General features: G+C 49.7%; 2 protein-coding genes across 2 annotated transcripts; one reads left to right on the top strand and one right to left on the bottom strand.

The window, feature by feature from the left end:
• Positions 1 to 3,758: 3,758 nt before the first annotated feature.
• Positions 3,759 to 8,521, top strand: LOC137344316 (FYVE, RhoGEF and PH domain-containing protein 4-like). Its single transcript, XM_068007177.1, has 3 exons — positions 3,759 to 3,935; positions 5,745 to 5,888; positions 6,673 to 8,521. Exons 1-3 carry the CDS (start codon positions 3,759 to 3,761, stop codon positions 6,871 to 6,873), a joined length of 522 nt encoding a protein of 173 aa, XP_067863278.1. The 3' UTR covers positions 6,874 to 8,521.
• A 4,351-nt stretch (positions 8,522 to 12,872) lies between these two features.
• Positions 12,873 to 110,664, bottom strand: LOC137344337 (voltage-dependent L-type calcium channel subunit alpha-1S-like). Its single transcript, XM_068007200.1, has 17 exons — positions 110,556 to 110,664; positions 89,160 to 89,243; positions 58,358 to 58,486; positions 57,376 to 57,441; positions 57,055 to 57,146; positions 56,651 to 56,810; positions 47,748 to 47,875; positions 45,576 to 45,672; positions 42,472 to 42,574; positions 37,110 to 37,211; positions 35,565 to 35,704; positions 33,960 to 34,088; positions 31,723 to 31,958; positions 29,157 to 29,263; positions 26,355 to 26,413; positions 17,154 to 17,246; positions 12,873 to 13,565 (listed from the first exon to the last, which is right to left on the bottom strand). Exons 1-17 carry the CDS (start codon positions 110,586 to 110,588, stop codon positions 13,374 to 13,376), a joined length of 1,950 nt encoding a protein of 649 aa, XP_067863301.1. The 5' UTR covers positions 110,589 to 110,664; the 3' UTR covers positions 12,873 to 13,373.
• Positions 110,665 to 115,000: the final 4,336 nt, after the last annotated feature.

The following is a 115,000-nucleotide window of genomic DNA, read 5'->3' on the forward strand; positions in this document are numbered from 1 at the left end:
TCCCGATCTTCCCCTCTCCCCCCCGATCTTCCCCTCTCCCCCCCGATCTTCCCCTCTCCCCCCCCGATCTTCCCCTCCCCCCCGATCTTCCCCTCTCCGCCCCCGATCTTCTCCTCTCCCCCCCCGATCTTCTCCTCCCCCCCGATCGTCCCCTCTCCCCCCCGATCTTCCCCTCCCCCCGATCTTCCCCTCTCCCCCCCCGATCTTCCCTCTCCCCCCGATCTTCCCCTCTCCCCCCCCGATCTTCCCCTCCCCCCCGATCTTCCCCTCTCCCCCCGATCTTCCCCTCTCCCCCCCCGATCTTCCCCTCCCCCCGATCTTCCCCTCTCCCCCCCGATCTTCCCCTCTCCCCCCCGATCTTCCCCTCTCCCCCCCGATCGTCCCCTCTCCCCCCCGATCTTCCCCTCCCCCCGATCGTCCCCTCTCCCCCCCGATCTTCCCCTCCCTCCCGATCTTCCCCTCTCCCCCCCCGATCTTCCCTCTCCCCCCGATCTTCCCCTCTCCCCCCGATCTTCCCCTCCCTCCCCGATCTTCCCCTCTCCCCCCCGATCTTCCCCTCCCCCCCGATCTTCCCCTCTCCCCCCGATCTTCCCCTCCCCCCCGATCTTCCCCTCTCCCCCCCGATCTTCCCCTCCCCCCCGATCTTCCCCTCTCCCCCCCGATCTTCCCCTCCCTCTCCGATCGTCCCCTCTCCCCCCGATCTTCCCTCCCCCCCGATCTTCCCCTCTCCCCCCCGATCTTCCCCTCTCCCCCCGAACTTCCCCTCTCCCCCCGATCTTCCCCTCTCCCCCCCGATCTTCCCCTCCCCCCGATCGTCCCCTCTCCCCCCCCGATCTTCCCCTCCCTCCCCCGATCTTCCCCTCTCCCCCCCGATCTTCCCCTCCCTCCCCCGATCTTCCCCTCTCCCCCCCCGATCTTCCCCTCTCCCCCCCGATCTTCCCCTCCCCCCGATCTTCCCCTCTCCCCCCCGATCTTCCCCCTCCCCCCCGATCTTCCCCTCTCCCCCCCGATCTTCCCCTCTCCCCCCCGATCTTCCCCTCCCCCCCGATCTTCCCCTCTCCCCCCGATCTTCCCCCTCCCCCGATCTTCCCCTCTCCCCCCGATCTTCCCCCTCCCCCCCGATCTTCCCCCCTCCCCCCGATCTTCCCCTCTCCCCCCCGATCTTCCCCCCTCCCCCGATCTTCCCCTCTCCCCCCCGATCTTCCCCTCCCCCCGATCTTCCCTCCCCCGTCTCCCCCCGATCTTCCCCTCCCCCCGATCTTCCCCCTCCCCCCGATCGTCCCCTCTCCCCCCCGATCTTCCCCTCCCTCCCCGATCTTCCCCTCTCCCCCCCGATCTTCCCTCCCCCCGAACTTCCCCTCTCCCCCCCGATCTTCCCCTCCCTCCCCGATCTTCCCCTCTCCCCCCCGATCTTCCCCTCCCTCCCCGATCTTCCCCTCTCCCCCCCCGATCTTCCCCTCCCCCCGATCTTCCCCTCTCCCCCCCGATCTTCCCCTCCCTCCCCGATCTTCCCCCTCTCCCCCCGATCTTTCCCCTCCCCCCGAACTTCCCCTCTCACCCCCGATCTTCCCCTCTCCCCCCCCGATCTTCCCCTCCCCCCGATCGTCCCCTCTCCCCCCCGATCTTCCCCTCCCTCCCCGATCTTCCCCTCTCCCCCCCGATCTTCCCCTCTCCCCCCCCGATCTTCCCCTCCCCCCCCAATCGTCCCCTCTCCCCCCGATCTTCCCCTCCCTCCCCGATCTTCCCCTCTCCCCCCCGATCTTCCCCTCCCTCCCCCGATCTTCCCCTCTCCCCCCCCCGATCTTCCCCTCTCCCCCCCGATCTTCCCCCTCCCCCGATCTTCCCCTCTCCCCCCCGATCTTCCCCCCTCCCCCCGATCTTCCCCTCTCCCCCCCGATCTTCCCCTCTCCCCCCCGATCTTCCCCCCTCCCCCCGATCTTCCCCTCTCCCCCCCGATCTTCCCCTCTCCCCGCCGATCTTCCCCTCCCCCGATCTTCCCCTCTCCCCCCGATCTTCCCCCCTCCCCCCCCGATCTTCCCCTCTCCCCCCGATCTTCCCCCCTCCCCCCGATCTTCCCCTCTCTCCCCCGATCGTCCCCTCCCCCCGATCTTCCCCCGCCCCGATCTTCCCCTCCCCCCGATCTTCCCCCGCCCCGATCTTCCCCTCCCCCCGATCTTCCCCTCCCCGATCTTCCCCTCCCCCGATCTTCCCCTCTCCCCCCGATCTTCCCCTCCCCCGATCTTCCCCTCTCTCCCCGATCTTCCCCTCCCCCGATCTTCCCCCTCCCCCGATCTTCCCCTCTCTCCCCCCGATCTTCCCCTCCCCCCGATCTTCCCCTCCCCGATCTTCCCCTCCCCCGATCTTCCCCTCTCCCCCCGATCTTCCCCTCCCCCGATCTTCCCCTCTCCCCCCGATCTTCCCCTCCCCCGATCTTCCCCTCTCTCCCCCCGATCTTCCCCTCTCTCCCCCGATCTTCCCCTCCCCCAATCTTCACCTCTCTCCTCCGATCTTCCCCTCCCCCCCGATCTTCCCCTCTCTCCCCCGATCTTCCCCTCCCCCGATCTTCCCCTCTCTCCCCCGATCTTCCCCTCTCTCCCCCGATCTTCCCCTCCCCCCCGATCTTCCCCTCTCCCCCCCGATCTTCCCTCTCTCCCCCGATCTTCCCCTCCCCCAATCTTCACCTCTCTACTCCGATCTTCCCCTCCCCCCGATCTTCCCCTCTCTCCCCCGATCTTCCCCTCCCCCGATCTTCCCCTCTCTCCCACAATCTTCCCCCATTCTCTCCCGATCTTCCCCTTGCCCCCCCTCTCGCTCCCAATCTTCCCCTCTCTGCCCTGACCTTCCCCTCTCCCCACGATCTCTGGTACACAATGTGTCTGTTTCTCTGGTACACGATGTTTCTATTTCTCTGGTACACAATGTGTCTGTTTCTCTGGTACACGATGTGTCTGTTTCTCTGGTACACGATGTGTCTGTTTCTCTGGTACACGATGTGTCAGACTCTCTGGTACACAATGTGTCTGTTTCTCTGGTACACGATGTTTCTGTTTCTCTGGTACACGATGTGTCTGTTTCTCTGGTACACAATGTGTCTGTTTCTCTGGTACACGATGTGTCAGACTCTCTGGTACACAATGTGTCTGTTTCTCTGGTACACGATGTTTCTGTTTCTCTGGTACACGATGTTTCTATTTCTCTGGTACACGATGTGTCTGTTTCTCTGGTACACGATGTTTCTGTTTCTCTGGTACACGATGTGTCTGTTTCTCTGGTACACGATGTGTCTGACTCTCTGGTACACGATGTGTCTGTTTCTCTGGTACACGATGTGTCTGACTCTCTGGTACACAATGTGTCTGTTTCTCTGGTACACGATGTGTCAGACTCTCTGGTACACGATGTGTCTGACTCTCTGGTACACAATGTGTCTGACTCTCTGGTACACGATGTGTCTGACTCTCTGGTACACGATGTGTCTGTTTCTCTGGTACACGATGTGTCTGACTCTCTGGTACACGATGTGTCTGTTTCTCTGGTACACGATGTGTCAGACTCTCTGGTACACGATGTGTCTGACTCTCTGGTACACGATGTGTCAGACTCTCTGGTACACGATGTGTCAGACTCTCTGGTACACGATGTGTCTGACTCTCTGGTACACGATGTGTCTGACTCTCTGGTACACGATGTGTCTGACTCTCTGGTACACGATGTGTCTGTTTCTCTGGGACACGATGTGTCTGACTCTCTGGTACACGATGTGTCTGACTCTCTGTCTCTCTTTGATACAGGTTGTTTGCTGGAAGTGCTCTGATTATAGAGCAAAGCTTCACTATGACGAGTACAGACTGAACCGGGTGTGCCGGGATTGTCACAATGTGCTGAATGGAGAGCACTGCATGGAGGAGAAGGAGAGGAAGCTGGGGATCCTGGAGGTAACATAGGAACAGGTGGAGGCCATTCAGTCCCTCTAAACTGTTACATAGGAACAGGTGGAGGCCATTCAGTCCCTCTAAACTGTTACATAGGAACAGGAGGAGGCCATTCAGCCCCTCGAGCCTGTTACATAGGAACAGGAGGAGGCCATTCAGCCCCTCAAGCCTGTTGCATAGGAACAGAAGGTTGTCATTCCATCCCTCGAGCCTTTTCCATTATTCATAGCAATATAGGAACAGGAAGAGGCCAGTCTATTAGATGATGGCTGATCTGTACCTCAGCCCCATTGACCCTCCTTTGCTCCATAATCCCTTAATATCCTTACCCAACAAAAATCTACCGATCTCAGTATTGAAAGCTCCAATTGTCCCCCAGTATCCACAGCCTTTTTGGGAGAGAGTTCCATATTTCCACTCCCCTTTGTGTGAAATGCTTCCTGACATCACCCCTGAACGGCCTGGCTCTAATTTTAAGGTTATGCCCCCTTGTTCTGGACTCTCCCACCAGAGGAAATAGTTTCTCTCCATCTACCCTATCAAATTCTTTAACATTTTAAACCCCTCAATCAGATCACCCCTTAATCTTCTAAAGTCAAGGGAATACAAACCAAGTTTAATTTAACTCTTGAAGCCGTGGTATCATTTTGGTGAATCTATGCTGCACCCCCTCCAAGGCCCATTCATCCTTCCTGAGGTACCGTGCCCAGAACTGAGTGCAGTACTCGACATGGGGTCTGACCAAGGTGCTGTACAACTGAAGCATCACTTCCCCCCTTTGTATTCCAGCCCTCTTGAGATAAAGGCCAACATCCCATTAGCCTTTTTGATTACTTTTTGTACCTGTCCACTAGCTTTGTGCACTTGGATGCCGAAATCCATTTGCTCCTCTACAGTTGCTAGTCTCTTGCCATTAAGAAAATATTCAATTTGTCTTTCTTAGGTCCAAAGTGGATGACCTCACACTTCCCCACATTGAACTCCATCTGCCACAGTTTTGCCCACTCATTTAATCTGTCTGTCCTTTTGTAACTTCCTGCTCCCATCCACACAACTTACTGTGGCTTCTAACCTAGTGTCATCTGCAAACATGGATATACAACTCTCTATTCCTTCATCTAAGTCATTAATAAATATGGTGAAAAGCTGAGGCCCCAGTACAGATCCCTGGGGAACATCACTTGTCACACCCCACCAATCAGAGCACATTCCCTTTATCCCCAATCTGTCTCCTACTTTCTAACAAATTTCTAACCCATGTCATAAGGTTCCCTCCAATTCCACATGCTCTCATTTTTACTAATAATCTCTTGTGTGGACCCTTATCAAATGCCTTCTGGAAGTCCATAAAGACATGTTAGTGACCACCTCAAAAAAATCAACATGACATGACCTACCCTTCACAAATCCATGCTGACTCTTTTTTATCATACTTGTCTGTGCTCAGTCCACTCTGTACCTGATGATAGGTTCCATTAACTTCTTCACAACTCATGCTAATCTGACAGGTTTGTCGTTTCCTGGTTTCACTCTCCCTCCCCAGCAGGTAAGGGGAGAGCCCCTCACTCTCAGACCGCCTGTCTCACTGACAGCATCAGCATGTGGGGTGTACTGGGGTCCAGAAACTGAGCCCTGCCTGTCCGAGTGGGTGGGGGAGGGGAGGGGAGAGGAGGGGAGGGGGTCTGTACAGATTTTGTAGTGGGGGTCAGAGATCGTGCGTGGGAAGTTGGTGCACCGTGGGGGAGGGGGCCGGGGGCCATGCGGTGTCCTGAGTTGACCTGTGACCTGTGGAGTTGTGTTCTCTGTTGACAGAAGGAGTCGGCCGAGGTCTCGGGGAACAGTCTGATGTGCAGCTTCCTTCACTGGATGGAGAAAGGGGGCAAGCTGGGACTCAAGGCCTGGTTCGTCATTCCACGCGATGACCCCTTCGTCCTCTACATGTACAGAGCCCCTCAGGTACCTGTCACTTTTGACCTATGCGACGGTGGCTCAGTGCCTCTTCCTACCCCAACAACACATCTCAGGGCTGAGACTCAGACTTAGGGAGGTGCTAGACTGGTGGAGGGAGCCCAGGGACTGATAGACCCAGTACACTTAGTAACCAGGTACATGGGGGAAGTGTGGCAAAGTGTTCAGGTGTGAGGAGCTCGCCCTGAAATATGGGGCTGTGGGAAGAAGCTGAGTCACTGGGCGATTTCTGCATTTCCTTAATATTGTACAAGAAATATAAACTGGGCTTCCCCACTGCACCTGGGGAGTCACTGCTCTCCTGTCCACTAAATTATTTTAATTCTTCACTTATGTGACATACTAGCACCTGGGAGTGTTTGATGGGACAGTGTAGAGGGAGCTTTACTCTGTATCTAACCCGTGCTGTACCTGCCCTGGGAGTGTTTGATGGGACAGTGTAGAGGGAGCTTTACTCTGTATCTAACCCGTGCTGTACCTGCCCTGGGAGTGTTTGATGGGACAGTGTGGAGGGAGCTTTACTCTGTATCTAACCCGTGCTGTACCTGCCCTGGGAGTGTTTGATGGGACAGTGTAGAGGGAGCTTTACTCTGTATCTAACCCGTGCTGTACCTGCCCTGGGAGTGTTTGATGGGACAGTGTAGAGGGAGCTTTACTCTGTATCTAACCCGTGCTGTAATGAATGATTAATGAATATAATTGCTCGGTTTGGGAGTTGAATATTCATGGTCTGAATGTCTGTTGTGTGTAACATGCTCCCATCTCCCCACAGGATGTCAGGGCTCAGAGCTCCATCCCATTATTGGGTTACACCATCGAGCTGCTGAGTGACTGCGATTCCAGCTACAGCTTCCAGCTCACACAGTCCAAGCAGGTGTACACATTGAGTGCAGAGACTGAGGAGCTGCGGGACCGCTGGGCACAGCTCATGAGGCTGCTAGCAAGTGGCATGTGCCCTGGTGAAGAGGATTAATACTGCCTGTCGCAGTGATCGCAGCCTTTAGGAAAAGCCTTCTGTCATCGAGCTCCAGCCAGTGTCTGTCCCTCTAGCTCGAAATTCACCCTCCCGTTCCTCTGTTCAGTCATTGGAAAGGGATGTAGATGTGAGTTATACTGCTGCCTGCTCTCTCATTATTCGATGTTAACAGATCACACTTGGGTGGAGACTCTTCATCTCAACGCAACACTTCTTGTGTCAGTCTGTGACCCAGTGCTGACCTTTACTCCCTGGGTGAGTCCGTGACCCAGTGCCGACCTTTACTCCCAGGGTGAGTCCGTGACCCAGTGCCGACCTTTACTCCCAGGGTCAGTCTGTGACCCAGTGCTGACCTTTACTCCCAGGGTCAGTCTGTGACCCAGTGCCGACCTTTACTCCCAGGGTCAGTCTGTGACCCAGTGCTGACCTTTACTCCCAGGGTCAGTCTGTGACCCAGTGCTGACCTTTACTCCCAGGGTGAGTCCGTGACCCAGTGCCGACCTTTACTCCCAGGGTCAGTCTGTGGACCTGTGCTGACCTTTACTCCCAGGGTCAGTCTGTGACCCAGTGTCGACCTTTACTCCCAGGGTCAGTCTGTGGCCCTGTGCTGACCTTTACTCCCAGGGTCAGTCTGTGACCCAGTGCTGACCTTTACTCCCAGGGTCAGTCTGTGACCCAGTGCTGACCTTTACTCCCAGGGTCAGTCTGTGACCCAGTACTGACCTTTACTCCCAGGGTCAGTCTGTGACCCAGTATCGACCTTTACTCCCAGGGTCAGTCTGTGGCCCTGTGCTGACCTTTACTCCCAGGGTCAGTCTGTGACCCAGTGCTGACCTTTACTCCCAGGGTCAGTCTGTGACCCAGTGCTGACCTTTACTCCCAGGGTCAGTCTGTGACCCAGTGCTGACCTTTACTCCCAGGGTCAGTCTGTGACCCAGTGCTGACCTTTACTCCCAGAGTCAGTCTGTGACCCAGTGCTGACCTTTACTCCCAGGGAGAGTCCGTGACCCAGTGCCGACCTTTACTCCCAGGGTCAGTCTGTGACCCAGTGCCGACCTTTACTCCCAGGGTGAGTCCGTGACCCAGTGCCGACCTTTACTCCCAGGGTCAGTCTGTGGACCTGTGCTGACCTTTACTCCCAGGGTCAGTCTGTGACCCAGTGTCGACCTTTACTCCCAGGGTCAGTCTGTGGCCCTGTGCTGACCTTTACTCCCAGGGTCAGTCTGTGACCCAGTGCTGACCTTTACTCCCAGGGTCAGTCTGTGACCCAGTGCTGACCTTTACTCCCAGGGTCAGTCTGTGACCCAGTACTGACCTTTACTCCCAGGGTCAGTCTGTGGCCCTTTGCTGACCTTTACTCCCACGGTCAGTCTGTGACTCAGTTTAATATCTCATCTGAAAGACAGCACCTCCGACAGTGCAGCGCTCCCTCAGTACTGACCCTCCGACAGTGCAGCGCTCCCTCAGTACTGACCCTCCGACAGTGCAGCGCTCCCTCAGTACTGACCCTCCGACAGTGCAGCGTTCCCTCAGTACTGACCCTCCGACAGTGCAGCGCTCCCTCAGTACTGACCCTCCGACAGTGCGGCGCTCCCTCAGTACTGACCCTCCGACAGTGCAGCGCTCCCTCAGTACTGACCCTCCGACAGTGCAGCGTTCCCTCAGTACTGACCCTCCGACAGTGCAGCGCTCCCTCAGTACTGACCCTCCGACAGTGCAGCGCTCCCTCAGTACTGACCCTCCGACAGTGCAGCGCTCCCTCAGTACTGACCCTCCGACAGTGCAGCGCTCCCTCAGTACTGACCCTCCGACAGTGCAGCGCTCCCTCAGTACTGACCCTCCGACAGTGCAGCGCTCCCTCAGTACTGACCCTCCGACAGTGCAGCGCTCCCTCAGTACTGACCCTCCGACAGTGCAGCGCTCCCTCAGTACTGACCCTCCGACAGTGCAGCGCTCCCTCAGTACTGACCCTCCGACAGTGCAGCGCTCCCTCAGTACTGACCCTCCGACAGTGCAGCGCTCCCTCAGTACTGACCCTCCGACAGTGCAGCGCTCCCTCAGTACTGACCCTCCGACAATGCTGCACTCTCTCAGTACTGACCCTCCAACAATGCCGCACTCCCTCAGTACTGACCCTCCGACAGTACCGCACTCCCTCAGTACTGACCCTCCGACAGTGCAGCACTCCCTCAGTACTGACCCTCTGACAATGCTGCACTCCCTCAGTACTGACCCTCCGACAGTGCACCACTCCCTCAGTACTGACCCTCCGACAGTGCACCACTCCCTCAGTACTGACCCTCCGACAATGCCGCACTCCCTCAGTACTGACCCTCCAACAGTGCAGCACTCCCTCAGTACTGACCCTCCGACAGTACAGCGCTCCCTCAGTACTGACCCTCCGACAGTACAGCGCTCCCTCAGTACTGACCCTCCGACAGTACAGTGCTCCCTCAGTACTGACCCTCCGACAGTGCAGCGCTCCCTCAGTACTGACCCTCCGAAAGTGCAGCACTCCCTCAGTACTGACCCTCCGACAGTACAGCGCTCCCTCAGTACTGACCCTCCGACAGTGCAGCGTTCCCTCAGTACTGACCCTCCGACAGTGCAGCGCTCCCTCAGTACTGACCCTCCGACAGTGCAGCGCTCCCTCAGTACTGACCCTCCGACAGTGCAGCGCTCCCTCAGTACTGACCCTCCGACAGTGCAGCGCTCCCTCAGTACTGACCCTCCGACAGTGCAGCGCTCCCTCAGTACTGACCCTCCGACAGTGCAGCGCTCCCTCAGTACTGACCCTCCGACAGTGCAGCGCTCCCTCAGTACTGACCCTCCGACAGTGCAGCGCTCCCTCAGTACTGACCCTCCGACAGTGCAGCGCTCCCTCAGTACTGACCCTCCGACAGTGCAGCGCTCCCTCAGTACTGACCCTCCGACAGTGCAGCGCTCCCTCAGTACTGACCCTCCGACAGTGCAGCGCTCCCTCAGTACTGACCCTCCGACAATGCTGCACTCTCTCAGTACTGACCCTCCGACAATGCCGCACTCCCTCAGTACTGACCCTCCGACAGTACCGCACTCCCTCAGTACTGACCCTCCGACAGTGCAGCACTCCCTCAGTACTGACCCTCTGACAATGCTGCACTCCCTCAGTACTGACCCTCCGACAGTGCACCACTCCCTCAGTACTGACCCTCCGACAGTGCACCACTCCCTCAGTACTGACCCTCCGACAATGCCGCACTCCCTCAGTACTGACCCTCCAACAGTGCAGCACTCCCTCAGTACTGACCCTCCGACAGTACAGCGCTCCCTCAGTACTGACCCTCCGACAGTACAGCGCTCCCTCAGTACTGACCCTCCGACAGTACAGTGCTCCCTCAGTACTGACCCTCCGACAGTGCAGCGCTCCCTCAGTACTGACCCTCCGAAAGTGCAGCACTCCCTCAGTACTGACCCTCCGACAGTACAGCGCTCCCTCAGTACTGACCCTCCGACAGTGCAGCACTCCCTCAGTACTGACCCTCCGACAGTGCAGCGCTCCCTCAGTACTGACCCTCCGACAGTACAGCACTCCCTCAGTACTGACCCTCCGACAGTACAGCACTCCCTCAGTACTGACCCTCCGACAGTACAGCACTCCCTCAGTACTGACCCTCCGACAGTACAGCACTCCCTCAGTACTGACCCTCCGACAGTACAGCGCTCCCTCAGTACTGACCCTCCGACAGTACAGCGTTCCCTCAGTACTGACCCTCCGACAGTGCAGCACTCCCTCAGTACTGCACTGGATCATCAGCCTGGATTATGGGCTCCAGTCTCTTTAATCTTGAACCCACGATGGATTCTGGGCCTGGACATGGCCGGGAATCGCTTTGAATAAGAACATTTGACGCTGTTTTAATGACGGATTCAGTGGCTGGAATTCTAACTTGAAAAGGAAGATTTTTGATTGAAAAGCTGCTCTGGTCTCTGTGGAGAACATTGAGATCTGAGAATAAGCACATTTCCAGAGGGGTAAGAGTAGAAAAGCAGAGAAGTTATGTTAAACTTGTATAGAACCTTGGTTCGACCACACTTGGAGCACTGTGAACAGACCTGGTCTCCATAATTATAGAAAAAGGATATAGAGGCACTCGAGAAGGTGCAAAAAAGATACCAGAACTGTGAGGTTATACCGATCAGGAAAGATTGAACAGGCTGGGGCTATTTCTTTAGAAAAGAGAAGACTGAGGGGTGACCTGATAGAGGTCTTTAAGATTATGAAAGGGTTTGATAGGGTAGATGTAGAGCAGATGTTTCTACTTGTGGGGGAGACCAGAACTAGGGGGCCATAAATATAAGATAGTCACTAATAAATCCAATAGGGAATTCAGGAGAAATGTCTTTACCCAGAGAGTGGTGAGAATGTGGAACTCACTCCCACAAGGAGTAGTTGAGGTGAATAGAATAGATACATTTAAGGGGAAGCTGGATAAACACATGAGGGAGAAAGGAATAGAAGGATATGCTGATAGGGTGAGATGAAGAAGGGAGGGAGGGGGCTCGTGTGGAGCACGGACCTGTTGGGCCTATTTCAGTGCTGTACATTCTGTGTAATTCTATGATGATCCTGGAGGGTGAAATAGTAAATGAAACCTCGAGTACATGAGCTGACCTTCAATCCTCCATCAGATTGAAGGGTGATTGATCCCTCCCCGCATCAGACTGTTGACTAACACCTGCTCCTGATTCACACTGTCGTCTTAAACTCGCAAATAAACTCTTTACCTCGAATGTTCGAACCTGTGTTTGATATTTTGTCCAGTGATTGAAATGTGGTGCCCAATCTGCAGCAAATGCCATTCACAATGTGCGAGCCCCACCTCTCGATCAGGAACCTGCCCTGGTGTCTGTCCCGTGTCACAGGGCTGCAAGGTGGGAGTTTACTGATGATCTGCTCTCTGTAACCCAACAAATGGGATGCAGCCGTCACACATTTGGTTCCCAGGCCTTCGATCCATGTCCTTCTGGAGACACAGCGTGATCTGTGGTGTGAGAGCCGCTCACACACTGAGGCACCAGCAGGTACATCAAACATACAGGCCTCAGCATCACAGTTACTACTGCAATGTTGGCCTTTATCTTGAGATGGGTGGAAGTTATGTTCCAGCTGTACAGAGCTCTGGTTAGACCCCATCTGGAGAATGTGTTCAGTTCTGGACACCGCACCTCAGGAAGGATATATTGGCCGTGGAGGGGGTGCAGCACAGATTCACCAGAATGATACCAGGGCTAAAAGGGTTAAATTATGAGGACAGGTTGCACAGACTCGGCTTGTGTTGCCTTGAGTGTCGAAGATTAAGGGATGATCTAATTGAGGTGTTTGAGATGATGAAAGGATTTGATAGGGTAGATAGAGAGAAACTATTTCCTCTGGTGGGGGAGTCCAGAACAAGGGGGAATAACATTAAAATTAGAGCTAGGCCGTACAGGGGTGATGTCAGGAAGCACAAAGGGGAGTGGGAATCTGGAACTCTCTCCCCCAAAAAGCTGTTGAGGCTGGGAGTCAATTGAAAATATCACAACTGAGATTGATAGATTTTTGTTGGGTAAGGGTATTAAGGGATATGGAACCAAGGCGGGTAAATGGAGTTAAAATACAGATCAGCCATGATCTAATTTAATAGCGGAACAGGCTCGAGGGGCTGAATGGCCTCCTCCTGTTTCCATTTGAGATTTTGGCCACCACCCCCCACAATTGTTGTCTGCTCACATCGAGCTTTTATCAATGGTTTGATCTGGTTGATAAGATCTGTGTCTGTCTGCACTCAATGGTATTTATGTATGGAGACTAGTCAGACTCAACCTGGACCCAGATAAATCTCTGCCACTCCCCATCTGAGGATCTAGAGACTGGTTTAGATGGTAATATTATTGAATGTGACATGTGAAAGGCCTGTGTATTTGACAGACTTATATTCTCAGCTCCTGGAAACACAACACAAAGGTCATCAAGGCCTTGTCAGCCACTCAGTGTTTAATGAGCCTCATTCACGCTGACGTACAGACGTAATAACACAAACCAGTACACAGCCTAACGACCAGGCCCGGTCACCCCAGGAGCCTAACGACCAGGCCTGGTCAGTCCTGGAGCCTAACGACCAGGCCTGGTCAGTCCTGGAGCCTAACGACCAGGCCTGGTCAGTCCAGGAGCCTAACGACCAGGCCCGGTCACCCCAAGAGCCTAAGTACCAGGCCCGGTCAGTCCAGGATGGAGTCACAGTGACTGTACAGTTCTTCCAATCTCTCCTCCTGTTCTGAAGCTTCTGTATGACCTGCATCCTGGAACCGTCTGAAGCCGTCTGAAATCTCTCGCATTCTCAGTTACCTCATAACCCTTGGCGACGGTGACAGAATTCCAAATACACACAATAAAACTAGACGGTAACTACGCTTTGTTGTCGGAGGTTGGCTCCTTCCCCTCCGGCACTGGAGGTTAGCTGTGGGGGCGTCTTGGCTCAGTAGCAGGACGATGGCGGATCCGTTGGGGCCTGAGGTTCTGTAGCTCTGGAGTGGCCCTTCAGCAGGCTCAGGGCCGCACTCTCTAACTGGCTGCGATCCATGCGACAAGCCTCCACCATCTCACCCACTGTCACTGCCATGAAGACTGGGTCACTGGCCAGTTCATGAAGTCCTTGGGCCTCCAGCACCTTGACAGAAGAAGGAAAGGCGTGAGAAACACTAGACGCACAAGCACGGCCCCTCCCCCGGTGTTGGACAGCAGGGAGGGGGGGAGGGGCAGACTTTTTTCACTTCATGGAACATCTATCATGGGTTCAAAGGTCAGGACAAATGATACTGGGAATAAAAGGGTTAAATTATGAGAACAGGATGTATAGACTAGGTTTGTATTCCCTTGAATATAGAAGGTTAAGGGGTGATCTGATCGAGAGGTTTAAGATGATTAAAGGAGTTGATAGGATTGATAGAGAGAAACTATTTCCTCTGGTGGGAGAGTCCAGAACAAGGGGCATAACCTTAAAATTAGAGCCAGGCCGTTCAGGGGTGCTGTCAGGAAGCACTGCCCCCTTCACATTGCCCTGGGCCTTCCCCAGAGGGCTGGAACTTGCAGGAGGAGCAGCCCAAAGTTCGCATGTTAATGAGGTGGGGGGGCGTTCCCATCTTCTCCTCCTGCTACCCCCCCCCTCCACTTAAACCTCCCATTGAAGCCCAGCCCACCCAGGCACAAGAGACCCACTAGAAGCTGGTACTGGTCTATGTGACAGGAGAATCCCCCCTCAAATCACGGGGTACGGCAGGAGGCTGAGGAGAACTCCCCAGGTGAGTGGAGATGGTTATGCTGGTTAGGCCTCACCTAGAGTATTGTGTTCAATTCTGGGCACCACACTTTAGGAAGGATGTGAAGGCCTTAGAGAGGGTGCAGAGGAGATTTACTAGAATGGTTCCAGGGATGAGGGACTTCAGTTATGTGGAGAGACTGGAGAAGCTGGGACTGTTCTCCTTAGAACAGAGAAGGTTAAGGGGAGATTTGAATGAGGTGTTCAAAATCATGAACAGTTTTGATAGAGTAAATAAGGAGAAACTGTTTCCAGTGGTAGGAGGGTCGGTAACCAGAGGACACAGATTTAAGGTGATTGGCAAAAGAGCCAGAGATGAGATGAGGAGGAATGTTTTTATGCAGCGAGTGGTTATGATCTGGAATTCACTGCCTGAAAGGGGGGGGGAAGCAGATTCAATAGTAAAAATTTACAGGGCTATGGGAAAAGAGTAGGGGAGTAGGACTAATTGGATAGCTCTTTCTAAGAGTCGGCACAGACACGATGGGTCGAATGGCCTCCTTCTACGCTGTATCATTCTATGATTCTATGATTTATGGCCTCTAGTTCTGGTCTCCCCCACATGTGGAAACATCTTTTCTACATCGACTCTATCAAACACTTGCATGATCTTAAAGACCTCTATCAGGTCACCCCTCAGTCTTCTCTTTTCTAGAGAAAAGAGCCCCAGCCTGTTCAATCTTTCCTGATAGGTATAACCTCTCAGTTCTGGTGTCATTCTTATAAATCTTTGTTGCACCGTCTCCAGTGCCTCCATATCTTTTGTACAAGGGACCTTCTCAAGTATAAAGAGAGTAAGAGGGTCTACAAGTCAAATCGACGGCCATAACAACCAGTTACAGGCAGAGATAAGTGTATCACTTAACTGCACAAGTTGCCTGAGACCAAGGACGGGGAAAGTCAAACCAGGAAGCTCAGACAGTCACTCGAGTGTGAGGTGGGTCAGTCAGAACAGAGAGACCGAGAAGAGCAGATAATCATGTCACCAACAAATTGACGTTCCAGAGGCAATGCCACCGACCCGGGGGAGGGAGATTAACTCAAGCACGTTGCTCGTAAGGACAGGTCATAAATACTCTAGAAACATTGCTAATCACCATCCAGAGACTCTCGTTGATAGGCTGTACAATGGTGTTAACATGTCAGCGATCTCAGGACTTTACTCCCAAGGTAATCTCACCAATCTGCTGTAGACTCAGGCACCATTCTCCACTATAACGTAAAACTCTGCAATCCAGTTAATACTGAATCGCAGCAAGACAATGAGCTGCGAGTCGATAAATGGCAGTTGGTGCTGGACATGTTGTCTGATTTCTTTGAATGAACCCATCACTCCCTCAGTAGTATGTGGGTATCCTAATGGAGGATTGGTACCTGAACTCAAATCCAATACAAACTGGGTGATGTAAAAAGATCAGCAAGCCAGACTCGACCAGCACTGCCTCCCACACCTGATCAGGGCAATCGTTCCTCAATGAGGACTTTCAACAGGAGAATTGGCTTCGCTGCTTCGTTAGCAGACAAACGGAGCAATACTCAGCCCAGTCTTATTACAGCCTGCACCAGGGGGCTCAACCAGGACACGTTCCTCCTGGTAAACCACATCTACAAACAGGTACAGTGCAGTCTGGACAGAGACACCACATGTTATTCACTGTGTAACTGTACAGAGTCACTGTATGTACAGGGTAAGGGTCACTCACTGTGTAACTGTACAGAGTCACTGTATGTACAGGGTGAGGGTCACTCACTGTGTAACTGTACAGAGTCACTGTTTATTCAGGGTAAGGGTCACTCACTGTGTAACTGTACAGAGTCACTGTATGTACAGGGTAAGGGTCACTCACTGTGTAACTGTACAGAGTCACTGTTTATTCAGGGTAAGGGTCACTCACTGTGTAACTGTACAGAGTCACTGTTTATTCAGGGTAAGGGTCACTCACTGTGTAACTGTACAGAGTCACTGTTTATTCAGGGTAAGGGTCACTCACTGTGTAACTGTACAGAGTCACTGTTTATTCAGGGTGAGGGTCACTCACTGTGTAACTGTACAGAGTCACTGTTTATTCAGGGTGAGGGTCACTCACTGTGTAACTGTACAGAGTCCCTGTTAATTCAGGGTAAGGGTCACTCTTTGTAACTGTACAGAGTCACTGTTCATACAGGGTAAGGGTCACTCACTGTGTTTCTGTGTGAGATTGTAATGTGTGAGATTGTGATTTGATGGATTCTGTGTGAGATTTTAATGTGAAAATTCTGTGTGAGATGGTGATTTGATGATTCTGTTTGAGATTGTGATGTGAGGGATTTTGTGTGTGACTGTGATTAAATGGTTTCTGTGTAAGATTGTGATGTGATGATTCTGTGTGAGATTGTGACATCATGATTCCGTGTGAGAATGTGATGGGAGGGATTCTGTGAGATTGTGATGTGTAGCATTTTGATTGAGATTGTGATGTGGAGAATTCTGTATGAGTTTATAATTTAGAGATTCTGTGCGAGATTGTGATGTGATGGAATCTGTGAGATGGTGATTTGATGGATTCTGTAGGAGATTGTGATGTGTGGAATTCTGTGTGAGATTGTGATGTGATGATTCTGTGTGAGATTGTGATGTGATGATTCTGTGTGAGATTGTGATGTGATGATTCTGTATGAGATTGTGATTTGATGGATTCTGTGGGAGATTGTGATGTGTGGAATTCTGTGTGAGATTGTGATGTGATGATTCAGTTTGCGGTTGTGATGTGATTATTCTGTATGAGACTTTGATGTGAGGGATTCCGTGTGAGATTTTGAGGTGATAAATCTGTGAGACTATGATGTGGACGATTCAGTGTGAGATTGTAATGTGGAGAATTGTTTGTGAGATTGTGATTTGATGGATTATGTGTGTGATTGTGATGGGAGGGATTCTGTGTGAGATTATGTTCATTATACCTGCTGTACGAGGCTGGTGATGGGGTCAGTGCCGTGTTGCTCCTTGTTCTCCGATATGCCCAGAGGTTCACAGCTTCTGCTCATATCTGCAGCCTGGGTGAATACAGAAAGCTCTTTACATCTCAGACAGTGTATGGCACACTATGTTATACAGACTGGGTGCACTATCTGTCATATACCGGAAACATGGTGCTCTATATACATGTAAGCAGGTATACTCAAAGCTGGACACTCTTGGATTAATTATATATTAGCTGCCCTCCCATTGTGACACTCCAAGTCAGTCACAGGATACGCTATCCAAGGCTATGTATATCCTTGTGAAGGGAAAACACCAGGGCTCTGATTTATAATATCTGTACCGTGCCCTTCACCATGCTGTTATAAATTCAGCTCTGTCACTGGTACCTCCCAGGGTTCAGTGGTTTGTATACAGACACTGTACCCTCATGTGTGTGATATACAGACACTGTACCTCGTGTGTGATATACAGACACTGTACCTCGTGTGTGATATACAGACACTGTACCTCGTGTGCGATATACAGACACTGTACCTCGTGTGTGTGATATACAGATACTGTATCTCGTGTGTGATATAGATACTGTACCCTCATGTGTGTGATATACAGACACTGTACCTCATGTGTGATAGACAGACACTGTACCTCGTGTGTGATATACAGACACTGTATCTCGTGTGTGATATAGATACTGTACCCTCGTGTGTGATAGACAGATACTGTACCCTCGTGTGTGTGATATGCAGATACTGTACCCTCGTGTGTGATATGCAGATACTGTACCCCCATGTGTATGGTATACAGATACTGTACCCCCGTGTGTGTGATATGCAGATACTGTACCCCCATGTGTATGGTATACAGATACTGTACCCCCATGTGTATGATATACAGATACTGTACCCCCATGTGTGTGATATGCAGATACTGTACCCTCATGTGTATGGTATACAGATACTGTACCCCCGTGTGTGTGATATGCAGACACTGTACCCCCATGTGTATGGTATACAGATACTGTACCCCCGTGTGTGTGATATGCAGATACTGTACCCCCATGTGTATGGTATACAGATACTGTACCCCCATGTGTGTGATATGCAGATACTGTACCCCCATGTGTATGGTATACAGACACTGTACCCTCATGTGTATGGTATACAGATACTGTACCCCCGTGTGTGTGATATGCAGATACTGTACCCCCATGTGTATGGTATACAGATACTGTACCCCCATGTGTGTGATATGCAGATACTGTACCCCCATGTGTATGGTATACAGACACTGTACCCTCGTGTGTGATATACAGATACTGTACCCTCTTGTGTGTGATATACAGATACTGTACCCTCTTGTGTGTGATATACAGATACTGTACCCTCATGTATGTGATATACAGATACTGTACCCTCTTGTGTGTGATATACAGATACTGTACCCCCATGTGTGTGATATGCAGATACTGTACCCTCATGTGTATGGTATACAGATACTGTACCCCCGTGTGTGTGATATGCAGATACTGTACCCCCATGTGTATGGTATACAGATACTGTACCCCCATGTGTGTGATATGCAGATACTGTACCCCCATGTGTATGGTATACAGACACTGTACCCTCGTGTGTGATATACAGATACTGTACCCTCTTGTGTGTGATATACAGATACTGTACCCTCTTGTGTGTGATATACAGATACTGTACCCTCTTGTGTGTGATATACAGATACTGTACCCTCATGTGTGTGATATACAGATACTGTACCCTCTTGTGTGTGATATACAGATACTGTACCCTCATGTGTGTGATATACAGATACTGTACCCTCTTGTGTGTGATATACAGATACTGTACCCTCATGTGTGTGATATACAGATACTGTACCCTCTTGTGTGTGATATACAGATACTGTACCCTCATGTGTGTGATATACAGATACTGTACCCTCTTGTGTGTGATATAAAGATACTGTACCCTCTTGTGTGTGATATACAGATACTGTACCCTCATGTGTGTGATATACGGATACTGTATCTCGTGTGATAGACAGATACTGTACCCTCGTTTGTGATGTAAAGATACTGTGCCTTTGTGTGCATGGTATACAGATACTGTACCCCATGTGTGTGATATACAGATACTGTACCCCATGTGTATGATATGCAGATACTGTACCCCATGTGCGTGGTATACAGACACTGTACCCTCATGTGTGATATAGATACTGCGCCCTTGTGTGTGTGATATACGGATACTGTACCCGCATGTGTGTGATATACAGATACTGTACCCTCGTGTGTGATGTAAAGATATTGTGCCCTTGTGTGCATGGTATACAGATACTGTACCCCATGTGTATGATATGCAGATACTGTACCCCCATGTGTGATATACAGGTACTGTACCCTCATGTGAGTGGTATAGATACTGTACAAAGTTTGTGATATACAGATACTCTACTCCCACGTATGTGATATACAGATACTGTACCCCATGTGTGTGTGATATACAGATACTGTACCCCATGTGTGTGTGATATACAGATACTGTACCCCATGTGTGTGTGATATACAGATACTGTACCCCATGTGTGTGTGATATACAGATACTGTACCCCATGTGCGTGATATACAGATACTGTACCCCCACGTATGTGAAATACAGATACTGCACCCCATGTGTGTGTGATATAGATACTGTACACCGATATATACACAAGTGATATACAGACTGTACCCACACTTGTGTGATATACAGTTACTATACCCCCATGTGTGCGATATACAGTTGCTGTAACCCTCTCCCCCCATGTGTGTGATATAGATACTGTACCCCATGTGCACGATATACAGATACTGTACCCCATGTGTGTGATATACAGATACTGTACCCCGTGTGTGATATACAGGTACTGTACCCTAAGTGTGTGATATACAGGTAGTGTACCCCAAGTGTGTGATATACAGGTACTGTACCCCAAGTGTGTGATATACAGATACTGTAGCCCATGTGTGTGATATACAGATACTGTACCCCATGTGTGTGATATACAAATACTGTACCCTGTGTGTGATATACAGGTACTGTACCCTAAGTGTGTGATATACAGGTACTGTACCCCAAGTGTGTGATATACAGATACTGCACCCCATGTGTGTGTGATATAGATACTGCACCCCATGTGTGTGATATAGATACTGTACCCCATGTGTGTGTGATGTAGATACTGTACCCTCGTGTGTGATATAGATACTGTACCCTCATGTATGATATACAGACACTGTAGCCCATGTGTGTGATATACAGATACTGTACCCCCATGTGTGTGATATACAGATACTGTACCCCATGTGTGAGATATGCAGATACTGTACCCCAAGAGTGTGATATACAGATACTGCACCCCAAATGTCTGATATACAGATACTGCACCCCAAATGTCTGATATACAGATACTGCACCCCAAGTGTGTGATATACAGGTACTGTACCCCATGTGTATGATATACAGGTACTGTACCCCAAGTGCATGATATACAGATACTGCACCCCAACTGTGTGATATACAGATATTGCACCCCAAGTGTGTGATATACATGTACTGTACCACAAGTGTGTGATATTAAGATACTGCATCCCAAGTGTGTGATATACAGATACTGCATCCCAAGTGTGTGATATACAGATACTGCATCCCAAGTGTGTGATATACAGATACTGCATCCCAAGTGTGTGATATACAGATACTGTAGCCCATGTGTGTGATATACAGATACTGTACCCCATGTGTGTGATATACAAATACTGTACCCTGTGTGTGATATACAGGTACTGTACCCTAAGTGTGTGATATACAGGTACTGTACCCCAAGTGTGTGATATACAGATACTGCACCCCATGTGTGTGTGATATAGATACTGCACCCCATGTGTGTGATATAGATACTGTACCCCATGTGTGTGTGATGTAGATACTGTACCCTCGTGTGTGATATAGATACTGTACCCTCATGTATGATATACAGACACTGTAGCCCATGTGTGTGATATACAGATACTGTACCCCCATGTGTGTGATATACAGATACTGTACCCCATGTGTGAGATATGCAGATACTGTACCCCAAGAGTGTGATATACAGATACTGCACCCCAAATGTCTGATATACAGATACTGCACCCCAAATGTCTGATATACAGATACTGCACCCCAAGTGTGTGATATACAGGTACTGTACCCCATGTGTATGATATACAGGTACTGTACCCCAAGTGCATGATATACAGATACTGCACCCCAACTGTGTGATATACAGATATTGCACCCCAAGTGTGTGATATACATGTACTGTACCACAAGTGTGTGATATTAAGATACTGCATCCCAAGTGTGTGATATACAGATACTGCATCCCAAGTGTGTGATATACAGATACTGCATCCCAAGTGTGTGATATACAGATACTGCATCCCAAGTGTGTGATATACAGATACTGCATCCCAAGTGTGTGATATACAGATACTGCATCCCAAGTGTGTGATATAAAGGTACTGTTCCCCAAGTGTGTGATATAGATACTGTACCCCAAGTATGTGATATACAGGTACTATACCCCAAGTGTGTGGTATACAGGTACTGTACCCCAAGTGTGTGATATACAGGTACTGTACCCCAAGTGTATGGTATACAGGTACTGTACCCCAAGTGTGTGATATACAGATACTGCACCCCAAGTCTGTGATATACAGATACTGCACCCCAAGTCTGTGATATACAGGTACTGTACCCCAAATGTGTGATATACAGGTACTGTACCCCAAGTGTGTGATATACAGATACTGTACCCCAAGTGTATGGTATACAGGTACTGTACCCCAAGTGTGTGACATACAGATACTGCACCCCAAGTCTGTGACATACAGATACTGTACCCCAAGTATGTGATATACAGATACTGTACCCCAAATGTGTGATATACAGGTACTGTACCCAAATGTGTGATATACAGGTACTGTACCCCAAATGTGTGATATACAGATACTGTACCCCAAGTCTGTGATATACAGGTACTGTACCCCAAATGTGTGATATACAGGTACTGTACCCCAAATGTGTGATATACAGATACTGTACCCCATGTGTGAGATATGCAGATACTGTACCCCAAGAGTGTGATATACAGATACTGCACCCCAAATGTCTGATATACAGATACTGCACCCCAAATGTCTGATATACAGATACTGCACCCCAAGTGTGTGATATACAGGTACTGTACCCCATGTGTATGATATACAGGTACTGTACCCCAAGTGCATGATATACAGATACTGCACCCCAACTGTGTGATATACAGATATTGCACCCCAAGTGTGTGATATACATGTACTGTACCACAAGTGTGTGATATTAAGATACTGCATCCCAAGTGTGTGATATACAGATACTGCATCCCAAGTGTGTGATATACAGATACTGCATCCCAAGTGTGTGATATACAGATACTGCATCCCAAGTGTGTGATATACAGATACTGTAGCCCATGTGTGTGATATACAGATACTGTACCCCATGTGTGTGATATACAAATACTGTACCCTGTGTGTGATATACAGGTACTGTACCCTAAGTGTGTGATATACAGGTACTGTACCCCAAGTGTGTGATATACAGATACTGCACCCCATGTGTGTGTGATATAGATACTGCACCCCATGTGTGTGATATAGATACTGTACCCCATGTGTGTGTGATGTAGATACTGTACCCTCGTGTGTGATATAGATACTGTACCCTCATGTATGATATACAGACACTGTAGCCCATGTGTGTGATATACAGATACTGTACCCCCATGTGTGTGATATACAGATACTGTACCCCATGTGTGAGATATGCAGATACTGTACCCCAAGAGTGTGATATACAGATACTGCACCCCAAATGTCTGATATACAGATACTGCACCCCAAATGTCTGATATACAGATACTGCACCCCAAGTGTGTGATATACAGGTACTGTACCCCATGTGTATGATATACAGGTACTGTACCCCAAGTGCATGATATACAGATACTGCACCCCAACTGTGTGATATACAGATATTGCACCCCAAGTGTGTGATATACATGTACTGTACCACAAGTGTGTGATATTAAGATACTGCATCCCAAGTGTGTGATATACAGATACTGCATCCCAAGTGTGTGATATACAGATACTGCATCCCAAGTGTGTGATATACAGATACTGCATCCCAAGTGTGTGATATACAGATACTGCATCCCAAGTGTGTGATATACAGATACTGCATCCCAAGTGTGTGATATAAAGGTACTGTTCCCCAAGTGTGTGATATAGATACTGTACCCCAAGTATGTGATATACAGGTACTATACCCCAAGTGTGTGGTATACAGGTACTGTACCCCAAGTGTGTGATATACAGGTACTGTACCCCAAGTGTATGGTATACAGGTACTGTACCCCAAGTGTGTGATATACAGATACTGCACCCCAAGTCTGTGATATACAGATACTGCACCCCAAGTCTGTGATATACAGGTACTGTACCCCAAATGTGTGATATACAGGTACTGTACCCCAAGTGTGTGATATACAGATACTGTACCCCAAGTGTATGGTATACAGGTACTGTACCCCAAGTGTGTGACATACAGATACTGCACCCCAAGTCTGTGACATACAGATACTGTACCCCAAGTATGTGATATACAGATACTGTACCCCAAATGTGTGATATACAGGTACTGTACCCAAATGTGTGATATACAGGTACTGTACCCCAAATGTGTGATATACAGATACTGTACCCCAAGTCTGTGATATACAGGTACTGTACCCCAAATGTGTGATATACAGGTACTGTACCCCAAATGTGTGATATACAGATACTGTACCCCAAATGTGTGATATGCAGGTACTGTAGCGCAAGTGTGTGATATACAGGTACTGCATCCCAAGTATGTGATATACAGGTACTATACCCCAAGTGTGTGGTATACAGGTACTGTACCCCAAGTGTGTGATATACAGGTACTGTACCCCAAGTGTATGGTATACAGGTACTGTACCCCAAGTGTGTGATATACAGATACTGCACCCCAAGTCTGTGATATACAGATACTGCACCCCAAGTCTGTGATATACAGGTACTGCACCCCAAGTATGTGATATACAGATACTGTACCCCAAATGTGTGATATGCAGGTACTGTACCCCAAGTGTGTGATATACAGATACTGTACCCCAAGTGTATGGTATACAGGTACTGTACCCCAAGTGTGTGATATACAGATACTGCACCCCAAGTCTGTGATATACAGGTACTGTACCCCAAGTGTGTGGTATACAGGTACTGCACCCCAAGTGTGTGATATACAGATACTGTACCCCAAGTGTGTGATATACAGATACTGTACCACAAGTGTGTGATATACAGATACTGCACCCCAAGTCTGTGATATACAGATACTGTACCCCAAGTATGTGATATACAGATACTGTACCCCAAATGTGTGATATACAGGTACTGTACCCAAATGTGTGATATACAGGTACTGTACCCCAAATGTGTGATATACAGATACTGTACCCCAAGTCTGTGATATACAGGTACTGTACCCCAAATGTGTGATATACAGGTACTGTACCCAAATGTGTGATATACAGGTACTGTACCCCAAATGTGTGATATACAGATACTGTACCCCAAGTCTGTGATATACAGGTACTGTACCCCAAATGTGTGATATACAGATACTGTACCCCAAATGTGTGATACACAGGTACTGTACCCCAAATGTGTGATATACAGGTACTGTACCCCAAATGTGTGATATACAGATACTGTACCCCAAATGTGTGATATACAGATACTGCACCCCAAGTATGTGATATACAGATACTGTACCCCAAGTGTGAGATATACAGGTACTGTACCCCAAATGTGTGATATACAGATACTGTACCCCAAGTATGTGATATACAGATACTGCACCCCAAGTATGTGATATACAGATACTGTACCCCAAGTGTGTGATATACAGATACTGTACCCCAAGTATGTGATATACAGATACTGCACCCCAAGTATGTGATATACAGATACTGTACCCCAAGTGTGTGATATACAGATACTGTACCCCAAGTGTGTGATATACAGATACTGTACCCCAAGTATGTGATATACAGATACTGCACCCCAAGTATGTGATATACAGATACTGCACCCCAAGTGTGTGATATACAGGTACTGTACCCCAAGTGTGTGATATACAGATACTGCACCCCAAGTATGTGATATACAGATACTGCACCCCAAGTGTGTGATATACAGGTACTGTACCCCAAGTGTGTGATATACAGATACTGTACCCCAAGTGTGTGATATACAGGTACTGTACCCCAAGTATGTGATATACAGATACTGCACCCCAAGTGTGTGATATACAGGTACTGTACCCCAAGTGTGTGATATACAGGTACTGCACCCCAAGTCTGTGATATACAGGTACTGTCCCCCAAGTGTGTGGTATACCCAGCATCTTACCTATTGATCCAATATAATGGGTATGGAAGGAGAGATGTTGGACAATCTTCTGTGAGCCACATTGTACGAGTCCAGACAGTCAGTGCCTTATGGAAAACTAGGGGAGAGGAGACTAACCCCGGCTGGGATGGTGGGCTGGTGTGATGCTCGGGGACCGGAGGCCTCCTGGGTCCTGCCTCTTGCTGTGTAAAGTGTAAGGTAGGACTGGGAGATAGAGGACAGCCCCGCCTGATAGACACTCTCAGCCCCTCTGGATTCTGTTCAATGCCAGATTGCAATGGGCCAAAGGGCACCACTGGGCTGCTGTTCAAACTGGGGCTGGGATGAGAGGAGAGACGGCTGAATACGGGAGTGTGAGGCCTCCTCGGTCGTATTATGGGCTATCGTGTAGTAGTCTATTGGCGCTAAGACCTCGGAGGTAACTCTGAGTTCCCGCTGGTACTGATTCCACCTTGCAGATACAGCTGTAACCTAGCTGCCCTACCCTCCCATGTTTGGCATGACCCTTCACATGGGCAGATAGCCCCCAGCACCTCCCTCGTTGTCCCGGTACCTCTTGGCCGAGGTGTTGCAGTGCCAACGCTGCTGTATGTCACTTTACCTCATTGGTGTCTGTCATTTGCGAGAAGGGTTTCTTCAGCGGACAGGTCGGGTTCCCTTCTAGAGGAGTTAGAACAGCACACTGGTGAATAATCGACACAAGCTACTCGTCCAACATCAAACAAAGAGGGTAAAACAAAAGGAAAGAAAGACTTCCCTTTATATAGCAACTTTCATGGCCTCAGGACGTCCCAAAGCGCTTTACAGCCAATGAAGTACTTTTGAAGTGTAGTCACTGTTGTAATGTAGGAAACGTGGCAGCCAATTGATGCACAGGAAGATCCCACAAACAACCATGAGATAATGATCAGATAACCTATTTCACTAATGTAGGTTGAGGGATAAATATTGGCCCAGGACACTGGGAGATCTCCCCCTGCTTTTCATCAGATAGTGGCCGTGGGATCTTTTACGTTCACCTGAGGGGGCAGACGGGGTCTCGGTTTAACGTCTCATCCAAAAGACAGCACCTCCGACAATGCAGCGCTCCCTCAGTACTGTCCCTCCGCCAGTGCAACACTCCCTCAGTGCAACACTCCCTCAATACTGACCCTCTGACAGTGCAGCACTCCCTCAGTGCTGACCCTCTGACAGTGCAGCACTCCCTCAGTGCTGACCCTCTGACAGTGCAGCACTCCCTCAGTGCTGACCCTCTGACAGTGCAGCACTCCCTCAGTGCTGACCCTCTGACAGTGCAGCACTCCCTCAGTGCTGACCCTCTGACAGTGCAGCACTCCCTCAGTGCTGACCCTCTGACAGTGCAGCACTCCCTCAGTACTGACCCTCCGACAGTGCAGCACTCCCTCAGTGCTGACCCTCTGACAGTGCAGCACTCCCTCAGTACTGACCCTCCGACAGTGCAGCACTCCCTCAGTGCTGTCCCTCCGACAGTACAGCACTCCCTCAGTGCTGTCCCTCCGACAGTGCAGCACTCCCTCAGTGCTGTCCCTCCGACAGTGCAGCACTCCCTCAGTGCTGTCCCTCCGACAGTGCAGCACTCCCTCAGTGCTGTCCCTCCGACAGTGCAGCACTCCCTCAGTACTGACCGACTGGGAGCGTCGGCCTGGATTATGGGCTCGAGCCTCTGGAGTGGGACTTGAACCCACAACCTTCTGAATCAGAGGTGAGAGTGCTGCTACTGAGCCACACTGGTGTTACTCAGTTTCTCTCATGGAGGGGATTTTGTGCAGTTCATCATTGTAAAGGAGCTGTACACTGCTAGCTCTGCTGTGTTCTGTGCCATCACCCAGGGTGGTTGCTCTGGCATCACCCAGGGGAACATTGGAAATGAAGAGTAGAGTCACTTGGACACTTCAACCAAAGGACAGACTGGTTGAGCATCACTCTGCTGGTGCCAGGGCAGCCCCTTACTGAACTATCGTTAGTGCCCTGAGTGAGTCTTGTGCTCAGTTCCCACCTCTGAGTCAAAAGGTGCAGGGTTGAATCCCACCCCAGACGGTCCCGGGGAGCGGAGACCGGAGCTCCAGACGGTCCCGGTGAGCGGAGGCCGGAGCTCCAGACGGTCCCGGGGAGCGGAGGCCGGAGCTCCAGACGGTCCCGGGGAGCGGAGGCCGGAGCTCCAGATGGTCCCGGGGAGCGGAGACCGGAGCTCCAGACGGTCCCGGGGAGGGGAGACCGGAGCTCCAGACGGTCCCGGGGAGCGGAGACCGGAACTCCAGACGGTCCCGGGGAGCGGAGACCGGAGCTCCAGACGGTCCCGGGGAGCGGAGACCGGAGCTCCAGACGGTCCCGGGGAGGGGAGACCGGAGCTCCAGACAGTCCCGGCGAGCGGAGAACGGAGCTCCAGACGGTCCCGGGGAGCGGAGACCGGAGCTCCAGACGGTCCCGGGGAGCGGAGACCGGAACTCCAGACGGTCCTGGTGAGCGGAGACCGGAACTCCAGACGGTCCTGGTGAGCGGAGACCTGGCTCTGAATTCTGGGTTGATATCCAGCGGGATACTTGTGTCCGGTGGGTGTGGGAGCCCCTAAACCCCTCCTGCTGGATAGGACTTTCCCCCTATAGACTGGTGTAAAGATGGTTACGGCCACGGAAGGAGTGTTTACGTCGCTACCTGTCAGACTGTTAATCAGCCTGCGATTCCTTCCACTACTTCACACTGTTCTCCAAGGGAAGATTGTGAAGATACAGAAAGACCAGCAGTGCCCTGAGCTACAATACTAGACAGGCTCGAACTGTATCCATCGTATTTCTGAAGTTTATCAATGGGGATTATTATTGAGGGGAGATGCAGTCCAGCGGGTTATATAGTAAGGGGTGGTTACAAAATTATTTGAAAGGAGAATAAAAGTAAAAGGACAAAAGGGTAAGGAGGATGATAAAGTAAGGCTTTACAGGCTGTGCTGGAAACCATTGAGGTACACTGTTAAATAACAGGAAACACAGGGCTGTTCAGGCAGCAATGAGTCAGAGATAGCAAGTTAGCAAATACCCTGAGCCGTTGCCCAGGTAACTCGAATGACCCCAATGATTGACCCATCTGTAGAATAGTAACCAAGTTACACAGACTGGGTCACCACAGCTTCACTGTAGCTCACATCGAGTGAGAACCAATTCACTGCACTCAATTTCAGCTCCATACCTGAGCTACAAGGCCTGCATGGACTGATACCCTCGCCCCAAATCTGTAGCTGGCAGTTTATCACCCACATTTTAGCATCTCTCTTGGTCACTTCATGAGACCTGGAAGTGTGATTGAGGGATCCTGTTGTTGGAGGGGGTGGGGGAGAGAGTTATGTCTGATTCGCGTCACTCAAGCCTTACAGATGGTACAGATTACTCACCTGGCACACAAAGTGAACGCTGCCTGGCACGGGCAAATCGAACTCCGTCCTCACCATCGAACTCAAACCTTGAGATGTCCTTCTTGAACTCATCTTCATAGTAAACCCTGCAATGGAGAGACAGGGTCTGAGTGTCACACAGTCCCTGTAGGGTCAATATCTTTAAATAACAATTTAGACAATGCAATATAAAGTGGGGGGAACAAGATCCCTTTAAGAAACCTGACAGTGGCCAATAGAAATATAAGAAATAGGAGCAGGAGTAGGCCATACGGTCCCTTGAACCTGCTCCACCATTCAATCAGATCACGGCTGATCTTTAACCTCAACTCCACTTTCCAGCCCGATCCCCATATCCCTCGATTCCACTAGAATCCAAAAATCTATCGATCTCAATCTTGAATATATTCAATGACTCAGCATCCACAGCCCTCTGGGGTAGAGAATTCCAAAGATTCACAACCCTCTGAGTGAAGAAATTCCTCCTCATCTCAGTCTGAATGGCCGACCCCTTATCCTGAGACTATGCCCCCTAGTTCCAGACACTCCAGCCAGGGGAAACAGCATCTACCCTGTCAAGAATTTTATACGTTTCAATGAGATCGCCTCTCATTCTTCTAAACTCCAGAGTATAGGCCCATTCCAGTCAATCTTTTCATAGGACAACCCTCTCATCCCAGGAATCAATCTAGTGAACCTTCACTGCAATGCCTCTAAGGCAAGTATATCCTTCCTTAGATAAGGAGACCAAAACTGTACACAGTATTCTCTTACTGACTATTCAATGCGACCAATAGGACGGCCTCTCCTAGGTATCCCATCCCCAACTGGTAGATTAGCAAGGGGGCCAGTGCTGAGCTGATTGGATGAATTCCCTGACCCATAGGCAGGAGGGAACATTCTCACTGCACTGATCTACTCCACAGTCTAAAAATACTGGAGACACATTCCCGCACTCAACATCAAACTCCAATGGGGCTGGCCTGGATCTCTCAGCTCACTACCCAACGGGTGCTGAAAGCAGCTGCTTCCCAAAAGGTGAGGAGTGTGCCCCAATCCTAACACCAGCCCTCCATGGTGCTCTGATCCCTCTGTGCCCAGCACAGCGATCAGCTGGCAGAATCTCTCAAAGTGATGGATTATTCAACCAGCAAAATCATACCCCCAACTGTTCCAGGGATCTAGCCCATGCTTGCTGGCAATAACCAGTCGACACTGGACCCCACCACTCAGTGCCACTCCCAATGGGTGCTCTGTGTACCTGTGCTACTGCCCAGGTCTGTGTAAATTCTGCTCTGTATACCCATGTTTTGCCCAGGACTGTGTACCTGTGTTTTGCCCAGGCCTGTGCATGTACTGCTCTGTGTACCTGTTAACTGCTCAGGCCTGTGTATATACTGCTCCGTGTACCTGTGTTTTGCCCAGGCCTGTGTAAATACTGCTCCGTGTACCTGTGTTTTGCCCAGGCCTGTGTACATGCTGCTCCGTGTCCCTACACTTTGCCCAGCCTGTGTACATACTGCTCCATGTACCTATGTTTTGCCCAGGCCTGTATTTATACTGTTCTGTGTACCTGTGTTTTGCCCAAGCTCATGTATGTACTGCTCTGTGTACCTGTATTACTGCCGAGGCCTGTGTATATACTGCTCTGTGTACCTGTTACCTGCTCAGGCCTGTGTACTCACTGCTCTGTGTACCTGTGTTTTGCCCAGGCCTGTGTATGTACTGCTCTGAGTACCTGTGTTTTGCCCAGGTCTGTGTATGCATCGCTCTGTGTACCTGTGTTTTGCCCAGGCCTGTGTATGCCCTGCTCCGGGTTCCTGTGTTATGTCCAGGCCTGTGTACGTACTCCTCCGTGTGCCTGTGTTATATCCAGGCCTGTATTTATACTGTCCTGTGTACCTGTGTTTTGCCCAAGCCTACGTATGTACTGCTCTGTGTACCTGTATTACAGCTGAGGCTTGTGTACATACTGCTTTGTGTACCTGTTACCTACTCAGGCCTGTGTACGTACTGCTCCGTGTACCTTTGTTTTGCCCAGGCCTGTGTACGCACAGCTCCGAGTACCTGTGTTTTGTCCAGGCCTGTGTATGTACTGCTCCATGTAGCTGTGTTTTGCCCAGGCCTGTGTACGTACTGCTCCGTGTACCTGTGTTTTGCCCAGGCCTGTGTATGTACTGCTCCGTGTACCTGTGTTTTGCCCAGGCCTGAGTACGTACTGCTCCGTGTACCTGTGTTTTGCCCAGGCCTGTGTATGTACTGTTCCGTGTAGCTGTGTTTTGCCCAGGCCTGTGTATGTACTGTTCCGTGTAGCTGTGTTTTGCCCAGGCCTGAGTACGTACTGCTCCGTGTAGCTGTGTTTTGCCCAGGCCTGTGTATGTACTGCTCCGTGTAGCTGTGTTTTGCCCAGGCCTGTGTATGTACTGTTCTGTGTAGCTGTGTTTTGCCCAGGCCTGTGTATGTACTGCTCCGTGTAGCTGTGTTTTGCCCAGGCCTGTGTATGTACTGTTCTGTGTAGCTGTGTTTTGCCCAGGCCTGTGTACGTACTGCTCCGAATACCTGTTACCTGCTCAGGGCGGTGTTGTTTGCATTATTTGTGTTTGGGTTCTCTGTTGATGGGAAGAATTCAGTTGTGTTGAGGGGTGAGTCCGTCGTTCTGTCATGTGGTGATTCTGGCTCCTCTCCTCCGCCCTCCGATTTACTGAACTGGAGGGGCCTCTGGCTTGTGTGGTGGTGCTGAAAGGAGCCACTTCTGTCCATTGGGTAGGGATCAGCATGCTCACCAAATAGTCCTCCCTCTCTCTGGAAAGACACAGAGTTTAAAGGCGATTGAGGCAACAGAGTCACAGCTGGAAGGAGTCAAATGTCACAAGTTGCATCGCTAATGTGTAGAATCATCAAATTTGTTTCTATTTTTGTGTACAGTTAGAATTCAGACCAAACCATAATGGCAGTGGCTATTAATACATGAAATATCAGGGCCTTCGACTCACCAATGCTCACTGTGAGAGCCAAAGTATCACCAATGCTTACTGTGAATGCTTTGGTTTCACCATTGCTCACCATAAGGAGCATTTTTTTATTTGTTCATGGGATGTGGGCGTCGCTGGCGAGGCCAGCATTTATTGCCCATCCCTAATTGCCCTTGAGAAGGTGGTGGTGAGCCGCCTTCTTGAACCGCTGTAGTCCCTGTGGTGAAGGTTCTCCCACAGTGCTGTTAGGAAGGGAGTTCCAGGATTTTGACCCAGCGACGATGAAGGAACGGCGATATATTTCCAAGTCAGGATGGTGTGTGACTTGGAGGGGAACGTGCAGGTGGTGTTGTTCCCATGTGCCTGCTGCTCTTGTCCTTCTAGGTGGTAGAGGTCGCGGGTTTGGGAGGTGCTGTCGAAGAAGCCTTGGCGAGTTGCTGCAGTGCATCCTGTGGATGGTGCACACTGCAGCCACAGTGCGCCGGTGGTGAAGGGAGTGAATATTTAGGGTGGTGGATGGGGTGCCAATCGAGCGGGCTGCTTTGTCCTGGATGGTGTCAAGCTTCTGGAGTGTTGTTGGAGCTGCACTCATCCAAGCAAGTGGAGAGTATCCCATCACACTCCTGACTTGTGCCTTGTAGATGGTGGAAAGGCTTTGGGGAGTCAGGAGGTGAGTCACTCGCCGCAGAATACCCAGCCTCTGACCTGCTCTTGTAGCCACAGTATTTATATGGCTGGTCCAGTTAAGTTTCTGGTCAATGGTGACCCCCAGGATGTTGATGGTGGGGGATTCGGCGATGGTAATGCCGTTGAATGTCAAGGGGAGGTGGTTAGACTCTCTCTTGTTGGAGATGGTCATTGCCTGGCACTTGTCTGGCGCGAATGTTACTTGCCATGGATTCAGTATAGCTGCTATGAGGGTCATGGAGTCACTATTGTTCATTATCAGGATCAGGGAATCACTGCTGCTCACTATAAATGCTTTGGTTTCACCATTGCTCACTATAGGGAGCTTAGAGTCACTATTGAGTTACATTGAGTCTACAGCACAGAAACAGGCCATTCGGCCCCACTGGTCTGTGCTGGTGTTTATGCTCCACATGAGCCTCCTCCCTCCCTACTTCATCTCACCCTATCAGCATATCTTTCTATTCCTTTCTCCCTCATGTGTTTATCCAGTTTCCCCTTAAATGTATCTATTCTATTCACCTCAACTACTCCTTGTGGGAGTGAGTTCCACATTCTCACCACTCTCTGGGTAAAGAAGTTTCTCCTGAATTCCCTATTTGATTTATTAGTGACTGTCTTATATTTATGGCCCCTCGTTCTGGTCTCCCCCACAAGTAGAAACATCTTCTCTACATCTACCCTATCAAACCCTTTCATAATCTTAAAGAGCTCTATTAGGTCACCCCTCAGCCTTCTCTTTTCTAGAGAAAAGAGCCCCAGCCTGTTCAGTATTTCCTGATAAGGATATCCTCTCAGTTCATAGTGAGTTACCACCGCTCACTATGAATGCTTTGGTTTCACCATTGCTCACGGTAGGGATCATGGCGTCACTATTGCTACTGTGAGGGCTACGCTTACTATCAGTACCAATGGTGACTCAGCCACAGTTGGTGTGATAGCTGAGCTGGGATGTTAAGGCCTCATGTGATGGAATGAACACCCCCACACAGTATGGAATATGCAGTGACCAGAATTAATCTCCGGACGGGATGGTGTTCTGTTCCAGCGGCCACTTCCTTCTAGTTTGTGAAATGATACTGTGGATCGCCACCTGTGAACTTTCACCAACACTGCAACCAGTTCCATTGTTGAAATGACCCACCCTGTAAATTGTCTCGTCCAAACCACCTTCCTCTATTGCTCGATCTCCTTCCTCTTCAATCGGCAGCTCTCCAGATATCGTTCGATGGAGGTCACCGCCAATGTCCTCCTCAATACTGCGCAATCCAGCCTAACGTGGGAGCAGAAGAAAAGTCAAGCAACAGATAAGACCCTTCAGCCCATTAAAACCCATCCATCAATTATAATTCTTCCACTGAGACCATCTCTCTGGTACCCTGCTCTCTCATTGGACCCATCCCTCTGGTACCCTGCTCTCTCATTGGACCCATCCATCTGGTACCCTGTTCTCTCATTGGACCCATCCCTCTATTCCCCAATTCTCCCATCGATCCCCTCGGGATCAGCTCTGTCTCCCTTCTCTCTACTTTCTCGATTACATGCGTGTTTACTTTTTTTGTAGCCTGTTGACCAAAGTTGAGAGCCTTCCATTTGAGGTCTGACTGACTGATTGTCATGTCTCAGCTTTACCACTGTAGATTTGTACTCTACTGTTGAGATGTGCATCTCAGTACGCATTTCACCACTGGTACATACAGTACAACCTGACAGACAAAGCTCCATGGGAGGCAACATGGGGAATGTCTCCTAAATGGTTCTTCTCCCTCGTATTATGGACTTTGTTCACGTTCTGTCTGTATATTGGTTATCCTGCCTCTGACAAGAGAGATTTGGTCTCATGTCTCACCAATGTTGCTCAGCAACTGGCTGATGGGGATCCATGAACCAACAGTCCCTTCTAACATGTCCTTGTCTCTGCCCTGCATCTTCTCCCACTTCTCTGGCTGATGTCACCTCACGGAGCATTGAAGCCCCTGTTGGTTCTAGTAATTGGAGCTGTCACCACCTTAATGCCTGGAGCCAGAAGATGGCATGCCTTTCTAAACACACATCCAGGTGAACCAACGAAGCACTTTGCTCTTTCTATAACAATGGCATGGTGACAACCTCATGGATTCCTTGCTTTATCTAATTGAGATAAGGTTACACTGTTGATTACTGTAATGTGCAGTATGGTGTTGAATGATGCCCAGCTATTAATAATACCGATCGCCAAACATGACTCAACAAACCAGTTTCAGCCTCTTACAATCAACTGGGTGATGTGAATAAACTCTAGACTGGTCTGGTCAGTTACTAAAACACCGGATTGACCCGACCCCAGATTCCACGGCCTCTCACTTGAAACGATGGGGCAACCATTAAATCAGACCATTACTGCTCCATCTCAAATCTAGTCTCCTTCACGGTATCGTCCTATACAGACTCTCCTCACTCAATATCTCTTGCCGTGCGGTGTTGCTCTGAATAAACCTTACCCAATATTAATGTCACCCACCACCAAGGCATGGCAACCAACCAATGCCAATCACAAAGCCATGTACATCCAGCAAAGCTGTGCCAATCACATACATAAACCAACCAACACAACACCAACAACGAAGCAATGCCTAACCATCAAAGTAACACCAACTACCCAGCAACTTGAACCAAACCAGCACCACAGTGGCAGATGGTTCACGGTGTCACATCCTCTCACTGAACAATGCAAGGCCGGAGTCTCTAAACACCAGACTATCATCCCTACCTGGAGCTCAATTTCATTCTGATTCTGGTTCTTCTTTGATGGGAGAATTCCATAATATTCTTCCTGACGCTTCTTAAACTTCCGGAAATGTTCTTGGATGAGGAACGTGGCATAGAACTTGCCGACTGTCACTTCATCATCTAAACAGAAAATGTTAACATTCAGTCATTGCCATAGTAACTAAACTAAATCATATTAAACAATAAACACTTATCTGAACCAACCCATGAGATCTCATCATTGGTCAAATACGAAACATGGCCACTAAACAAACAGCTGTACGAAATAGGGCCTCCCAACAAACAGCTGTACGAAACACGGCCTCTCAACAAACAGCTGTACGAAACAGGGCCTCCCAACAAACAGCTGTACGAAACACGGCCTCCCAACAAACAGCTGTACAAAACAGGGCCTCCCAACAAACAGCTGTATGAAACAGGGCCTCCCAACAAACAGCTGTACGAAATAGGGCCTCCCAACCAACAGCTGTACGAAATAGGGCCTCCCAACAAACAGCTGTACGAAACAGGGCCTCCCAACAAACAGCTGTACGAAATAGGGCCTCTCAACAAACAGCTGTACGAAATAGGGCCTCCCAACAAACGGCTGTACGAAACAAGGCCTCTCAACAAACAGCTGTACGAAACAGGGCCTCCCAACAAACAGCTGTACGAAACACGGCCTCCCAACAAACAGCTGTACGAAACAAGGCCTGTCAACAAACAGCTGTACGAAACAGGGTCTCCCAACAAACAGCTGTACGAAACAAGGCCTCTCAACAAACAGCTGTACGAAACAAGGCCTCTCAACAAACAGCTGTATAAAACAGGGCCTCCCAACAAACAGCTGTACGAAACAAGGCCTCTCAACAAACAGCTGTACGAAACAGGGCCTCCCAACAAACAGCTGTACAAAACACGGCCTCTCAACAAACAGCTGTACGAAACAGGGCCTCCCAACAGCTGTACTAAACAAGGCCTCTCAACAAACAGCTGTACGAAACAGGGCCTCCCAACAAACAGCTGTACGAAACAGGGCCTCCCAACAAACATCTGTACGAAACAGGGCCTCTCAACAAACAGCTGTACGAAACACGGCCTCTCAACAAACAGCTGTACGAAACACGGCCTCTCAACAAACAGCTGTACGAAACACGGCCTCTCTACAAACAGCTGTACGAAACACGGCCTCTCAACAAACAGCTGTACGAAACACGGATTCTCAACAAACAGCTGTACGAAACACGGCCTCTCAACAAACAGCTGTACGAAACACGGCCTCTCAACAAACAGCTGTACGAAACACGGCCTCCCAACAAACAGCTGTATGAAACAAGGCCTCTCAACAAACAGCTGTACGAAACACGGCCTCCCAACAAACAGCTGTACGAAACACGGCCTCCCAACAAACAGCTGTACGAAACACGGCCTCCCAACAGCTGTACGAAACAAGGCCTCTCAACAAACAGCTGTACGAAACAAGGCTTCTCAACTAAGGGCTGTAGGAAAGAGGGCCTCTCAACCAACAGCTGTAACAGGCACTCACCTCCTATAGGGGGTATCACTTGGTCGAGCAGTTTCATGCTCGTTCGTTTCCAGATTTTTTTGATAATGGCTCTCAGTTCCTCATTGGACTGTTCAAAGTTCCCTGTTGGCAAAGATAATAAAAGGAGATGAATATAAATCTGTGGAAACACTGCGAGTCCAGCCGTCAATTCCTGCTCACATCTTCCATTGGCCATATCCCCCAGTATGTGTATAACCCCAGTGCGTGTATATAACCCCAGTGTGTGGACATAACCCCAGTGTGTGTACATAACCCCAGTGTGTGTATATAACCCCAGTGCGTGTGTATAACCCCAGTGCGTGTGTATAACCCCAGTGTGTGTACATAACCCCAGTGCGTGTGTATAACCCCAGTGTGTGTACATAACCCCAGTGCGTGTGTATAACCCCAGTGCGTGTGTATAACCCCAGTGTGTGTACATAACCCCAGTGCGTGTACATAACCCCAGTGTGTGGACATAACCCCAGTGTGTGTACATAACCCCAGTGTGTGTATATAACCCCAGTGTGTGTATATAACCCCAGTGTGTGTACATAACCCCAGTGTGTGTATATAACCCCAGTGCGTGTGTATAACCCCAGTGCGTGTGTATAACCCCAGTGTGTGTACATAACCCCAGTGCGTGTGTATAACCCCAGTGTGTGTACATAACCCCAGTGCGTGTGTATAACCCCAGTGCGTGTGTATAACCCCAGTGCGTGTGTATAACCCCAGTGTGTGTACATAACCCCAGTGCGTGTACATAACCCCAGTGTGTGTATATAACCCCAGTGTGTGTATATAACCCCAGTGTGTGTGTATAACCCCAGTGTGTGTACATAACCCCAGTGTGTGTATATAACCCCAGTGTGTGTACATAACCCCAGTGTGTGTATATAACCCCAGTGTGTGTATATAACCCCAGTGAGTGTGTATAACCCCAGTGTGTGTGTATAACCCCAGTGTGTGTGTATAACCCCAGTGCGTGTGTATAACCCGTGTGTATATATAACCCCAGTGTATATATATATAACCCCAGTGTGTGTACATAACCCCAGTGAATATATATATATATATAAAACCCCAGTGTGTGTGTATAACCCCAGTGTGTGTATAACCCCAGTGTGTGTATATATAACCCCAGTGCGTATATATGACCCGTGTGTGTATATGACCCCAGTGTGTGTATATAACCCCAGTGTGTGTATATAACGCCAGTGTGTGTATATATAACCCCAGTGTGTGTGTATAACCCCAGTGTGTATATAACCCCAGAGTGTGTATAACCCCAGTGTGTGCATATCCCCCTAGTGTGTGTATAACCCCAGCGTGTGTATATCCCCCAGTGTGTGTGTATGACCCCAGTGTGTGTATATCCCCCAGTGTGTGTGTATGACCCCAGTGTGTGTGTATAACCCCAGTATGTGTGTATAGCCCCAGTGTGTATATATAACCCCTTGTGTATATATAACCGCAGTGTGTGTATATATAACCCCAGTGTGTGTATTTAATCCCAGTGTGTGTATATAACCCCAGTGTGTGTATTTAATCCCAGTGTGTGTATATATAACCCCATTGTGTGTATATAACCCCAGTGTGTATATAACCCGTGTGTGTATAACCCCAGTGCGTGCATATCCCCCTAGTGTGTGTATAACCCCAGTGTGTGTATATCCCCCAGTGTGTGTGTATGACCCCAGTGTGTGTGTATAACCCCAATGTGTGTATATAACCCCAATGTGTGTATATAACCCCAGTGTGTGGATATAACCCCAGTGTGTGTATAACCCCAGTGTGTGTATATAACCCCAGTGTGTATGTAACCCCAGTGTGTGCATATATAACCCCAGTGTGTATATAACCCGTGTGTGTATATAACCCCATTGTGTGTATATAACCCCAGTGTGTGTGTATATAACTCCAGTGTGTGTGTATATAACCCCAGTGTGTGTGTATATAACCCCAGTGTGTGTATATAACCCCAGTGTGTGTGTATATAACGCCAGTGTGTGTGTATATAACCCCAGTGCGTGTATATATAACCCCAGTGCGTGTATATATATATATATATATATATATATAATCGCAGTGCGTGTATATATATATATAAAACCCCAGTGTGTGGATATAACCCCAGTGTGTGGATATAACCCCAGTGTACATATAACCCCAGTGTGTATATAACCCCAGTGTATGTCTATAACCCCAGTGTGTGTATATAACCCCAGTGTGTATGTAACCCCAGTATGTGTGTATAACCCCAGTATGTGTGTATAGCCCCAGTGTGTATATATAACCCCTTGTGTATATATAACCGCAGTGTGTGTATATATAACCCCAGTGTGTGTATATATAACCCCAGTGTGTATTTAATCCCAGTGTGTGTATATATAACCCGTGTGTGTATATAACCCCATTGTGTGTATATAACCCCAGTGTATAATACCCCAGTGTGTGTACATAACCCCAGTGTGTGTATATATAACCCCAGTGTGTGTGTATATAACTCCAGTGTGTGTATATAACCCCAGTGTGTGTGTATATAACCCCAGTGAGTGTATATATATAACCCCAGTGTGTGTATATATATATATAATCCCAGTGCGTGTATATATATATAAAACCCCAGTGTGTGGATATAACCCCAGTGTGTGGATATAACCCCAGTGTACATATAACCCCAGTGTGTATATAACCCCAGTGTATGTGTATAACGCCAGTGTGTCTATATCCCCGTGTGTGTATATCCCCCAGTGTGTGTGTATAACCCCAGTGTGTGTATATAACCCCAGTGTGTGAATATATAACCCCAGTGTGTGTATATAACTCCAGTGTGTGTGTATAACCCCAGTATGTGTGTATAGCCCTAGTGTGTATATATAACCCCTTGTGTATATATAACAGCAGTGTGTGTATATATAACCCCAGTGTGTGTATATAACCCCAGTGTGTATATAACCCATGTGTGTATATAACCCCATTGTTTGTATATAATCCTATTGTGTGTATATAACCCCAGTGTATAATACCCCAGTGTGTGTACATAACCCCAGTGTGTATATATAACCCCAGTGTGTGTATATATAACCCCAGTGTGTGTATATATAACTCCAGTGTGTGTATATAAGCCCAGTGTGTGTATGTAACCCCAGTGAGTGTATATATATAACCCCAATACGTGTATATATATAACCCCAGTACGTGTATATATATAATAACCCCAGTACGTGTATATATATAATAACCCCAGTACGTGTATATATATATATATATAATCCCAGTGCGTGTATATATAAAACCCCAGTGTGTATATATAACCCCAGTGAGTGTATATAACTGCAGTGCATGTATATATATATGACTCCAGTGCGTGTATATATATAACCCCAGTGCGTGTATATATATAACCCCAGTGCGTGTATATATATAAAACCCCAGTGCATGTATGTATATAAAACCCCAGTGTATATATAACTCCAGTGTGTGTATATAACCCCTGTGTGTATATATAACTTCAGTGTGTGTATATAACCCCAGTGTGTGCATATATAACCCCAGTGTGTGTATATATAACTCCAGTGTGTATATATAACCCCAGTGTGTGTATATATAACCCAGTGTGCGTATTTAACCCCAGTGTGTGCATATATAACCCCAGTGTGTGTATATATAACCCCAGTGTGTGTATATATAACCCGTGTTTGTATATAACCCCCGTGTTTGTATATAACCCCAGTGTTTGTATATAACCCCATTGTGTGCATATAACCCCAGTGTGTGTTTATGACCCCAATGTATAATACCCGAGTGTGTGTATATAACCCCAGTGTGTATATATAACCCCAGTGTGTGTATATAACCCCAGTGTGTGTATTTAACCCCAGTGAGTGTATATATAACCTCAGTGTGTGTATATATAATCCCAGTGCGTGTATATATATAATCCCAGTGCGTGTATATATAACCCCAGTGCGTGTATATATAACCCCAGTGCGTGTATATATATATAAAACCCCAGTGTGTATATATAACCCCAGTGAGTGTATATAACCGCAGTGCATGTATATATATATATATAATCCCAGTGCATGTATATATAACCCCAGTGCGTGTATATATATATATATATATAAAACCCCAGTGCGTGTATATATATATATATATAACTCCAGTGCGTGTATATATAACCCCAGTGTGTATATATAACCCTAGTGTGTGTATATATAACCCCAGTGAGTGCATATATCCGGAGTGCCTGTATATATATAACCCCAGTGTATATATATATAACCCCAGTGTGTGTATATATAACCCCAGTGTGTGTATATATAACCCCAGTGCGTATATATATAAAACCCCAGTGTATATATATAACCCCAGTGCGTGTATATATATATAACCCCAGTGTATATATATAACCCCAGTGCGTGTATATATATATAACCCCAGTGTATATATATAACCCCAGTGCGTGTATATATATATAACCCCAGTGTATATATATAACCCCAGTGCGTGTATATATATATAACCCCAGTGCATATATATATAACCCCAGTGCGTGTATATATATATAACCCCAGTGTGTGTATATATATATAACCCCAGTGCATATATATATAACCCCAGTGCGTGTATATATATATAACCCCAGTGCGTGTATATATATATAACCCCAGTGCATATATATATAACCCCAGTGCGTGTATATATATATAACCCCAGTGCATATATATATAACCCCAGTGCGTGTATATATATATAACCCCAGTGCGTGTATATATATATAACCCCAGTGTATATATATATAACCCCAGTGCGTGTATATATATATATAACCCCAGTGCATATATATAACCCCAGTGCGTGTATATATATAACCCCAGTGTATATATATAACCCCAGTGTATATATATAACCCCAGTGCGTGTATATATATATAACCCCAGTGTATATATATAACCCCAGTGCGTGTATATATATATAACCCCAGTGCGTGTATATATATAACCCCAGTGTATATATATAACCCCAGTGTATATATATAACCCCAGTGCGTGTATATATATATAACCCCAGTGCGTGTATATATATAACCCCAGTGTATATATATATAACCCCAGTGTATATATATAACCCCAGTGTATATATATAACCCCAGTGTATATATATATAACCCCAGTGTATATATATATAACCCCAGTGTGTGTCCTACTACTGATACAGTGAGTTCACAGTTCTGTACCACTCTAACTGGACCATGGTCTGTATGGTGTGTCAGTGAGCTGCCTCCATACAATCCTGCTCCATACTCAGGCCTCGGTCGCCTGTCTCAGGAGAACATTCACTGTGCGACTCCCACCTTCGGTTTTAATTTTGAGGGCTGTTCGGACCAGTGCGAAGAGGGTGGCGTTGAAGGTAACAGTCCCATCACTGTTCATGGGCATGTTCATGGAGACCAGGCGCTGTGAGAGGGAGAGAACAGGGAGAGATCAGAGAGAGAACGGGGTGAGAACAGGGAGAGAACAGGGAGAGATCAGAGAGAGAACGGGGTGAGAACGGGGTGAGAACAGGGAGAGATCAGAGAGAGAACGGGGTGAGAACAGGGAGAGAACAGGGAGAGATCAGAGAGAGAACGGGGTGAGAACGGGGAGAGAACAGGGAGAGATCAGAGAGAGAACGGGGTGAGAACGGGGTGAGAACAGGGAGAGATCAGAGAGAGAACGGGGTGAGAACGGGGAGAGAACAGGGAGAGATCAGAGAGAGAACGGGGTGAGAACGGGGTGAGAACAGGGAGAGAACAGAGAGAGAACAGAGAGAGATCGGGGAGAGAGGAGAGAGAACAGAGAGATCAGAGAGAGAACGGGGAGAGATCGGGGAGAGATTAGAGAGAACAGAGAGATCAGAGAGAGAACGGGGAGAGAACAGGGGGAGAGATCAGAGAGAGAACGGGGAGAGATTAGAGAGAACAGAGAGAGAACGGGGAGAGAACAGGGGGAGAGATCAGAGAGAGAACGGGGAGAGAACAGGGAGAGAAGAGAGAGAACGGGGAGAGGACAGGAAGAGAAGAGAGAGAACAGAGAGAGAATGGGGAGAGATCAGAGAGAGAAGAGAGAGAACAGAGAGAGAACGGGGAGAAACCGGGGAGAGAAGAGAGAGAGGAGAGAACAGAGAGAGAACTGGGAGAGATCGGGGAGAGATCAGAGAGAGAACGGGGAGAGATCATGGAGAGAACAGAGAGAGATCGGGGAGAGAACAGGGAGAGAACAGAGAGGGAATGGGGAGAGATCGGGGAGAGATTAGAGAGATCAGGGAGAGAACAGGGAGAAACCGGATAGAGAACAGAGAGAACAGAGAGAGAACGGGGAGAGATCGGGGAGAGATTAGAGAGATCAGAGAGAGAACGGGGAGAGATTGGGGAGAGATTAGAGAGAGATCGGGGAGAGAACGGGGAGAGAACGGGGAGGGACTGGGTAGAGAACGGGGAGAGAATAGAGAGAGATCGGGGAGAGATTAGAGAGAGAACAGAGAGAGAACGGGGAGAGATTAGAGAGAGAACAGAGAGAGAACGGGGAGAGATCGGGGAGAGATTAGAGAGAGAACGGGGAGCGAACAGGGAGGGACTGAGTAGAGATCGGGGAGGGAACAGGGAGAGATCAGAGAGAGAACGGGGAGAGAAGGGGGGGGAGAATGGGGAGAGAATGGGGAGAGGATGGGGAGAGAACAGGGAGGGACTGGGTAGAGAATGGGCAGAGAACGGGGGGAGAACGGGGAGAGAATAGGGAGAGAACGGAGAGAGAATGGGGAGAGAATGGGGAGAGAGAGAGAGAACGGGAAGATGTCAGGGAAGAGAGATGGGTTACAGGAGGGAAACCAAACATAAATCAGAGCTCAGAGTCGCAGGTATAGACTGGAGTTTGGCGTCATAATATGTGGATGAGACTTTAGACTGTACGGGTGGATGTTAAAGATCCCGTGACACTATTCGAAGAGGAGAAGTGAGATCTCCCGATGTCTGGGACAACATTCCACCCTTAACCAACACCACCATAAAAACACAGCTTAACGGGACATTTATCACATTGCTGTTTGTGGGATCTTGCTATGTACAAATTAGTTGTTGCATTAACCCATGTAAGACAACAGGCCTTCCATTCGATGCCAGGAGTTCTGGGCTGTGTGAGTGTTAGCTATCTCTCCAAAGCACATATATATTGGACTCTTGGGGGGTGGGGAGGAGGAATTTCACTTTTAATAAAAAATAAATGGGCGAAGGCCTGTTTTCCTCAGTTATTAACAGCCAGGTTGGAGTGGTTTGTGAGGGTGGGTTTAGGCATCACTCCCCATGGTCAGGGTAATTCCACCCCAACACTGCACACTCCATCTGACCTGACTTGAACCCAAGGCACCTGCAGAGGCTGAATGTACCCGAAAGACTACTCCCCTTGGCAGGGCCCCGACCTGGGGGAAATGGCTGTCTGCTTCAGAGTCAGAAGACAACCAGTAGGCCTCCTCCTCCAAGGCCTGTTTCAGAAATGTAGCTGTCCGTTTTGGGGCTTCCACTTTACTGCCGACCTGCCCTGGGACCCTCTGATCTGAGGGGGGCTGAGGGGACCCAGTTACCAGAGGTCACCCCCTACAGTCAGGCTGACACCGAGCAGCGGCCCAGGAGAGAGGGGTGGGATGAAGCAGCTCCCACCTCATTACCATATTATTACAACCTATGCTCCCTGGGGGAAACCTTTGGTACTGTGCACAGGGCTGAATGGAGAAAAGGACCCGGGCTCTCTGCACTTTATTCCTTTGCTTTGTGGCCAGGAGATGGGCACAGAATAGAAGGAAATCAACCCTCTGAATTAAAGGGCCCACAAGCGCAAGACTGGACAGAAATGTTTCCTTTTTGTCGCAGCGTCTTTAGACTGCTTCACCCACTGGTTTGCACTTCACAGGAATCCTCATCTTGAACATTACTCTCCATCTTACTCTACACTGTCACTGTCCAATTAAATTACTCAACAGTAAGAGAACAAAGCAAAGAAATGGCAGAAATGTTATATATACCCTTACAGGTGTTATAAACTGGGCTCACTCTTGGTACTTTAGAGAATAATAAATGGTTCATTGCTCTGCTAAACTAACTGTAATCAATCTTTATACACCATTATTCATTTTCCTTTTTCAAATTCAACTACAGGATTTATCTCTCTTAAACCTCAGACAAACTATCTTCAAAACTCCTTGATTTGAACATTCACCACTAATAAATATCCCTGAATTACTTACTGGGATTTCATGGATTTAAGTCACTGTTTGCTAAATTTAATAGCAGCTGCTAATCAGACAGATGGTTGACCAAATCATACAGTGCCTCATGTTTGAATTGTGTGGCTTGACTACTCTGTCAAGCAAACCAGCTAGTTGTAGAAGCAAATGTTTTTTAAGGAGCTCAAACGTTGCTAATCCCACCTTACAGGCCACACGGTGGGGGCAGAACTTGCCAAATCCCAGCGGGGGTTGGATGCGACGGAGCAGTGTCACCACATCCAGGTGTTTGATCCGTCCTCTGTGGAGAATAATCAGCAGAACCATTAGCCGCACAGGAGCATAGTTACAGAGAATAGTTAGGGAGAACAGATGCAAACATACAGATGTGTGTGTGTATATATATATATGTGTGTGTATATGAATGTGTATATGTGTAGTTTTGCATGTGTGTGTGCTTTTGCGTGTGTCTGTGTGTATATGCATGTGTGTATATGCATGTGCGTGTATATGGGTGTGTGTATATGGGTATATATATATATGTGTGTGTGTGTATGTATATATAAGAGTATGTGTATGAGGGGGTGTATGTATATGTGTGTCTATATATGTATATGTATATGTATGTACATGTATATATGTGTGTCTATATGTGTGTGTGTGTAATGTGTCTATATATCTGTGTATAATGTGTCTATATATATGTGTGTATAATGTGTCTATATATGTGTGTGTGTATAATGTGTCTATATATGTGTGTGTGTATAATGTCTATATATATATGTGTGTGTGTAATGTGTCTATATATGTGTGTGTGTGTAATGTGTCTATATATGTGTGTGTGTGTAATGTGTATATATATATGTGTGTGTGTATTGTTTCTATTTATATATGTGTATATAATGTGTCCATACAGATATGTTTGTGTTTGTGTGTGTGTAATGTGTCTATATATATGTGTGTGTATAGTGTGTGTATAATGTGTCTATATATAGGTGTGTGTGTATAATGTGTCTATGTGTGTGTGTATAGTGTGTGAATATGTGTGTATATAATGTGTCTTTATATGTGTGTGTGTATAGTGTGTATATAATATGTCTATATGTGTGTGTGTATAATGTGTCTATATATATGTGTGTATAGTGTGTGTATAATGTGTCTATACATGTGTGTGTATAGTGTGTGTATAATGTGTCTATATATATGTGTGTATAGTGTGTATAATGTGTCTATATATATGTGTGTATAGTGTGTGTATAATGTGTCTATATATATGTGTGTATAGTGTGTGCATAATGTGTCTATACATGTGTGTGTATAGTGTGTGTATAATGTGTCTATATATATGTGTGTATAGTGTGTGTATAATGTGTCTATATATATGTGTGTATAGTGTGTGTATAATGTGTCTATATATATGTGTGTATAGTGTGTGTATAATGTGTCTATATATATGTGTGTATAGTGTGTGTATAATGTGTCTATACATGTGTGTGTATAGTGTGTGTATAATGTGTCTATATATATGTGTGTATAGTGTGTGTATAATGTGTCTATATATATGTGTGTATAGTGTGTGTATAATGTGTCTATATATATGTGCGTGTATAGTGTGTGTATAATGTGTCTATATATGTGTGTGTGTATAATGTGTCTATATGTGTGTGTGTATATGTCTTTTTATGTATATAATGTGTCTATATATATGTGTGCGTCTGTGTATAGTGTGTGTATAATGTGTCTATATACGTGTGTGTATAATGTGTCTATATATGTGTATAGTGTGTGTATAATGTGTCTATATACGTGTGTGTATAATGTGTCTATATATGTGGGTGTATAATGTGTCTATATATGTGTATAGTGTGCGTATAATGTGTCTATATATGTGTGTATAGTGTGTGTATAATGTGTCTATATATATGTGTATAGTGTGCGTATAATGTGTCTATATATATGTGTATAGTGTGCGTATAATGTGTCTATATATATATGTGTATAGTGTGTGTATAATGTGTCTATATATATATGTGTATAGTGTGTGTATAATGTGTCTATATATATATGTGTATAGTGTGTGTATAATGTGTCTATATATATATATGTGTATAGTGTGCGTATAATGTGTCTATATATATGTGTATAGTGTGTGTATAATGTGTTTATATATATATGTGTATAGTGTGTGTATAATGTGTCTATATATATATGTGTATAGTGTGCGTATAATGTGTCTATATATGTGTGTATAGTGTGTATAATGTGTCTATATATATGTGTGTATAGTGTGTGTATAATGTGTCCATATATATATGTGTGTGTGTGTGTGTGTGTGTGTGTGTGTGTGTATAATGTGTCTCTCAGTTATACACTTACTTGGCCTCAGGATCATACTCGGCCCAGATCCTCTTAAATTCATCAAGGTGGTGAGGGCCCAGAATTGACCAATCACGTGTCAGGTAATCAAAGTTGTCCATAATTACAGCCACAAACAGGTTAATGATCTGTAAACAGGACGACAGTTGTTAATATACAATCCAGACACAATGGGGTTGATTTTACAGTGAAGGAGTGGGTGCGTTGGGGGTGGTGGGGCTCCGAAAATTGGGGAAATCCCGAGGGGGTTCGGAGCCTGGCTCCAACCCGCAGACATCCGGGTTCCCCAGTGACATGTCTGGGTGCACGCACCTCCCGAATGCGGGACTCCCACCGGCAATTAAAGCCGGCGGGATGATAGTTAAGAGACTCATTTAGATACTTAAAGTAATTAATTTTGTCCACATTGACGCAGGGGTCCAATTTTCAAACATCCTCAGCGTGTTTTCTGTGCTGTGGGAAACACTCCATGTTCTGCCAGACGTGTTTCAGCCAGCAGGACATTTAAATCCCTGTTTGACAGATGGGGAGAAAAGGTGAGTTCTTGCAGTTCTTTCACACAAACTTTTGGCTGCGAGATCTTTGTGTTTTCACTCAAAATTCTTACTTTCCGCTCACAATTCTTCTGTGCAAACATATTTATCAACTCTTCGGAACCCCTCAAACTCACACCGTCAGGTTGGGGGGTCACCATGGCTGCATTCACCACTACATCCGAGGACGACCAACATCATCAGCCTCACCAGGCACGGTGTCCACCTCCGCCACGTGGAGCTCCACAACACGTTGCTGCACCACAGGCACCTGCACAACAGCACGGAGGGCAACAACAGAGAGAGCGAAGTCGCAGGAGGCACTACCCTCGCCACAGGTTCTACAGACCGAGGCTCAGCTTCCTGGACCTCTCTGAGGAGCAGTGCATACGGAGGCTCAGAGTCAGTCACCAGGTGGTCGCAGACATCTGCAGCTTCCTTCATGCCGAGCTGCTCCCGGCTGGGCCGAGCAGCATTTCCCTACCTGTCGCTGTCAAAGTAACCACTGCCCTCAACTTCTTCGCCTCCGCATCATTCCAGGGTGTCACCGGGGACATCGCCGGGGTCTCTCAGTCGCCTGCACACAAGTGCATAAGGCAGGTCACCGACGGCTTGTTTCGCAGGGCCTCGCACTACGTCAACTTCCCCATGGACGACCTCAGCCAGACGGAGAGGGCAGTGGGATTCCACGCTGTGTCTGGCTTCCCACGGGTGCAGGGTGTAATCGATTGCACCCACATAGCAATACGAGCACCTCCACACGAGCCAGGACTGTTCATCAACAGGAAGGACTATCACTCCATCAACACTCAGCTCGTTTGTGATCACAAGAGATTCCTTCACGTGTGCCCCAGATTCCCTGGCAGCTGCCACAATTCCTTCATCCTCTGGGAGTCCAACATCCCGCCCCTCTTGTACGCACCGAACACCCGCAAGGGCTGGCTCTTCGGAGACAAGGGATACCCCCTGCACACATGGCTCATGACACCTCTGAGGAACCCCATCACTGAGCAACAGCGTCGATATAACGACAGCCACATCGTCACCAGGTCTACAATTGAGCATGTTATAGGGCTGCTCAAGATGCACTTCAGGTGCCTTGATCGTTCTGGGGGAGCGTTTCAATATGCACCAGACAGAGTGGGTCGCATTATAGTCATGTGTTGTGCCCTGCACAATATGGTAAAACAGAGAGGGGTGCCGCTGGAGGAGGCCCCATCCACATCTGGCATCCACATTGAGGAGGAGGAGGAGGAGGAGGAGGAGCAGGAACAGGAGCAACCCACGGGCAGAACAGCGGCTCACCTGGCTGCTCGTGAGGCCAGGGAGTCACTGATATGTGAACAGTTCTCCTAACGTCAGACAGTGTGAAGAGTCCAGTCCTCACCACCTGGACAGAGCAGCGCCCACACCAGTGCCCCCACCCCGCACAAAACACTCCTTCAACTACACATACACCCACTCTAGAGTGACCCAATGGGTGGCATCAAGTGTCGCCGTTTATGGTGAACCTCATGAAAGGCCTTATTACAGAAGCCAGTCAAGAATGGGCAAGACGTGGCAGTAGTGGTGACAATAATAATATTTAATGTGCCATTAACAAAAAATAAATATAAATAAAAAACATGACCAACCATCAAACACCCTTGTGCATCCCCTTCGTGCTCACAAAACCTTCACCTTTCGCTTCCGACTACTCCTACGAGGTGCTTCCCCTGTGACTGCAGCAGAGGTAGTGGCAGGTTACTCTTGTTCATGCCCTGACCGATTAGATGTTTTGGGCCGACATCCTCTGGGTTTTGGTGCCCGTGAGGGCCCCTCCAAAGACTCCTCCACCTGCACCTGTGCAGGTCAGACTCGGCCACCTGGAGAGGAGGCAGCATTGCGGGTACTGATTGGACACTTCCATGTCCCCTTTCGCCATCATCCCTCCCCGGGGCCAGGCCCACACCACTCCTACCACTCTGCTGGACGACAGTTTAGAGGACATGTGTGAAGCCTTGTAAGGCCAGTGCCCGTGTATCTGCCTGCCTGTTTAAGGTGGCAGAATGTTGTTCACCCTGAGTCTGAAGGGCCGTTGTCAGGGCCTCAGTGGACTCATTTGTGAGCCGTGCTTGAAGCTCCATGTTGGCCATCCTTCCCTCCATCGCAGACATTCCCGCACTTACCCGCGACACTATCTCAGAGATTCCCTCAATTCCCTGTGACAGTATCTCAGAGGTTCCCTCCTGTACCTGTGCCACCATTCCACTCATGCAGGAGTTGGACTCCTCCATCCTCTGCGCGATTGTGGAGACTGCGCGTGGCACCTGTTCCAGCACCTCGCAAATGTGCTGCTGCCCTTTGATCATTCTCCTTTTAAAGGATGGCCCCCAGGGTTCAGCATCTGTGTCCAGCCGAGCAGAGCCTGGAGAGGAGTGCTCCCACCTTCGCAGACTCTCCACAGCTGCCCCTACCACCAGTGTCTGCTCGTGCTCACGTGTGTGGTGACTCACCAGGTGCGACCCCAACTAACTGCGGACTGGGACCCACCGAGGTGTGAGTACCTGCGCTGGCGAATGGCTCGCTCAGATGTGACGGTGCCCCCTCAGAGGCCGGCAGGTCCTCTGAGGAATCGCGCTCTGCTGTCACAGCGATCGCTGAAGGTCCTGTAAGAGAACAGAAGGCAATATTAAGCACCATCACAGATGTGTCATTTTGCGATGAGCATACTGAGGTGCTGAAGATGGCAAGGCATGTTAACATCAATTCATATTGTGTCTGCTGAATGTTAAAGTTCTGTCACCAGACGTTTGTCGGGTGCCAATCTTAGCGTCCCAGACGGACAGGCACTCGAGGGTTCGGCTCAGCTCCAGCGTCTCCTGCTCCACGTCTGTGAGGATGGCGATTTGTTGTGGCCCTCCTCCGGTCCTCGCCCTCTCCAGTGTATTCTGGACTCTCTTCTCCTATTAGGGGAGAAAGTACAGACGCGTGAGTGAGTGATGGTGACGTGGCCAACCGATGAATGCAATGGTTTGGGTGAGGCTGACCGTGAAAGAGATGCATCAGAGGGTGAGTATGAGACAGAGCCATGACATTGTATGAGGATTGGGTTGAGTTGTAGTGGTGGGATGAGTACTGGGGAGGTGAGGAAGTGCTGAGGAAGTGCAGGTAAGTTGAGGATGAGCTTTGAGTGGGTGTGAGGGGTGATGTGATGGAGTAGTGTGGGCAGTGCAGAAGGAGTTGTGGGGTGGGGGCGGTGATGTGGAAGACGGAGTGTAGGAGAATGAGTAAGTGTACTCACTTTTGCTGACCTGGTTCGGTCATTGAAACCCTTCCTGCACTGGATCCAGGTGCGGGAGACGTTGCTGCTGCTGGTGACCTCCTCAGCCACCTCGAGCCAGGCCTTCTTGGTGGCAGAGGCAGGCCACTTCCTCCCGTCCGCTGGGTAGAAGACATCCCTCCTCCTCCTCACCCCATCCAGTAGGACCAGGAGTGAGGCATCACTAAATCTTGCCCCTGGGCTGCTCCATTGTGGTTTCTGGGTCTTTGCTCCAGCAAAAGCCATTGGAGGACTGCCCCTTTAAATCAAGCTCCTCCAGCTGACAGCCTGTGATGCGGGTGCGCAGTCCGCCCGCTGCGCAGCTTTCCAACGGCAAACTCAGTGGCTCCAATTTACCCGTGATTGCGTGGGGAGTGGACAGATTTTATTGGTTCACCTCCCCGCTGCCATCCCACCTCCATTCTAATATCGGGGCCCTTTGGTCCCAGCACAGGGGCCCAGTGCTGACTGTACAGTGCCAAGTACTCTCTAACTGAGCTCCATATTCCGTATAGTTCAACAAATCCCACAAGACCCCCGCCATAGGTATGGACAGATTCCACACGGACCGCAGCAGTTTAACAAGAAGTCCCACCAACACCTCAGGGCAACTATTGAAAATAAATGCCGGCCTTGCCAGTGACACCCACATCCCGAGACATCACGCTCCTGATTTCGCTGGAGTGGGGCATCTCGCAAGCACGCCCTGATGGTTCCATTTTTTCTGCACCCTTCAGCTGAAAATGAGTTTGCAGCGTGACTTGCTGGAGGTGTGAGTCAGTAATGGCGAAGCGAGGAAAACAGGACATCTGGGACCTTAGTGAACGGCAGGTCCAACAGTCTACCTCCATAAACAATGAAATTAAAGGATTGAGAAAGAAATAGAGGAACGATGGAGAAGGAGGGTGAATTAGAGAAAGAGAAATAAAGAGAGGGAAAGAAAGATTGGATTAAGAGAGAGAAAAAAGACCGAATGGAAAATTAAGAACAACATTTAAAAATTTTAAATTTAACATTTTTAAAGTCTCCAAGAACGATTTAGCACCTGAAGGAATGAGACTCCACAGTCAAAATTGTTCAATTTCTGGCCCAGAGAGTTTGACTGGCTCTTCATTAATAATTATCACGTTGTTAAAAGGGCATTTACCAGACTTAACTTTCTGTGGTGAGGTTAATGAGAAATTAATGTGCAAATCCAGCCAGCTTTTAAAAATAACGGGGAGGTTGAGGACGAGAGGCCATTTGTGTGAAGCAAACAGAGGAGCAGCGTAAATCGACCAGCAATTTCTGGAGATTCCCAACTCATGGCGTATCTCTTCATCCCCCGAATTTGCTGGCTGACTTGTACGTTAATAACGGCCTGCATTGTTAACATGTTATTTTTCCAGCAAGATTTGGGCCAATTTTTTTTAAAAGCCCAACCAGTCCTTGGCGTTTACCCTCCACACGAGCAAACACTTCCAATCACATTCACCCACCCTTCAACCCCCTTTATCCTTCGTCCACCTCTCCAATCTAATCCTGAATGTTGACACATTTTCAGCCTCAACCACTAACCCTGGAAGTGAATCCCACAGACTCACAACTCTCCGTTTCTCCTGCTCTCAGTTCCAAATCTTGTATCTATGGCCCATCATTCTAGACCCCTCATCTCCTGCATACAGTCTACGTAGAATTCACAGCACAGAAACAGGCCATTCGGCCCAACTGGTCCATGCCGGAGTTTATACTCCACACGGGCCTCCTCCCTCCCTTCTCCATCTCACCCTATCAGGATATCCTTCTATTCCTTTCTCCCTCGTGTGTTTATCTAGTTTCCCCTTAAATGTATCTATTCTATTCATCTCAACGACTCCTTGTGGTTGCGAGTTCCACATTCTCACCATTCCCTGGGTAACGAAGCTTCTCCTGAATTCCTTATTGGACTTCAGTTTTGGACTTCCCCACAAGCGGCAACATTGTCTCTACATTCACCCTATCAAACCTCTTCAGAATTTTAAACCACAATTTTAAAGGGAGTGCTGAAACAGAGAAACCTAGGGGTTTACATATAGAAATCTTTGAGGGTGGCGGGACTAATTGTTAAAAAAGCTGTTAAAAAAGCATGTGGGATCCTGGGCTTTATAAATACATAGAGTACAAAAGCAAGGAAGTTATGCTAAACCTTTATAAAACACTGGTTAGGCCTCAGCTGGAGTATTGTGTTCAATTCTGGGCACCACACTTTAGGAAGGATGTGAAGGCCTTGGAGAGGGTGCAGTAGAGATTTACCAGAATGGTACCAGGGACAGAATCATAGAATCATAGAAGTTTACAACATGGAAACAGGCCCTTCGGCCCAACATGTCCATGTCGCCCAGTTTATACCACTAAGCTAGTCCCATATCCCTCTATACCCATCTTACCCATGTAACTGTCCAAATGCTTTTTAAAAGACAAGGATGAGGGACTTCAGTTATGTGGAGAGACTGGAGAAGCTGGGATTGTTCTCCTTAGAGCAGAGAAGATTGAGGGGAGATTTGATGGAGGTGTTCAAAATCATGAAGGGTTTTGATAGAGTAAATAAGGAGAAACTGTTTCCAGTGGCGGAAGGGTCGGTAACCGGAGGACACAGATTGAAGGTGATCGGTAAAAGAGCCAGAGGCGACATGAGGGGAAAAAAAATTACTTTTCGAGTGGTGGAAGCAGATTCAATAATAACTAAGGGAATTGAATAAATACTTGAAGGGAAAAAAATTACATGGTATGTGGGAAGAGCAGGGAAGAGCAGGGAAGAGCAGGGGAGTGGGACTAATTGGATAGCTCTTTCAAAGAGCCAGCACAGGCACAATGGGCCGAATGGCCTCCTCCTTCCCAAGACACTTCACAGGAGAGATTAGCAAACTAAATCTGACACCGAGCCACTTAAGGAGATATTAGATCAAAAGCAAAATACTGCGGATGCTGGAAATCTGAAATAAAAACAGAAAATGCTGGAGAAGCTCAGCGAGTCAGTGGAGAAAGAAACAGAATTAACGTTTCAGGTTGACAAAAGGTCTTTCTCCACAGATGCTGCCTGTCTTACTGAGTATTTCCAGCATTTTCTGTTTTTATAAGGAGATGTTAGGACAGGTGACCAAAAGTTTGGTCAAAGAGGTAGGTTTTAGGGAGCGTCTTAAAGGTGGAGAGAGAAGTAGAGAGGTGGGGAGGTTTAGGGAGGGAATTCCAGAGCTCAGGGCCTAGGCTGCTGAAGCCACGGCCACCAATGATGGAGCAATTAAAATCGGGGATGTACAAAAGGCCAGAATTGGAGGAGCGCAGAGATCTCGGAGGATTATCGAGCTCTATCAGGTCATCTCTCCGGCTTCTCTTTTCTAAAGAAAAGAGCCCCAGTCTGTTCAGTCTCTCCTGATAGTTATAACCTCACAGTCTACTTCTCTCTACCATGTCCCATCCTATTTAATGTATAATACTGTAAGGTAGGGTTGACTAATTTTCAATACTTGGCCATCAATCTAACAACTTGAAGTCCACAGTGTGAAAAGGGTAAAAAGCTTTGATTTGACTTGCTCCAGAGGTGATGGATCACAGATCTCTCACCCCCTGGCCCCCACCACCTGCTGGTGCTCCCCCTCCCCTCCCTTTAAGGGGCACTACACAGCTCATGCCGAGCTCACACTGGAGAGCGGTGTTCACCGGGAGTGTAACAAGGAACACTGCGGGCTGACGGGCCTAATGTCCTTCTGAGGGCCACTCGCTGGAGCAAGGACTCACTCCCAACCTGCTGCTGGTATCCCCACTCACTCCCAACCTGCTGCTGGTATCCCCACTCACTCCCAACCTGCTGCTGGTATCCCCACTCACTCCCAACCTGCTGCTGGTATCCCCACTCACTCCCAACCTGCTGCTGGTATCCCCACTCACTCCCAACCTGCTGCTGGTATCCCCACTCACTCCCAACCTGCTGCTGGTATCCCCACTCACTCCCAACCTGCTGCTGGTATCCCCACTCACTCCCAACCTGCTGCTGGTATCCCCACTCACTCCTAACCTGCTGCTGGTATCCCCACTCACTCCTAACCTGCTGCTGGTATCCCCACTCACTCCCAACCTGCTGCTGGTATCCCCACTCACTCCTAACCTGCTGCTGGTATCCCCACTCACTCCCAACCTGCTGCTGGTATCCCCACCATCCCCACTCCCCCTTTAAAACAGACATCCATCCAACTCCTTTTTTAAAGTGGTCAGTCGATCCCATTCAGCTTCCTCCTCTGGCCATCTGCCCAAGACACCCATTATTATAGAATCATAGAATCATACAGTACAGAAGGAGGCCATTTGGCCCATCGTGCCTGTACCGACTCTTTGCTACAGCTATCTAATTAGTCCCACTCCCCGGCTCTTTCCCCAGAGCCCTGTAAATTTTTTCCCTTCAAGTATTTATCCAATTCCCTTTTGAAAGTTATTATTGAACCTGCTTCCACCGCCCTTTCAGGCAGTGCATTCCAGATCAAAACAACTCGGTGCACAAAAAAAATTCTCTTCATTTTCCCTCTGGTTCTTCTCCGATCACCTTAAATCTGTGTCTTCTGGTTACCGACCTTCCTTCCTCAAAACTGTTCATGATTTTGAACACCTCTCTTAAATCTCCCCTTAACCTTCTCTGTTCTAAGGAGAACAGCCCCAGCTTCTCCAGTTTCTCCACATAACTGAAGTCCCTCATCCCTGACACCATTCTAGTAAATCTCCTCTGCACCCTCTCTAAAGCCTTCCTAAAGTGTGGGGCACAGAATTGGACACAATACTCCAGCTGAGGCCTAACCAGTGTTTTATAAAGGTTGATCCAGCGCAGAGGGGCGAGAGTCCACACTGAAACCTTGCTGGAGCCTCGTGAATCTTGTGACTCTTGTCCCCTGCTCTTATGCTTGTTGTCCAGTCCCAATCGTTTGCTTCCTTCGACATTATTCAACCCCTGGATTCTTTTTATGGCCCGCTCTTTGCCTGTGAGAATCACAAGGCCATTGACACCTCACAGAGCCTGTGTGTGTGGGTGGGAGTAACACTGCGGCCTCTCGGGGACCAACACTTACCAGGAAGGCGCACAACATGTAGAAACTGATGAAGTAGAAGACTGCAAAGTTGGTTCCACAGGTGAACTCTTCGCCAGGCTCATAGTCGGACTCAGGGTCACAGAGCTTGCCAGGCTGGCAGGCCAGCATAATCTCCTGCCAGGCTTCTCCTGTGGCACACCTAGAGACAGGAAAGGCCACAGTCACCCACGGGAGGAAGGCACAATCGTATCGGCCTTGGGGGAGGGGGGGGCGAGCGGAGCAGTGGGGATCTAACAGGGGCCAGGCAGATGAGCCAGGCAGGAGAGTAGTGGGGCGGGGGCAGAGCCGGGGCGGGCGGGGGCAGAGCCGGGGCGGGCGGGGGTAGATCCAGTGTGGGTGGGGCAGAGCCTGGGCGGCGGGGGCAGAGCCGGGGCATCACTCACCTGAAAAGGAGGAGCACGGCTTGTGGAAAGGTCTGGAAATTGTTGTTGCGATTGATTTGTGCCCCGTCCACGTTGGCAATCTTTCCAAAGACCTGGTTAACAGGAAGAAACAAGGGGCTTAGAGACAGCGTGAGAGGGGTAGCTCAGTTTCAGAGGTTACTGAGTGTTGAGATTTATGGACGTTGCTCATGTTTCTACTACACTCCTTTAAAGTGCGAAGCAGAAGGTTTCACTTGTAGAAAAGTGCAAGGCAGTTGAGTATTAGAGGGTTAATGTGCAACTAACTCACCTGGTCTGACGGTGATGGATAACTGGTCTTACCTGCATCCCAATGACAGCATAAATGAAGAACAACATGACAATAAGAAGTGCCACGTAGGGTAGAGCCTGTCAGAGAGAACAAGATTAGTGGGAAGTCTAGTCCGAAACACAGAGCTCTAGGACAAGAATCAGTATTTTCAGAAATATGAAGCATCTTTCTGACAGATCGACCCTCACCTTCCCACCCACTATCTCCATTCTGTCTGATCGATTGTTCCTGATCACACCCTGTCCCACTGTCCTTTTTAACACCTCCCCCCCCCGATCTCAATCCCAGATATGCCAGTGGGGTCAGGCTCGGTGGGGTCAGGCTTGGTGGGGTCAGGCCTGAAGCAGTTAAGCACTGTGGGGTCAGGCCCGGTGGGGTCAGGCACGGTGGGGTCAGGCACGGAGGGGTCAGGCCCGGTGGGGTCAGGCCTGAAGCAGTTAGTCACTGTGGGGTCAGGCCCGGTGAGGTCAGGCCTGAAGCAGTTCGGCACTGTGGGGTCAGGCCCGGTGGGGTCAGGCTCGGTGAGGTCAGGCCCAGTGAGGTCAGGCCTGGAGCAGTCAGGCTCGGTGAGGTCAGGCCCGGTGAGGTCAGGCCTGGAGCAGTCAGGCTCGGTGAGGTCAGGCCCGGTGGGGTCAGGCTCGGTGAGGTCAGGCCCAGTGAGGTCAGGCCTGGAGCAGTCAGGCTCGGTGAGGTCAGGCCCGGTGAGGTCAGGCCCGGTGAGGTCAGGCCCGGTGAGGTCAGACACGGAGGGGTCAGGCCCGGTGGGGTCAGACACGGAGGGGTCAGGCCTGGTGCAGTCAGGCTCGGTGGGCTCAGGCTTAGAGGCCTCTGGTGGAACAGGGCCCCAGATTTTCAGGGTCCAAGTATTTTGAGCCATTTCATTGGTTGCCGTTGCATTCCTGGCTACTGCTGGTCATTGGCTGCCTGCTCGTTCTCGGTTACTGTTACTGAGTCCCGGTCCTGTGACTGGCTCTCCACGCTGGGCTCTCTTACCTGGAAGGACTTGATGAATGTCCAGAGCAGAGTTCGAACCCCCTCTCCTCTGCTTAGCAGTTTGACCAGACGCATCACACGGAACAGACGGAAGAAGGAGATGGAGATACGGGAGCTGTCCTCCGACTCCTGGGAAATCAGTCGGGAGAAAACAGATTACACAACACCCCAACAGCAGGGAGATGAGGGGTGGGGGGTAGGGAGATGGGGAAAGGAGATTGGGGGTGGGAGGGTCAGTGAGATTGAGGGTAAAAGGGATGGCAGATGGGGGCAGGGAGATGGTAGAGTGGGGAGACCAGGGAAAAGAAAGACTTGCATTTCTATCGCGCCTTTCGTGACCTCAGGACGTCCCAAAGTGCTTTACAGCCAATTAAGTATTTTTGAAGTGTAGATAGGGACCGGACACCGGGGAGAACTCTCCTGCTCGTCATCAAATAGAACCATGGGATCTTTTACGTCCACCTGACAGGGCAGATGGGGCCTCGGTTTAACGTCTCGTCTGAAAGACAGCACCTTGTGACTCAGAGGTGAGAGTGCTACCCACTGATCCACGGCTGACACCTGGAGTGGGGAGGTGGTAGAGGGCAGGGGGCAGTGAGCTCTCAGCCAAAACCCCCTACTCCACGATCTTCTGTTAGGTGAGGGTATCAAGGGATATGGAACAAAGATGGGTAAACGGAGTTGAGTTAGTCATAGTCAGCTATGATCTGATTGAATGGCAGAACAGGCTCGAGGGGTTGAATGGCCTCCTCCTGTTCCTAGGATCATCCTGGAATGCAAAGGTAACACCTCACTTATTTTATCCACTACCAACCATCTTCTTAAACCCCCTCTCCCTCGCCCCCTCCACCGTTATCTTGAACAAGGGCGAGGAGCTCATGGACTCCTTTGTCACTAAGATTGAGACCATCCGTTCAGCTGCCTCTGTCACTTCCCTCCCTTCCCCTGGCCCACCGAGCCGAACTTCCTCTATGGTTCCCCCTTGCGCTACCCTGAACTCGCATCTTTCTCTGGTTTCATGGGATTGGGGGTGATATATTAGCACGGATTGAGGATTGGTTAACGGACAGAAAGCAGAGAGTAGGGATAAACGGGTTATTCTCAGGTTGTCAGGCTGTAACTAGTGGGGTGCCGCAAGGATCAGTGCTTGGGCCTCAGCTATTTACAATCTATAGTAATGACTTAGATGAAGGGACCGAGTGTAATGTATCCAAGTTTGCTGACGATACAAAGCTAGGTGGGAAAGTAAGCTGTGAGGAGGACACAAAGAGTCTGCAAAGGGATATAGTGAGTGGGCAAGAAGGTGGCAGATGGAGTATAATGTGGGGAAATGTGAGGTTATTCACTTTGGTAGCAAGAATAAAAAAGCAGAATATTTTTTAAAAGGTGAGAGACTAAGAAATGTTGGTGTTCAGAGAGATTTGGGTGTCCTTGTACATGAATCACAGAAAGTTAACACGCAGGTACAGCAAGCAATTAGGAAGGCAAATAGTATGTTGGCCTTTATTGCAAGGGGTTTGGAGTACAAGAGTGAGGATCTTGCTACAATTGTTCAGGGCATTGGTGAGACCACACCCTGGAGTACTGTGTACAGTTTTGGTCTCCTTATCTAAGGAAGGATATACTTGCCTTAAAGGGGGTGCAATGAAGGTTCACTAGATTAATTTCTGGGATGAGAGGGTTGTCCTATGAGGAGAGATTGAGTAGAATGGGCCTACACTCTCTGGAGTTTAGAAGAATGAGTGTTGCTGTCATTGAAACATATAAAATTGTTAGAGGACTTGACAGGGTAGATGCTGAGAGGCTGTTTCCCCTGGATGGAGAGTCTAGAACTAGGAGGCATAGTCTCAGGATAAGTGGTCGGATATTTAAGACTGAGATGAGGAGGAATTTCTTCACTCAGAGGGTTGTGAATCTTTGGAATTCTCTAGCCCAGAGGACTGTGGATCCTCAGTTGTTGATTATATTCAAGACTGAGATTGATAGATTTTTGGACACTACACACAGATATACACAGTGTGCTGAGAGTTCGGTAAGTGTGGGAGTTCGGTGAAGTGGGGGAAGGAGGTGCTGCTTTTCCTAACTTTTCCTGCAGAGCGGCAGTGGACCTGAGAGTAGAAGACTGAGATTGTGGAATAAAAGCAGCAGCAGACCTGCACCAAGAGACAACTACTGTGCGACATCACAGGGACTTAACTCCTGGACCTAAGATAAATAAGAAGCAAAAAGTAATCCAAGTGGGACGTCACCAAGGAAGAGGTAAGTGATTGGCTGGTGAGTATTTTCCTGCTGAATTTGTCTAAGGTTAGAGTTTGTGGATTCTCGGGTCTCTGTTGTGTAGTGGGGGACTGCTGTTCAGCAAGGGCCCTTGAGTATACCTTTTAATTGAAGTGAAATTGGTTGGATTCATCTAATTTGAATTAATTAGTAAAAGGGTAAGTCATGTCAGGACAGCCCAGCCTCGTGTTATGCTCTTCCTGCTCTATGTGGGAAATCAGGGACCCTTCCGGTGTCCCTGACGACCATGTGTGCGGGAAATGTATCCAGCTGCAGCTACTGACAAACCGCATTGCGGCACTGGAGCTGCGGATGGATTCATTAAGGAGCATTCGCGATGCTGAGAACGTCGTGGATAGCACGTTTAGTGAGGTGGTCACACCGCAGGTAAAGGTTGTACAGGCAGGAAGTAAGTGGGTGACCACCAGGCAGAGTAAGAGGAGCAGGCAGGCAGTGCAGGGGTCCCCTGTGGCCGTCCCCCTCTCAAACAAATATACCGCTTTGGATATTGTTGAGGGGGATGACTTATCAGGGGAAGGCAGCAGCAGCCAACTTCCTGGCACCAGGGGTAGCTCTGCTGCACAGGCTGGGAGGAAAAAGAGTGGAAGAGCTATAGTGGTAGGGGATTCTATCGTAAGGGGAACAGACAGGCGTTTCTGTGGCCGTAAACGTGACTCCAGGATGGTTTGTTGCCTCCCTGGTGTCAGGGTCATGGATGTCACTGAGCGGCTACAGGGCATTCTCAAGGGGGAGGGTGAGCAGGCAGAGGTCGTGGTCCACATTGGGACCAACGACATAGGTAGGAAGGGAGATGAGGTCCTGCATCAAGAATTTAGGGAGCTAGGTAGCAGATTAAAGAGCAGGACCTCAAAGGTTGTAATCTCTGGATTACTCCCAGTGCCACGGGCTAGTGAGTATAGAAATAGGAGGATAGAACAGATGAATGCGTGGCTAAAGAGTTGGTGCAGGAGGGAGGGTTTCAGTTTCCTGGATCACTGGGCCTGCTTCTGGGGAAGGTGGGACTTGTACAAGTCGGACGGGTTGCACCTGAACCAGAGCGGGACAAATATCCTTGCGGGGAGGTTTGCTAGCACTGTTGGGGGGGGTTTAAACTAACTTGGCAGGGGGATGGGATACAGAGTGGAGCGACAATAGGGGGTGATGTGCAGCCAAATATAGAGAAAAAAACAAGTCAGCTTGGAAGACAGGGCAAATATGTGAGGGCAAGGCTGGATGGCATCTATTTTAATGCAAGGAGTCTTGCGAATAAGGTGGATGAACTGAAGGTGTTGATAAACACATGGGAGTATGATATTGTTGCTGTCACAGAGACATGGTTGAGGGAGGGGCAAGACTGGCAGCTCAATATTCCGGGGTACAGAATCTTCAGGCGAGACAGAGGGGGAGGTATAAGAGGAGGGGGGGGGTCACAATATTAATTAAAGAATCAATTACTGCCATAAGGAGGGATGATATATTAGCAGGTTCCTCTAATGAGGCCATATGGGTGGAGCTTAAAAACAAAAAGCGGGCAAGCACTTTGATGGGAGTGTACTATAGGCCCCCAAACAGTCAGGGGGAGATAGAGGAACAGATATGTAGGCAAATCTCAGAAAATTGTGCAAATAATAGGGTAATAATAGTGGGGGATTTCAACTTCCCCAATATTAACTGGGATACTCAGAGTGTAAAAGGCTTAGAGGGTACAAAATTCTTAACGTGCATCCAGGAGAGCTTTTTGAGCCAGCATGTAGAAAGTCCGACAAGAGAGGGGGCGGTACTGGACCTAATTCTAGGGAATGTGGCCGGCCAAGTGGAAGAAGTGCTAGTAGGTGAGCACTTTGGTGACAGTGACCATAATTCGGTGAGATTTAAGGTGGTCATGGAAAAGGACAGGGAGGGGCCGGAAATAAAGGTTCTAAATTGGGGGAAGGCCGATTTTAATAGGATAAGGCAGGATCTGGCCAAAATCGACTGGGATCAGCTGCTTGTAGGAAAATCCACATCGGAGCAATGGGAGTCTTTCAGAAGGGAGATTGAGACCATACAATGGCAACATGTTCCCGTAAAGGTCAAGGGTGGTTCCAAGAACTCCAGGGAACCTTGGATGTCGGGATATACGAGAATGGATTAGGAAAAAAAGGAGGGCTTTTGGCAGATACAAAAGGCTAAAGACGGAGGAAGCCCTAGAGGAGTACAAAAAGTGCAGGGGGATACTTAAAAAAGAAATTAGGAGATCAAGGAGGGGCCATGAAATAACACTGGCGAGCAAAATAAAGGAAAATCCTAAGATGTTTTATAAGTATATTAAGGGTAAGAGGATGACTAGGGAAAAAATAGGGCCCATTAGGGACAAAAATGGCAATCTGTGTGTGGAGCCTGCAGATGTAGGAGGGGTTCTAAATGAATTTTTTGCATCTGTTTTCACTATGGAGAAGGACGATGTAGACAGAGAAATACGACAGGGGGACTGTGATATACTCGAACATATTAACATCGAGCGGGAGGAGGTATTGGCGGTTTTAGCAGGCCTAAAAATGGATAAATCCCCAGGCCCGGACGAAATGTATCCCAGGCTACTGTGTGAGGCAAAGGAGGAGATTGCGGGGGCTCTGACACATATATTCAGAACCTCTCTGGCCACAGGGGATGTGCCAGAGGACTGGAGAACCGCTAATGTAATACCATTATTCAAGAAGGGGAGTAGGGAAAAACTGGGGAACTACAGGCCAGTGAGCCTAACATCAGTGGTAGGAAAATTATTGGAAAAAATTCTGAAGGACAAAATTAGTCTCCACTTGGAGAAGCAAGGATTAATCAGGGATAGTCAACATGGCTTTGTCAAGGGAAGATCATGTCTGACTAATTTGATTGAATTTTTTGAGGGGGTGACTAGGCGTGTGGATGAGGGTAACGCAGTGGATGTGGTATACATGGATTTCAGTAAGGCCTTCGATAAAGTGCCCCACTGGAGACTGGTCAAGAAGGTACGAGCCCATGGAATCCAGGGTGCCTTGGCACTTTGGATACAAAACTGGCTTAGTGGCAGAAGGCAGAGGGTGATGGTCGAAGGTTGTTTTTGTGACTGGAAGCCTGTGGCCAGTGGGGTACCACAGGGATCGGTGCTGGGTCCCTTGCTGTTTGTGGCCTACATTAATGACTTGGATATGAATGTAAAAGGTATGATCAGTAAGTTCGCTGATGATACAAAAATTGGTAGGGTGGTAAATAGCGAGGAGGATAGCCTCAGTCTGCAGGACGATATAGATGGGTTGGTCAGATGGGCGGAACAGTGGCAAATGGAATTTAACCCGGAAAAGTGCGAGGTGATGCACTTTGGAGGGACTAACAAGGCAAGGGAATACACAATGAATGGGAGGACCATAGGCAAGACAGAGGGTCAGAGGGATCTTGGTGTGCAAGTTCACAGATCCCTGAAGGCGGCGGAACAGGTAGATAAGGTGGTAAAGAAGGCATATGGGATACTTGCCTTTATTAGCCGAGGCATAGAATATAAGAGCAAGGAGGTTATGATGGAGCTGTATAAAACACTGGTTAGGCCACAGCTGGAGTACTGTGTGCAGTTCTGGTCGCCACACTACAGGAAGGATGTGATCGCTTTGGAGAGGGTGCAGAGGAGATTCACCAGGATGTTACCAGGGCTGGAGCGCTTCAGCTATGAAGAGAGACTGGGAAGATTGGGTTTGTTTTCCTTGGAGCAGAGGAGGCTGAGGGGGGACATGATTGAGGTGTACAAAATTATGAGGGGCACAGATAGGATGGATACTAAGGAGCTTTTTCCCTTCGTTGAGGGTTCTATAACAAGGGGACATAGATTCAAGGTAAAAGGCGGGAGGTTTAGAGGGGATTTGAGAAAGAACTTTTTCACCCAGAGGGTGGTTGGAGTCTGGAACTCACTGCCTGAAAGGGTTGTGGAGGCAGGAACCCTCACAACATTCAAGAAGCATTTGGATGAGCACTTGAAATGCCATAGCATACAAGGCTACGGACCAAATGCTGGAATATGGGATTAGAGTAGACAGGGCTTGATGGCCGGCGCGGACACGATGGGCCGAAGGGCCTCTATCCGTGCTGTATAACTCTATGACTCTATGACTCTGAGGGAATCAATGGATATGGGGATCCGGCAGGAAAGTGGAGTTGAGGTTGAAGATCAGCCATGATCTGATTGAAAGTGGAGCAGGCTCGAGGGGCCATATGGCCTACTCCTACTCCTATTTCTTATGTTCTCTCCTATCCCCCCTCGTGCCCTCTCTGAGCTAATCTTGACCATGAGACCCACCTCCTGCTCCCTCGACCCTATTCCCACCAAACTGCCAACCACCCAACTTCCCTTCCTGGCCCCCATGTTAGCTGATATTGTTAATGGTTCCCTCTCCTCAGGTACTGTCCCCCTCCCCATCAAATCTGCCGTCATCACACCCCTCCTCAAAAAACCTACCCTTGACCCCTCTGTCATTGCAAACTACCCCCCCCATCTCCAACCTCCCTTTCCTCTCCAAAGTCCTTCAACATGTTGTGGCCTCCAAATCCGTGCCCATCTTTCCCGCAACTCCATGTTTGAATCCCTCCAATCAGGTTTCCGCCCCTGCCGCAGGACTGAAATGTCCCTTATCAAAGTCACAAATGACATCCTCTGTGACTGTGACCGTGGTAAACTATCCCTCCTCATCCTTCTCCACCTGTCTGCAGCCATTGACACGGTTGACCACACCGTCCTCCTCCATCGTCCAGCTGGGTGGGACTGACCTCGCCTGGTTCCATTCCTATCCAGTCGTAGCCAGAGAATCTCCTGCAATGGCTTCTCTTCCCGCTCCTGCACCGTTACCTCTGGAGTCCCCCAAGGATCAATCCTTCGCCCCCTCCTATTTCTCATCTACAAGCTGCCCCTCGGCGACATCATCCAAAAACACAACATCAGGTTCCACATGTACGGTGATGACACCCAGCTCTACCTCACAACCACCTCCCTCCACCCCTCCACTGTCTGCGCTGCCTGAAGTCACAATTTCCTCCAGTTAAATATTGGGAAGACCAAAGCCATCGTCTCCTTGCCACACAATCCACCCCCTCCCCAGTTACTGCCTCTATTTGACCCTGAGATGAGCATCCGACCCCATCTCCGCTCCATCACCAAGACCGCCTACCTCCACCTCCGTAACATCGCCCGTCTCCACCCCTGCCTCAGCTCCTCTGCTGCTGAAGCCCTCATTCATGCCTTTGTTTCCTATAGACTTGACTATTCTCATGTTCTCCTGGCCGGCCTCCCATCTTCCACCCTCCATAAACTTCAGCTCATCCAAAACTCTGCTGCCCGTATCCTAACTCGCACCGAGTCCCGTTCACCCATCACCCTTGTGCTCGCTGACCTACACTGGTTCCCGGTCCTGGAACACCTCGATTTTTAAATTCTCGTTCGCGTGTTTAACTCCACCCATGGCCTCGCCCTCCCTATCCCTGTCACCTCCTCCAGCCCTGCAGGCCGTTCCTCTGATTCTGGCCTCGTCCATGCCCCTCTGCCTTTGTCCCACCATTGGCAGCCGTGCCTTCAACCACCTATGCCTCATGCCCTAAACCTCTTGTCTCTCCAATTCATCTCCTCCTCAATACCCAGCTCTTTGACCAAACTTTTGGTCACCCCCGCCCCCAACATTACCTTCTCAGTTTTATTGATTCGGTCTCCCCGAAGTGCCCGGGGACGTTCCTGTTGCTCTGTGAAAGGCGCTGTAAAAATGCTTGCTGTAGTAAGTGGCTCCCAGCGCGGGTATGAGAGGGGGAATTGAGGGGGAGTTGTGCGGGATCAATACTCATGCGTGTGGTGGCGAGGGAGAATGGGGTTAGGTACTGAGGTGGAGGTGGGCAGAGAGAAGGAGCGGTACGGTGGGAAGCAGCAAGTGGAGTTAGTGTGAGGGGAAGAAAGGGAAGGTAGAAAGGGAGGGCCCAGCAGGTGGGCTCACAGGCCGTCTCAATGAGTGACTGAAGGACAGTGTTCCTCAGACACTGACAGGAGCTGGGCCAAAACATCAGGAAGTGTTTAATTGACTGGGAGAAAACCAGTGTTATCACATCGATATCCACCCACAATGAGTCGGTTAGGGGCCACACCGCTCAAAGAAGCAAAGTGAGGAAGGTCAGTGGGTGACAGGGTAGGTCCAGGGTTCAGGAAGGAACATTCCAGATCCTGATCACTCACATTACCACATAGAGAGTCGGGAAACGGGCAGGTTTAACGGGGAGTGTACCAGCACAGTGATCAGGTGAACACACACTCATCTAGTGTAAACAGGTGTGTCAGGGCACTGCACTAACCAGTGAGAGAACACACACTCATCTAGTGTAAACAGGTGTGTCAGGGCACTGCACTATCCAGTCAGAGAACACACACTCATCCAGTGTAGACAGGTGTGTCAGGGCACTGCACTATCCAGTCAGAGAACACACACTCATCCAGTGTAGACAGGTGTGTCAGGACACTGCACTATCCAGTCAGAGAACACACACTCATCCAGTGTAGACAGGTGTGTCAGGACACTGCAGTATCCAGTCATAGAACACACACTCATCCAGTGTAAACGGGTGTGTCAGGGCACTGCACTATCCAGTCAGAGAACACACACTCATCCAGTGTAAACAGGTGTGTCAGGGCACTGCACTATCCAGTCAGAGAACACACACTCATCCAGTGTAAATGGGTGTGTCAGGGCACTGCGCTATCCAGTCAGAGAACACACACTCATCCAGTATAGACAGGTGTGTCAGGGCACTGCACTATCCAGTGAGAGAACACACACTCATCCAGTGTAAACAGGTGTGTCAGGGCACTGCACTATCCAGTGAGAGAACACACACTCATCCAGTGTAGACAGGTGTGTCAGGGCACTGCACTATCCAGTGAGAGAACACACACTCATCTAGTGTAGACAGGTGTGTCAGGGCACTGCACTATCCAGTGAGAGAACACACACTCATCCAGTGTAGACAGGTGTGTCAGGGCACTGCACTATCCAGTGAGAGAACACATACTCATCCAGTGTAGACGGGTGTGTCAGGGCACTGCACTATCCAGTGAGAGAACACACACTCATCCAGTGTAAACGGGTGTGTCAGGGCACTGCACTATCCAGTGAGAGAACACACACTCATCCAGTGTAGATGGGTGTGTCAGGGCACTGCACTATCCAGTGAGAGAACACACACTCATCCAGTGTAGACAGGTGTGTCAGGGCACTGCACTATCCAGTGAGAGAACACACACTCATCCAGTGTAGACCGGTGTGTCAGGGCACTGCACTATCCAGTGAGAGAACACACACTCATCCAGTGTAGACAGGTGTGTCAGGGCACTGCACTAACCAGTGAGAGAACACACACTCATCCAGTGTAGACAGGTGTGTCAGGGCACTGCACTATCCAGTGAGAGAACACATACTCATCCAGTGTCAAAGGGTGTGTCAGCGTGCTGCACTATCCAGTGAGAGAACACACACTCATCCAGTGTCAACGGGTGTGTCAGGGCACTGCACTATCCAGTGAGAGAACACACACTCATCCAGTGTCGACAGGTGTGTCAGGGCACTGCACTATCCAGTGAGAGAACACACACTCATCTAGTGTAGACAGGTGTGTCAGGGCACTGCACTAACCAGTGAGAGAACACACACTCATCCAGTGTAGACGGGTGTGTCAGGGCACTGCACTATCCAGTGAGAGAACACACACTCATCCAGTGTAGACAGGTGTGTCAGGGCACTGCACTATCCAGTGAGAGAACACACACTCATCCAGTGTAGACAGGTGTGTCAGGGCACTGCACTATCCAGTGAGAGAACACACACTCATCCAGTGTAGACAGGTGTGTCAGGGCACTGCACTATCCAGTGAGAGAACACACACTCATCCAGTATAAACAGGTGTGTCAGGGCACTGCACTATCCAGTGAGAGAACACACACTCATCCAGTGTAAACAGGTGTGTCAGGGCACTGCACTATCCAGTGAGAGAACACACACTCATCCAGTATAAACAGGTGTGTCAGGGCACTGCACTATCCAGTGAGAGAACACACACTCATCCAGTGTAGACAGGTGTGTCAGGGCACTGCACTGTCCAGTGAGAGAACACACACTCATCCAGTGTAAACAGGTGTGTCAGGGCACTGCACTATCCAGTGAGAGAACACATACTCATCCAGTGTAGACAGGTGTGTCAGGGCACTGCACTATCCAGTGAGAGAACACATACTCATCCAGTGTAGACAGGTGTGTCAGGGCACTGCACTATCCAGTGAGAGAACACACACTCATCCAGTATAAACAGGTGTGTCAGGGCACTGCACTATCCAGTGAGAGAACACACACTCATCCAGTGTAAACAGGTGTGTCAGGGCACTGCACTATCCAGTGAGAGAACACACACTCATCCAGTATAAACAGGTGTGTCAGGGCACTGCACTATCCAGTGAGAGAACACACACTCATCCAGTGTAGACAGGTGTGTCAGGGCACTGCACTATCCAGTGAGAGAACACACACTCATCCAGTGTAAACAGGTGTGTCAGGGCACTGCACTATCCAGTGAGAGAACACATACTCATCCAGTGTAGACAGGTGTGTCAGGGCACTGCACTATCCAGTGAGAGAACACATACTCATCCAGTGTAGACAGGTGTGTCAGGGCACTGCACTATCCAGTGAGAGAACACACACTCATCCAGTATAAACAGGTGTGTCAGGGCACTGCACTATCCAGTGAGAGAACACACACTCATCCAGTGTAAACAGGTGTGTCAGGGCACTGCACTATCCAGTGAGAGAACACACACTCATCCAGTATAAACAGGTGTGTCAGGGCACTGCACTATCCAGTGAGAGAACACACACTCATCCAGTGTAGACAGGTGTGTCAGGGCACTGCACTATCCAGTGAGAGAACACACACTCATCCAGTGTAAACAGGTGTGTCAGGGCACTGCACTATCCAGTGAGAGAACACATACTCATCCAGTGTAGACAGGTGTGTCAGGGCACTGCACTATCCAGTGAGAGAACACATACTCATCCAGTGTAGACAGGTGTGTCAGGGCACTGCACTATCCAGTGAGAGAACACATACTCATCCAGTGTAGACAGGTGTGTCAGGGCACTGCACTATCCAGTGAGGGAACACACACTCACACAAACACACACTGGCTGGTTCATAGGATGAGCGGAGATGAGGAATGGGGAGAGAGCAGGACGAGCAGTCTCTCTCTCTCTCTCTCTCTCTGGGTGTCAGATACAGCCAGGTATGGGGGGGGGCTCATTATTCACTTTCAGGTCAGAGGTTTTGTAGTTTCCGACACTGCAATCCCACCTCCTGACTCTCTCACCCTCGGGCCCGGTCAGAGGGCTGAACCCGCTGGGCCGAGGCCTGGTTACAGTGTTCTACAGAAGGCTTGGCTCCTTGAAGAGGCTTGGAACATCAGTGAAAGGATTTGATGGGTGACTGACTGAGCCCAGTCCCACAGGATAGGCTAGTAACGCGATCCATTTGCTTCTTTGAGTGTTTGAATCCGATTTGATAGTTGATTACTCCACACTACAGAGTGGGGGTTTATTGTGAACGCCACTCCTAACAGAAGCAAACTCCGAGGCACAGCACAGCACAGCACACAAACCCCACATGCAGCCGAATATTTACACTGGAGTCGCATCCATAGCTCAGGCAGTAGAGACCCCCACTGGAAGCAAGAGCTGTCTGTCAAAGGAATGAAGAGGTGAGCATGGAGCAGGAGAGAGAGAGAGAAACAAAGAGAGAGACAAGGAGAGAGAGGGAAAGAGAGAGAAACAAGGAGAGAGAGACAGAGAAACAGAGAAACAAGGAGAGGGAAAGAGAGAGAGAGAAACAAGGAGAGGGAAAGAGAGAGAGAGGAACAAGGAGAGGGAGAGAGACAGAGAAACAAGGAGAGAGAGGGAGAGAGAGGAGAGGAGAGGGAGAAGGAGAGGGAGGAGAAGGAGAGGGAGAGGGACGAGAGGGAGAGAGATGAGAGGGAGAAGGAGAGTGAGGAGAACATGAGGGAGAGAGACTAGAGGGAGAGGGATGAGAGGGAGGGGGAGAAGGAATGGGAGGGAGGGAGAGAGAGGGGGTGAGGGAGGAAATTAAATGGAAGAGGATGAGAGAGAGGGCGACGAGAGAAGCAAAGAAAGAGAGGGAGGGGGAGAGTGGGAGAGAGAAACAAATTGAGAGATTGAGGGAGAGACACAGAGGGAGAGAGGGCGAGAGATGGAGAAACAAAAGGAGAGAGAGGGAGGGAGCGAGGGAAGAAGAAAGGGGAGAGAGAAAGAGGGAGAGAGAAACAAAGCAACCGATTGAGGGAGAGGGAGAGAGATGGAGAGAGAGAGAGAGGGAGGGATAGAGAGGGAGGGATAGAGAGGGAGGGATAGAGAGGGAGGGAGAAACAAGGGAGAGGGAGGAAAGAGAGAAACAAGGAGAGGGAGAGAGAAATGAGGGAGAGATAGGGAGAGAGAAACAAGGAGATAGGGAGAGGGAAAGAGAAACAAAGAGAGAGAGAAACTAGGAGAGAGCGGGAGAGTGGCAGTGAGAGGGAGAAAGAAACAAGGAGACGGAGAGAGAGAGAGAGAGGGGGCGAGAGAGAGGGGGAGAGAGAGAGAAACAAAGAGCAAGGGAGAGAGACAGAAAGAGGGTGAAAGAGAGAAACAAAGAGAGAGGGAGGGCGAGGGGCTACAGGGAGAGAGAGAAACAAAGCGAGAGGCTGTGGGCAAGGGAGAGAGAGAGACACACACACTGAGGGAGAGAGAGACCGAGGGAGAGAGAGAGAGAGACAGAGACAGAGGGGGAAAGAGGGGGGAGCGGGAGAGAGGGAGAGAGAGAAACAAAGCGAGAGACTGAGGGGAAGGGAGAGAGAGAGGGAGAGAGAGACAGAGAGACCGAGGGAGAGAGAGACCGAGGGAGAGAGAGACCGAGGGAGAGAAAGACCGAGGGAGAGAGAGACAGAGAGACAGAGACATCAAGGGAGAGAGAGACCGAGGGAGAGAGAGACCGAGGGAGAGAAAGACCGAGGGAGAGAGGGAGAGAGAGACAGAGAGACCAAGGGAGAGAGAGACTGAGGGAGAGAGAGAGACAGACAGACAGAGACAGAGGGGGAAAGAGGGGGGAGCAGGAGAGAGGGGGAGAGAGAAACAAAGCGAGAGACTGAGGGGAAGGGAGAGAGAGACAGAGAGACCGAGGGAGAGAAAGGGAGACAGAGACAGAGGAGGAAAGACGGGGGAGGGGGAGAGAGAAACAAAGAGAGGGAGGGCGAGAGGGAGAGAGAGGGAGAGAAACGGAGAGAGTGAGAGACGGAGAGAGGGAGAGAGAGCAAGAGAGGGAAAGTGGGAGAGAGAGCAAGAGAGGGAAAGAGACAGGGAGGAGAGAAACAAAGAAGGAGAGAGAGAGAGAGAAACAAAGAGAGAATGAGAGACAGGTAGAAAGTGAGAGGGAGAGAGAGAAACATAGGAAGAGTGAGAGAGAGGCAGAAGTAGAGAGAGGGAGGGTGCGAGAGAGAGAGAGAGAGCGAGAGTGAGGCAGAGATAGGGAGAGAGGGAGAGAGAGACAGGCAGAGCGAGAGAGACAGGCGGAGCGAGAGAGACACGCGGAGGGAGAGAGACACGCGGAGGGAGAGAGGCACGCTGAGGGAGAGAGACACGCTGAGGGAGAGAGACACGCTGAGGGAGAGAGACACGCTGAGGGAGAGAGACACGCGGAGGGAGAGAGACACGCGGAGGGAGAGAGACACGCGGAGGGAGAGAGACACGCGGAGGGAGAGAGACACGCGGAGGGAGAGAGACACGCGGAGGGAGAGAGACACGCGGAGGGAGAGAGACACGCGGAGGGAGAGAGACACGCGGAGGGAGAGACACACGCGGAGGGAGAGACACACGCGGAGGGAGAGAGACACGCGGAGGGAGAGAGACACGCGGAGGGAGAGGGAAAGTGAGACAGGCAGTGAGAGAAAGAGGGCAAGGGGAAGAGGGCGAGTGGAGAGAGTGGAGAGAGAGGGGGAGAGATTAAAAAGAGGAAGGGAGACAGAGGGGGAGAGGGAGAAAGAGACAGGGAGAGAGATGGATTGGGAAAGAGAGACCGATGGGGAGAGAGAGAGACAGAGGGCGAGAATCAAAGAGATAGGGATACAGAGGGAGAGATACAGAGAGAGTTAATGAGAGTGAGACAGAGAGAGAGATGGAGACAGATAGAGAGACGGGGAGAGAGAGACAGAGGGAGAGAAAGGGAGAGAGAGACACACAGCAGGAGACAGGGAGAGAGAGGAAAACAAAGGCAGAAGGAGACAGGGGGAGAGAGGGAGATAGGGGGTGAGAGAGATAGGGAAAGAGAGATGGGGAGAGAGAGAGACACACACAGAGTGAAAGAGACAAAAAGGGAGAGAGTGGCAAAGAGAGAGAGTGGCCGAGGGAGAGAGGCAGAGAGGAAGAGAGATTGGAGTGAGAAAGAGGTTGAGGGAGAGAGAGAGGGAGAGAGAGAGAGGGAGCGAGAGAAGGAGAGAGGGAGAGTGGGAGAGGGAGAGAGAGACAGGAGGAGAGAGACAGAGGGAGGGAGAGAATGAGAGGGGGAGCGAGAGAAGGAGAGGGGGAGAAACATTAAAAAGAGGGAGGGAGAGATAGTGAGGGAGAGAGAGACAGAGGGAGAGAGTGAGAGAGAGAGTGGGAGAGGGAGAGAGAAAGATAGAGGGAGGGAGGGAGGGAGACAGGGAAAGAGTGAGGGAGAGGGGAGGGGGAGAGGGAGGTAGGGGGAAAGGGAGAGAGGGGGAGAAGGAGAAGGGAGAGACAGAGGGAGAGAGTGAGGGAGAGATAGAGGGAGAAGGGGATCGAGAGGGGAGAGAAAAATTAAAAAGGAGCGAGACAGAGGGAGAGGTAGAGAGGGAGAGGTAGCGAGAGAGGCAGAGGGAGAGGGAAAAATAGGAGAGAGTGGGAAAGATTGTGAGGGTGAGAGAGACAGAGGGAGTGAGGGAGAGAGAGGGTGTGGGAGAGAGAGAGACCGAAGGAGAGAGAGAGGGAGAGATACAGAATGAGGGAGGGAGAGAGAGAGTGGGAGAGAGAGAGTGGGAGGGAGAGAGTGGGAGGGAGAGAGTGGGAGGGAGAGAGTGGGAGGGAGAGAGAGAGAGAGTGGGAGAGGGAGAGAAAGGCAGATGGGGAGAGATAGATGGAGAGGGAGAAACAGGGAAAGAGAGGGAGAAACAAAGAGAGACAGAGGGAGAGAGGAGATAGAGAGAGGGAAAGAGCTAGGGAGAGAGAGGGAAGGATAGAGACAGAGGGATGGAGAGAGAGAGGGTAGGAAAGAGACAGAGTGAGAGAGAAAGCGAGAGAGGGAAACTAAGTGAGAGAGAGAGGGGATGTGAGAAACAATGAGAGAGAGGGAGAGAGTGAGAGGAAGAGAGGGAAAGTGAGAGGTAGAGAGAAAGGGAGAGAGAAACAAGGCGAGGGAGAAAATAAGGGGGACAGAGGGAGGGGGAAACAAGGAGAGAGGGAGAGAGAAACAAAGCGAGAGACTGAAGGGGGGAGAAAGAGGGAGAGAGAAACAAGGAGAGGCAAGGGGAGAGAGAGGGAGGGAGAGATTTGGAGGGAGAGAGGGAGGAAGAGAGGGAGGGAGAGAGGGAGGGAGAAACAAGGGGAGAGGGTGAGAGGGACAGGTAGAGAGGGAGAGAAACAAGGAGAGGGAGGGAGAAAGGGAGAGAATGTAGGGGAGAGAGAGGGAGAGAGAATCAAAGAGAGAGGGAGAGAGAGAGATAGATGGAGAGAGATGGGGAGAGAGCGAGATAGAGGGAATGAGGGACATAGAGGGAGAGAGGGACAGAGAGAGACAGTGAGAGAGACATTGGCAGAGAGAGACAGAGGGAGAGAGAGAGGCAGAGGGAGAGAGAGAGAGAGACAGAGAGAGAGAGAGAGAGAGACAGAGAGAGAGGGAGACAGAGAGAGAGGGAGACAGAGAGAGAGGGAGACAGAGAGAGAGGCAGAGGGAGAGAGAGAAACAGAGGGGGAGAGAGAGAGAGGGAGAGAGAGAGAGAGAGACAGAGGGAGAGATAGAGGCACAGAAGGAGAGAGAGAGAGACCCAGAGGGAGAGAGTCGCATAGGGAGAGAGTCGCAGAGGGAGAGGGAGAGAGATAGTGAGAGAAAAAAGGCAGGGGGAGGGGGAGAGCGGCGAGAGTGGAGAGAGGTAAGGAGAGAGGGAGAGAGAGAAAAAAATTTAAAAGAGGGAGGGAGACAGAAGGAGTGATAGAGAGAGAGGGAGGGAGAGCAGGAGAGAGAGACAGGGTGACAGACAGGAAAGAGAGACAGGGAGACAGAGAGAGAATCAAAGAGATAGGGAGACAGAGGGAGAGAGAGAGAGACAGAGGGAGAGAGAGAGGCAGAGGGAGAGAGAGATAGAGGGAGAGATGGGGAGAAAGAATCAAAGAGAGAGAGGGAAAGATAGTGGAAGAGAGATTCACAGGGAGAGAGGGTGAGAGAGAGAAACAAAGAGGGAGAGGGAGGCACAGAGACACAGGGAGAGAGAGAGAGAGAGAGAGAGAGACAGAGGGAGAGGGAGAGATACATTGGGGGAGAGAGGGGAGAGAGAAACAAATAGAGAGAATGGGACAGAGAGAGAGAATGAGAGACAAAGCGAGGGAGGGAGAGAGTGACAGCAGGAGAGAGAGACAGAGGGAGAGAGAGAGACAGAGAAACAAAGAGAGAGAGTGGGAGAGAGATAGGGAGCGAGGGAGAGAGGAGTGAGAAACAAATAGCGAGAGGGAGGGAGAGAGAGAGAATGAGAGACTGGGAGAGAGGTAGAGAGAGATAGAGAAACAAAGAGACGGAGGAAGAGATTGACAGAGGGAGAGAGAGAAGCAGAGAGTAGGAGAGAGAGAGTGAGAGACAGGGAGGGAGAGAGAGAGAGAGTTAAGGAGAGAGGGAGGGAGAGGGAGACAGGGAGGGAGAGAGGCAGTTGGAGAGAGAGAGGGAGGCGAGAGAGAGAGAGAGGAGAGAGAGAGGAAGGAGAGAGAGAGGAAGGAGAGAGACACAGAGGGAGGAGAGAGAGACACAGAGGGAGGAGAGAGAGACAGAGGGGGAGACTCAGAGCGAGAGACACAGAGGATGAGAGTGACACAGAGGGAGAGAGAGAGACGCAGAGGGAGCAAGAGAGATGTAGAGGGAGCGAGAGAGACGCAGAGGGAGTGAGAGAGACACAGAGGGAGCGAGACGCAGAGGGAGAGAGACGCAGAGGGAGAGAGAGATGCAGAGGGAGAGAGACGCAGAGGGAGAGAGAGAGACACAGAGGGAGGAGAGAGAGACACAGAGGGAGGAGAGAGAGACAGAGGGGGAGACTCAGAGCGAGAGACACAGAGGATGAGAGTGACACAGAGGGAGAGAGAGAGACGCAGAGGGAGCAAGAGAGATGTAGAGGGAGCGAGAGAGACGCAGAGGGAGTGAGAGAGACACAGAGGGAGCGAGACGCAGAGGGAGAGAGACGCAGAGGGAGAGAGAGATGCAGAGGGAGAGAGACGCAGAGGGAGAGAGAGACGCAGAGGGAGAGAGAGACGCAGAGGGAGAGAGAGACGCAGAGGGAGAGAGAGACGCAGAGGGAGAGAGAGACGCAGAGGGAGAGAGACGCAGAGGGAGAGAGAGACGCAGAGGGAGAGAGAGACGCAGAGGGAGAGAGAGACGCAGAGGGAGAGAGACTCAGAGGGAGAGAGACTCAGAGGGAGAGAGTGGCAGAGGGAGAGAGACAGTGAGAGAAAAAGTGCGAGGGGGAGAGGGACAATGGAGAGAGAGAGGGAGAGAGATAGGGAGACATAGGGAGAGATAGAGAGAAAGATATGGAGAGACAGAGCGTGAGACAGCAGGGGAGATGGAGACAGAGAGAGAGACAGGGGAGAGAGCGAGAGAGACGGGGAGAGCGCGAGAGAGACAGGGAGAGAGAGAGACAGAGGGAGAGAGAGAAGCAAATAGAGAGACAGTGAGAGAGAGAGACATAGGCAGAGAGAGAGAGAGACAGAGAGAGGGAGCGAGAGAGACAGAGGGAAAGAAAGACAGAGAGAGAGACAGATAGAGAGTGAGAGAGAAACAAAGAGATCGAGAGATAGAGGGTGAGAGAGAGACAGGGAGACAGCACGAGAGGGTGAGAGAGAGAAAAACAAAGAGAGAGAGAGGGAGAGAGAGACACAGAGACAGAGAGGGAGAGAGAGAGAGAGAGACAAAGCGAGAGAGAGACAGACGGAGATACAGAGGGAGAGATAGGAAAGGGAGAGATACAGTGGGAGGGAGAGGGGAGAGACAAACAAATAGAGAGAGGGTGGGAGAGAGAGAGAAACAAAGAGAGAAAGTGAGACAGAGAGAGAGAATGAGAGACTGGGAGAGAGGTAGAGAGAGATAGAGAAACAAAGAGAGGGAGGGAGAGAGTTACAGAGGGAGAGAGAGAGAGGGAGGGAGAGAGTGACAGAGGGAGTGACAGAGGGAGAGAGACAGGGAGAGAGAGGGAGGGAGAAGAGAGGGAATGAGAGAGAAACAAAGCGAGAGACTGTTGGGGAGAAAGAGGGAGAGAGAAACAAGGAGAGGGAGGGCGAGAGAGGGAGGAAGAGAGGGACGGAGGAAGAGAGGGATGAAGAAAGTGAGGGAGAAAGGGAGGGAGAAACAAGAAGAGAGGGTGAGAGGGAGAGGGAGAGAGAGGCAGAGGGAGGGAGAGAGAGAGAGAGAAAAACAAGGAGAGGGAGGGAAAAGGAAGAGAATGCAGGGGAGAGAGAGAGGGGGACCATAAAGGAGATCTACTCATGGAGGCAGAGGGCATGGCTGAGGTACTAAATGAGTACTTTGCATCTGTCTTTACCAAGGAAGAAGATGCTGCCAGAGTCTCAGTAAAGGAAGATGCAGCTGAGATACTGGATGGGCTAAAAATTGATAAAAAGGAGGTACTAGAAAGGCGAGCTGTACTTAAAGTAGATAAGTCACCCGGTCCGGATGGGATGCATCCCAGGTTGCTGAGGGAAGTAAGGGTGGAAATTGTGGAGGTACTGGCCATAATCTTCCAAACATCCTTAGATACGGGGGTGGTGCCAGAGGACTGGAGAATTGCAAATGTTACACCCTTGTTCAAAAAAGGGTGTAAGGATAAACCCAGCAACTACAGGCCAGTCAGTTTAACCTCAGTGATGGGGAAACTTTTAGAAACGATAATCCGGGGCAGAATTAACAGTCACTTGGACAGGTGTGGATTGATTGGGAAAGTCAGCACGGATTTGTTAAAGGCAAATCGTGTTCAACTAACTTGATTGAGTTTTTTGATGAGGTAACAGAGAGGGTAGATGAGGGCAATGCAGTTGATGTGGTGTATGTGGACTTTCAAAAGGCGTTTGATAAAGTGCCGCGTGGTAGGCTTATCATCAAGATGGCGACCCATGGAATAAAGGGGCAGTAGCAACATGGATACAGAATTGGCTAAGGGGCAGGAAACAGAGAGTAGTGGTGAACGATTGTTTTTCGGACTGGAGGGAGGTGTACAGTGGTGTTCCCCAGGGGTCGGTGCTGGGACCACTGCTTTTCTTGATATGTATTAATGACTTGGACTTGGGTGTACAGGGCACAATTTCAAAATTTCCAAAACTTGGAAGTGTAGTGAACAGTGAGGAGGATAGTGATAGACTTCAAGAGGATATAGACAGGCTGGTGGAATGGGCGGACACGTGGCAGATGAAATTTAACGTAGAAAAATGCGAGGTGATACATTTCGGTAGGAAGATCGAGGAGAGGCAAAATAAACTAAAGGGCACAACTCTAAAAGGGGTCCAGGAACAGAGAGATCTGGGGGTATATGTACACAAATCATTGAAGGTAGCAGGGCAGGTTGAGAAAGTGGTTAAAAAAGCATACAGGATCCTGGGCTTTATAAATAGAGGCATAGAGTATAAAAGTAAGGAAGTCATGATGAACCTTTATAAAACACTGGTTCGGCCACAACTGGAGTATTGTGTCCAGTTCTGGGCACCACACTTTAGGAAAGATGTGAAGGCCTTAGAGAGGGTGCAGAAGAGATTTACTAGAATGATTCCAGGGATGAGGGACTTCAGTTACATGGATAGACTGGAGAAGCTGGGGTTGTTCTCCTTGGAACGGAGAAGGTTGAGAGATTTGATCGAGGTATTCAAAATCATGAAGGGTCTAGACAGAGTAAATAGAGAGAAACTGTTCCCATTGGCAGAAGGGTAAAGAACAAGAGGACATAGATTTAAGGTGATTGGCAAAAGAACCAAAGGTGACATGAGGAAAAACTTTTTTACACAGCGAGTGGTTAGGATCTGGATTGCACTGCCCGAGGGGGTGGTGGAGGCAGATTCAATCATGGCCTTCAAAAGGGAACTGGGTAAGTACTTGAAAGGAAAAAAATTTACAGGGCTACGGGGAAAGGGCGGGGGAGTGGGACTAGCTGGATTGCTCTGGCAGAGGGAGAGAGGCACAGAGGGAGAAAGACACATAGCGCGAGAGAGATGCAGAGGAGTAGAGAGAGAGGATGCTAAAGGGATCAAGGGATATGGGGTAAAAGCAGGAAAGGGTACTGAGTTAGACGATCAGCCATGATGGTATTGAATGGCGGAGCAGGCCCAAAGGGCCGAATGGCCTACTCTTGCTCCTATTTTCTATGTTTCTATGAGATGCAGAGGGAGATAGTGGCAGAGAGAGAGAGAGAGAGACAGTGTGAGAAAGAGGGCGAGCAGGAGAACAGAGAGGGAGAGAGAGAGGGAGAGAGAGAAAAATATTAAGAAGAGGGAGGGAGACAGAGGGAGGGAGAGAAGGAGAGAGAGACAGGGAGAGAGACAGACAGGGGAGAGAGAGAGAGACAGGGAGAGAAAGAGGGCGAGCAGGAGAGTGGAGAGGGAGAGGGAGAGAGAGAAAAAAATTCAAAAGAGGGAGGGAGACAGAGGGAGAGATAGGGAGGGAGGGGGAGAGAGACAGGGAGGGAGAAAGACGGGGAGAGAGAGAGGCAGAGGGAGAGAAACAGAGGGGGAGAATCAAAGAGATAGGGAGACAGAGGGAGAGATAGAGAGAGGGTTAGGGAGGGAGTGAGACAGAGGGCAAGATGGTAGAGGGAGAGTGAGACAGGGGAGAAAGAGGGAGAGAGACAGATAGAGGGAGAGAGAGACACACAGTGAGAGACAGGTAGAGATAGGGAGAGAGAGTTTGAGAGAGTGAGAGTGAGAGATGGGGGAGAGAGAGACAGAGAGAGACACAGAGGGAGAGAGTGGCAGAGGGAGAGAGACAGACAGAGAGAGACAGACAGAGAGAGAGGAAGAGAGAGAGTGAGAGAGGGAGAGGAGAGAGAGAGGGAGAGATAGAGAGGGAGAGAGTGGCAGAGGGAGAGAGACAGACAGAGAGAGACAGACAGAGAGAGAGGAAGAGAGAGAGTGAGAGAGGGAGAGGAGAGAGAGAGGGAGAGATAGAGAGGGAGAGAGAGAGGTAGCAAGAGAGACAGAGGGAGAGGGAAAAACAGAGGGGGAGAGACAGAGGGAGAGGGGAAAACAGAGGGAGAGGGATAGAGGGGGAGAGAGAGGGAGAGAAAGAGTGGGACAGAGTAAGAGAGAGATAGAGGGAGAGAGACAGAGAGAGGGAGAGATTGGGAGATGGAGAGAGAGAGAGAGAGAGAGACAGAAACAGAGGGAGAGAGACAGCAGGAGAGTGAGTAACAGAGGGAGAGAGAAGGAGAGAGAAACAGAGACACAGAGGGAGAGAGAAAGGGAGTGAGACAGGGAGAGAAAGAGGGGGAGGGGGAGAAAGAGAGGGAGAGAGAGGGAGAAAAATTAAAAAGAAAGAGGGAGATAGAGGGAGAGGTAGAGAGGGAGAGAGAGGTGGCGAGAGAGGAAGAGGGAATGGGAAAAGCAGGGGGAGAGTTTTCTTTTATTCATTCACGGGATGTGGGCGTCGCTGGCGAGGCCGGCATTTATTGCCCATCCCTAATTGCCCTTGAGAAGGTGGTGGTGAGCCGCCTTCTTGAACCGCTGCAGTCCGTGTGGTGAAGGTTCTCCCACAGTGCTGTTCGGAAGGGAGTTCCAGGATTTTGACCCAGTGATGATGAACGAACGGTGATATATTTCCAGGTCAGGATGGTGTGTGACTTGGAGGGGAACGTGCAGGTGGTGTTGTTCCCATGTGCCTGCTGCCCTTGTCCTTCTAGGTGGTAGAGGTCGCGGATTTGGGATGGTACACACTGCAGCCACGGTGCGCTGGTGGTGAAGGGAGTGAATGTTTAGGGTGGTGGATGGGGTGCCAATCAAGCAGGCTGCTTTGTCCTGAATGGTGTCGAGCTTCTTGAGTGTTGTTGGAGCTGCACTCATCCAGGCAAGTGGAGAGTATTCCATCACACTCCTGACTTGTGCCTTGTAGATGGTGGAAAGGCTTTGGGGAGTCAGGAGGTGAGTCACTCACCGCAGGATACCCAGCCTCTGACCTGCTCTTGTAGCCACAGTATTTATGTGGCTGGTCCAGTTAAGTTTCTGGTCAATGGTGACCCCCAGGATGTTGATGGTGGGGGATTCGGCAATGGTAATGCCATTGAATGTCAAGAGGAGGTGGTTAGACTCTCGCCTGTTGGAGATGGTCATTGCATAGCACTTGTCTGGCGCAAATGTTACTTGCCACTTATCAACCCAAGCCTGGATGTTGTCCAGGTCTTGCTGCATGCGGGCACGGACTGCTTCATTATCTGAGGGGTAGCGAATGGAACTGAACACTGTGCAATCATCAGCGAACATCCCCATTTCTGACTTTATGATGGAGGGAAAGTCATTGATGAAGCAGCTGAAGATGGTTGGGCCTAGGACACTGCCCTGAGGAACTCCTGCAGCAATGTCCTGGGGCTGAGATGATTGGCCTCCAACAACCACTACCATCTTCCTTTGTGCTAGGTATGACTCCAGCCACTGGAGAGTTTTCCCCCTGATTCCCATTGACTTCAATTTTACTAGGGCTCCTTGGTGCCACACTCGGTCAAATGCTGCCTTTATGTCAAGGGCAGTCACTCTCACCTCACCTCTGGAATTCAGCTCTTTTGTCCATATTTGGACCAAGGCTGTTATGAGGTCTGGAGCCGAGTGGTCCTGGCGGAACCCAAACTGAGCATCGGTGAGCAGGTTATTGGTGAGTAAGTGCCGCTTGATAGCACTGTCGACGACACCTTCCATCACTTTGCTGATGATTGAGAGTAGACTGGTGGGGCGGTAATTGGTCGGATTGGATTTGTCCTGCTTTTTGTGGACAGGACATACCCTGGCAATTTTCCACATTGTCGGGTAGATGCCAGTGTTGTATCTGTACTGGAACAGCTTCTTGGCTAGAGGCGCAGCTAGTTCTGGAGCACAAGTCTTCAAGCACTATAGCTGGGATGTTGTCGGGGCCCATAGCCTTTGCTGTATCCAGTGCACTCAGCCGTTTCCTGATATCACGTGGAGTGAATCGAATTGGCTGAAGACTGACTTCTGTGATGGTGGGGATATCGGGAGGAGGCCGAGATGGATCATCCACTCGACACTTCTGGCTGAAGATGGTTGCAAACGCTTCAGCCTTGTCACGTGCTGGACTCCGCCATCGTTGAGGATGGGGATGTTTACAGAGCCTCCTCCTCCCGTTAGTTGTTTAATTGTCCACCACCATTCACGACTGGATGTGGCAGAGCTTTGATTTGATCCGTTGGTTGTGGAATCGCTTAGCTCTGTCTATAGCATGTTGCTTCCGCTGTTTAGCATGCATGTCGTCCTGAGTTGTAGCTTCACCAGGTTGGCACCTCATTTTTAGGTACGCCTGCTGCTGCTCCTGGCATGCTCTTCTACACTCCTCATTGAACCAGGGTTGATCCCCTGGCTTGAGCGAGGAATATGCCAGGCCATGAGGTTACAGTTTGTGCTGGAATACAATTCTGCTGCTGCTGATGGCCCACAGCGCCTCATGGATGCCCAGTTTCGAGCTGCTAGATCTGTTCTGAATCTATCCCATTTAGCACAGTGGTAGTGCCACACAACACGTTGGATGGTGTCCTCAGTGCGAAGATGGGACTTCATCTCCACAAGGACTGTGTGGTGGTCACTCCTACCAATACTGTCATGGACAGATGCATCTGCGACAGGTAGATTGGTGAGGACGAGGTCAAGTAAGTTTTTCCCTCGTGTTGGTTCGCTCACCACCTGCCGCAGGCCCAGTCTCGCAGCTATGCCCTTCAGGACTCAGCCAGCTCGGTCTGTAGTGGTGCTACCGAGCCACTCTTGGTGATGGACATTGAAGTCCCCCACCCAGAGTACATTCTGTGCCTTTGCTACCCTTAGTGCTTCCTCCAAATGGTGCTCAACATGGAGGAGGACTGATTCATCAGCTGAGGGAGGACGGTAGGTGGTAATCAGCAGGAGGTTACCTTGCCCATGTTTGACCTGATGCCATGAGATTCCATGGGGTCCAGGGTCAATGTTGAGGACTCCCAGGACTCCCTCCTGACTGTATATCACTGTACCGCCACCTCTGGTGGGTCTGTCCTGCCGGTGGGACAGGACATACCCAGGGATGGTGATGGAAGAGTCTGGGACGTTGGCTGAAAGGTATGATTCTGTGAGTATCGCTATGTCAGGTGTTGCTTAACTGGTCTGTGGGACAGCTCTCCCAATTTTGGCACAAGTCCCCAGATGTTAGTGAGGAGGACTTTGCAGGGTCGTCTGGGCTTGGTGTTTTGCCGTTGTCGTGTCCGGTGCCTAGTGGTCCGATGCCGGGTGGTCCGTCCGGTTTTATTCTTATTATGACTTTTTGTAGTGAGATTTTACAACTGAGTGACTTGCTGGGCCATTTCAGAGGGTGATTAAGAATCAACCACATTGCTGTGGGTCTGGAGTCACATATAGGCCAGACCAGGTAAGGGCGGCAGGTTTCCTTCCCGAAAGGACATTAGTGAACTGGATGGGTTTTTATGACAATCCGGTAGCTTCATGGCCATCATTACTGATACTAGTGTTTTTTTATTCCAGATTTTATTTAATTAACTGAATTTAAATTCCCCAGCTGCCGTGGTGGGATTTGAACTCATGATTCTGGATTATTAGTCCAGTAACATAACCACTATGCTACCGTACTCTTAGAATGAGGGAGAGAGGGAGAGTGGGAGAGGGAGAGAGACAGAGGGAGAGAGAATGGGAGGGAGAGAGAGTGGGAGAGGGAGAGAGAGAGAGGGAGAAAGAGAGAGAGAGAGAGAGCCAGAGGGAGAGACACAGAGGGAGAGAGACAGAGGGAGAAACAAAGAGAGAGAGAGAGAGCGAGAGAGATAGGGAGACAGAGGAAGAGAGGGAGAGAGATAGAGAGAGAGGGAAAGATGGAGAGAGAGGGAGGGAGTCAGGGAGAGAGAGAGAGAGAGAGAGAGAGGCAGAGGGAGACAGAGGCAGAGAGAGAGGCAGAGGAAGAGAGAGAGGGGGGAGAGTGAAGAAGGGAGAGAGACCAAGGAAGAGGGAGAGAAAGTGACAGCGATAGAGAGGGAGAGATGGAGAGAGGGAGAGATAGAGAGTGACAGCGAGAGTGATGGAGAGACAGCGAGATAGAGGGACAGCGAGAGACAGGGAGCGAGACACACACAGAGAGGAGGAGCGAGAGAGTGAGAAGCAAAGATAGAGAGAGAGTGACAGAGAGTGAGATGGGGGAGAAAGGGAAAGGGAGAGAGACAGAGTGAGAGAGAGAGAGAGAGACAGAGAGAGCGCGTGTCAGAGAGAGAAACAGGGAGAGAGAGGTAGGGAGGGAGTGGGAGAGAGAAAGAGAGAAAGGGAGGGGCAGAGTGGCAGAGAGAGAGGGAGTCAGAGGGAGAGAGAGTGACAGAGTGACAGAGAGGGAGAGAGACACAAACATAGAGGAGAGGGAGAGAGAAAGGATGATCGGGAGAGAGACAGAGGATGAGGGAGAGAGGGAATCAGAGATGAAGTATGCACAGAGGAAGCCCTTATACACACAGACACCAAAACACACACATTTTCTCACAAACACAAATGTGCGCCCACACTCACACCCACTCTCTCCCTTGGACCGACGTTCTGGGTATCTGATTCTCACAGCCTGGCCCATGTGAACTTCGCTGGTCCCAGGGGTCAGTCGGGCTGGGCCTGGATACACTGGGCTTCCCCCCCCCCATCCGGGTCCTGTGTTACACCCACCCCGGGTACACTGAGCCCCCCCCCAGGGTCCCGTGTTCCACCCACCCCGGGTACACTGAGCCCCCCCCCAGGGTCCCGTGTTCCACCCACCCCGGGTACACTGAGCCCCCCCCCAGGGTCCCGTGTTCCACCCACCCCGGGTACACTGAGCGCCCCCCCCCCAGGGTCCTGTGTTCCATCCGGGTATACTGAGCCCCCCCCCCAGGGTCCCGTATTCGATCCGGGTATACTGAGCACCCCCCCAGGGTCCCGTGTTACACCCGGGTATACTGAGCCCCCCCCCAGGGTCCTGAGTTACACCCGGGTATACTGAGCCCCCCCAGGGTCCCGTGTTCCATCCGGGTATACTGAGCCCCCCCCCAGGGTCCCGTATTCCATCCGGGTATACTGAGCACCCCCCCAGGGTCCCGTGTTACACCCGGGTATACTGAGCCCCCCCCCAGGGTCCTGAGTTACACCCGGGTATACTGAGCCCCCCCGAGGGTCCGGTGTTACACCCGGGTATACTGAGCCCCCCCCAGGGTCCCGTGTTACACCCCGGGTAGACTGAGCCCCCCCCAGGGTCCGGAGTTACACCCGGGTATACTGAGCCCCCCCCAGGGTCCCGTGTTACACCCGGGTATACTGAGCACCCCCTACAGGGTCCGGAGTTACACCCGGGTATACTGAGCCCCCCCCAGGGTACGGTGTTACACCCACCCCGGGTACACTGAGCTACCCCCCAGGATCCTTGTTACACCCACCCTGCCCACAGGACCCCCTGTGGGCACATTAAATTCCCACTGGATGGTATGATTCAAAGCCTGGGGCCAGTAAGGATTGTCCCAAACCCATTGATCACCCCCACTCTCCCTCCACTACTCCCCCCCACAGACGAGCAGCTGCCCTTGGCCCAGCACTTGCCAGTGACCCCAGCAGCTGGGCTAAGGAGGGCCAACAGCCAATGGGAGACATCCCAGACAGCAAGCCCCTGGGAGTGCCTGTGGCTACACATTCAAACAATTGGCACAAAGACGGGCTGGGAGACATCACAAACCAGCACAGACCAGCACGGGCCAGCACACACCAGCACGGGCCAGCACACACCAGCACGGGCCAGCACACACCAGCACGGGCCAGCACACACCAGCACGGGCCAGCACACACCAGCACGGGCCAGCACACATCTGCATAGGTCAGCACACACCAGCACAGGACAGCACGGGCCAGCACACATCAGCACGGGCCAGCACACATCAGCACGGGCCAGCACACATCAGCACGGGCCAGCACACATCAGCACGGGCCAGCACACATCAGCACGGGCCAGCACGGGCCAGCACACATCTGCATAGGTCAGCACACACCAGCACAGGCCAGCACACATCTGCATAGATCAGCACACATCTGCACAGGCCAGCACACATCTGCACAGGCCAGCACACATCTGCACAGGCCAGCACACATCTGCACAGGCCAGCACACATCTGCACAGGCCAGCACACATCTGCACAGGCCAGCACACATCTGCACAGGCCAGCACACATCTGCACAGGCCAGCACACATCTGCACAGACCTGCACAGGCAGAATGAGCAGATCCTTTCATGAACAAAGAACAACTGGATTCTCATCTGAGAACAGTGGTGGGCTTCGGTTGGAAACCCTTCCTCCCAGCTCAGCTCAGTTAGCACAATGAGACATGAGCACAGCTGATATAACGAGTACTTCACACACACACTCATCTCAGAACAGAGTGAGGGAACCCAGCAATCAGTCGCCTCGAGTTGACACCAATCATCAGGTCCAGACCTCCACAAGGCATCTCTGCTCCAAACTACCATCACATACGTGTTACCTGAGTAAACCACTGCCTCCTCAACCAGGTCCACACACTACAAGCCCCCGGGCCCTCACCGGGCACGACCATCACCGGGCACGGTCAGCACCGGGCACGGTCAGCACCGGGCACGGTCAGCACCGGGCACGCCCTCACCAGGCACGACCCTCACTAGACACAGTCATCACCAGGCACGGCCCTCACGGGGCACGGCCCTCACGGGGCACGGTCAGCACCGGGCACGTCCTCACCGGGCACGGTCATCACCGGGCACGGTCATCACCAGGCACGCTCTCACTGGGCACGGCCATCACCGGGCACGACCCTCGCCGGGCACGGTCAGCACCGGGCACGCCCTCACCGGGCACGGCCATCACCGGGCACGACCCTCACTAGACACAGTCATCACTGGGCACGGTTAGCACCGGGCACAGTCATCACCGGGCACAGTCATCACCGGGCACAGTCATCACCGGGCACTGTCATCACCGGGCACGGCCCTCACTGGACACGGTCATCACCGGACACGGTCATCACCGGGCACGGTCATCACCGGGCACGGTCATCACCGGGCACGGTCATCACCGGGCACGCCCCTCACCGGGCACGGCCCTCACCGGGCACGGTCATCACCGGGCACGGTCATCACCGGGCACGGTCATCACCGGGCACGACCCTCACTCGATACAGTCATCACCAGGCACGGCCCTCACCGGGTACGGTCATCACCGGGCACGCCCTCACCGGGCACGGTCATCACCGGGCACGGTCATCACAAGGCACGCTCTCACTGGGCACGGCCATCACCGGGCACGACCCTCACCGGGCACGGTCAGCACCGGGCACGCCCTCACCGGGCACGGCCATCACCGGGCACGACCCTCACTAGACACAGTCATCACTGGGCACGGTTAGCACCGGGCACAGTCATCACCGGGCACAGTCATCACCGGGCACAGTCATCACCGGGCACTGTCATCACCGGGCACGACCCTCACTGGACACAGTCATCACCGGGCACGGTCATCACCGGGCACGGTCATCACCGGACACAGTCATCACCGGGCACGGTCATCACCGGGCACGGTCATCACCGGGCACGGTCATCACCGGGCACGGTCATCACCGGGCACAGTCATCACCGGGCACTGTCATCACCGGGCACGGTCATCACCGGGCACTGTCATCACCGGGCACGGTCATCACCGGGCACGGTCATCACCGGGCACGGTCATCACCGGGCACGCCCCTCACCGGGCACGGCCCTCACCAGGCACAGTCATCACCGGGCACGGTCATCACCGGGCACGCCCTCACCGGGCACGACCCTCACTCGATACAGTCATCACCAGGCACGGCCCTCACCGGGTACGGTCATCACCGGGCACGCCCTCACCGGGCACGGTCATCACCGGGCACGGTCATCACCGGGCACGCTCTCACTGGGCACGGCCATCACCGGGCACGACCCTCACCGGGCACGGTCAGCACCGGGCACGCCCTCACCGGGCACGGCCATCACCGGGCACGACCCTCACTAGACACAGTCATCACTGGGCACGGTTAGCACCGGGCACAGTCATCACCGGGCACAGTCATCACCGGGCACAGTCATCACCGGGCACAGTCATCACCGGGCACAGTCATCACCGGGCACGACCCTCACTGGACACAGTCATCACCGGGCACGGTCATCACCGGGCACGGTCATCACCGGACACGGTCATCACCGGACACAGTCATCACCGGACACAGTCATCACCGGGCACGGTCATCACCGGGCACGGTCATCACCGGGCACAGTCATCACCGGGCACTGTCATCACCGGGCACGGTCATCACCGGGCACGGTCATCACCGGGCACGCCCCTCACCGGGCACGGCCCTCACCAGGCACAGTCATCACCGGGCACGGTCATCACCGGGCACGCCCTCACCGGGCACGACCCTCACTCGATACAGTCATCACCAGGCACGGCCCTCACTGGGTACGGTCATCACCGGGCACGCCCTCACCGGGCACGGTCATCACCGGGCACGGTCATCACAAGGCACGCTCTCACTGGGCACGGCCATCACCGGGCACGACCCTCACCGGGCACGACCCTCACCGGGCACGCCCTCACCGGGCACGGTCATCACCGGGCACGCCCTCACCGGGCACGGTCATCACCGGGCACGGTCATCACCGGGAACGGCCCTCACCGGGCACACTCCAGTGAGACAGCGCGTGGAGACAGTCCAGTGAGAGAGAGTCCAGCGAGAGAGAGTCCAGCGAGAGAGAGTCCACAGGTGGTTTCACATTTATCAGAAAAGCACATTTTTTTTTTAGAAAATGAACCTGTTCATTGACCCATTCACATCTGCTGAGACCAAACTAACCATACACAAACCACAAAACACAAACCAGCCGCACACAGAGAAAACGCAGTAAAACTTCACCAGAGGTGAGGCCATTCCCGTCACATTGCCGCAGGATACGGAGGCACAGATCATATACTTACATCGACCTCACTAAGGATGACATCAATGATACTCCCAATGACTATCAGAAAGTCAAACACATTCCAGGGATCTCCAAAATAGCCCTAAATAGAATCAACAGAGCAAGAGTGAGAGGAGGCAGGAGAGAGGGGAGAGGAGAGAGGAGGAGAGGGAGGGGGGAAAGGGAAGAGATGGGAGGGAGGAGAGAGAGGAGAGGGGAGGGAGGAGAGAGGGGGAGGGGAGGAGAGGGAGGGGAGGAGGGGAGGAGCGGAGAGGGGAGAAGAGGGGAGGGAGGAGAGAAGAGGGAGGAGAGGGGATGGAGGAGAGGGGATGGAGGAGAGGGGATGGAGGAGAGGGAGGGAGGGGGGAGAGGAGAGAAGGAAGAGGAGGGGGAGGGAGGAGTGGAGAAGAGAGGAGAGGGAGGTGAAGAGAGAGAGGAGAGGAGAAGGAGGAGAGGGCAGAGAGGAGAGGGGAGGGAGAGAGGAGAGGGACGAGTGGAGAGGGACAAGAGGAGAGCGACGAGAGGAGAGGGAGGAGAGGAGAGGGGAGGGAGGAGGGGAGAGGAGAGAGGGTGGAGAGGGGAGAGTGGTGGAGAGGGGGGAGTGGTGGAAAGAGGTGAGGGAGGAGATGAGAGGGACGGGAGAAGAGCAGAGGGAGGAGAGGTGAGGAGAGGCGAGGGAGGATAGGCGAGGAGGGGAGAGGAGAGGTAGGAGGAGAGGTTGAAGAGGAAATGGAGGAGATGGAGGAGAGGAGAGGGAGGAGAGCGGGAAAGATGTGAGGGAGGAGATGAGAGGGAAGGGAGAAGAGGAGAGGGAAGGGAGAAGAGGAGAAGGAGGGGAGGAGAGGAAGAGTGGAGAGGAGAGGGAGAAGAGAGGGAAAGAGGTGAGGGAGGAGATGAGAGGGAAGGGAGCAGAGAAGAGGAAAGGAGAAGGAGGAGAGGAGAGGAGGGAAGGGAGGAGATGAGAGGGAAGGAGGTGAAGGAGAGAAAGGAGGGGAGAGGGAGGTGAGGAGATGGAGTAGAGGAGAGGGTGCAAGAGGAGAGGTTGAAGAGGAAAGGGAGGAGAGGATAGGTGAGGAGAGGAGAGGAGAGGGAAGGGAGGAGAGGAGAGGGAGGAGAGGAGAGAGAGGAGAGGAGGGAAGATAGGAGATGAGAGGAGAGGAGAAGGAGGTGGGGAGAGGAGATGGAGGAGAGGAGATGGAGGAGAGGAGCAGCAGGAGAGGAGAGGGAGGAGAGAGGGGGTAAAGTACAATAAACTATTGGGGAGAGAGGGGGTAAATTACAATAAACTTTTGGGGAGAGTGGGGGTAAATTACAACAAACTATTGGGGAGAGAGGGGGTAAATTACAACAAACTTTAGGGGAGAGAGGGGGTAAATTACAATAAACTATTGGGGAGAGAGGGGGGAAATTACAACAAAATATTGGGGGAGAGAGGGAGTAAATTATAATAAACTATTGGGGAGAGAGTGGGTAAATTACAACAAACTATGGGGGAGAGAGGGGGTAAATTACAATAAACTATGAGGGAGAGAGGGGGTAATTTACAACAAACTATTGGGGGAGAGAGGGGGTAAATTAGAATAAACTATTGGGGAGAGAGGGGGTAAATTACAATAAACTATGGGGGAGGGGGGTAAATTACAATAAACTATTGGGGGAGAGAGGGGGTAAATTATAATAAACCATTGGGGAGAGAGGGTGTAAATTATAATAAACTATTGGGGAGAGAGGGGGTAAATTATAATAAACCATTGGGGAGAGAGGGGGTAAATTATACGAAACCATTGGGGAGAGAGGGGGTAAATTATAATAAACTATTGGGGAGAGAGGGGGTAAATTACAATAAACTTTTGGGGAGAGAGAGGGTAAATTACAATAAACTATGGGGGAGAGAGGGGGTAAATTACAATAAACTATTGGGGAGAGAGGGGGTAAATTATAATAAACTATTGGGGAGAGACGGGGCAAATTATAATAAACTATGGGGGAGAGAGGGGGTAAATTACAATAAACTATTGGGGAGAGAGGGGGTAAATTACAATAAACTATTGGGGAGAGAGGGGGTAAATTACAATAAACTATTGGGGAGAGAGGGGGTAAATTAAAATAAATTATTGGGGAGAGAGGGGGTAAATTACAATAAACTATTGGGGAGAGAGGGGGTAAATTAGAATAAACTATTGTGGAGAGAGGGGGGAAATTACAATAAACTATTGGGGAGAGAGGGGTAAATTACAATAAACTATTGGGGAGAGAGGGGGTAAATTACAATAAACTATTGTGGAGAGAGGGGGCAAATTACAATAAACTATGGGGGAGAGAGGGGGTACATTATAATAAACTATGGGGGAGAGAGGGGGTAAATTATAATAAACTATTGGGGAGTGAGGGGGTAAATTAAAATAAACTATGGGGGAGAGAGGAGTTAAAATACAATAAACTATTGGGGAGAGAGTGGGCAAATTACAATAAACTGTGGGGCAGAGAGGGGGTAAGTTACAATAAACTATGGGGAAGAGAGGGGGTAAATTATAATGAACTATTGGGGAGAGAGGGGGTAAATTAAAATAAACTATGGGGGAGAGAGGAGGTAAATTACAATAAATTATTGTGGAGAGATGGGGAAAATTACAATAAACTATCGGGGGAGAGAGGGAGTAAATTACAATAAACTATGGGGGAGAGAGGGGATAAATTATAATCAACTATTGGGGAGAGAGGGGGTAAATTACAATAAACTATTGTGGAGAGAGGGGGTAAATTACAATAAACTATGGGGGAGAGAGGGGGTAAATTACAATAAACTATTGGGGAGAGAGAGGGTAAATTACAATAAACTATTGGGGAGAGAGGGGGTAAATTAAAATAAACTATGGGGGAGAGAGGAGGTAAAATACAATAAACTATTGGGGAGAGAGTGGGCAAATTACAATAAACTATGGGGGAGAGAGGGGGTAAATTACAATAAACTATTGGGGAGAGAGGGGGTAAATTAGAATAAACTATTGGGGAGAGAGGGGGGAAATTGCAATAAACTATTGCGGGAGAGAGGGGGTAAATTATAATAAACTATTGGGGAGAGAGGGGGTAAATTACAATAAACTATTGGGGAGAGCAGGGGTAAATTATAATAAACTATTGGGGAGAGAGGGGGTAAATTACAATAAACTATTGGGGAGAGAGGGGGTAAATTACAATAAACTATTGGGGAGAGAGGGGATAAATTATAATAAAGTATTGGGGAGAGAGGGGGTGAATTTTAATAAACTATTGGGGAGAGAGGGGGTAAATTATAATAAACTATTGGGGAGAGAGGGGGTAAATTACAATAAACTATTGGGGAGAGAGGGGGTAAATTATAATAAACTATGGGGGAGAGAGCGGGTAAATTACAATAAACCATTGGGGAGAGAGGGGGTAAATTACAATGAACAATTGGGGGTGAGAGGGGGTAAATTACAACAAACTATTGGGGGAGAGAGGGGGTAAATTATAATAAACTATTGGGGAGAGAGGGGGTAAATTATAATAAACTATTGGGGAGAGAGGGGGTAAATTATAATAAACTATGGGGGAGAGAGGGGGTAAATTACAATAAACTATTGGGGAGAGAGGGGGTAAATTATAATAAACTATGGGGGAGAGAGGGGGTAAATTATAATAAACTATTGGGGAGAGAGGGGGTAAATTACAATGAACTATTGGGGAGAGAGGGGGTAAATTATAATAAACTATTGGGGAGAGAGGGGGTCAATTACAATAAACTATTGGGGAGAGAGGGGGTAAATTACAATAAACCATTGGGGAGAGAGGGGGTAAATTATAATAAATTATTGGGGAGTGAGGGGGTAAATTACAATAAACAATTGGGGGTGAGAGGGGGTAAATTACAACAAACTATTGGGGGAGAGAGGGGGTAAATTATAATAAACTATTGGGGAGAGAGGGGGTAAATTATAATAAACTATTGGGGAGAGAGGGGGTAAATTACAATAAACTATTGGGGAGAGAGGGGGTAAATTATAATAAACTATGGGGGAGAGAGGGGGTAAATTATAATAAACTATTGGAGAGAGAGGGGTAAATTACAATAAACTATTGGGGAGAGAGGGGGTAAATTACAATAAACTATTGGGGAGAGAGTGGGTAAATTACAATAAACTATTGGGGGTGAGAGGGGGTAAATTACAATAAACTACTGGGGGAGAGAGCGGGTAAATTATAATAAACTATTGGGGAGAGAGGGGGTAAATTATAATAAACTATTGGGGAGAGAGGGGGTAAATTACAATAAACTATTGGGGAGAGAGGGGGTAAATTATAATAAACTATTAGGGAGAGAGGGGGTAAATTACAATTAACTATTGGAGAGAGAGGGGGTAAATTATAATAAACTATTGGGGAGAGAGGGGGTAAAGTACAATAAACTATTGGGGAGAGAGGGGGTAAATTACAATAAACTATTGTGGAGAGAGGGGGTAAATTACAATAAACAATTGGGGTGAGAGGGGGCAAATTACAATAAACTATGGGGGAGAGAGGGGGTAAATTATAAAACACTATTGGGGAGAGAGGGGGTAAATTGTAATAAACTATTGGGGGTGACAGGGGATAAATTATAAAACACTATTGGGGAGAGAGGGGGTAAATTAGAATAAACTATTGGGGAGAGAGGGGGTAAATTATAATAAACTATTGGGGAGAGAGGGGGTAAATTATAAAACACTGTTGGGGAGAGAGGGGGTAAATTAGAATAAACTATTGGGGAGAGAGGGGGTAAATTATAATAAACTATTGGGGAGAGAGGGGGTAAATTACAATAAACGATTAGGGAGAGTTGGGGTAAATTGCATTAAACTATTGGTGAGAGAGGGGGTAAATTACAATAAACTATTGGGGAGAGAGGGGGTAAATTATAATAAACTATTGGGAGAGAGGGTGTAAATTACAATAAACTATTGGGGAGAGAGGGGGTAAATTACAATAAACTATTGGGGAGAGAGGGGGTAAATTACAATAAACTATTGGGGAGAGAGGGGGCAAATTACAATAAACTATTGGGGAGAGAGGGGGTAAATTACAATAAACTATTGTGGAGAGAGGGGGCAAATTACAATAAACTGTGGGGAATAGAGGGGGTAAATTAAAATAAATTATGGTGGAGAGGGGGGTAAAATACAATAAACTATTGGGGAGAGAGGGGGAAATTATAATAAACTATTGGGGAGAGAGGGGGTAAATTATAATAAACTTTTGGGGAGAGAGGAGGTAAATTATAATAAACTATTGGAGAGAGGGGGTAAATTACAATAAACTATGGGGGAGAGAGAGGGTAAATTATAATAAACTATTGGGGAGAGAGGGGTTAAATTACAATAAACTATTGGGGAGAGAGGGGGTAAATTATAATAAACTATTGGGGAGAGAGAGTTAAATTATAATAAACTCTCGGGGGAGAGAGGGGGTAAATTACAATAAACTATTGGGGGAGAGAGGGGGTAATTTAATATCAACTATTGGGGAGAGAGGGGGTAAATTATAATAAACTATGGGGGAGAGAGGGGGTAAATTATAATAAACTATGGGGGAGAGAGCGGTTAATTTATAATCAACTATTGGGGGAGGGGGTAAATTATAATAAACTATGGGGGAGAGAGGGGGTAAATTACAATAAACTATTGGGGAGAGAGGGGGTAAATTATAATAAACTATGGGGGAGAGAGGGGGTAAATTATAATAAACTATTGGGGAGAGAGGGGGTAAATTACAATAAACTATTGGGGAGAGAGGGGGTAAATTACAATAAACTATTGGGGAGAGAGGGGGTAAATTATAATAAACTATGGGGGAGAGAGCGGGTAAATTATAATAAACTATGGGGGAGAGAGCGGGTAAATTATAATAAACTATGGGGGAGAGAGGGGGTAAATTATAATAAACTATGGGGGAGAGAGCGGGTAAATTACAATAAACCATTGGGGAGAGAGGGGGTAAATTATAATAAATTATTGGGGAGAGAGGGGGTAAATTACAATGAACAATTGGGGGTGAGAGGGGGTAAATTACAACAAACTATTGGGGGAGAGAGGGGGTAAATTATAATAAACTATTGGGAGAGAGGGGGTAAATTATAATAAACTATTGGGGAGAGAGGGGGTAAATTATAATAAACTATGGGGGAGAGAGGGGGTAAATTACAATAAACTATTGGGGAGAGAGGGGGTAAATTATAATAAACTATGGGGGAGAGAGGGGGTAAATTATAATAAACTATTGGGGAGAGAGGGGGTAAATTACAATGAACTATTGGGGAGAGAGGGGGTAAATTATAATAAACTATTGGGGAGAGAGGGGGTCAATTACAATAAACTATTGGGGAGAGAGGGGGTAAATTACAATAAACCATTGGGGAGAGAGGGGGTAAATTATAATAAATTATTGGGGAGAGAGGGGGTAAATTACAATAAACAATTGGGGGTGAGAGGGGGTAAATTACAACAAACTATTGGGGGAGAGAGGGGGTAAATTATAATAAACTATTGGGGAGAGAGGGGGTAAATTATAATAAACTATTGGGGAGAGAGGGGGTAAATTACAATAAACTATTGGGGAGAGAGGGGGTAAATTATAATAAACTATGGGGGAGAGAGGGGGTAAATTATAATAAACTATTGGAGAGAGAGGGGGTAAATTACAATAAACTATTGGGGAGAGAGGGGGTAAATTACAATAAACTATTGGGGAGAGAGTGGGTAAATTACAATAAACTATTGGGGGTGAGAGGGGGTAAATTACAATAAACTACTGGGGGAGAGAGCGGGTAAATTATAATAAACTATTGGGGAGAGAGGGGGTAAATTATAATAAACTATTGGGGAGAGAGGGGGTAAATTACAATAAACTATTGGGGAGAGAGGGGGTAAATTATAATAAACTATTAGGGAGAGAGGGGGTAAATTACAATTAACTATTGGAGAGAGAGGGGGTAAATTATAATAAACTATTGGGGAGAGAGGGGGTAAAGTACAATAAACTATTGGGGAGAGAGGGGGTAAATTACAATAAACTATTGTGGAGAGAGGGGGTAAATTACAATAAACAATTGGGGTGAGAGGGGGCAAATTACAATAAACTATGGGGGAGAGAGGGGGTAAATTATAAAACACTATTGGGGAGAGAGGGGGTAAATTGTAATAAACTATTGGGGGTGACAGGGGATAAATTATAAAACACTATTGGGGAGAGAGGGGGTAAATTAGAATAAACTATTGGGGAGAGAGGGGGTAAATTATAATAAACTAGTGGGGAGAGAGGGGGTAAATTATAAAACACTGTTGGGGAGAGAGGGGGTAAATTAGAATAAACTATTGGGGAGAGAGGGGGTAAATTATAATAAACTATTGGGGAGAGAGGGGGTAAATTACAATAAACGATTAGGGAGAGTTGGGGTAAATTGCATTAAACTATTGGTGAGAGAGGGGGTAAATTACAATAAACTATTGGGGAGAGAGGGGGTAAATTATAATAAACTATTGGGAGAGAGGGTGTAAATTACAATAAACTATTGGGGAGAGAGGGGGTAAATTACAATAAACTATTGGGGAGAGAGGGGGTAAATTACAATAAACCATTGGGGAGAGAGGGGGTAAATTATAATAAACTATTAGGGAGAGAGGGGGTAAATTACAATTAACTATTGGAGAGAGAGGGGGTAAATTATAATAAACTATTGGGGAGAGAGGGGGTAAAGTACAATAAACTATTGGGGAGAGAGGGGGTAAATTACAATAAACTATTGTGGAGAGAGGGGGTAAATTACAATAAACAATTGGGGTGAGAGGGGGCAAATTACAATAAACTATGGGGGAGAGAGGGGGTAAATTATAAAACACTATTGGGGAGAGAGGGGGTAAATTGTAATAAACTATTGGGGGTGACAGGGGATAAATTATAAAACACTATTGGGGAGAGAGGGGGTAAATTAGAATAAACTATTGGGGAGAGAGGGGGTAAATTATAATAAACTAGTGGGGAGAGAGGGGGTAAATTATAAAACACTGTTGGGGAGAGAGGGGGTAAATTAGAATAAACTATTGGGGAGAGAGGGGGTAAATTATAATAAACTATTGGGGAGAGAGGGGGTAAATTACAATAAACGATTAGGGAGAGTTGGGGTAAATTGCATTAAACTATTGGTGAGAGAGGGGGTAAATTACAATAAACTATTGGGGAGAGAGGGGGTAAATTATAATAAACTATTGGGAGAGAGGGTGTAAATTACAATAAACTATTGGGGAGAGAGGGGGTAAATTACAATAAACTATTGGGGAGAGAGGGGGTAAATTACAATAAACCATTGGGGAGAGAGGGGGTAAATTATAATAAATTATTGGGGAGAGAGGGGGTAAATTACAATAAACAATTGGGGGTGAGAGGGGGTAAATTACAACAAACTATTGGGGGCGAGAGGGGGTAAATTATAATAAACTATTGGGGAGAGAGGGGGTAAATTATAATAAACTATTGGGGAGAGAGGGGGTAAATTACAATAAACTATTGGGGAGAGAGGGGGTAAATTATAATAAACTATGGGGGAGAGAGGGGGTAAATTATAATAAACTATTGGAGAGAGAGGGGGTAAATTACAATAAACTATTGGGGAGAGAGGGGGTAAATTACAATAAACTATTGGGGAGAGAGTGGGTAAATTACAATAAACTATTGGGGGTGAGAGGGGGTAAATTACAATAAACTACTGGGGGAGAGAGCGGGTAAATTATAATAAACTATTGGGGAGAGAGGGGGTAAATTATAATAAACTATTGGGGAGAGAGGGGGTAAATTACAATAAACTATTGGGGAGAGAGGGGGTAAATTATAATAAACTATTAGGGAGAGAGGGGGTAAATTACAATTAACTATTGGAGAGAGAGGGGGTAAATTATAATAAACTATTGGGGAGAGAGGGGGTAAAGTACAATAAACTATTGGGGAGAGAGGGGGTAAATTACAATAAACTATTGTGGAGAGAGGGGGTAAATTACAATAAACAATTGGGGTGAGAGGGGGCAAATTACAATAAACTATGGGGGAGAGAGGGGGTAAATTATAAAACACTATTGGGGAGAGAGGGGGTAAATTGTAATAAACTATTGGGGGTGACAGGGGATAAATTATAAAACACTATTGGGGAGAGAGGGGGTAAATTAGAATAAACTATTGGGGAGAGAGGGGGTAAATTATAATCAACTATTGGGGAGAGAGGGGGTAAATTATAAAACACTGTTGGGGAGAGAGGGGGTAAATTAGAATAAACTATTGGGGAGAGAGGGGGTAAATTATAATAAACTATTGGGGAGAGAGGGGGTAAATTACAATAAACGATTAGGGAGAGTTGGGGTAAATTGCATTAAACTATTGGTGAGAGAGGGGGTAAATTACAATAAACTATTGGGGAGAGAGGGGGTAAATTATAATAAACTATTGGGAGAGAGGGTGTAAATTACAATAAACTATTGGGGAGAGAGGGGGTAAATTACAATAAACTATTGGGGAGAGAGGGGGCAAATTACAATAAACTATTGGGGAGAGAGGGGGTAAATTACAATAAACTATTGTGGAGAGAGGGGGCAAATTACAATAAACTGTGGGGAAGAGAGGGGGTAAATTAAAATAAATTATGGTGGAGAGGGGGGTAAAATACAATAAACTATTGGGGAGAGAGGGGGAAATTATAATAAACTATTGGGGAGAGAGGGGGTAAATTATAATAAACTATTGGAGAGAGGGGGTAAATTACAATAAACTATGGGGGAGAGAGAGGGTAAATTATAATAAACTATTGGGGAGAGAGGGGTTAAATTATAATAAACTATTGGGGAGAGAGGGGGTAATTTAATATCAACTATTGGGGAGAGAGGGGGTAAATTATAATAAACTATGGGGGAGAGAGGGGATAATTTATAATCAACTATTGGGGGAGAGAGGGGGTAAATTATAATAAACTATGGGGGAGAGAGCGGTTAATTTATAATCAACTATTGGGGGAGGGGGTAAATTATAATAAACTATGGGGGAGAGAGGGGGTAAATTACAATAAACTATTGGGGAGAGAGGGGGTAAATTATAATAAACTATTGGGGAGAGAGGGGGTAAATTATAATAAACTATTGGGGAGAGAGGGGGTAAATTACAATAAACAATTGGGGAGAGAGGGGGTAAATTATAATAAACTATTGGGGAGAGAGGGGGTAAATTACAATAAACTATTGGGGAGAGAGGGGGTCAATTATAATAAACTATGGGGGAGAGAGAGGGTAAATTACAATAAACTATGGGGGAGAGAGGGTTTAAATTACAATAAACAATTGGGGAGTGAGGGGGTAAATTATAATAAACAATTGGGGAGTGAGGGGGTAAATTACAATAAACTATTGGGGAGAGGAGGTAAATTATAATAAACTATTGGGGAGAGAGGGGGTAAATTATAATAAACTATTGGGGAGAGAGGGGGTAAATCACAATAAACTATTGGGGAGAGAGGGGGTAAATTATAATAAACTATTGGGGAGAGAGAGTTAAATTATAATAAACTATCGGGGGAGAGAGGGGGTAAATTATAATAAACGATGGGGGAGAGAGGGGGTAAATTACAATAAACTATTGGGGGAGAGAGGGGGTAAATTACAATAAACTATTGGGGGTGAGAGGGGGTAAATTACAATAAACTATTGGGGGAGAGAGGGGGTAAATTATAATAAACTATGGGGGAGAGGGGGGATAAATTACAATAAACTATTGGGGAGAGAGGGGGTAAATTACAATAAACTATTGGGGGAGAGAGCGGGTAAATTATAATAAACTATTGGGGAGAGAGGGGGTAAATTACAATAAACTATTGGGGAGAGAGGGGGTAAATTACAATAAACTATTGGGGAGAGAGGCGGTAAATTACAATAAACTATTGGGGAGAAAGGAGGTAAATTACAATAAACGATTGGGGAGAGAGGGGGTAAAATGCAATAAACTATTGGGGAGAGAGGGGGTAAATTATAATAAACTATTGGGGAGAGAGGGGGTAAATTACAATAAACGATTGGGGAGAGAGGGGGTAAAATGCAATAAACTATTGGGGAGAGAGGGGGTAAATTACAATAAACTATTGGGGAGAGAGGGGGTAAATTGCAATAAACTATTGGGGACAGAGGGGGTAAATTACAATAAACTATTGGGGAGAGAGGGGGTAAATTGCAATAAACTATTGGGGACAGAGGGGGTAAATTACAATAAACTGTTGGGGAGAAAGGAGGTAAATTACAATAAACTATTGGGGAGAGAGGGGGTAAATTACAATAAACTATTGGGGAGAGAGGGGGTAAATTACAATAAACTATTGGGGAGAGAGGGGTAAATTATAATAAACTATTGGGGAGGTGGTAAATTATAATTAACTATTGCGGAGTGAGGGGTAAATTACAATAAACTATTGGGGAGAGAGGGGTTAAATTACAATAAACTATTGGGGAGGAGGTAAATTATAATTAACTATTGCGGAGCGAGGGTAAATTACAATAAACTATTGGGGAGAGAGGGGGTAAATTACAATAAACTATTCGGGAGAGAGGGGGTAAATTATAATAAACTATGGGGGAGAGAGGGGGTAAATTATCATAAACTATTGGGGTGAGAGGGGGTAAATTACAATAAACTATTGGGGGAGAGAGGGGGTAATTTAATATCAACTATTGGGGAGAGAGGGGGTAAATTATAATAAACTATGGGGGAGAGAAGTGATAATTTATAATCAACTATTGGGGGAGAGAGGGGGTAAATTATAATAAACTATGGGGGAGAGAGCGGGTAATTTATAATCAACTATTGGGGGAGGGGGTAAATTATAATAAACTATGGGGGAGAGAGGGGTTAAATTACAATAAACTATTGGGGAGAGAGGGGGTAAATTATAATAAACTATGGGGGAGAGAGGGGGTAAATTATAATAAACTATTGGGGAGAGATGGGGTAAATTATAATAAACTATTGGGGAGAGAGGGGGTAAATTACAATAAACTATTGGGGAGAGAGGGGGTAATTTATAATCAACTGTTGGGGAGAGAGGGGGTAAATTATAATAAACTATTGGGGAGAGAGGGGGTAATTTATAATCAACTGTTGGGGAGAGAGGGGGTAAATTATAATAAACTATGGGGGAGGAGAGGGGGTAAATTATAATAAACTACTGGGGAGAGAGGGGGTAAATTATAAACTATGGGGAGAGAGGGGGTAAATTGCAATAAACTATGGGGGAGAGAGGGGGTAATTTATAATCAACCATTGGGGGAGGGGGGGATAAATTATAATAAACTATGGGGGAGAGAGGGGTTAAATTACAATAAACTATTGGGGAGAGAGGGGGTAAATTATAATAAACTATGGGGGAGAGAGGGGGTAAATTATAATAAACTATTGGGGAGAGATGGGGTAAATTATAATAAACTATTGGGGAGAGAGGGGCTAAATTACAATAAACTATTGGGGAGAGAGGGGGTAATTTATAATCAACTGTTGGGAGAGAGGGGGTAAATTATAATAAACTATTGGGGAGAGAGGGGGTAATTTATAATCAACTGTTGGGGAGAGAGGGGGTAAATTATAATAAACTATGGGGGAGAGAGGGGGTAAATTATAATAAACTACTGGGGAGAGAGGGGGTAAATTATAAACTATGGGGAGAGAGGGGGTAAATTGCAATAAACTATTGGGGAGAGAGGGGGTAAATTGCAATAAACTATGGGGGAGAGAGGGGGTAATTTATAATCAACCATTGGGGGAGGGGGGGATAAATTATAATAAACTATGGGGGAGAGAGCGGGTAAATTATAAACTATGGGGAGAGAGGGGGTAAATTGCAATAAACTATTGGGGAGAGAGGGGGTAAATTCCAATAAACTATTGGGGAGAGAGGGGGTAAATTCCAATAAACTATTGGGGAGAGAGGGGGTAAATTCCAATAAGCTATTGGGGAGAGAGGGGGTAAATTACAATAAACTATTGGGGAGAGAGGGGGCAAATTACAATAAACTATTGGGGAGAGAGGGGGTAAATTACAATAAACTATTGGGGAGAGAGGGGGTAAATTAGAATAAACTATTGGGGAGAGAGGGGGTAAATTACAATAAACTATTGGGGAGAGAGGGGGTAAATTACAATAAACTATTGGGGAGAGAGGGGGTAAATTACAATAAACTATTGGGGGAGAGAGGGGGTAAATTATAAACTATTGGGGGAGAGGGGGTAAATTACAATAAACTATTGGGGAGAGAGGGGGTAAATTCCAATAAGCTATTGGGGAGGGGTGGATGGGAGGCGTTTACGGTAGGAGGGGAGGGGAGGACATCAGAGAAGGGGAGGGTTGGAGGACTGATGGGGAGGAGAGGCCGGGAGAGGATGACTCGGTGGGGGTGGAGGGGCTCGGCCACGTCCGGGCGCAGGTTGAGGGGGGTGCTGGGGATTAGCCTGGTGTTGGGGGTGGCCAGAGCTGGGTGAGGTGGGCATTATGTTGCAAGCCCGAGTGCAGCATACGAAACGCTGGGACTGTGAGTGTGTAACAGTGATAAACGGCTCAGTACTCACCCAACAATAGGTCCTCTCTGAGCAGGCATGAAACAACAGAGAAACCCCAATGAACGACAGCACCATTGACATTCGGGCCCCTCACCCCTCGCCGGAGGCCCCATCACTGCCCCTCCACACATCTCACCAGCAACAGCTCTCTGTCACTTTACTGCCATGTTTCACTCACTCCAGCTGAGCGGGGACAGGCAGTTGGTCAGAGGATGGTTTCACCAATCCTAACTGGATTAGAGCTTCAGACTTTAAAAAAGGAATGACAGCGCCCTGCACCTTTAAGAGGGGAAACAGCACACTGCACCTTTAAGAGGGGAAACAGCACACTGCACCTTTTAGAGGGGAAACAGCACACTGCACCTTTAAGAGGGGAAACAGCACACTGCACCTTTAAGAGGGGAAACAGAACCCTGCCCCTTTAATGGTGCTGAAGCAGCGCCACCATCAAAGGTCAAAGGTCAGAAAATCACCTCAACCACATCCAGAGAGAGAGGGGAGTGAGGGGTCTCTCCAGTGACCACTCACAGAAAGGGAATGGGAACCAATATCCAGTGCTCTGCTTCTGATGTCAGGAATCTTACACCAGGTTATAGTCCAACAGTTTTATTTGAAAATCACAAGCTTTCGGAGCTGACCTCCTTCGTCAGGTGAGTGAAGGAGAAAGCCTCCGAAAGTTTGTGATTTTCAAATAAAACTGTTGGACTATAACCTGGTGTTGTAAGATTCCTGACATTTGTCCACCCCAGTCCATCACCGGCATCTCCATATCACTGCTTCTGATTGGTAGGGGTGTGATCATGAGACAGCGTGAAGGCTCCCACTGCTCTGTGTCCACAGTCTGACTCCCCCTGTAACCAGTACCGTCTCTCACTGATCTCTGTTCACAGTCTCATTCCCCCTGTAACCAGCACAGACTTACACTGATCTGTGTCCACAGTCTGACTCCCCCTGTTACCAGCACAGACTTACACTGCTCTGTGTCCACAGTCTGACTCCCCCTGTTACCAGCACAGACTTACACTGATCTGTGTCCACAGTCTGACTCCCCCTGTAACCAGCACAGACTTACACTGCTCTGTGTCCACAGTCTGACTCCCCCTGTAACCAGCACAGACTTACACTGCTCTGTGTCCACAGTCTGACACCCCCTGTAACCAGCACAGACTTACACTGATCTGTGTTCACAGTCTGACTCCCCCTGTAACCAGCACAGACTTACACTGATCTGTGTTCACAGTCTGACTCCCCCTGTAACCAGCACAGACTTACACTGCTCTGTGTCCACAGTCTGACTCCCCCTGTAACCAGCACAGACTTACACTGATCTGTGTCCACAGTCTGACTCCCCCTGTAACCAGCACAGACTTACACTGATCTGTGTCCACAGTCTGACTCCCCCTGTTACCAGCACAGACTTACACTGATCTGTGTCCACAGTCTGACTCCCCCTGTAACCAGCACAGACTTACACTGATCTGTGTCCACAGTCTGACTCCCCCTGTAACCAGCACAGTCTCACGCTGCTCTGTGTTCACAGTCTGACACCCCCTGTAACCAGCACAGACTTACACTGCTCTGTGTCCACAGTCTGACTCCCCCTGTAACCAGCACAGTCTCAGACTGCTCTGTGTTCACAGTCTGACTCCCCCTGTAACCAGCACAGACTTACACTGCTCTGTGTCCACAGTCTGACTCCCCATCTAACCAGTACCGTCTCAGACTGCTCTGTGTTCACAGTCTGATTCCCCCTGTAACCCGCAACATCTTAGACTGCTCTGTGTTCACAGTCTGATTTCTCCTGCAACCAGCACAGTCTTACACTGCTCTGTGTCCACAGTCTGTCTCCACCTGTAACCAGTACAGTCTCACATTGCGCTGTGTTCACAGTCTGATTCCCCCTGTAACCCGCACAGTCTTACACTGTTGTGTTCACAGTCTGACTCCCCCTGTAACCAGCACCATCTCCCAATGCTCTGCGTTCACAGTCTGACTCCCCCTGTAACCAGCACCATCTCCCAATGCTCTGTGTTCACAGTCGAACTCCCCCTGTAACCAGCACCATCTCTTACTGCTCTGTGTTCACAGTCTGATTCCCCCTGTAACTAGAAATGTCTCACACTGCTCTGTGCTCACAGTCTGACTCCCCCTGTAACCAGCACCATCTCCCAATGCTCTGTGCTCACAGTCGAACTCCCCCTGTAACCAGCACCATCTCTTACTGCTCTGTGCTCACAGTCGAACTCCCCCTGTAACCAGCACCATCTCTTACTGCTCTGTGTTCACAGTCTGATTCCCCCTGTAACGAGAAATGTCTCACACTGCTCTGTGCTCACAGTCGAACTCCCCCTGTAACCAGCACCATCTCAGACTGCTCTGTGTTCACAGTCTGACCCCCAGTAACCAACACTATCTCGCACAGCTCTGCGTTCACAGTCTGACTCCCCTGTAACCAGCACCATCTCTCACTGCTCTGTGTCCACAGTCAGACTCCCCTGTCACCAGCACAGTCTCACATTGCTCTGCATCCACAATGTGATTCCCCCTGTAACCAGCACCATCTCTCACTGCCCTGTGTCCACAGTCTGACTCCCCCTGTAAACATCACCATCTCAGTCTGCTCTGTGTCGACAGTCTGACTCCCCCTGTAACCCGCACAGTTTTACACTGCTCTGTGCCTACAGTCTGATTCCCCCTGTAACCAGCACCATCTGAGACTGCTTTGTGTTCACAGTCTGACTGCCCCTGTAACTAGCACTGTCTTGCACTGCTCTGTGCTCACAGTCTGACACCCCCTGCAACCAGCACCGTCTCTCACTTTTTTTTATTTTATTCGTTCACGGGATGTGGGCGTCGCTGGCGAGGCCGGCATTTATTGCCCATCCCTAATTGCCCTTGAGAAGGTGGTGGTGAGCCGCCTTCTTGAACCGCTGCAGTCCGTGTGGTGACGGTTCTCCCACTGTGCTGTTAGGAAGGGAGTTCCAGGATTTTGACCCAGCGACAATGAAGGAACGGCGATATATTTCCAAGTCGGGATGGTGTGTGACTTGGAGGGGAACGTGCAGGTGGTGTTGTTCCCATGTGCCTGCTGCTCTTGTCCTTCTAGGTGGTAGAGGTCGCGGGTTTGGGAGGTGCTGTCGAAGAAGCCTTGGCGAGTTGCTGCAGTGCATCCTGTGGATGGTACACACTGCAGCCACTGTGCGCCGGTGGTGAAGGGAGTGAATGTTTAGGGTGGTGGATGGGGTGCCAATCAAGCGGGCTGCTTTATCTTGGATGGTGTCGAGCTTCTTGAGTGTTGTTGGAGCTGCACTCATCCAGGCAAGTGGAGAGTATTCCATCACACTCCTGACTTGTGCCTTGTAGATGGTGGAAAGGCTTTGGGGAGTCAGGAGGTGAGTCACTCGCCGCAGAATACCCAGCCTCTGACCTGCTCTCGTAGCCACAGTATTTATATGGCTGGTCCAGTTCAGTTTCTGGTCAATGGTGACCCCCAGGATGTTGATGGTGGGGGATTCGGCGATGGTAATGCCGTTGAATGTCAAGGGGAGGTGGTTAGACTTTCTCTTGTTGGAGATGGTCATTGCCTGGCACTTATCTGGCGCGAATGTTACTTGCCACTTATGAGCCCAAGCCTGGATGTTGTCCAGGTCTTGCTGCATGCAGGCTCGGACTGCTTCATTATCTGAGGGGTTGCGAATGGAACTGAACACTGTGCAGTCATCAGCGAACATCCCCATTTCTGACCTTATGATGGAGGGAAGGTCATTGATGAAGCAGCTGAAGATGGTTGGGCCTAGGACACTGCCCTGAGGAACTCCTGCAGCAATGCACTGGGGCTGAGATGATTGGCCTCCAACAACCACTACCATCTTCCTTTGTGCTAGTTATGACTCCAGCCACTGGAGAGTTTTCCCCCTGATTCCCATGGACTTCAATTTTACTAGGGCTCCTTGGTGCCACACTCGGTCAAATGCTGCCTTGATGTCAAGGGCAGTCACTCTCACCTCACCTCTGGAATTCAGCTCTTTTGTCCATGTTTGGACCAAGGCTGTAATGAGGTCTGGAGCCGAGTGGTCCTGGCGGAACCCAAACTGAGCATCGGTGAGCAGGTTATTGGTGAGTAAGTGCCGCTTGATAGCACTGTCGACGACACCTTCCATCACTTTGCTGATGATTGAGAGTAGACTGATGGGGCGGTAATTGGCCGGATTGGATTTGTCCTGCTTTTTGTGGACAGGACATACCTGGGCAATTTTCCACATTGTCGGGTAGATGCCAGTGTTGTAGCTGTACTGGAACAGCTTGGCTAGAGGCGCAGCTAGTTCTGGAGCACAAGTCTTCAGCACTACAGCTGGGATGTTGTCGGGGCCCATAGCCTTTGCTGTATCCAGCGCACTCAGCCGTTTCTTGATATCACGTGGAGTGAATCGAATTGGCCGAAGACTGGCTTCCGTGATGGTGGGGATATCGGGAGGAGGCTGAGATGGATCATCCACTCGGCACTTCTGGCTGAAGATGGTTGCAAACGATTCAGCCTTGTCTTTTGCACTCACGTGCTGGACTCCGCCATCATTGAGAATGGGGATGTTTGCAGAGCCTCCTCCTCCCGTTAGTTGTTTAATTGTCCACCACCATTCACGACTGGATGTGGCAGGACTGCAGAGCTTTGATCTGATCCGTTGGTTGTGGAATCGCTTAGCTCTGTCTATAGCATGTTGCTTCCGCTGTTCAGCATGCATGTAGTCCTGAGTTGTAGCTTCACCAGGTTGGTACCTCATTTTTAGGTATGCCTGGTGCTGCTCCTGGCATGCTCTTCTGCACTCCTCATTGAACCAGGGTTGATCCCCTGGCTTGTTGGTAATGGTAGAGTGAGGAATATGCCGGGCCATGAGGTTACAGATTGTGGTGGAATACAATTCTGCTGCTGCTGATGGCCCACAGCGCCTCATGGATGTCCAATTTTGAGCTGCTAGATCTGTTCTGAATCTATCCCATTTAGCACGATGGTAGTGCCACACAACACGTTGGATGGTGTCCTCAGTGCGAAGACGGGACTTCATCTCCACGAGGACTGTGCGGTGGTCACTCCTACCAATACTGTCATGGACAGATGCATTTGCGACAGGGAGATTGGTGAGGACAAGGTCAAGTAAGTTTTTCCCTCGTGTTGGTTCGCTCACCACCTGCCGCAGGCCCAGTCCAGGCCCAGTCTCGCAGCTATGTCCTTCAGGACTCGGCCAGCTCGGTCAGTAGTGGTGCTACCGAGCCACTCTTGGTGATGGACATTGAAGTCCCCCACCCAGAGTACATTTTGTGCCCTTGCTACCCTCAGTGCTTCCTCCAAGTGGTGTTCAACATGGAGGAGGACTGATTCATCAGCTGAGGGAGGACGGTAGGTGGTAATCAGCAGGAGGTTTCCTTGCCCATGTTTGACCTGATGCCATGAGATTTCATGAGGTCCAGAGTCAATGTTGAGGACTCCCAGGGCCACTCCCTCCTGACTGTATATCACTGTACCACCACCTCTGGTGGGTCTGTCCTGCCGGTGGGACAGGACATACCCAGGGATGGTGATGGAAGAGTCTGGGACGTTGGCTGAAAGATATGATTCTGTAAGTATGGCTATGTCAGGCTGTTGCTTGACATAGCCATTCTTTCAGAATCATATCTCACTGCTCTGTGTCCACAGTCTGGCTCCCCCTGTAACTAGCACGTTACTGGGGAAGTCAGACTGTGAACACAGAGCAGTTTAAGACTGTGTGAGATGATGTTGGTTACTGGGGGAATCAGACTGTGAGCACAGAGCAGAGTAAGACAGTGCTGGTTACAGGGGGAGTCTTACACTGCTCTGTGTACACAGTCTGACTCCCACTGTAACCAGCACCGTCTCAGACTGCTCTGTGTTCACAGTCTGATTCCACCTGTAACCAGCAGCATCTCAGACTGCTCTGCATTCACAGTCTGATTCCCCCAGTAACTAGCACTGTCTTACACTGCTCTGTGCTCACAGTCGAACTCCCCCTGTAACCTGCACCATCTCTCACTGACCTGTGTTCACAGTCTGAATCCCCCAGTAACCAGCAGCATCTCAGACTGCTTTGTGTTCACAGTCTGACTCCCCCTGTAACCAGCACCGTCTCTCAATGCTCTGCGTTCACAGTCTGACTCCACCTGTAACCAGCACAGTCTCACACTGCTCTCTATCCACAGTCTGACTGCCCCTGTAACCAGTACCCTCTCAGACTGCTCTGTCTTCAGTCTGACTCCCCCTGTAACCAGCACCATCTCACACTGACCTGTGTTCACAGTCTGATTCCCCCTGTAACTAGAAATGTCTCACACTGCTCTGTGCTCACAGTCTGACTCCCCCTGTAACCAGCACCATCTCCCAATGCTCTGTGTTCACAGTCGAACTCCCCCTGTAACCAGCACCATCTCAGACTGCTCTGTGTTCACAGTCTGACCCCCAGTAACCAACACTATCTCGCACAGCTCTGTGTCCACAGTCTGACTCCCCCGGTAACCAGCACAGTCTCACATTGCTCTGTGTCCACAGTCAGACTCCCCTGTCACCAGCACAGTCTCACATTGCTCTGCATCCACAATGTGATTCCCCCTGTAATCAGCACTGTCTCTCACTGCTCTGTGTCGACAGTCTGACTCCCCCTGTAACCCGCAGTTTTACACTGCTCTGTGTCGACAGTCTGACTCCCCCTGTAACCCGCACAGTTTTACACTGCTCTGTTTCCACAATCTGACTCCCTTTGTAGCCAGCATCGTCTCACACTGCTCTGTGTTCAGTCTGACTCACCCTGTAACCAGCACTGTCTCTTACTGCTCTCTGCCCACAGTCTGACTCCCCCTGTAACCAGCACTGTCTTACTCTGCTCTGTGCTCACAGTCTGATTCCCCCAGTAACCAACATCATCTCACACAGTCTTACACTGCTCTGTGTTCACAGTCTGACTCCCCCTGTAACCAGGAGCATTTCAGACTGTTCTGTGTTCACAGTCTGATTCTCCCTGTAACCAGCAGTCTTAAACTGCTCTGTGTTCACAGTCTGACTTCCCCAGTAACGTGCATAGTATTACACTGCTCTGTGTTCACAGTCTGACTTCCACTGTAACAAGAACAGTCTCTCGCTGCTCTGTGTCCACAGTCTGACTCCCCCGGTAACCAGCACAGTCTCTCACGGCTCTGTGTTCACAGTCTGACTCCCCCTGTAACCAGCACTGTCTTACTCTGCTCTGTGTTCACAGTCTGACTCCCGCTGTAACCATCACCATCTCTCACTGCTCTGTGTCCACAGTCTGACTCCCCCTGTAAGCAGCACCATCTCACATTGCTCTGTCTTCACAGTCTGATTCTCCCTGTAACCAGGACAGTCCTAAACCGCTCTGTGTTCACAGTCAGACTCCCCCTGTAACCTGCACAGTCTTACACTGCTCTGAGTCCACAGTCTGACGCCCCCTATAACCAGCACAGTCTTACACTGCTCTGAGCCGACAGTCTGATTCCCCCTGTAACCAGCACAGTCTCACACTGCTGTGTCCACAGTCTGACTCCTCTGTAATCAGCACCAACTCACACTGCTCTGTGTCGACAGTCTGACTCCCCTTGTAACCAGCACAGTCTCTCACTGCTCTGTGTTCACAGACTGACTCCCCCTGTAACCAGCACAGTCTCTCACTGCTCTGTGTTCACAGTCTGACTCACCCTGTAACCAGCACCATCTCTCACACTGCTCTGTATTCACAGTCTAAATACTTACTTCAGTGTGTCTCATACTTACTTTGGCTTTGAAAGCGCAGAGTTTGAAGACCATCTCCACTGCAAAGAGTCCAGTGAAGACGACATTCAGCAGGTCCGACAGCTGACTGAGCTCCTCCGACTGCTCGTAGTGCTGTGGAGAGACAAGTCCGCAACAGGTGACCGAGGGAACACAGCACCCCCACTGACTGACCCTGACCAGCAATATGACCCTGACCCTGTCCTTTTTCAAGGTTCTGATGGAGGCTGCTCTCCCCTCCCCATCCTACCCCTCAGTCCTCTCTCCCCTCCCCATCCTACCCCTCAGTCCTCTCTCCCCTCCCCATCCTACCCCTCAGTCCTCTCTCCCCTCCCCATCCTACCCCTCAGTCCTCTCTCCCCTCCCCATCCTACCCCTCAGTCCTCTCTCCCCTCCCCATCCTACCCCTCAGTCCTCTCTCCCCTCCCCATCCTACCCCTCAGTCCTCTCTCCCCTCCCCACCCTACCCCTCGGTCCTCCCTCCCACTCTCCCCTCCCCACCCTACCCCTCGGTCCTCTCTCCCTCTCTCCCCTCCCCATCCTACCCCTCGGTCCTCCCTCCCACTCTCCCCTCCCCACCCTACCCCTCAGTCCTCTCTCCCTCTCTCCCCTCCCCACCCTACCCCTCAGTCCTCTCTCCCCTCCCCATCCTACCCCTCGGTCCTCTCTCCCCTCCCCACCCGACCCCTCGGTCCTCCCTCCCACTCTCCCCTCCCCACCCTACCCCTCGGTCCTCTCTCCCTCTCTCCCCTCCCCACCCTACCCCTTGGTCCTCTCTCCCCTCCCCACCCTATCCCTCAGTCCTCTCTCCCCTCCCCACCCTATCCCTCAGTCCTCTCTCCCCTCCCCACCCTATCCCACAGTCCTCTCTCCCTCTCTCCCCTCCCCCTATCCCTCAGTCCTCTCTCCCCTCCCCACCCTATCACTCAGTCCTCTCTCCCTCTCTCCCCACCCTATCACTCAGTCCTCTCTCCCTCTCTCCCCACCCTATCACTCAGTCCTCTCTCCCTCTCTCCCCTCCCCCTATCCCTCAGTCCTCTCTCCCCTCCCCACCCTATCACTCAGTCCTCTCTCCCTCTCTCCCCTCCCCCTATCCCTCAGTCCTCTCTCCCACTCTCCCCTCCCTCTCTCCCCACCCTATCCCTCAGTCCTCTCTCCCCTCCCCACCCTATCCCTCAGTCCTCTCTCCCTCTCTCCCGACTGCTCACTCTTCCTACTCTTCTCCAGTGTCAGTGCTCCAACTCTCGCTTCTGAGTCAGAAGGTTCTAGACCCACTCCAGACACTTCAGCACAAAATCTTGACCCTCACTGCAGTAAAGGGGGAGTGTTGTACTGTCGGAGGGTCAGTACTGAGGGAGTGCTGTACTGTCGGAGGGTCAGTACTGAGGGAGCGCCGCACTGTCGGAGGGTCAGTACTGAGGGAGTGCTGCACTCTCGGAGGGTCAGTACTGAGGGAGTTCAGCGCTGTCGGAGGGTCAGTACTGAGGGAGTTCAGCACTGTCGGAGGGTCAGTACTGAGGGAGTTCAGCACTGTCGGAGGGTCAGTACCGAGGGAGTTCAGCACTGTCGGAGGGTCAGTACCGAGGGAGTGCTGTGCTGTTGGAGGGTCAGTACTGAGGGAGTTCAGCGCTGTCGGAGGGTCAGTACTGAGGGAGTTCAGCACTGTCGGAGGGTCAGTACTGAGGGAGTTCAGCACTGTCGGAGGGTCAGTACCGAGGGAGCGCCGCACTGTCGGAGGGTCAGTACTGAGGGAGCGCCGCACTGTCGGAGGGTCAGTACTGAGGGAGTGCTGTACTGTCGGAGGGTCAGTACTGGGGGAGCGCCGCACTGTCGGAGGGTCAGTACTGAGGGAGTGCTGTACTGTCGGAGGGTCAGTGCTGAGGGAGTGCTGTACTGTTGGAGGGTCAGTACTGAGGGAGTGCTGTACTGTCGGAGGGTCAGTACTGAGGGAGTGCTGTACTGTTGGAGGGTCAGTACTGAGGGAGTGCTGTACTGTTGGAGGGTCAGTACTGAGGGAGTGCTGTACTGTCGGAGGGTCAGTACTGAGGGAGTGCTGTACTGTTGGAGGGTCAGTACTGAGGGAGCGCCGTACTGTCGGAGGGTCAGTACTGAGGGAGCGCCGCACTGTCGGAGGGTCAGTACTGAGGGAGTGCTGTACTGTTGGAGGGTCAGTACTGAGGGAGTGCTGTACTGTTGGAGGGTCAGTACTGAGGGCGTGCTGTACTGTCGGAGGGTCAGTACTGAGGGAGTGCTGCACTGTTGGAGGGTCAGTACTGAGGGAGTGCTGCACTGTCGGAGGGTCAGTACTGAGGGAGTGCTGCACTGTTGGAGGGTCAGTACTGAGGGAGCGCCGCACTGTCGGAGGGTCAGTACTGAGGGAGCGCCGCACTGTTGGAGGGTCAGTACTGAGGGCGTGCTGTACTGTCGGAGGGTCAGTACTGAGGGAGTGCTGCACTGTTGGAGGGTCAGTACTGAGGGAGTGCTGCACTGTCGGAGGGTCAGTACTGAGGGAGTGCTGCACTGTTGGAGGGTCAGTACTGAGGGAGTGCTGTACTGTTGGAGGGTCAGTACTGAGGGAGTGCTGTACTGTTGGAGGGTCAGTACTGAGGGAGTGCTGTACTGTCGGAGGGTCAGTACTGAGGGAGTGCTGTACTGTTGGAGGGTCAGTACTGAGGGAGCGCCGCACTGTCGGAGGGTCAGTACTGAGGGAGCGCTGTCCTGTCGGAGGGTCAGTACTGAGGGAGCGCTGTCCTGTCGGAGGGCCAGTACTGAGGGAGCGCTGTACTGTCGGAGGGTCAGTACTGAGGGAGCGCTGTACTGTCGGAGGGTCAGTACTGAGGGAGCGCTGTACTGTCGGAGGGTCAGTACTGAGGGAGCGCTGTACTGTCGGAGGGTCAGTACTGAGGGAGCGCTGTCCTGTCGGAGGGTCAGTACTGAGGGAGTGCTGTACAGTCGGAGGGTCAGTACTGAGGGAGCGCCGCACTGTCGGAGGGTCAGTACTGAGGGAGCGCTGTACTGTCGGAGGGTCAGTACTGAGGGAGCGCTGTACTGTCGGAGGGTCAGTACTGAGGGAGCGCTGCACTGTCGGAGGGTCAGTACTGAGGGAGTGCTGTACAGTCGGAGGGTCAGTACTGAGGGAGCGCCGCACTGTCGGAGGGTCAGTACTGAGGGAGTGCTGTACTGTCGGAGGGTCAGTACTGAGGGAGTGCTGTACAGTCGGAGGGTCAGTACTGAGGGAGTGCTGTACAGTCGGAGGGTCAGTACTGAGGGAGCGCCGCACTGTCGGAGGGTCAGTACTGAGGGAGTGCTGTACTGTCGGAGGGTCAGTACTGAGGGAGCGCCGCACTGTCGGAGGGTCAGTACTGAGGGAGTGCTGTACTGTCGGAGGGTCAGTACTGAGGTAGTGCTGCACTGTCGGAGGGTCAGTACTGAGGGAGTGCTGTACTGTTGGAGGGTCAGTACTGAGGGAGTGCTGTACTGTTGGAGGGTCAGTGCTGAGGGAGTGCTGTACTGTTGGAGGGTCAGTGCTGAGGGAGTGCTGTACTGTCGGAGGGTCAGTACTGAGGGAGTGCTGCACTGTCGGAGGGTCAGTACTGAGGGAGTGCTGTACTGTTGGAGGGTCAGTACTGAGGGAGTGCTGTGCTGTTGGAGGGTCAGGACTGAGGGAGTGCTGTACTGTCGGAGGGTCAGTACTGAGGTAGTGCTGCACTGTCGGAGGGTCAGTGCTGAGGGAGTGCTGTACTGTCGGAGGGTCAGTGCTGAGGGAGTGCTGTACTGTTGGAGGGTCAGTACTGAGGGAGTGCTGTACTGTCGGAGGGTCAGTACTGAGGTAGTGCTGCACTGTCGGAGGGTCAGTACTGAGGGAGTGCTGTACTGTTGGAGGGTCAGTACTGAGGAGTGCTGTGCTGTTGGAGGGTCAGGACTGAGGGAGCGCTGTGCTGTTGGAGGGTCAGTACTGAGGGAGTGCTGTACTGTTGGAGGGTCAGGACTGAGGGAGCGCTGTGCTGTTGGAGGGTCAGTACTGAGGGAGCGCTGTGCTGTTGGAGGGTCAGTACTGAGGGAGCGCTGTGCTGTTGGAGGGTCAGTACTGAGGGAGCGCTGTGCTGTTGGAGGGTCAGTACTGAGGAGCGCTGTGCTGTCAGAGGGGCCGTCTTTCGGATGAGACTTTGAACCTTTCAGGGAGATGTGAAAGATCTGATGACACTTTTGAAGAAGACCAGAGGAGTTCTCCCCGGTGTCCTGGCCAATATTTATCCTGCAACCAACATCACTAAATAACAAATGATCCAGTCAATCTCACGTTGCTGTTATTGGGATCTTGCTGTGCACAAATTGGCTCCCGCTTTTCCTATATTACAAGAATGACAACACTTCAAAGTATTTCATTGGCTGTAAGTGTGTTGGGACATCCAGAGGTCAATAAAGTAGCCATATTCTATCTGAATATG

The sequence above is a fragment of the Heptranchias perlo genome, chromosome 27 (genome assembly GCF_035084215.1).
Source record: "Heptranchias perlo isolate sHepPer1 chromosome 27, sHepPer1.hap1, whole genome shotgun sequence".
Taxonomy (NCBI): Eukaryota; Metazoa; Chordata; class Chondrichthyes; order Hexanchiformes; family Hexanchidae; genus Heptranchias; species Heptranchias perlo.

Coding starts and splice junctions, on each gene's coding strand:
- LOC137344316 (XM_068007177.1), top strand. CDS start 3,759: ATGTGTCTGACTCTCTGTCTCTCTTTGATACAGGTTGTTTGCTGGAAG. Junction 3,936..5,744: donor GGAAGCTGGGGATCCTGGAG/GTAACATAGGAA, acceptor CTCTGTTGACAG/AAGGAGTCGGCCGAGGTCTC. Junction 5,889..6,672: donor ACATGTACAGAGCCCCTCAG/GTACCTGTCACT, acceptor ATCTCCCCACAG/GATGTCAGGGCTCAGAGCTC.
- LOC137344337 (XM_068007200.1), bottom strand. CDS start 110,588: ATGGTCTTCAAACTCTGCGCTTTCAAAGCCAAA. Junction 37,212..42,471: donor CCTCAAAATTAAAACCGAAG/GTGGGAGTCGCA, acceptor CTTTGCCAACAG/GGAACTTTGAACAGTCCAAT. Junction 17,247..26,354: donor AAATGACAGACACCAATGAG/GTAAAGTGACAT, acceptor GTATTCACCCAG/GCTGCAGATATGAGCAGAAG.